Source organism: Cherax quadricarinatus, chromosome 26 (genome assembly GCF_038502225.1).
Source record: "Cherax quadricarinatus isolate ZL_2023a chromosome 26, ASM3850222v1, whole genome shotgun sequence".
NCBI classification, from domain to species: domain Eukaryota; kingdom Metazoa; phylum Arthropoda; class Malacostraca; order Decapoda; family Parastacidae; genus Cherax; species Cherax quadricarinatus.
Genome location: NC_091317.1, coordinates 37013354 through 37135853, shown reverse-complemented (window position 1 = coordinate 37135853; position 122500 = coordinate 37013354). Strand labels below are relative to the sequence as shown.

The 122500-nt window shown below is 43.2% G+C and overlaps 1 protein-coding gene across 1 annotated transcript; it reads left to right on the top strand.

Annotated features, from left to right (window-relative positions):
• The first annotated feature begins 59218 nt into the window (after positions 1–59218).
• LOC128691587 (glutamate receptor ionotropic, delta-1-like) lies at positions 59219–115738 on the top strand. The gene is made up of 12 exons (XM_070088964.1): positions 59219–59356; positions 64754–64870; positions 65017–65240; positions 66797–66925; positions 67715–67873; positions 71306–71396; positions 72202–72496; positions 81887–82104; positions 82461–82614; positions 96960–97059; positions 115230–115359; positions 115649–115738. Exons 1-12 carry the CDS (start codon positions 59219–59221, stop codon positions 115736–115738), a joined length of 1845 nt encoding a protein of 614 aa, XP_069945065.1.
• The last annotated feature ends 6762 nt before the right edge of the window (positions 115739–122500 follow it).

The window sequence follows — 122500 nt, the reverse complement described above, 5'->3', positions numbered from 1 at the left end:
ATGTCTATAAGATTCCTTGTAAAATTTGCGATAAAGTTTATTACGGTCAAACTGGTAAAAATCTCGAACTAAGATTAAAACAACATAAATATAGCATTAGAACTGGACAAGATTCCAATGCTCTATTTATTCATGTAAGAGATTTTAACCATCCAATTGATTTTCAAAAAGTTGAGAAAGTAGTATCAAGCAAGTCCATGGTCGACAGGAATATAATTGAATCTTGTTTCATAAAAAGCAGTTTTGACAATAATATGAATATTTCCTTTGGTTTATATAAATTAGATCCATTTATAATTAATAGAATTTGGGAAGAATTTAATAATACACTGGACAAATAATAATTTTTAAATTTTCTTGGGTAGAATAGTTTGTGGGTGAGTTGTGCAAAGGACATCTCCAAGTTGGGTCGGCGCGCGTCAGGTGTTTAACCGTTGTGGGATCTGATAGTGAGGTGTTGACCAGACCCCTTATATAGCTTCCTTGGATGTTTTACTTTCATAGTTCCTTGATAATGTGAGTAGTCACGAAAGCGCTTGGAATTTCTCTATTCTTTCAGAGTGGTTGTTTTGCATATATATATATATATATATATATATATATATATATATATATATATATATATATATATATATATATATATATGTATATATATATATATATATAATATATATATATATATATATATATATATATATATATATATATATATATATATATATATATATATATACTATATATATATATATATATATATATATATATATATATATATATATATATATATATATATATATATTTATATATATATATATATATATATATATATGTACTACATATGAGAACATCTTATATTTGCTTCTGAAGACAACAACCTTGATTAGAATATTCTTCTGCATTAATAAAAGTAACAAGAATGGTACCACAATATTCAGTACCAAGATCAGTTTCTGATTTTTGTGAAAAACTTACCAGATAAAAATGAGTCAGTGAATTTCTGTTCTCTGATGATGTAAAACTAATGAGGATAATATAAACAGATGAGGACTTGGAAAGGCTTCAAATGAATCTGGAAAAACAAGAAGTAGTTCCTTCAATTCAACCCCAACAAACGCAAGATTATAAAAATTGGGGAAGGGGTCAGAAGACTGGACACGGAGTACAGACTCTGGGGATAAAGGCTGCAGACTTCATCACGATTTCGTGAATCAACCGAATATCTTCCGCACCCGGTACTCTCCTGTAAATCTGAGAGTGGGCCTTCAGAAATCTCTGCAAAGTGTCATTCGAGGCACACTAACATATGTCAGTCCCATCTTGGAGTACACAACACCAGTATGGAACCCACACCTGAGAAAGCACGTTAAGAAACTTAGAAAGGCTGGCCAGTGGAATGCATTAAAAGAAGACATTAATAAGTATCGCAACCACTGAAAATTTTACAAAATTATATGATGACCAGAGTATTGAAGAGAGAACACCACAAGCATAACTCTGCTCCTGACGCTACAAATAGGTATTAACAAATAAGTAATTACACACACACACACTCACACTTTTGTAAATAGAATTTTCATAACCTGATTTTCATTTTATTTTCCCGTTCTTGCTGATTACTTCTCAGAATGACGTCGATGACGGTGGCTGGGTCATACATCAGATGTTTGGTTGCTAAAGAACCCTACGTCACTGTGTGTGATCGTGTCTCCAGCAACATCGCCGTCAACGAGGCTCTCTCTCCCTCAGCAACCTTTGGGTAATCAATAAATTTTATTTTTTAAAACAAAGGAAAAAGATGAAACGATACCTGAGTAAAAAGTATTTTTAAGAAATTGACTTATAAATTTCGGACGTAATCATAGATCAAAATATACAGCTGTATCTCGCTTTTGTTTTTTATTAGATTTTATGGCATCGACAAATAATTATACATACATTTTATTATAATTTAATAAATTTACTAATGTAAACATTTAAGTCACTACTGTAATTGTTCTACTGTATGTTAAGTAAATGTATGTTAAGTACGTTAAGTATGTTCTACTGTATGTTAAGTAAAAGGACACAAATGCAACTAATGTAACATTTTATTGCGGCAACGTTTCACTGCTCAGGAGCTTTGTCAAGCTGTTACAAACAATACATAGACACAGAGGGTATATATATAGGCTCAGAGTGAGGCCTGCGCTGTCTCTCTCTTGTGTTTACAGTGCTTAACATACTGTCGGTAATTCTACCAATGTTCTTGTGTATTTCAGGGAATGTTTGTTGTCCTCCTGGTGGGTCATCTTACCAGTCTGTCTGTACTCTGCCTCGAACTTCTCATTCATTGTATCACATATTAATGTGGTCATTATGTTCCCTGCAACTTCTGCTTCCACTGTCACCTACTGACACATTCTTCAGTTGCAGTAAATATTATAAGAACTTAAGAACATAAGAAAGAAGGAACACTGTAACAGGCCTACTGACCCATGCGGAGCAGGTCCATGTCCCCCCCCGGAGTAGCCCAATGACCCCCCCTCCCCCCCGGATTAGCCCAATGACCCACCCAGTCTGGTCACCTCCACTCAAGGAAGGAGCACGGCACCAGACCCAGCAGCACAAGCTAGTCAGGTCCAACTCACACCCATCCATACCCACCCATGTATTTATCTAACTTATTTTTAAAACTACACAACGTTTTAGCCTGAATAACTGTACTCGGGAGTTTGTTCCACTCATCCACAACTCTATTACCAAACCAGTACTTTCCTATATCCTTCCTGAATCTGAATTTTTCCAACTTGAAACCATTGCTGCGAGTCCTGTCTTGGCTGGAAATTTTCAGCAAGCTATTTACATCCCCTTTATTTATTCCTGTTTTCCATTTATACACCTCGATTATATCCCCCTAATTCTACTCCTTTCGAGAGAGTTCAGATTCAGGGCCCTCAGTCTATCCTTATAGGGAAGATTTCTGATACATGGAATCATCTTTGTCACCCTCCTCTGTACGTTTTCCAGAGCATTTATATTCATTCTGTAATACGGTGACCAGAACTGAGCAGCATAGTCTAAATGAGGCCTAACCAAGGATATATAGAGTTGAAGAACAACCTGAGGACTTCTATTATTTATACTTCTAGATATGAAGCCAAGAATTCTGTTAGCTTTATTGCGAACACTAATGCACTGTTGTCTTGGTTTTAGATTACTGCTAACCAGAACTCCTAAATCCTTTTCGCAATCAGTAGTATTAAGATCTACATTATTTAATTTATATGTGGCATGGTTATTTACCTGTCCAACATTTAGAACTTTGCATTTGTCAATATTAAATTGCATCTGCCACTTCTCCGACCATTGCATCAGTCTATTCAAATCATCCTGGAGTGCTCTAGTGTCCTCATTAGAATGAATTGGACAGCCTATTTTGGTGTCATCAGCAAATTTGCTTATGTCGCTATTTATTCCCTCATCTATGTCGTTTATGTAAATTGTGAACAACAACGGGCCCAACACTGACCCTTGAGGAACACTGCTTGTGACGTGCCCCCATTCTGATTTCTCCCCATTTATGCAAACTCTCTTCTCCCTATTTGTCAGCCATGCCTCTACCCAGGAAAAAATTTCTCCTCCTATTCCGTGTGCCTTAAGTTTCCTCAACAGCCTCTGGTGTGGAACTCTATCGAAAGCCTTACTGAAGTCCATATACACAATATCATATTCGTTACCATGATCTACCTCCTCAAACATCTTAGTGAAAAAGTTAGTAAATTCGTAAGACAGGAACGCCCTTTTGTTAAACCGTGTTGAGATTCATTAATCAATCTGTGCCTGTCAAGATGGCTACGAATTGCTTCTGCAATTATTGATTCCATAAATTTTCCCACTATGGAAGTAAGGCTTTTGGTCTATAGTTCGAAGCCAAGGACCTGTCACTTGCCTTGTAAAAAGGTATTTCATTTTCCACTTATCAGGCACTATGCCAGTTTGTAGTGATATGTTTAAAAGATTAGCCAAAGGTATGCTAAGTTCCTCTTTACATTCCTTTAACACACTTGCAAACAGTTCATCAGGGCCTGGGGATTTGTTAGGTTTTAATTTCTCTATTTGCCTGAGGACCATGTCACTAGTTACTGCAATCGTACATAGTTTATTATCCTGTTCTACATAATCTGTTATTTCAGGAATATCGCTAGTATTTTCCTGGGTGAAAACTGAGGGTAATTAAGTATTGAGAATTTCACACATATCCTTATCACTGTCAGTGATCTGACCAGAGTTACTCTTAAGTGGGCCAGTCTCGTCCCTAATCTTACTTCTGTATACCTGAAAGAACCCTTTTATCATATTCTTATCCTTGTCATCATTTTATATTCGTGTTCAGTAATATGATGACTTCAACAATGAATAACAATATATTTATATATATATTATATATTATATATATATATATATATATATATATATATATATATATATATATATATATATATATATATATATATATATATATATATATATATATATATATATATATATATATATATATATATATATATATTTATATATATATTATATATTATATACAGTTTAAAAACTGTAGTGTAAAGCACCCTTCTGGCAAGACAGTGATGGAGTGAATGATGGTGAAAGTTTTTCTTTTTCGGGCCACCCTGCCTTGGTGGGAATCGGCCAGAGTGATAATAAAAAAAAATAATAATAAATAATAATATATATATATATACATATATATATATATATATATATATATATATATATATATATATATATATATATATATATATATATATATATATATATATATATATATATATATATATATATATATATATATATATATATATATATATATATATATATATATATATATATATATATATATATATATATATATATATATATATATATATATATATATATATATATATATATATATATATATATATATATATATATATAATTTGTGTATGCTACAATTTCACCAAAATCATTCTGAACTTAACGAAAAAAATATATTTCATTGTGTTTGTTTAGTATTAAACTATTGTAAACAAATCTAAAATATATTTAGTTGGGTTAGGCTAAAATAAATTGCTCTTGTTATAATAAGGTTAGGTAAGTTTTCTAAGATTCTTTTGGTGCAAAATTAAAAAAGTTTTACGTTAACATTAATGAAAAAAATATCTTTAAACGTATAAGAGAAAATTTCAGAAAGGACTTAATTTTAAATGAGTTCTTGCTAATTGACCAGTTTTACATATTCGGCACGATATATATATATATATATATATATATATATATATATATATATATATATATATATATATATATATATATATATATATATATATATATATATATATATATATATATATATATATATATATATATATATATACGTTTGTATATACTCGTATATAAAAATATACACATAAAGTACATACTAAAGTTTTAGATGAACATCAGGTATACAAATATTTGCACAAGGCATTTTACAACAGAGGGGGACTTTAAAATAATTATGTCTCCGTACTCGCCTCTTGTTAAGAAGTACCAAGCACCTCGCACCTCATGTTAAGACGCAGCGGTAACCTCCTGTCTAATGTTACAAGGTACCAGTCACCTGTCGCCTTATGTTAGGAAGCACAATCACCTGCCGCATCACACCGGGAAGCACCAATCACCTGCTGCTACAGTCATCTTAGGTTCACGAGGATAGCCAATAGGCTGCGAGTGTGTGGCTCAGCTCTCCCATAAAAGAAGTGACGGGGTCCAGCTTGACTCATTCTTCTGCCTCTCGCTCAGTTGGCAGTGATCGATACTCAGCTCTGTGTCACTGTGAGAAGCTTCTACACAATCACAAACATATGAAAGTTTCTCTTTCAATTTTCAGCAGCAAGGTAAAATTCCCATACATTTTATTTAACAGTGTATAAGTAGGTCTTCTTAATAGTTCATTCCTCTGTGGTTGTTTTTATCATTATTTATCTAGTTTTTCTGTATTTCATTTAGAGAATAAATATTTTGGCCTGTGAATATGGCTCAAAATTTCAATCACAATATATTGATAAATTTTCCGATATTCATGATTCTCGTTTCATATCTGAAAATTACAATACTCGACGAACATACGAAGTCAGCAATATTTTCAGGAAAATAGCACTAATGGGTATTAAAATGGTATAAAATACCGACAGGTTGTTAAGTAAGACATGTAACAGGAATCTTTATTTTTTAAACGTTTGGCCGACACAGTAGGCTTCCTCAGTCGAGTACACAAAAGTTGGTACATCGTCTTCACATCTCTTCTGCTTCTACAAACTTTTTTGTACTCAACTGAAGACGCCTACTGTGTAGGCGAAACGTTTCGGAATAATGATACTTTACTGCTGCATATGTGTCTTACCTAACAACACTAACGGGCTTAATGTTACTCAGTTTGTTCATGGTTGTGCTACCATGATATCAAGTTGTGATGCTTTGTAACTTAACAAAGAACCCCCTTGATTTAAACACATTAATTCAATTAAATCAGAACTTATCCTGACTATGTGTGGGTTTTAAGACAATATGCATAGTTTCGCTCAGGATTGAACTTTATAGCCATGCCATGATAAAGCTCTACATTATACCTGCATTATATACCTGTTAGGATATATTTGCATCATACTTGTCGGTAAAATGTAGGTAAGTCTTTGTTTTATTTACATGAATTATCAGCTACATTTATGGTTGGCTGTTTAAGTTAATTATATTTAATTAGTGACAGCCGGTTGAATATTATTCTAGTGTTCTCGTCACTAGCTTATCATGTTTATGTTCACAGTGCAGATGATGAAATATTGATAACATTACCAAGTTGCATAATAACGAAAAACTGTCAGCTTCTTCTGTGTACTCTGAATCTCATAACATCAGTCCACTGATCTAATATTTACGTCTGATCAAGTGTAGTTTTAGAAGATGAGAATATCCACTGCAGTAGATGTGTAGACACCTCTGGCACAACTTTAACCTTTGATTATTGAGAATCGGTCAGTGCTTGGAAAAAGGAGCTTAGAGGAAAATAATCAATTACTACCATCCTAGCAATGTTGTAAATGATTAATACTTACCTTGTGTGCTGAAGACTGTTATATTTACTTATATTCAAGTCTACGGAAATCACAGAACTATTTTCACTTTATTTCTTATTGGAAATATTCAAGTTTACAGCTACTGTACCAAAAAAATGATTGATATTTTATTGGCCGGTTACTATTAAAAATCAGAATGGATTAGTCTATGTGTAATTAAGAGCATTAGACAATAATTAAATACCATTAGCCTGGTTTACCAAGCTTGTTGAACTGCATTATTAACCATTGAAAGAGTATTTTTTTAATCACTTATTGGGAGATAATATAGTACAATCCTAGAGAGCCCCAGAGATCGATAAAAAAAATAAATGATTTCTCTTTATTTGTTCTGCTGTATCCCGTCCGTGTTGAGACGCCTGTTGAGAAGTCCTTCACTAACATGTTGAGAAGTCCTTCACTAACATGTTGAGAAGTCCTTCACTAACATGTTGAGAAGTCCTTCACTAACATGTTGAGAAGTCCTTCACTAACATGTTGAGAAGTCCTTCACTAACATGTTGAGAAGTCCTTCACTAACATGTTGAGAAGTCCTTCACTAACATGTTGAGAAGTCCTTCACTAACATGTTGAGAAGTCCTTCACTAACATGTTGAGAAGTCCTTCACTAACATGTAGTCTGCTTAATATTATACATTTGAATAACCTGCAATAACACCAACTTCATATTTATGTGTTAAGTCAAATGTTCTCGATTTAGATGGAGCAATAGCTGGGATATTGTAGTGTTATTGACTTATGCTCAACATGAATGACTCTCGAGTGACTCTCGAGAGACTCGAGTGACTCTCGGGAGACTCGAGTGACTCTCGAGAGACTCGAGTGACTCTCGGGAGACTCGAGTGACTCTCGGGAGACTCGAGTGACTCTCGGGAGACTCGAGTGACTCTCGGGAGACTCGAGTGACTCTCGGGAGACTCGAGTGACTCTCGAGAGACTCGAGTGACTCTCGGGAGACTCGAGTGACTCTCGGGAGACTCGAGTGACTCTCGGGAGACTCGAGTGACTCTCGGGAGACTCGAGTGACTCTCGGGAGACTCGAGTGACTCTCGGGAGACTCGAGTGACTCTCGGGAGACTCGAGTGACTCTCGGGAGACTCGAGTGACTCTCGGGAGACTCGAGTGACTCTCGGGAGACTCGAGTGACTCTCGGGAGACTCGAGTGACTCTCGGGAGACTCGAGTGACTCTCGGGAGACTCGAGTGACTCTCGGGAGACTCGAGTGACTCTCGGGAGACTCGAGTGACTCTCGGGAGACTCGAGTGACTCTCGGGAGACTCGAGTGACTCTCGGGAGATTCGAGTGACTCTCGGGAGACTCGAGTGACTCTCGGGAGACTCGAGTGACTCTCGGGAGACTCGAGTGACTCTCGGGAGACTCGAGTGACTCTCGGGAGACTCGAGTGACTCTCGGGAGACTCGAGTGACTCTCGGGAGACTCGAGTGACTCTCGGGAGACTCGAGTGACTCTCGGGAGACTCGAGTGACTCTCGGGAGACTTTGTCTCTATTAAAATTATTTTATTTCTAATAGGTAAATGCCGTAATGGCGGACGTTATTCTTATCTCTTATTCTGTTAAAAAAAACTCGTTTATCTTTTAAGGAGTAGTGAGTAGGTATTTTGGTCTTCAGCTCGTGTATATGTAAATATATACATGTTGTACCGAATAGGTAAAATTGGTCAGTTAGCAAGAACTCTTTTAAAATTAAGTCCTTTCTAAAATTTTCCCTTAAAGATTAAAGACATATTTTTTTCATTTATGTAATGTAAAAATTAATAATTTTGTACCAGAAGAACCTTAGAAAACTTACCTAACCTTATTATAACAAGCGTAATTTAATTTAGCCTAATCCAGCTAAATATATTTTAGACAAGTTTACAATAATTTAATAATAAACAAACACAATGAAATATATTTTTTTCGTTAGGTTCAGAATGATATACAAGAAATTATTTCATACGCAAATTTTCACTTGCTTTATTCGGCAAGAAGAGCGTTGCTGTTTAAGCCAGAATCGCAAGTTTTACCTATTCGGCACGATATATGTATATATTTCTTCTCTTTTTTAGTAAATGTCTACAGGAGAAGGGGTTACTAGCCCATTGCTCCCGGAGGTTTTGTGTGCGAGGGGCTTGGACTTCCAGCAGGCATGCGTGAGCGTGTTTGATAGGAGTGAATGGAGACAAATGGTTTTTAATACTTGACGTGCTGTTGGAGTGTGAGCAAAGTCACATTTATGAAGGGGTTCAGGGAAACCGGCAGGCCGGACTTGAGTCCTGGAAATGGGAAGTACAGTGCCTGCACTCTGAAGGAGGGGTGTTAATGTTGCAGTTTAAAAACTGTAGTGTAAAGCACCCTTCTGGCAAGAGTGATGGAGTGAATGATGGTGAAAGTTTTTCTTTTTCGGGCCACCCTGCCTTGGTGGGAATCGGCAAGTGTGATAATAGTAAAAATATATATATATATATATATATATATATATATATATATATATATATATATATATATATATATATATATATATATATATATATATATATATATACATATATATATATATATATATATATATATATATATATATATATATATATATATATATATATATATATATATATATATATATATATATATATATATATATATATATATATATATATATATATATATATATATATATATATATATATATATATATATATATATATATATGCAAGGATTTCGCAAGAGCAGGCGAAATATACACAAACACTGATCTCTGGCTGAAGGAGACTCGAACCTACGAACCTTGGAACAAGGTACGCAGTGCTATACCATTCTCACCACACTGGACCAATACCTTTGCTTCCAGCTTGCGCTAGACTTTCATCTAAGGCAGCCAGCTTTCAGGGAGAAGGCTTACAGCTTTTCATCTCATCCCCTGCATGCATTCCCTGCATGCATTCCCTGCATGCAGGGGATGAGATGAAAAGCTGTAAGCCTTCTCCCTGAAAGCTGGCTGCCTTGGATCAAAGTCTAGCGCAAGCTGGACGCCAAGGTATTGATCCAGTGTGGTGAGAATGGTAAAGCACTGCGTACCTTGTTCCAAGGTTCGTAGGTTCGAGTCTCCTTCAGCCAGAGATCAGTGTTTGTGTATATTTCGCCTGCTCTTGCGAAATCCTTGCATATATATATATATATATATATATATATATATATATATATATATATATATATATATATATATATATATATATATATATATATATATATATATATATATATATATATATATATATATATATATGCTTGGTTTGCATTAATTATTACTTTAGCGCACTAAGTAAAACACTCATTTAAATTGTGAAAGCAGAATTTATTTAATATTTTGAGAAAAGTTTCTCCATCCAGATATTGCTCATCTTGAAAAAATAATCAGTAGGCTCCATAACCTTATGAAATTTAAAACTTTAAATTTGTTATTCAATTTAGTGACATCAAGAACTCTTGAGGTGGACATCTGAACAGCATATTCCCGTGTCCTTTTCACGTTCTTTTAAAAGATACCATCCAAAATAACCATCTTATATGTTGTAGTCAACGAGCACATCAGTAGGACTAACATCAGTAGGAGTAACATCAGTAGGAGTAACATCAGTAGGAGTAACATCAGTAGGAGTAACATCAGTAGGACTAACATCAGTAGGAGTAACATCAGTAGGAGTAACGTCAGTAGGAGTAACATCAGTAGGAGTAACATCAGTAGGAGTAACATCAGTAGGAGTAACATCAGTAGGAGTAACATCAGTAGGAATAACATCAGTAGGAGTAACATCAGTAGGACTAACATCAGTAGGAGTAACATCAGTAGGAGTAACGTCAGTAGGAGTAACATCAGTAGGAGTAACATCAGTAGGACTAACATCAGTAGGAGTAACATCAGTAGGACTAACATCAGTAGGAGTAACATCAGTAGGACTAACATCAGTAGGAGTAACATCAGTAGGAGTAACATCAGTAGGAGTAACATCAGTAGGAGTAACATCAGTAGGACTAACATCAGTAGGAGTAACATCAGTAGGAGTAACATCAGTAGGAGTAACATCAGTAGGAGTAACATCAGTAGGAGTAACATCAGTAGGAGTAACATCAGTAGGAGTAACATCAGTAGGAGTAACATCAGTAGGAGTAACATCAGTAGGAGTAACATCAGTAGGAGTAACATCAGTAGGAGTAACATCAGTAGGACTAACATCAGTAGGAGTAACATCAGTAGGAGTAACATCAGTAGGAGTAACATCAGTAGGAGTAACATCAGTAGGAGTAACATCAGTAGGAGTAACATCAGTAGGACTAACATCAGTAGGAGTAACATCAGTAGGACTAACATCAGTAGGAGTAACATCAGTAGGACTAACATCAGTAGGAGTAACATCAGTAGGACTAACATCAGTAGGAGTAACATCAGTAGGAGTAACGTCAGTAGGAGTAACATCAGTAGGACTAACATCAGTAGGAGTAACATCAGTAGGAGTAACATCAGTAGGAGTAACATCAGTAGGACTAACATCAGTAGGAGTAACATCAGTAGGAGTAACATCAGTAGGAGTAACATCAGTAGGAGTAACATCAGTAGGACTAACATCAGTAGGAGTAACATCAGTAGGACTAACATCAGTAGGAGTAACATCAGTAGGACTAACATCAGTAGGAGTAACATCAGTAGGACTAACATCAGTAGGAGTAACATCAGTAGGAGTAACGTCAGTAGGAGTAACATCAGTAGGAGTAACATCAGTAGGAGTAACATCAGTAGGAGTAACATCAGTAGGAGTAACATCAGTAGGAGTAACATCAGTAGGAGTAACATCAGTAGGAGTAACATCAGTAGGACTAACATCAGTAGGAGTAACATCAGTAGGAGTAACGTCAGTAGGAGTAACATCAGTAGGACTAACATCAGTAGGACTAACATCAGTAGGAGTAACATCAGTAGGAGTAACATCAGTAGGAGTAACGTCAGTAGGAGTAACATCAGTAGGAGTAACATCAGCAACACGACCTGAAAGTAATCCTGAGACGAGATGAAGCAAAGGAATGTTTTCTTGAACCTGTTTGTCCTTGTTTACCTGGCTGTTGTGGGCTGCATCCTGGGAGAGAATGGGGTTAGTAGTATACTTTATTGAGCTGAGGGACGATAACAATTCTTAGCTTCTAAATTTTTGTGTAAAAGTATATACATACATTTCTATGGTAAATGGAGAACATACACTGTACAATGATATAAAAAGAATATTACTCTATTGCTGCATGAAATTGCAACTTATTCCTAACTTTCTTAATACCTCTACTATAAAACTAGCCATTATTTCAATCTCATTTTCACAGAGTAATATAATGAGGATCCGACGCAAGTTTCAAGCAACGAATGTGGGTGAACGAGCCAGTTTTGTGCTTATGAGAGCTTGTGGTATGTCCCTCACTACCATTGCTCGAGCAACTGGTGTCAGCGTGTCCACCGTTTTTAAGTGGCTACAACGCTGGCTGCAGGATGGCAGTGTCCGGTCTAAACCTATCAAGCGCAAGCCCCTTAAACCACATGAAGTGGCTGGTAGCGCTGCCACTACACGACTTTTAACGCCTTGCATGGATAACATGCACTCTTACCCATTTAGTTATGAGCACCAACATCCTCTCCATAACACCCAAGAATTAGAAATAAGAATCCATCCTCTTCAGAGTGTTTTTAGAGTCTGGAAGTGGCATACTTCAAATGACGGAAACAAAATATCTTCCCGAAATTCTGGAACACATGCGCTCGAGGATACACTACGCAAACATTCTTCTTGATAAACTAAAAAAAAAACACCATAGAGAAACTGTAATAAATCTTTAAGCATAAACAAAACACTGTAAATGGTCATTATCGAACTTCTGACCACTAATATAACGTCAATTATTTTCTCATGAAAAACATTCGATTTTCGTATACAAATTACAACAGTAATGAAGAGGAACAAAAGTCACGAAATCGCTTGGAATTTCACTATTCTTTCACAGTGGTTGTTTTGCCACTGTGTATTGTATAAATAAATTGTTCCTAGATTTTTTTGTAAATAAATAACAAAAATTATCTGTGTATATTCATATCCAGATTTTGTCCTCGATGTTCGTTACAGACGTTTCATGTAAAATGAGTTAAATAAAACATGGGAAACACACATATTAACTTACGAAGACACACAAACATACACACGACCCCTGCAGCCCCATGTGAGTACAAAGGTGAGTACACACACACATACACACACTCACATACACACACTCACATACACACACTCACATACACACACTCACACACACACACTCACACACACACACACACACACACACATACACACACACACACACACACACTCACATACACTCACATGCACACACACACACACACACACACACACACACACACACACACACACACACACACACACACACACACACACACACACACACACACACACACACACACACACACTCACTCTAGTAGCGTCCTTAACATGTTGGTGCATGAGGTTTTCCAGCACCACGAGCCAATATGATGGACGTGGTGCTGGAAAACCTCATGCACCAAGAGTGAGAGGGGAGGATGAACCAGCAAGATTGGACCTTGTGTTCACCCTGGGCAGTTCAGACATTGAGGACATCACGTATGAGAGTCCCCTAATAGCTAGCGACCACGTGGTTCTGTGCTTTGAATATATAGTAGAGTTGCAAGTGGAGAGAGTAACAGGAGTTGAATGGGAAAAACCCGACTATAAAAGAGGGGACTACATAGGGTTGAGGAACTTCCTGCAGGAGGTACTGTGGGACAGAGAACTGGCAGAAAAGCCAGTAAATGAAATGATGGAATATGTAACAACAAAATGCAAGGAGGCAGTGGAAAGGTTTATTCTAATGGGCAACAGAAACAACGGGAAGACTAGAACGAGCCCCTGGTTTACCCGACGGTGTAAGGAGGCAAAAAAAAAGTGCAATAGAGAATGGAAAAATTATAGAAGGCAGAGAACACGCGAAAATAGGGAGATAAGTCGCAGAACCAGGAACGAGTATGCACAGGTAAGGAGGGAGGCCCAGCGACAGTATGAAAATGACATAGCATCGAAAATCAAGACTGACCCGAAACTGTTGTATAGCCACATCAGGAGGAAGACAACAGTCAAAGACCAGGTGATCAGATTAAGGACAGAAGGGGGAGAACTCACAAGAAATGACCAGGAGGTATGTGAGGAGCTAAACAGGAGATTTAAGGAAGTTTTTACAGTAGAGACAGGAAGGGCTGTGGGAAGTCAGCACAGAAGGGAACATCAAGAGGGAATATACCACCAAGTGTTGGATGACATACGAACAACCGAGAAGGAGGGGAAGAAGCTCTTAAGTGACCTTGATACCTCAAAGGCGATGGGACCGGACAACATCTGCCCATGGGTCCTTAGAGAAGGAGCAGAGATGCTCTGCGTGCCTCTAACCACAATCTTCAACACATTCCTTGAAACTGGGCAACTACCTGAGAAATGGAAGACAGCAAATGTAGTCCCCATATTTAAGAAAGGAAACAGAAACGAGGCGCTAAACTACAGACCTATGTCTCTGACATGTATTGTCTGCAGAGTCATGGAGAAGGTTATCAGGAGGAGAGTGGTCGAACACCTGGAACGGAACAAGATTAAAAATGAAAACCAGCATGGGTTCATGGAAGGCAAATCTTGTATCACAAACCTCCTGGAGTTTTATGACAAGGTAACAGAAGTAAGACACGAGAGAGAGGGGTGGGTTGATTACGTTTTCCTAGAGTGCAGGAAGGCCTTTGACACAGTTCCCCACAAGAGATTAGTGCAGAAGCTGGAGGATCAGGCGCATGTAACAGGGAGGGCGCTGCAATGGATCAGGGAATACCTGACAGGGAGGCAGCAACGAGTCATGGTACGTGAAGAGGTATCACAGTGGGCGCCTGTGACGAGCGGGGTCTCACAGGGGTCAGTTCTAGGGCCAGTGCTATTTGTGATATATGCGAACGACATGATGGAAGGAATAGACTCTGAAGTGTCCCTATTCGCAGATGATGTGAAGTTGATGAGAAGAATTAAATCGGATGAGGATGAGGCAGGACTGCAAAGAGACCTGGACAGGCTGGACATGTGGTCCAGAAACTGGCTTCTCGAATTCAATCCTGCCAAATGCAAAGTCATGAAGATTGGGGAGGGGCAAAGAAGACCGCAGACAGAGTATAAGCTAGGTGGACAAAGACTACAGACCTCACTCAGGGAGAAAGACCTCGGGGTGACCATAACACCGAGCACGTCACCGGAGGCACACACCAACCAAATAACTGCTGCAGCATACGGGCGCCTGGCAAACCTGAGAATAGCGTTCCTATACCTTAATAAGGAATCGTTCAAGACACTGTACACTGTGTATGTTAGGCCCATACTGGAGTATGCAGCACCAGTCTGGAACCCACACCTGGTCAAGCACGTCAAGAAGTTAGAGAAAGTACAAAGGTTTGCAACAAGGCTAGTCACAGAGCTCAGGGGAATGTCGTACGAGGAAAGGTTGAGGGAAATCGGACTGACGACACTGGAGGACAGAAGGGTCAGGGGAGACATGATAACGACATACAAGATACTGCGGGGAATAGACAAGGTGGACAGAGATAGGATGTTCCAGAGAGGGGACACAGGAACAAGGGGTCACAACTGGAAACTGAAGACTCAGACGAGTCACAGGGACGTTAGGAAGTATTTCTTTAGTCATAGAGTCGTCAGGAAGTGGAATAGTCTAGCAAGTGAAGTAGTGGAGGCAGGAACCATACATAGTTTTAAGAAGAGGTATGATAAAGCTCAGGAAGCACAGAGAGAGAGGACCTAGAAGCAATCAGTGAAGAGGCGGGGCCAGGAGCTGAGTCTCGACCCCTGCAACCACAATTAGGTGAGTACAATTAGGTGAGTACACACACACACACACACACACACACACACACACACACACACACACACACACACACACACACACACACACACATTTATAATGCTTATAATGCTGGATTTCAATCATAAAGAGATTGACTGGGAAAACCTAGAGCCACATGGGGGACCAGAAACATGGAGGACTAAGATGTTGGAGACTGTATTGGAGAACTTCATACTCCAACATCTTAGGGATACAACCAGAGAGAGAGGAGAGGATGTTGCAGGAAGGCTGGATCTCATATTCACCTTGAATAGTTCAGACATAGGGGATATCACCCACGAAAGACCCCTTGGTGCTAGTGATCATGATGTCCCGAGTTTTGAGTATCTTGTAGAGTTAACATTGGAGAACGCAGCAGCACGAGAACAAAGAGAGAAACCGAACTTCAAAAAAGGGGACTACATAGGAATGAGAAGTTTCCTGCATGAAGTGGAGTGGGAAAGAGAATTAGATGGAAAGACAGTAAATGAAATGATGGAAACAGTGACCACTAAGTGCAGGAAGGCAGAGGAAAGGTTCATACCAAAGGGCAACAAAAAATATGGTAACACCAGAGTGAGCCCATGGTTTAATTGGACGTGTAAAGAGGTCAAAGCCATGTGTGCTAGAGCATGGAAAAGGTATAGAAGGCAAAGGACTCAAGAAAACAAGGAGCTGAACAGAAGAACCAGAAACGAATATGCAAGGATAAGGAGAGAGGCCCAGAGGCAATACGAGAACAACATAGCATCAAAAGCCAAATCTGAACCAAAGTTGTTATACAGTCACATTAGGAGAAAAACAACAGTCAAGGACCAGGTAATCAGGCTGAGGAAAGAAGGAAGGAGCTCACGAAGAGTGACCAAGAAGTATGTGATGAACTAAACAAAAGATTTAGAGAAGTATTCGCAATAGAGTCAGGAATGCTTCCAGTAAACTGTGGAGGTAGGGTGCACCAGCAAGTGCTGGACACAATACACATAACCAAGGTAGATGTGAAGAAACTGCTAGAAGAACTCGATACCTCAAAGGTGGTAGGCGCAGATAACATATCTCCATGGATACTGAGAGAGGGAGCAGAAGAACTGTGTGTGCCCTTAGCAGCAATCTTCAGTAGATCTATCGAAACAGGGCAGTTGCCTGAGGCGTGGAAGACAGCACACGTAGTTCCAGTTTTTAAGAAAGGGAACAGACAGGCAGCATTAAACTACAGACCAGTGTCACTGATTTGTATGTAAAGTCACGGAAAAGATTATCAGGAGAAAAGTGGTGGAACACATTGAAAAGATTGAGCTCATACATGACAGTCAGCATGGCTTCAGAGATGGGAAATCCTGTGTCACAAATCTACTTGAGTTCTACGATAAGGTAACAGAAGTAAGACAGGAGAGAGAGGGATGGGTGGATTGCATCTTTTTAGACTGAAAGAAGGCTTTTGACACAGCACCACACAAGAGACTGGTGCAAAAATTAGAGGAGCAGGCAGGAATAACGGGGAAAGTACTGCAATGGATCAGGGAATAACTGACAGGAAGGAAACAACGAGTGTTGGTACGTGATGAAGTGTCGCAGTGGGCGAATGTGTCGAGTGGGGTTCCACAAGGTTCAGTCCTAGGCCCCGTGCTGTTTCTTGTGTACGTGAATGACTTGGTGGAAGGAATAGATTCAGAAGTGTCACTGTTCGCTGATGATGTGAAACTGATGAGGAGAATACAAGTGGGCAAGGATCAGTTAAGATTACAAGGGGATCTGGACAAACTACAAATATGGTCTGACAAATGGCTCCTGGAGTTTAACCCCAATAAGTGTAAAGTCATGAAGATTGGGGAAGGACACAGAAGACCGCAAACGCAGTACAGGCTAGGAAACCAACAGCTGCAAACGTCAATTAAAGAAAAGGATCTTGGGGTAAGCATTATAACGAACATGTCCCCTCAGGCACATATCAATCAAATAACTGCTGCAGCATATGAGAGATTGGCAAACCTGAGATTGGCGTTTAGACATCTGAGTAAGGAGTCATTCACGACATTGTACACAATGTACGTAAGGCCTATACTGGAATATGCAGCGCCAGTATGGAACCCTCACTTCGTCAAACACGTCACGAAATTGGAGAAAGTGTAAAATTTTGCAACACGATTAGTCCCGGAACTGAGGGGTATATCTTATGAGGAGAGGTTAAGGGAACTCAACCTGATGACACTAGAGGATAGGAGGGATAGAGGAGACATGATAACAACATATAAAACACTAAGAGGCATTGACAAGGTGGACAAGGATCGAATGTTTCAGAGACGGGATACAGAAACAAGGGGACTGAGCTGAGTCTCCACCCCTGCAACCACAATTAGGTGAGTACACACACACACACACACACACACACACACACACACACACACACACACACACACACACACACACACACACACACACACACACACACACACACACACACACACACACACACACACACACACACACACATACACACACACACACATACACACACACACTAAGGTCTTGGATAAAGTTGTGACTACAGTCATGGGTTGTGGTTACAGTCATGGGTTATAGCTAGTCATGGGTTGTAGCTACAGTCATGGGTTGCAGCTACAGTCATGGGTTGTAGCTACAGTCATGGGTTGCAGCTACAGTAGTGGGTTGTAACTACAGCCATGGGTTGTGGCTACAGTCATATGTTGTAGCTACAGGCATGGGTTGTGGCTACAGTCATGGGTTGCAGCTACAGTAGTGGGTTGTAACTACAGTCATGGGTTGTGGCTACAGTCATATGTTGTAACTACAGTCATGGATTGCAGTTGCAGTCATGGGCTGTAGTTAGTCATGGGTTGTGGCTACAGTCATGGGATGTGGCTACAGTCATGGGTTGTAATTAGTCATAGGTTGTAGCTACAGTCATGGGTTGCAGCTACAGTCATGGGTTGTAGCTACAGTCATGGGCTGTGGCTACAGTCATGGGTTGTAGCTACAGTCATGGGTTGTGGCTAAAGATATGGGTTGTAGCTACAGTCATGGGCTGTAGCTACAATCATGGGTTGTGGCTACAGTCATGTGTTGTAGCTACAGTCATGGGTTGTGACTACAGTCATGGGTTGTAGCTACAGTCATGGGTTGTGGCTACAGTCATAGATCGTAGCTACACTCATGGGTTGCAGCTACAGTCATGAGTTGTAACTACAGTCATGGGCTGTGGCTGCAGTCATGGGTTGTATCTACAGTCATGGGTTGTGGCTACTGTCATAGGTTGTAGCTACAGTCATAGATTGTGGCTACAGTCATGGATTGTAGCTACAGTCATGGGTTGTGGCTACAGTCATGGGTTGTAGATCCAGTCATGGGGTGTAGCTACAGCCATGGGTTGTAGCTCCAGTCAGGGGTTGTAGCTACAGTCATGAGTTGCAGCTACAGTTATGGGTTGCAGCTACAGTAATGGGTTGTACGTACAGTCATGGGTTGTAGCCACAGTCTTGGGTAGAAGCTACAGTCATGGGTTGTAGCTATAGTCATGGGTTGTAGCTACAGTCATGGGTTGCAGCTACAGTCATGGGTTGTAGCTACAGTCATAGGTTGTAGCTACAGTCATTAGTTGCACCAACAGTCATGGGTTGTAGCTACAGTCATGGAATGTAGCTGCAGTCATGGGTTGCAGTTACAGTCATGGGTTGTAGATAGAGTCATGGGTTGTGGCTACAGTCATGGATTGTCGCTACAGTCATGGGTTGCAGCTACAGTCATGGGTTGTAGCTACAGTCATGAGTTGTAGCTACAGTCATGGGTTGTGGCTACAGTCATGGGTTGCAGCTACAGTCATGGGTTGTAGCTACAGCCATAGGTTGCAGCTACAGTCATGGGTTGTAGCTACAGTCATGGGTTGTGGCTACAGTCATGGGTTGTAGCTACAGTCCTGGGTTGTGGCTACAGTCATGGGTTGTAGCTACAGTCATGGGTTGTAGCTACAGTCATGGGTTGTGGCTACAGGCATGGGTTGTAGCTACAGTCATGGGTTGTAGATAGAGTCATGGGTTGTGGCTACAGTCATGGATTGTGGCTAAAGTCATGGGTTGCAGCTACAGTCATGGGTTGTAGCTGCGGTCATGGGTTGTAACTACAGTCATGGGTTGTAGCTACAGTCATGGGTTGTGGCTACCGTCATGGGTTGTAGCTACAGTCATGGGTTGTAGCTACAGTCATGGGTTGTAGCTACAGACATAAGTTGTAGCTACAGTCATGGGTTGGGGCTACTGTCATGGGTTGTAGTTACAGTCATGAGTTGTAGCTACAGTCATGGGTTGTAGCTACAGTCATGGGTTGTGGCTAAAGTCATTGGAGTAGCTACAGTCATGGGTTGCAGCTACAGTCAAGGGTTGTAGCTACAGTCATGGGTTGTGGCTACAGTCATGGGTTGTAGCTACAATCATGGTTTGTGGCTACAGTCATGGGTTTTAGATCCAGTCATAAGGTGTAGCTACAGTCAAGGGTTCTAGCTCCAGCCATGGGGTGTAGCTACAGTCATGGGTTGTAGCTACAGTCATGGGTTGTAGCTCCAGTCATGGGCTGTAGCTACAGTCATGGGTTGCAGCTACAATCATGGGTTGTAAGTACAGTCATGGGTTGTAGCTACAGTCATAAGCTGTAGCTACAGTCATGGGATGTAGCTACAGTCATGGGTTGTGGCTGCAGTCATATGTTGTAGCCACAGTCATGGGTTGTAGCTACAGTCATGGGTTGCAGCTACAGTCATGGGTTGCAATTACAGTCACAGGTTGTAGCTACAGTCATAAGCTGTAGCTACAGTCATGGGTTACAGCTACAGTCATGGGTTGTGGCTACAGTCATAGGTTGTAGCTACAGTCATGGGCCGTGGCTACAGTCATGGGATGTGGCTAAAGTCATGAGTTGTAGCTAGAGTCATGGGATGTGGCTAGTCATGGGATGTTGCTACAGTCATGGGTTGTAGATACAGGCATGGGTTGTGGCTACAGTCATGGGCTGCAGCTACAGTAGTGGGTTGTAACTACAGTCATGGGTTGTGGCTACAGTCATATGTTGTAGCTACAGTCATGAGTTGCAGTTGCAGTCATGGGCTGTAGTTAGTCATGGGTTGCAGCTACAGTCATGGGTTGTAGCTACAGTCATGGGCTGTGGCTACAGTCAAGGGTTGCAGCTACAGTCATGGGTTGTGGCTAAAGACAAGGGTTGTAGCTACAGTCATATGCTGTAGCTATAATCATGGGTTGTGGCTACAGTCATGGGTTGTAGCTACAGTCATGGGTTGTGACTACAGTCATGGGTTGTAGCTACAGTCGTGGGTTTTGGCTAAAGTCATAGTCGTAGATACAGTCATTGGTTGCAGCTACAGTCATGGGTTGTAACTACAGTCATGGGCTGAGGCTGCAGTCATAAGTTGTATCTACAGTCATAGGTTGTAGCTACAGTCATGGGTTGTGGCTACTGTCATGGGTTGTAGCTACAGTCAATGGTTGTGGCTACAGTCATGGATTGTAGCTACAGTCATGGGTTGTGGCTACAGTCATGGGTTGTAGATCCAGTCATGGGGTGTAGCTACAGTTATGGCTTGTAGCTCCAGTCAGGGGTTGTAGCTACAGTCATGGGTTGTACCTACAGTTATGGCTTGCAGCTACAGTTATGGGTTGTAGCTACAGTCATGGGTTGCAGCTACAGTCATGGGTTGTAGCTACAGTCATGGGTTGTAGCTACAGTCATGGGATGTGGCTACAGTCATGGGTTGCAGCTACAGTCATGGGTAGTAGCTACAGCCATAGGTTGCAGCTACAGTCATGGGTTGTAGCTACAGTCATGGGTTGCAGCTACAGTCATGGGTTGTAGCTACAGTCCTGGGTTGTGGCTACAGTCATGGGTTGTAGCTACAGTCATGGGTTGTAGCTACACTCATGGGTTGTGGCAACAGGCATGGGTTGTAGCTACAGTCATGGGTTGTAGATAGAGTCATGAGTTTTGCCTACAGTCATGGATTGTGGCTAAAGTCATGGGTTGCAGCTAGAGTCATGGGTTGTAGCTGCAGTCATGGGTTGTAGCTACAGTCATGGGTTGTAGCTACAGTCATAGGTTGTGGCTACCGTCATAGGTTGTAGCTACAGTCATGGGTTGTAGCTACAATCATGGGTTGTAGCTGCAGTCATGGGTTGTAGCTACAGTCATGGGTAGGGGCTACTGTCATGGGTTGTAGCTACAGTCATGAGTAGTAGCTACAGTCATGGGTTGTAGCTACAGTCATGGGTTGTGGCTAAAGTCATTGGAGTAGCTACAGTCATGGGTTGCAGCTACAGTCAAGGGTTCTAGCTACAGTCATGGGTTGTGGCTACAGTCATTGGTTGTAGCCACAGTCGTGGGTTGTAGCTACAGCCATGGGTTGTAGCTACAGTCATGGGTTGCAGCTACAGGCATGGATTGTAGCTACAATCATGGATTGAGGCTACAGTCATGGGTTGTGGCTACCGTCATGGGTTATAGATATAGTCATGGGTTGTAGCTACAGTCATGGGTTGTAGCTACACTCATGTGTTGTAGCTAGTCATGGGTTGTAGTTACAGTCATGGGTTGTGGTTACATTCATGGTTTGTGGCTGCAGTCATGGGTTGTGGCTACAGTCATGGGTTGTAGCTACAGTCATGGGTTGTAGCTACAGTAATGGGTTGTAGCTACAGTCATGGGTTGTGGCTACAGTCATGGGTTGTGGCTACAGTCATGTGTTGTAACTACAGTCATCGGTTGTGGTTACAGTCATGGGTTGTGGCTACAGTCATGGGTTGTGGCTACAGTCATGGGTTGTGGCTACAGTCATGGGTTGTAGCTACAGTCATGGCTTGTAGCTACAGTAATGGGTTGTAGCTACAGTCATGGGTTGTGGCTACAGTCATGGGTTGTGGCTACAGTCATGTGTTGTAACTACAGTCATCGGTTGTGGTTACAGTCATGGGTTGTGGCTACAGTCATGGGTTGTGGCTACAGTCATGGGTTGTGGCTACAGTCATGGGTTGTGGCTACAGTCATGGGTTGTGGCTACAGTCATGGGTTGTGGCTACAGTCATGTGTTGTAACTACAGTCATCGGTTGTGGTTACAGTCATGGGTTGTGGCTACAGTCATGGGTTGTGGTTACAGTCATGGGTTGTGGCTACAGTCATGGGTTGTGGCTACAGTCATGGGTTGTGGTTACAGTCATGGGTTGTGGCTACAGTCATGGGTTGTGGCTACAGTCATGGGTTGTGGCTACAGTCATGGGTTGTGGCTACAGTCATGGGTTGTGGCTACAGTCATGGGTTGTGGCTACAGTCATGGGTTGTGGATACAGTCATGGGTTGTGGCTACAGTCATGGGTTGTGGTTACAGTCATGGGTTGTGGCTACAGTCATGGGATGTGGCTAAAGTCATGAGTTGTAGCTAGAGTCATGGGATGTGGCTAGTCATGGGATGTAGCTACAGTCATGGGTTGTAGATACAGGCATGGGTTGTGGCTACAGTCATGGGCTGCAGCTACAGTAGTGGGTTGTAACTACAGTCATGGGTTGTGGCTACAGTCATATGTTGTAGCTACAGTCATGAGTTGCAGTTGCAGTCATGGGCTGTAGTTAGTCATGGGTTGTGACTACAGTCATGGGATGTAGCTACAGTCATGGGTTGTAGTTAGTCATGGGTTGTAGCTACAGTCATGGGTTGCAGCTACAGTCATGGGTTGTAGCTACAGTCATGGGCTGTGGCTACAGTCATGGGTTGCAGCTACAGTCATGGGTTGCAGCTACAGTCATGGGTTGTAGCTACAGTCATGGGCTGTGGCTACAGTCATGGGTTGTAGCTACAGTCATATGCTGTAGCTATAATCATGGGTTGTGGGTACAGTCATGGGTTGTAGCTACAGTCATGGATTGTGACTACAGTCATGGGTTGTAGCTACAGTCATGGGTTTTGGCTAAAGTCATAGGTCGTAGATACAGTCATGGGTTGCAGCTACAGTCGTGGGTTGTAACTACAGTCATGGGCTGAGGCTGCAGTCATAAGTTGTATCTACAGTCATAGGTTGTAGCTACAGTCATGGGTTGTGGCTACTGTCATGGGTTGCAGCTACAGTCAATGGTTGTGGCTACAGTCATGGATTGTAGCTACAGTCATGGGTTGTGGCTACAGTCATGGGTTGTAGATCCAGTCATGGGGTGTAGCTACAGTCATGGGTTGTAGCTCCAGTCAGGGGTTGTAGCTACAGTCATGGGTTGTACCTACAGTTATGGCTTGCAGCTACAGTTATGGGTTGTAGCTACAGTCATGGGTTGCAGCTACAGTCATGGGTTGTAGCTACAGTCATGGGTTGTAGCTACAGTCATGGGATGTGGCTACAGTCATGGGTTGCAGCTACAGTCATGGGTAGTAGCTACAGCCATAGGTTGCAGCTACAGTCATGGGTTGTAGCTACAGTCATGGGTTGCAGCTACAGTCATGGGTTGTAGCTACAGTCCTGGGTTGTGGCTACAGTCATGGGTTGTAGCTACAGTCATGGGTTGTAGCTACACTCATGGGTTGTGGCAACAGGCATGGGTTGTAGCTACAGTCATGGGTTGTAGATAGAGTCATGAGTTTTGCCTACAGTCATGGATTGTGGCTAAAGTCATGGGTTGCAGCCAGAGTCATGGGTTGTAGCTGCAGTCATGGGTTGTAGCTACAGTCATGGGTTGTAGCTACATTCATAGGTTGTGGCTACCGTCATAGGTTGTAGCTACAGTCATGGGTTGTAGCTACAATCATGGGTTGTAGCTGCAGTCATGGCTTGTAGCTACAGTCATGGGTTGGGACTACTGTCATGGGTTGTAGCTACAGTCATGAGTAGTAGCTACAGTCATGGGTTGTAGCTACAGTCATGGGTTGTGGCTAAAGTCATTGGAGTAGCTACAGTCATGGGTTGCAGCTACAGTCAAGGGTTGTAGCTACAGTCATGGGTTGTGGCTACAGTCATGGGTTGTAGCTACAGTCATGGGTTGTAGCTACAGTCATGGGTTGTAGCTACAGTCATGGGTTGCAGCTACAGGCATGGATTGTAGCTACAATCATGGATTGAGGCTACAGTCATGGGTTGTGGCTACCGTCATGGGTTATAGATATAGTCATGGGTTGTAGCTACAGTCATGGGTTGTAGCTACAGTCATGTGTTGTAGCTAGTCATGGGTTGTAATTACAGTCATGGGTTGTGGTTACATTCATGGGTTGTGGCTGCAGTCATGGGTTGTGGCTACAGTCATGGGTTGTAGCTACAGTCATGGGTTGTAGCTACAGTAATGGGTTGTAGCTACAGTCATGGGTTGTGGCTACAGTCATGGGTTGTGGCTACAGTCATGTGTTGTAACTACAGTCATCGGTTGTGGTTACAGTCATGGGTTGTGGCTACAGTCATGGGTTGTGGCTACAGTCATGGGTTGTGGCTACAGTCATGGGTTGTAGCTACAGTCATGGCTTGTAGCTACAGTAATGGGTTGTAGCTACAGTCATGGGTTGTGGCTACAGTCATGGGTTGTGGCTACAGTCATGTGTTGTAACTACAGTCGTCGGTTGTGGTTACAATCATGGGTTGTGGCTACAGTCATGGGTTGTGGCTACAGTCATGGGTTGTGGCTACAGTCATGGGTTGTGGCTACAGTCATGGGTTGTGGCTACAGTCATGGGTTGTGGCTACAGTCATGTGTTGTAACTACAGTCATCGGTTGTGGTTACAGTCATGGGTTGTGGCTACAGTCATGGGTTGTGGTTACAGTCATGGGTTGTGGCTACAGTCATGGGTTGTGGCTACAGTCATGGGTTGTGGTTACAGTCATGGGTTGTGGCTACAGTCATGGGTTGTGGCTACAGTCATGGGTTGTGGCTACAGTCATGGGTTGTGTCTACAGTCATGGGTTGTGGCTACAGTCATGGGTTGTGGCTACAGTCATGGGTTGTAGCTACAGTCATGGGTTTTGGTTACAGTCATGGGTTGTGGCTACAGTCATGGGTTGTGGTTACAGTCATGGGTTGTGGCTACAGTCATGGGTTGTGGCTACAGTCATGGGTTGTGGCTACAGTCATGGGTTGTGGCTACAGTCATGGGTTGTGGCTACAGTCATGGGTTGTGGCTACAGTCATCGTTTTGGAGTTTTGTGAAAGTTTTTTGAAAATACTCTACATGGCAATTTTTCTGAAACTATGTGGGTGTGGGTGGTGTGGGTAGTGTGGGTAGTGTGGGTTGTGTGGGTAATGTGGGTAGTGAGGGTGGTGTGGGTAGTGTGAGTAGTGTGGGTAGTGTTGTTGGTGTGGGTGGTCTGGGTAGTGTGGGTAGTGTGGGTAGTGTGGGTAGTGTGGGTAATGTGAGTAGTGAGGGTGGTGTGGGTGGTGTGGGTGGTGTGGGTAGGGTGGGTAGTGTGGGTAGTGTGGGTAGTGTGGGTGGTGTGGGTGGCGTGGGTAATGTGGGTAGTGAGGGTGATGTGGGTAGTGTGAGTAGTGTGGGTAGTGTGGGTGGTGTGGGTAGTGTGAGTAGTGTGGGTAGGGTGGGTGGTGTGGTTGGTGTGGGTGGCGTGGGTAATGTGGGTAGTGAGGGTGGTGTGGGTAGTGTGGGTAATGTGGGTAGTGAGAGTGGTGTGGGTAGTGCGAGTGGTGTGGATGGTGTGGGTGGTGTGGGTAGTGTGGGTAGTGTGGGTAGTGAGGGTGGTGTGGGTAGTGTGAGTAGTGTGGGTAGTGTGGGTGGTGTGGGTAGTGTGAGTAGTGTGGGTAGTGTGGTTGGTGTGGGTAGTGTGGGTAGTGTGGGTAGCGTGGGTAGTGTGGGTGGTGTGGGTAGTGTGGGTGTTGTGGATGGTGTGGGTGGTGAGGGTAGTGTGAGTAGTGTGGGTAATGTGGGTAGTGAGGGTGGAGTGGGTAGTGTGAGTAGTGGGGGTAATGTGGGTAGTGAGGGTGGTGTCGGTAGTGTGAGTCGCGTGGGTAGTGTGGGTGGTGTGGATGGTGTGGGTGGTGTGGATAGTGTGGGTAGTGTGGGTAATGTGGGTAGTGAGGGTGGTGTGGGTAGTGTGAGTAGTGTGGGTAATGTGTGTAGTGAGGGTGGTGTGGGTAGTGTGAGTAGTGTGGGTAGTGTGGGTGGTGTGGATGGTGTGGGTGGTGTAGGTAGTGTGGGTAGTGTGGGTAATGTGGGTAGTGAGGGTGGTGTGGATGGTGTGGGTGGTGTAGGTAGTGTGGGTAGTGTGGGTAATGTGGGTAGTGAGGGTGGTGTGGGTAGTGTGAGTAGTGTGGGTAATGTGGGTAGTGAGGGTGGTGTGGGTAGTGTGAGTAGTGTGGGTAATGTGGGTAGTGAGAGTGGTGTGGGTAGCGTGAGTAGTGTGGGTAGTGTGGGTGGTGTGGATGGTGTGGGTGGTGTGGGTAGTGGGTATTGTGGGTAGTGAGGGTGGTGTATGTAGTGTGAGTAGTGTGGGTAGTGTGGGTGGTGTGGGTAGAGTGAGTAGTGTGGGTAGTGTGGGTGGTGTGGGTAGTGTGGGTAGTGGGGGTAGCGTGGGTAGTGTGGGTGGTGTGGGTAGTGTGGGTAGTGTGAATGGTGTGGGTAGTGTGGGTAGTGTGGGTGGTGTGGGTGGTGTGGGTAGTGTGGGTAGTGTGGGTGGTGTGGGTAGTGTGGGTAGTGTGGGTAGCGTGGGTAGTGTGGGTGGTGTGGGTAGTGTGGGTAGTGTGAATGGTGTGGGTAGTGTGGGTGGTGTGGGTGGTGTGGGTGGTGTGGGTAGTGTGGGTGGTGTGGGAGGTGTGGGTGGTGTGGGTGGTGTGGGTAGTGTGGGTAGTGTGGGAGGTGTGGGTAGTGAGGGTGGTGTGGGTAGTGTGAGTTGTGTGGGTAGTGTGGGTGGTGTTGGTAGTTTGGGTAGTGTGGGTAGCGTGGGTAGTGTGGGTGGTGTGGGTAGTGTGGGAAGTGTGGGTAGTGTGGGTGGTGTGGCTAGTGTGGGTGGTGTGTTTAGTGTGGTTAGTGTGGGTAGTGTGGGTGGTGTGGGTAGTGTGGGTAGTGTGGGTGGTCTGGGTGGTGTGTGTGGTGTGGGTAGTGTGGGTGGTGTGGGGTGGTGTGGGTAGTGTGGGTAGTGTAGGTAGTGTGGGTGGTGTGGGTAGTGTGGGTGGTGTGGGAGGTGTGGGTGGTGTGGGTAGTGTGGGTAGTGTGGGTAATGTGGGTGGTGTGGGTGGTGTGGGTGGTGTTGGTAGTGTGGGTAGTGTGGGTAGTGTGTGTAGTGGGTAGTGTGGGTGGTGTGGGTGGTGTGGGTAGCGTGGGTAGTGTGAGTGGTGTGGGTGGTGTGGGTAGTGTAGGTAGTGTGCGTACTGTGGGTAGTGTGGGTGGTGTGGGTGGTGTGGGTGGTGTGGGTGGTGTGGGTGGTGTGGGTGGTGTGCGTAGTGTGGGTGGTGTGGGAAGTGCGGGTAGTGTGGGTAGTGTGGGTGGTGTGGGTGCTAAGGGTAGTGTGGGTGGTGAAGGAAGTGTGGGTAGTGTGGGTAGTGTGGGCGGTGTGGGTAAAAATTTAATTGAAATCGTATTATTAGGGATTTTTTTTTCATTTCTGGTTCCTCCTCGTTAGGATTGTTTCATGTTAATCCCAAGTTCACTCTTAGAGAACCAGACTCACTCCCTGTTAGAGCCCCAGACTCACTCCTTGTTAGAGCCCCAGACTCACTCCCTGTTAGAGCCCCAGACTCACTCCCTGTTAGATCCCAAGACTCACTCCCTGTTAGAGCCCCAGACTCACTCCCTGTTAGATCCCTAGACTCACTCCCTGTTAGATCCCCAGACTCACTCCCTGTTAGAACCCCAGACTCACTCCCTGTTAGAGCCCCAGATTCACTCCCTGTTAGAGCCCCAGACTCACTCCCTGTTAGAGCCCCAGACTCACTCCCTGTTAGAGCCCCAGGCTCACTCCCTGTTAGATCCCCAGACTCACTCCCTGTTAGAGCCTCAGACTCACTTCCTGTTAGAGCCCCAGACTCACTCCCTGTTAGAGCCCCAGACTCACTCCCTGTTAGAGCCCCAGACTCACTCCCTGTTAGAGCCCCAGACTCACTCCCTGTTAGAGCCCCAGACTCACTCCCTGTTAGAGCCCCAGACTCACTCCCTGTTAGAGCCCCAGACTCACTCCCTGTTAGAGCCCCAGACTCACTCCCTGTTAGAGCCCCAGACTCACTCCCTGTTAGAACCCCAGACTCACTCCCTGTTAGATCCCCAGACTCACTCCCTGTAAGAGCCCCAGACTCACTCCCTGTTAGATCCCCAGACTCACTCCCTGTTAGATCCCCAGACTCTCACTCCCTAGAACCCCAGACTCCTGTTAGAGCCCCAGACTCACTCCCTCACTCACTCCCTGTTAGAACCCCAGACTCACTCCCTGTTAGATCCCCAGACTCACTCCCTGTAAGAGCCCCAGACTCACTCCCTGTTAGATCCCCAGACTCACTCCCTGTTAGATCCCCAGACTCACTCCCTGTTAGAGCCCCAGAATCACTCCCTGTTAGAACCCCAGACTCACTCCCTGTTAGATCACCAGACTCACTCCCTGTTAGAGCCCCAGACTCACTCCCTGTTAGATCCCCAGACTCACTCCCTCTCACAGCCCCAGACTCACTCGCTGTTACAGCCCCAGACTCACTCCCTGTTAGAGCCCCAGACTCACTCCCTGTTAGAGCCCCAGACTCACTCCCTGTTAGAGCCCCAGACTCACTCCCTGCTAGAGCCCCAGACTCACTCCCTGTTAGAACCCCAGACTCACTCCCTGTTAGAGCCCCAGACTCACTCCCTGTTAGAGCCCCAGACTCACTCCCTGTTAGAGCCCCAGACTCACTCTCTGTTAGAGCCCCAGACTCACTCCCTGTTAGAGCCCCAGACTCACTCCCTGTTAGAACCCCAGACTCACTCCCTGTTAGAGCCCCAGACTCACTCCCTGTTAGATCCCCAGACTCACTCCCTGTTAGATCACCAGACTCACTCCCTGTTAGATCCCCAGACTCACTCCCTGTTAGATCCCCAGACTCACTCCCTGTTAGAGCCCCAGACTCACTCCCTGTTTGAGCCCCAGACTCACTCTTTGTTAGAGCCCCAGACTCACTCCGTGTTAGAGCCCCAGACTCACTCCCTGTTAGAACCCCAGAATCACTCCCTGTTAGATCCCCTGACTCACTCCCTGTTAGAGCCCCAGACTCACTCCCTGTTAGAACCTCAGACTCACTCCCTGTTAGATCACCAGACTCACTCCCTGTTAGAGCCCCAGACTCACTCCCTGTTGTAGCCCCAGACTCACTCTCTGTTTTAGCCCAAGATTCACTCCCTGTTAGAACCCCAGACTCACTCCCTTTTAGAGCCCCAGTCTCTCTCCCTGTTAGAGCCCCAGACTCCCTCCTTGTTAGATCCCCAGACTCACTCCCTGTTAGATCCCCAGACTCATTACCTTTTAGAGCCCCAGACTCACTCCCTGTTAGAACCCCAGACTCACTCCCTGTTAGATCACCAGACTCACTCCCTGTTAGAGCCCCAGACTCACTCCCTGTTAGATCCCCAGATTCACTCCCTGTTAGAGCCCCAGACTCACTCCCTGTTAGATCCCCAGACTCACTCCCTGTTAGAGCCCCAGACTCACTCCCTGTTAGAGCCCCAGACTCACTCCCTGCTAGAGCCCCAGACTCACTTCCTGTTAGAGCCCCCGACTCACTCCCTGTTAGAAACCCGGACTCATTCTCTGTTAGAGCCCCAGACTCACTTCGTGTTAGAGCCCCAGACTCACTCCCTGTTAGAGCCCAAGACTCACTCCCTGTTAGAGCCCCAGACTCATTCTCTGTTAGAGCCCCATACTCATTCCCTGTTAGAGCCCCAGACTCACTCCTTGTTAGAGCCCCATACTCACTCCCTGTTAGAGCCCCAGACTCACTCCCTGTTAGAGCCCCAGACTCATTCTCTGTTAGAGCCCCAGACTCACTCCCTGTAAGAGCATCAGACTCATTTCTTGTTAGAGCCCCAGACTCATTCCCTGTTAGAGCCCCAGACTCACTCCCTGTTAGAGCTCCAGACTCATTCCCTGTTAGAGCCTTAGACTCATTCTGTTAGAGACCCCAGACTCACTCTCTTTTAAAGCCCCAGACTCACTCCCTGTTAGATCCCCAGACTCACTCCCTGTTAGAGCCCCAGACTCATTCTCTGTTAGAGTCCCAGACTCACTCCTTGTTAGAGCCCCATACTCATTCCCTGTTAGAGCCCCATACTCATTCCCTGTTAGAGCCCCAGACTCACTCCCTGTCAGAGCCCCAGACTCACTCCCTGTTAGAGCCCCAGACTCACTCCCTGTTAGAGCCCTAGACTCACTCCCTGTTAGAGCCCCAGACTCATTCCCCGTTAGAGCCCCAGACTCACTTCCTGTCAGACTCCCTGACTCATTCTTTGTTAGAGCCCCAGACTCATTCCCTGTTAGAGCCCCAGACTCACTCCCTGTTAGAGCCCCAGACTCACTCCCTGTTAGAGCCCCAGACTCACTCCCTGTTAGAGCCCCAGACTCACTCCCTGTTAGAGCCCCAGACTCATTCCCTGTTAGAGCCCCAGACTCATTATGTTAGAGCCCCAGACTTACTCTTTGTTAGAGCCCCAGACTCACTCCCTGTCAGAGACCCAGACTCATTCCCTGTTAGAACCCCAGACACATTCCCTGTTAGATCCCCAGACTCACTCCCTGTTAGAGCCCCAGACTCATTCCCTGTTAGAGCCCCAGACTCACTCACTGTTAGATCCCCAGACTCATTCCCTGTTAGAGCCCAAGACTCACTCCCTGTTAAAGCCCCAGACTCACCCCCTGTTAAATCCCCAGACTTATTCCCTGTTAGATCCTCAGAATCACTTCCTGTTACAGCCCCAGACTCACTCCCTGTTAGAACCCCAGACTCACTCCCTGTTAGATCCCCAGACTCATTCCCTGTTAGAGCCCCAGACTCGCTTCCTGTTAGAGCCCCAGACTCATTCTGTTAGAGCCCCAGACCCACTCCCTGTTAGAACCGCAGACTCATTCTGTTAGAGCCTCAGACTCACTCCCTGTTAGAGCCCCAGACTCATTCAGTGTTAGAGCCCCAGAATCACTCCGTGTTAGAGCCAAAGACTCATTCCCTGTTAGAGCCCCATGCTCATTCCCTGTTAGATCCCCAGACTCACTCCCTGTTAGAGCCCCAGACTCATTCCCTGTTAGAGCCCAAGACTCATTCCCTGTTATATCCCCAGATTCATTCCCTGTTAGAGCCCCAGACTCATTCTCTGTTAGAGACCCAAACTCACTCCCTTTAGAGCCCCAGATTTATTCCCTGTTAGAGCCCCAGATTCACTCCCTGTTAGAGCCCCTGACTCACTCCCTGTTAGAGCCCCAGACTCACTCCCTGTTAGAGCCCCAGACTCACTCCCTGTTAGATCCCCAGACTCATTCCCTGTTAGAGCCCCAGACTTAATCCCTGTTAGAGCCCAAGACTAACTCTCTGTTAGAGCCCCAGATTCATTCTTTATTAGAGCCCAAGACTAATTCTTTTTAGAGCCCCAGACTCGCTCCCTGTTAGAACCTCAGACTCATTACGTGTTAGAGCCGCGGACTCATTTCCTGTTAGAGCCCCAGACTCATTCCCTGTTAGAACCCAAGACTCATTCACTGTTAAAGCTCCAGACTCATTCCCTGTTTGAACCCCAGACTCACTCCCTGTAAGAGCATCAGACTCATTCCTTGTTAGAGCCCCAGACTCACTTAATGTTAGACTCCCAGACTCATTCTTTGTTAGAGCCCCAGACTCATTCCCTGTTAGAGCCCCAGACTCACTCCCTGTTAGAGCCCCAGACTCACTCCCTGTTAGAGCCCCAGACTCACTCCCTGTTAGAGCCCCAGACTCATTCCCTGTTAGAGCCCCAGACTCATTATGTTAGAGCCCCAGACTTACTCTTTGTTAGAGCCCCAGACTCACTCCCTGTCAGAGACCCAGACTCATTCCCTGTTAGAACCCCAGACACATTCCCTGTTAGATCCACAAACTCACTCCCTTTAGAGTCCCAGACTATATTCCCTGTTAGAGCCCCAGATTCACTCCCTGTTAGAGCCCCAGACTCACTCCCTGTTATAGCCCCAGACTCACTCCCTGTTAGAGCCCAAGACTCACTCCCTGTTAGAGCCCCAGACTCATTCTCTGTTAGAGCCCTATACTCATTCCCTGTTAGAGCGCCAGACTCACTCTTTGTTAGAGCCCCAGTCTCATTCCCTGTTACAGCCCCAGACTCATTCTGTTAGACTCACTCCCTGTTAGAGCCCCAGACTCATTCCCTGTTAGACCCCCAGACACATTCCCTGTTAGAGCCCCAGACTCACTCCCTGTTAGAGCCCCAGACTCACTCCCTGTTAGAGCCCCAGACTCATTCTCTGTTAGAGCCCCAGACTCACTCCCTGTTAGACTCACCCCAGACTCACTCCCTTGTTAGAGCCCCAGTCTCACTCCCTGTTAGAGCCCCAGACTCACTCCTTGTTAGATCCCCAGACTCACTCCCTGTTAGATCCCCAGACTCATTACCTTTTAGAGCCTCAGACTCACTCCCTGTTAGAACCCCAGACTCACTCCCTGTTAGAGCCCCAGACTCACTCCCTGTTAGAGCCCCAGACTCACTCCCTGTTAGATCCCCAGACTCACTCCCTGTTAGAGCCCCAGACTCACTCCCTGTTAGATCCCCAGACTCACTCCCTGTTAGAGCCCCAGACTCACTCCCTGTTAGAGCCCCAGACTCACTCCCTGTTAGAGCCCCAGACTCACTCCCTGTTAGAGCCCCAGACTCACTCCCTGTTAGAGCCCCAGACTCACTCCTTGTTAGAGCCCCAGACTCACTCCTTGTTAGAGCCCCAGACTCACTCCCTGTTAGAGCCCCAGACTCACTCCTTGTTAGAGCCCCAGACTCACTCCCTGTTAGAGCCCAAGACTCATTCCCTGTTAGAGCCCCAGACTCACTCCCTGTTATTGCCCCAGACTCACTACGTGTTAGAGCCCCAGACTCTTTCTCTGTTAGAGCCCAAGTCTCATTCCCTGTTAGAGCCCCAGACTCACTCCCTGTTAGAGATCCAGACTCATTCCCAGACTCATTTCTTGTTAGAGCCCCAGACTCATTCCCTGTTAGAGCCCCCGACTCACTCCCTGTTAGAGCCCAAGACTCATTCCCTGTTAGAGCCCCAGACTCACTCCCTGTTAGAGATCCAGACTCATTCCCTGTTAGAGCCTTAGACTCATTCTGTTAAAGCCCCAGATTCACTCCCTGTTAGATCCCCAGACTTACTACCTGTTAGAGCCCCAGACTCACTCCTTGTTAGAGCCCCAGACTCACTCCTTGTTAGAGCCCCAGACTCACTCCTTGTTAGAGCCCCAGACTCACTCCCTGTTAGAGCCCCAGACTCACTCCCTGTTAGAGCCCCAGACTCACTCCTTGTTAGAGCCCCAGACTCACTCCTTGTTAGAGCCCCAGACTCACTCCCTGTTAGATCCCCAGACTCACTCCGTGTTAGAGCCCCAGACTCACTCCGTGTTAGAGCCCCAGACTCATTCCTTGTTAGAGCCCCAGACTCATTCCCTGTTAGAGCCCCAGACTCACTCCCTGTTAGAGCCCCAGACTCACTCCCTGTTAGAGCCCCAGACTCACTCCCTGTTAGAGCCCCAGACTCACTCCCTGTTAGATCCCCAGATTCATTCCCTGTTAGAGCCCCAGACTTATTCCCAGTTAGAGCCCCAGACTAACTCTCTGTTAGAGCCCCAGACTCACTCCCTGTCAGAGACCCAGACTCATTCCCTGTTAGAACCCCAGACACATTCCCTGTTAGATCCCCAGACTCACTCCCTGTTAGAGCCCCAGACTCATTCCCTGTTAGAGCCCCAGACTCACTCACTGTTAGATCCCCAGACTCATTCCCTGTTAGAGCCCAAGACTCACTCCCTGTTAAAGCCCCAGACTCACCCCCTGTTAAATCCCCAGACTCATTCCCTGTTAGATCCTCAGAATCACTTCCTGTTACAGCCCCAGACTCACTCCCTGTTAGAACCCCAGACTCACTCCCTGTTAGATCCCCAGACTCATTCCCTGTTAGAGCCCCAGACTCGCTCCCTGTTAGAGCCCCAGACTCATTCTGTTAGAGCCCCAGACTCACTCCCTGTTAGAACCCAGACTCATTCTGTTAGAGCCTCAGACTCACTCCCTGTTAGAGCCCCAGACTCATTCAGTGTTAGAGCCTCAGAATCACTCCGTGTTAGAGGTAAAGACTCATTCCCTGTTAGAGCCCCAGGCTCATTCCCTGTTAGATCCCCAGACTCACTCCCTGTTAGAGCCCCAGACTCATACCCTGTTAGATCCCCGGACTCACACCCTGTTAGATCCCCAGATTCATTCCCTGTTAGAGCCCCAGACTCATTCTCTGTTAGAGACACAAACTCACTCCCTTTGGAGCCCCAGACTTATTCCCTGTTAGAGCCCCAGATTCACTCCCTGTAAGAGCCCCAGACTCACTCCCTGTCAGAGACCCAGACTCATTCCCTGTTAGAACCCCAGACACATTCCCTGTTAGATCCACAAACTCACTCCCTTTAGAGTCCCAGACTATATTCCCTGTTAGAGCCCCAGATTCACTCCCTGTTAGAGCCCCAGACTCACTCCCTGTTAGAGCCCCAGACTCACTCCCTGTTAGAGCCCAAGACTCACTCCCTGTTAGAGCCCCAGACTCATTCTCTGTTAGAGCCCTATACTCATTCCCTGTTAGAGCGCCAGACTCACTCTTTGTTAGAGCCCCAGTCTCATTCCCTGTTACAGCCCCAGACTCATTCTGTTAGAGTCCCAGACTCACTCCCTGTTAAAGCCCCAGATTCACTCCCTGTTAGAGCCCCAGACTCACTCCCTGTTAGAGCCCCAGACTCACTCCCTGTTGTAGCCCCAGACTCACTCTCTGTTTTAGCCCAAGATTCACTCCCTGTTAGAACCCCAGACTCACTCCTTGTTAGAGCCCCAGACTCACTCCCTGTTAGAGCCCCAGACTCACTCCCTGTTAGAGCCCCAGACTCACTCCCTGTTAGAGCCCCAGACTCACTCCCTGTTAGAGCCCCAGACTCATTCTCTGTTAGAGCCCCAGACTCACTCCCTGTAAGAGCATCAGACTCATTCCTTGTTAGAGCCCCAGACTCATTGCCTGTTAGAGCCCTAGACTCACTCCCTGTTAGAGCCCCAGTCTCACTCCCTGTTAGATCCCCAGATTCACTCCCTGTTAGAGCCCCTGACTCACTCCCTGTTAGAGCCCCAGACTCACTCCCTGTTAGATCCCCAGACTCATTCCCTCTTAGAGCCCCAGACTCACTCCCTGTTAGAGCCCAAGACTCACTCCCTGTTAGAGCCCAAGACTCATTCCCTGTTAGAGCCCCAGACTCACTCCCTGTTAGAGCCCCAGACTAACTACCTGTTAGAGCCCCAGACTCTTTCTCTGTTAGAGCCCAAGACTCATTCCCTGTTAGAGCCCCAGACTCACTCCCTGTTAGAGCTCCAGACTCATTCCCTGTTAGATCCCCAGATTCATTCCCTGTTAGAACCCCAGACACATTCCCTGTTAGATCCCCAGACTCACTCCCTGTTAGAGCCCTAGACTCATTCCCTGTTAGAGCCCCAGACTCACTCACTGTTAGATCCCCAGACTCATTCCCTGTTAGAGCCCAAGACTCACTCCCTGTTAAAGCCCCAGAGTCACCCCCTGTTAGATCCCCAGACTCATTCCCTGTTAGATCCTCAGAATCACTCCCTGTTACAGCCCCAGACTCATTCCCTGTTAGAACCCCAGACTCACTCCCTGTTAGATCCCCAGACTCATTCCCTTTTAGAGCCCCAGACTCGCTTCCTGTTAGAGCCCCAGACTCATTCTTTTAGAGCCCCAGACTCACTCCCTGTTAGAACCCCAGACTCATTCTGTTAGAGCCTCAGACTCACTCCCTGTTAGAGCCCCAGACTCATTCAGTGTTAGAGCCCCAGAATCACTCCCTGTTAGAGCCAAAGACTCAATCACTGTTAGATCACCATACTCATTCCCTGTTAGATCCCCAGACTCACTCCCTGTTAGAGAGCTGTTAGAGCCCCAGACTCATTCCCTGTTATATCCCCAGATTCATTCCCTGTTAGAGCCCCAGACTCATTCTCTGTTAGAGACCCAAACTCACTCCCTGTTAGAGCCCCAGTCTCACTCCCTGTTAGATCCCCAGACTCACTCCCTGTTAGAGCCCCTGACTCACTCCCTGTTAGAGCCCCAGACTCACTCCCTGTTAGAGCCCCAGACTCACTCCCTGTTAGAGCCCCAGACTCACTCCCTGTTAGATCCCCAGACTCACTCCCTGTTAGATCCTCAGACTCATCCCTGTTAGAGCCCCAGACTCACTCTCTGTTAGAGCCCCAGATTCATTCCCTGTTAGAGCCCCAGACTCATTCCCTTTTAGAGCCCCAGACTCGCTCCTGTTAGAACCCCAGACTCATTACCTGTTAGAGCCCCAGACTCATTCCCTGTTAGAGCCCCAGACTCATTCCCTGTTAAAGCCCCAGACTCATTCCCTGTTAGAGCCCCAGACTCATTCCCTGTTAGATCCCCAGACTCATTCCCTGTTAGAGCCCCAGACTCACTCCCTGTTAGAGCCCCAGACTCATTCCCTGTTAGATCCCCAGACTCATTCCCTGTTAGAGCCCCAGATTCATTCCCTGTTAGAGCCCCAGACTCATTCCCTGTTAGAGCCCCAGACTCATTCCCTGTTAGAGCCCCAGACTCACTCCCTGTTAGAGCCCCAGACTCATTCCCTGTTAGAGCCCCAGACTCATTCCCTGTTAGAATCCCAGACTCACTGTTAGAGCCCCAGATTCATTCCTGTTAGAGCCCCAGACTCATTTCCTGTTAGAGCCCCAGACTCATTCCTGTTAGAGCCCCAGACTCACTCCCTGTTAGAGCCCCAGACTCAGTGCCTGTTAGAGACCCAGACTCATTCGCTGTTAGAACCCCAGACTCACTCCCTGTTAGATCCCCAGACTCATTCCCTGTTAGAGCCCCAGACTCATTCTTTGTTAGAGCCCCAGACTCACTCCCTGTTAGAATCCCAGACTTATTTCCTGTTAGAGCCCCAGACTCATTTCCTGTTAGAGCCCCAGTCTCATTCTCTGTTAGAGTCCCAGACTCACTCCCTGTTAGAGCCCCAGACTCATTCTCTGTTAGAGCCCCAGACTCACTCCCTGTTAGAGCCCCAGACTCACTCCCTGTTAGAGCCCCAGACTCACTCCCTGTTAGAATCCCAGACTGATTCCCTGTTAAAGCCCCAGACTCATTTCCTGTTAGAGCCCCAGACTCATTCTTTGTTAGAGCAACAGACTCACTCACTGTTAGAGCCCCAGTCTCATTCTCTGTTAGAGTCCCAGACTCACTCCCTGTTAGAGCCCCAGACTCATTCTCTGTTAGAGCCCCAGACTCACTCCCTGTTAGAGCCCCAGACTCACTCCCTGTTAGAGCCCCAAACTCATTCTTTGTTAGAAGCCCCCCAGACTCACTCCCTGTTAGAATCCCAGACTTATTTCCTGTTAGAGCCCCAGACTCATTTCCTGTTAGAGCCCCAGACTCATTCTCTGTTAGAGACCCAGACTCACTCCCTGTTAGAATCCCCAGACTCATTCCCTGTTAGAGCCCCAGACTCATTTCCTGTTAGAGCCCAAGACTCATTCCCTGTTAGAGCCCCAGACTCACTCCCTGTTAGAGCCCCAGACTAACTCCCTGTTAGAGCCCCAGACTCATTCTTTGTTAGAACCCCAGACTCACTCCCTGTTAGAATCCCAGACTTATTTCCTGTTAGAGCCCCAGACTCATTTCCTGTTAGAGCCCCAGTCTCATTCTCTGTTAGATCCCCAGACTCACTCCCTGTTAGAATCCCAGACTTATTCCCTGTTAGAGCCCCAGACTCATTTCCTGTTAGAGCCCCAGACTCATTCTCTGTTAGAGCCCCAGACTCACTCCCTGTTAGAATCCCAGACTTATTCCCTGTTAGAGCCCCAGACTCATTTCCTGTTAGAGCCCCAGACTCATTCTCTGTTAGAGCCCCAGACTCACTCCCTGTTAGAATCCCAGACTTATTCCCTGTTAGAGCCCCAGACTCATTTCCTTTTAGAGCCCCAGACTCATTCTCTGTTAGAGCCCCAGACTCACTCCCTGTTAGAATCCCAGACTTATTCCCTGTTAGAGCCCCAGACTCATTTCCTGTTAGAGCCCCAGACTCATTCTCTGTTAGAGCCCCAGACTCACTCCCTGTTAGAGCCCCAGACTCACTCCCTGTTAGAGCCCCAAACTCATTCTTTGTTAGAGCCCCAGACTCACTCCCTGTTAAATCCCAGACTCATTCCCTGTTAGAGCCCCAGACTCATTCCCTGTTAGAGACCCCTGTTAGAGCCCCTCATTCCCTGTTAGAGCCCAAGACTCCCTGTTAGAATCCCAGACTTATTCCCTGTTAGAGCCCCAGACTCATTTCCTGTTAGACCCCCAGACTCATTCCCTGTTAGAGCCCCAGACTCATTCCCTGTTAGAGCCCCAGACTCATTCTCTGTTAGAGCCCCCGACTCACTCCCTTTTAGAGCCCCGACTCACTCTCTGTTAGAGCCCCAAACTCATTCTTTGTTAGAACTCCAGACTCATTCCTTGTTAGAACCCTAGACTCATTCCCTGTTAGAGCCCCAGACTCATTCAGTGTTAGAGCCCCAGTCTCATTCTCTGTTAGAGCCCCAGACTCACTCCCTGTTAGAATCCCAGACTCATTCCCTGTTAGAGCCCCAGACTCATTTCAGACCTATTCCCTGTTAGAGCCCCAGACTCATTTTCTTTTAGAGCCCAGGACTCAGTCACTGTTAGAGCCCCAGACTCACTCCCTGTTAGAAACCCAGACTCATTCCCTGTTAGATCACCAGACTCAATACCTGTTAGAACCCCAGACTCATTCTCTGTTAGAGCCCCAGACTCATTCCCTGTTAGAGCCCCAGACTGATTCCCTGTTAGAGCCCCAGACTCATTCTCTGTTAGAGCCTCAGGCTGACTCTCTGTTAGAGCCCCAGACTCACTCCCTGTTAGAATCCCAGACTTATTCCCTGTTAGAGCCCCAGACTCATTTCCTGTTAGAGCCCCAGACTCATTCTCTGTTAGAGCCCCAGACTCACTCCCTGTTAGAGCCCCAGACTCACTCCCTGTTAGAGCCCCAAACTCATTCTTTGTTTGAACTCCAGACTCACTCCCTGTTAAATCCCAGACTTATTTCCTGTTAAAGCCCCAGACTCATTTCCTGTTAGAGCCCCTGTCTCATTCTCTGTTAGAGCCCAAGACTCCCTGTTAGAATCCCAGACTTATTCCCTGTTAGAGCCCCAGACTCATTTCCTGTTAGACCCCCAGACTCATTCCCTGTTAGAGCCCCAGACTCATTCCCTGTTAGAGCCCCAAACTCCCTATTAGAGTCTCAACCCCCTCACTCGATGCAGCGCCTGGGAAACGGAGTAATGAGGTTTGATCCGAAGAAATGGAGAGTAACTTTTAATCTGTGGATTAAGCGATGTTTACCAGCAACGATTCCACTCACGCTCTTAGAAGGTAACTAATGATACTCAACTTCAATACTGATATCACGAAGAATTAGCCACATGTGCAACATCTGGGTATATTTGGGTATCTTTATTTATAGACGTGTCGCCAACCATTGGTTGGAGAAAACGCTTACAAATGAAGTTACCCAGATGCCAGACGTGTGTCTAATTCTTCGTTTTGTCGGTACTGTGTACCGTTTGTGTACAAATATCATGCGAGGAGTATGTGTATTTGTGAATCTGAGTTTTGTGAGTAGCAGTGAACGACATCGTAAGGTAGTTAACGGCCTTGTTACCTCCTGACTCGGGGTGGAATGTTAGTATTAGCGCTGCCTAGTGACCCAGGAAGGAACTACTCTTGTGGTGTGACTCTTACCTGGTGTATAGCAGTGCTCTATGACCCTTGTGAGTTTAGCGCTTAGTTTTTATTGTAATAATCAGCTGGAGTATAATATAAATCACTTCCGCTCATGACTCTGCTGTATTGCCTTCAGGCAGTAGTGACTTCAGATAATACTGTACTGACATGAGAAAATTTTTTCTCGGTTACAAGGGGGGAGAAAATAATAAAGACCTAGATGAGGTGAAGTGATCCGCAGCTTCAAGAATAGGTATGGTAGAGTAAATGAGGAGAGAATCCAGAAGATTTTATTGAGATTAATAAAGACGGCAATTTAATAACCCAGGGATAAACAAATAAAGCAGGGAAATGTGGGTTATTTCCCTTATGGTGTTTTCACTTCCATCTCCAGGACGCGATTGACAACAATTGACGAACTCTTGATAGATTAGCTAGGCTCAGTTCTAAGCCTAGTATGTCGTCACTCTACTGCAAGGTGGTGCCAAGAGCTGTGAATCCGCCCCTGCAACCAAATGTGAGCATAAACACACAAATACACACTAATATACACGATTACATACGTATATTCACTAATTGTGTTTTCGTTGCAGTGTTTCAGTAAAGAGGATGACGAGTATATGGTGGATGGTGTTTCCATTGTCTGCTGTTGTGTGTTGGGGAGATGTGCAGATACCAGCACCTGTTGGTAGGTCATACAATGTACTTGTTTATGTAAGTTGTGTAGATACCAGCACCTGTTGGTAGGTCATACAATGTACTTGTATATGAAGATGTGTAGATACCAGCACTTGTTGGTATGTCACACAATGTACTTGTATATGTAAGTTGTGAAGATACCAGCACCTGTTGTTTGGTCATACAATGTACTTGTATATGCAAGTTGTGTAGATACCGGCACCTGTTGGTTGGTCATACAATGGACTTGTATATATTAGTTGTGTAGATGCTAACACCTGTTGGTAGGTCATACAATGTACTTGTATATGTAAGTTGTGTAGATACCAGCACCCGTTGGTAGGTCACACAATGTACTTGTATATGTAAGTTGTGTAGATACCAGCACCTGTTCGTAGGTCATACAGTGTACTTGAATATGTTAGTTGTGTAGATACCAGCACCTGTTGGTAGATCATACAATGTACTTGTATATTTAAGTTGAGTAGACACAAGCACCTGCTGGTAGGTCATACAATGTACTTGTATATGTAAGTTGTGTAGATACCAGAACCTGTTGGTAGGTCACACAATGTACTTGTAAATGTAAGTTGCGTAGATACCAGCACCTGTTGGTGGGTCATACAGTGTACTTGTATATGTAAGTTGTGTAGATACCGGCACCTGTTGGTAGGTCATACAATGTACTTGTACATTTAAGTCGAGTAGATACCAGCACCTGTTGGTACGTCATACAATGTACTTATATATGTAATTGTGTAGATACCAGCACCTGTTGGTAGGTCATACAATGTACTTGTATATGTAAGTTGTGTAGATACCAGCACCTGTTGGTAGGTCATACAATGTACTTGTATATGTAAGTTGTGTAGATACCAGCACCTGTTGGTAGGTCATACAATGTACTTGTATATGTAAGTTGTGCAGATACCAGTACCTGTTGGTAGGTCATACAATGTGCTTGTATATGTAAGCTGTGTAGATACCAGCACCTGTTGGTAGATCATACAATGTACATGTACGTATATGTACGTTTTGTAGATACCAGCACCTATTGGTAGGTCATACAATGTACTTGTATATGTAAGTTGTGTAGATACCAGCACCCGTTGGTAGGTCACACAATGTACTTGTATATGTAAGTTGTGTAGATACCAGCACATGTTGGTAGGTCATACAGTGTACTTGAATATGTTAGTTGCGTAGATATCAGCACCTGTTGGTAGGTCATACAATGTACTTGTATATTTAAGTTGAGTAGACACCAGCACCTGTTGGTAGGTCATACAATGTACTTGTATATGTAAGTTGTGTAGATACCAGCACCTGTTGGTAGGTCACACAATGTACTTGTATATGTAAGTTGCGTAGATACCAGCACCTGTTGGTGGGTCATACAGTGTACTTGTGTATGTAAGATATGTAGATACCCGCACCTGTTGGTTGGTCATACAATGTACTTGTATATTTAAGTCGAGAAGACACCAGCACCTGTTGGTAGGTCATACAATGTACTTATATATGTAAGTTGTGTAGATACCAGCACCTGTTGGTAGGTCATACAATGTACTTGTATATGTAAGTTGTGTAGATACCAGCACCTGTTGGTAGGTCATACAGTGTACTTGTATATGTAAGTTGTGTAGATACCAGCACCTGTTGGTAGGTCATACAATGTACTTGTATATGTAAGTTGTGTAGATACCAGCACCTGTTGGTAGGTCATACAATGTACTTATATATGTAAGTTGTGTAGATACCAGCACCTGTTGGTAGGTCATACAATGTACTTGTATATGTAAGTTGTGTAGATACCAGCACCTGTTGGTAGGTCATACAGTGTACTTGTATATGTAAGTTGTGTAGATACCAGCACCTGTTGGTTGGTCATACAGTGTACTTGTATATGTAAGTTATGCAGATACCAGCACCTGTTGGTAGGTCATACAATGTACTTGTATATGTAAGCTGTGTAGATACCAGCACCCGTTGGTAGTCATACAATGTACTTGTATATGTAAGTTGTGTAGATACCAGCACCTGTTGGTAGGTCATACAATGTACTTGTATATGTAATGATACCAGCACCTGTTGGTAGGTCATACAATGTACTTGTATATGTAAGTTGTGTAGATACCAGCACCTGTTGGTAGGTCATACAATGTACTTGTATATGTAAGTCGTATAGACACCAGCACCCGTTGGTAGGTCACACAATGTACTTGTATATGTAAGTTATGCAGATACCAGCACCTGTTGGTAGGTCATACAATGTACTTGTATATGTAAGTTGTGCAGTTACCAGCACCAGTTAGTAGGTCATACAATGTACTTGCATATGTAAGTTGTGTAGATACCAACACCTGTGGGTAGGTCATACAATGTACTTGTATATGTAAGTTGTGCAGTTACCAGCACCTGTTGGTAGGTTATACAGTGTACTTGTATATGTAAGATGTGTAGATACCAGCACCTGTTGGTTGGTCATACAATGTACTTGTATATGTAAGCTGTGTAGATACCAGCACCTGTTGGTTGGTCATACAATGTACTTATATATATAAGTTGTGTAGATACCAGCACCGGTTGGTATGTCACACAATATACTTGTGTATGTAAGTTGTGTAGATACCAGCACCTGTTGGTAGGTCATACAATGTACTTGTATATGTAAGTCGTATAGACACCAGCACCCGTTGGTAGGTCACACAATGTACTTGTATATGTAAGTTGTGTAGATACCAGCACCTGTTGGTAGGTCATACAGTGTACTTGTATATGTAAGTTTTGCAGATACCAGTACCTGTTGGTAGGTCATACAATGTGCTTGTATATGTAAGCTGTGTAGATACCAGCACCTGTTGGTAGGTCATACAATGTACATGTACTTATATGTAAGTTGTGTAGATACCAGCTCCTGTTGGTAGGTCATACAATGTACTTGTATATGTAAGTTGTGTAGATACCAGCACCTGTTAGTAGATCATACAATGTACTTGCCTATGTAAGATGTGTAGTTACCAGCACCTGTTGGTATATCACACAATGTACTTGTATATGTAAGTTGTGTAGATACCAGCACCTGTTGGTAGGTCATACAATGTACTTGTATATGTAAGCTGTGTAGATACCAGCACCCGTTGGTAGGTCACACAATGTACTTGTATATGCAAGTTGTGTAGATACCAGCACCTGTTGGTAGGTCATACAGTGTACTTGTATATGTAAGTTGTGCAGATACCAGTACCTGTTGGTAGGTCATACAATGTGCTTGTATATGTAAGCTGTGTAGATACCAGCACCTGTTGGTAGATCATACAATGTACATGTTCATATATGTAAGTTGTGTAGATACCAGCACCTGTTGGTTGGTCATACACTGTACTTGTATATGTAAGTTGTGCAGATACCAGTACCTGTTGGTAGGTCAAATAATGTGCTTGTATATGTAAACTGTGTAGATAACAGCACCTGTTGGTAGATCATACAATGTACATGTACTTATATGTAAGTTGTGTAGATACCAGCTCCTGTTGGTAGGTCATACAATGTACTTGTATATGTAAGTTGTGTAGATACCAGCACCTGTTGGTAGGTCATACAATGTACTTGTATATGTAAGTTGTGTAGATACCAGCACCTGTTGGTAGGTCATACAATGTACTTGTATATGTAAGTTGTGTAGATACCAGCACCTGTTGGTAGGTCATACAATATACTTGTATATGTAAGTTGTGCATTTACCAACACCTGTTCGTAGGTCATACAGTGTAGTTGCATATGTAAGATGTGTAGATACCAGCACCTGTTGGTATGTCACACAATGTTCTTGTATATGTAAGTTGTGTAGATACCAGCACCTGTTGGTTGGTCATACAATGTACTTGTATATGCAAGTTGTGTAGATACCAGCACCTGTTGGTTGGTCATACAATGTACTTGTATATATAAGTCGTGTAAATGCTAGCACCTGTTGGTATGTCATACAATGCACTTGTATATGTAAGTTGTGTAGATACCAGCACCCGTTGGTAGGTCACACAATGTACTTGTATATGTAAGTTGTGTAGATACCAGCACCTGTTGGTAGGTCAAACAATGTACTTGTATATGTAAGTTGTGCAGTTACCATCACCTGTTGGTAGGTCATACAGTGTACTTGTATATATGAGATATGTAGATACCAGCACCTGTTGGTTGGTCATACAATGTACTTATATATGCAAGTTGTGTAGATACCAGCACCTGTTGGTAGGTCATACAATGTACTTGCATATTTAAGTTGATTAGACACCAGCACCTGTTGGTAGGTCATACAATGTACTTGTATATGTAAGTTGTGCAGTTACAAGCACCTGTTGGTAAGTCATACAGTGAACTTGTATATGTAAGGTGTACAGATACCAGCACCTGTTGGTAGGTCATACAGTGTACTTGTATATATGAGATATGTAGATACCAGCACCTGTTGGTTGGTCATACAATGTACTTATATATGCAAGTTGTGTATATACCAGCACCTGTTGGTTGGTCATACAATGTACTTGTATATGTAAGTTGTGTAGATGCTAGCACCTGTTGGTAGGTCATACAATGTACTTGCATATTTAAGTTGAGTAGACGCCAGCACCTGTTGGTAGGTCATACAATGTACTTGTATATGTAAGTTGTGTAGATACCAGCACCTGTTGGTAGGTCATACTATGTACTTGTATTTGTAACTTGTGTAGATACCACCACCTGTTGGTAGGTCATAAAATGTACTTGTATATGTAAGTTGTGCAGTTACCAGCACCTGTTGGTAGGTCATACATTGTACTTGTATATGTAAGGTGTGCAGATACCAGCACCTGTTGGTAGGTCATACAGTGTACTTGTGTATATGAGATATGTAGATACCAGCACCTGTTGGTTGGTCATACAATGTACTTGTATATGTAAGTTGTGTAGATTTAGCACCTGTTGGTAGGTCATACAATGTACTTGTATAAGTAAGTTGTGTAGATACCAGCACCTGTTGGTAGGTCATACAGTGTACTTGTATATATGAGATATGTAGATACCAGCACCTGTTGGTTGGTCATACAATGTACTTATATATGCAAGTTGTGTAGATACCAGCACCTGTTGGTTGGTCATACAATGTACTTGTATATGTAAGTTGTGTAGATGCTAGCACCTGTTGGTAGGTCATACAATGTACTTGTATTTGTAAGTTGTGTAGATACCACCACCTGTTGGTAAGTCTTAAAATGTACTTGTATATGTAAGGTGTGCAGATACCAGCACCTGTTGGTAGGTCATACAATGTACTTGCTTATTTAAGTTGTGTAGATACCAGCACCTGTTGGTATGTCATACAATGTACTTGTATATGTAAGTTGTGCAGTTACCAGCGCCTGTTGGTAGGTCATACAGTGCACTTGTATATGTAAGATGTGTAGATACCTGCACCTGTTGGTATGTCACACAATGTACTTGTATATGTAAGTTGTGTAGATACCAGCACCTGTTGGTTGGTCATACAATGTACTTATATATGCAAGTTGTGTAGATACCAGCACCTGTTGGTATGTCACACAATGTACTTGTATATGTAAGTTGTGTAGATACCAGCACCTGTTAGTTGGTCATGCAATGTACTTATATATGCAAGTTGTGTAGATACCAGCACCTGTTGGTAGGTCATACAATGTACTTGCGTATGTAAGTTGTGTAGATACCAGCACCTGTTGGTAGGTCATACAATGTACTTGTATATGTAAGTCGTGTAGATACCAGCACCCGTAGGTAGGTCACACAATGTACTTGTATATGTAAGTTGTGTAGATACCAGCACCTGTTGGTAGGTCATACAGTGTACTTCTATATGTTAATTGTGTAGATACCAGCACCTGTTGGTAGGTCATACAATGTACTTGTATATTTAAGTTGAGTAGATACCAGCACCTGTTGGTAGGTCATACAATGTACTTGTATATGTAAGTTGTGTTGATACCAGCACCTGTTGGTAGGTCATACAATGTACTTGTATATGTAAGTTGTGTTGATACCATCACCTGTTGGTAGGTCATACAATGTACTTGTATATGTAAGTTGTGTAGATACCATCACCTGTTGGTAGGTCATACAATGTACTTGTATATGTAAGTTGTGTAGATACCAGCACCTGTTGGTAGGTCATACAATGTACTAACATTTGTTAGCTGAATATTGAATAAACCAGATACACTCGGTCATCATTAGCTTCTACTCTGTGTTACCATGAAGACAGTCTTGTTGATGTTTGATAGTCTGACAAATAGAAACGTCAGATATCTGTGTTAAGTTCAGAATTACACTCAGATGTTTTGTGTTTAAAAATATATATCGTCAAGTTTGATAGCTCTGGGGTAAACATAAAAGTTCGCCTCGACCCTCAGTTTATTTTTATCGTGATTCCACCGACAATCTGCAACAATTAGCAAGATTCAGTTATAATTGTTCATGATTGCAAAGCACGTGATAGCATAAATGCTAAGAATTTAAACATTATTTTCTCGACAGGGTGGTAACTGGTTATAATTATGACCATAATTTTTTAAGGGGTGGACCGGTAAGCCAGCAAAGGCCTCGTCAGATGACTAAAACCTCCAACGGCGGATTATCAACTAAGACCCACGTCAGGAAACGCTTGTCCTGTTTCCTGACAAACCTTAACCTAACCTAACCTTCTCAACAGGTAAACACGATATGAAGTGGTCCATGATGCGCCTGCAGCAGACTGGTCTCTCAACACAGGTGATGGAGGCTTGGCTGGTCACACAGGTGGTGGAGGCTGTGTTGACCTCAACACAACATGGCAGCTACTCTGTAATTTTCATTACGGACGGCGCTACCTCACCCTCCACTATCTTCATGGTAAGTGTCGTAGCTTTCTTATATAACATGAGTGTTGAAATAATTTCAACATTAGTAATTGTGGTACTTGTGAAATTATATTTATGTGTTAGACTAAGAAGCCAGTAAAGAATTATTGGTTATTATAATCAGCCCATTATTAATGGGCTCGTTTTATTACTAAATCATTAATTCATAATAATGAGTCACTTATAAGGTATTAATTATTTAATTCATTATAGATTGCTTGATGTAGAACCATATATACAATAAATAATTGTTGTCATTCAAATTATATCGCCATGGATAATTTCTCCAATAATCAGTGGAAAGGAAAACATGTTGTGACTTGTAATAAGCCAGTCAGAAATTTTTAATAAAGTTTGAATCATTCAGGAACATATAATTAACATTCCCCTCAAGGAAGGTTCCTTGATGTTGGTGAGGGGCTCTTCATTTAGGGAATTGGATCTGTGCTCCAGTTCCCCGAATTAAGCCTGAATGCCTTCCACATCCCCCCCCCCCAGGCGCTGTATAATCCTCCGGGTTTAGCGCTTCCCCTTTGATTATAATAATAATATAATTAACATTATAAACATCAGCATTTATTACACAGTACATACACGATAAAGAAAAATAAAACTATAAATATCAGATGATTCAAATAAAACAAAACTTGATAATGAAAAGAAATAGACGATCTTAAAGCAGATTATTCCCCAATGTACCAAGAAATATACATCAGAGTTCTCTCTGATCATGACACTCACAACAGCACTGCTTAACAGAACTGCTCAACAGCACTGCTCAACAGCACTGCTCAACAGCACTGCTCAACAGCACTGCTCAACAGCACTGCTCAACAGCACTGCTTAACAGAACTGCTGAACAGAACTGCTCAAAAGCACTGCTCAACAGCACTGCTGAACAGAACTGCTTAACAGCACTGCTCAACAGAACTGCTCAACAGCACTGCTCAACAGAACTGCTCAACAGAACTGCTCAAAAGCACTGCTCAACAGCACAGAACTGCTCAACAGCACTACTCAACAGAACTGCTCAACAGCACTGCTCAACAGCACTGCTCAACAGCACTGCTCAACAGCACTGCTCAACAGCACTGCTCAACAGAACTGCTCAACAGCACTGCTCAACAGAACTGCTCAACAGCACTGCTCAACAGCACTGCTCAACAGCACTGCTCAACAGCACTGCTCAACAGCACTGCTCAACAGCACTGCTCAACAGCACTGCTTAACAGAACTGCTGAACAGAACTGCTCAAAAGCACTGCTCAACAGCACTGCTGAACAGAACTGCTTAACAGCACTGCTCAACAGAACTGCTCAACAGCACTGCTCAACAGAACTGCTCAACAGAACTGCTCAAAAGCACTGCTCAACAGCACAGAACTGCTCAACAGCACTACTCAACAGAACTGCTCAACAGCACTGCTCAACAGCACTGCTCAACAGCACTGCTCAACAGAACTGCTCAACAGCACTGCTCAAAAGCACTGCTCAACAGCACTGCTCAACAGCACTGCTTAACAGCACTGCTTAACAGCACTGCTCAACAGCACTGCTCAACAGCACTTCTTAACAGCACTGCTCAACAGCACTGCTCAACAGCACTGTTCAACAGCACTGCTCAACAGAACTGCTAAAATAGCACTGCTCAACAGCACTGCTCAACAGCACTGCTCAACAGCACTGCTCAACAGCACTGCTCAACAGAACTGCTCAACAGCACTGCTCAACAGCACTGCTCAACAGAACTGCTCAACAGCACTGCTCAACAGCACTGCTCAACAGCACTGCTGAACAGTAATGCTCAACAGTAGTGCTCAACAGCACTGCTCAACAGAATTGCTCAACAGCACTGCTCAACAGAACTGCTCAACAGAACTGCTCAACAGAACTGTTCAACAGCACTGCTCAACAGAACTGCTCAACAGCACTGCTCAACAGAACTGCTCAACAGCACTGCTCAACAGAACTCAACAGAACTGCTCAACAGCACTGCTCAAAAGCACTGCTCAACTGCACTGCTCAACAGAACTGCTCAACAGCCCTGCTCAACAGAACTCAACAGAACTGCTCAACAGCACTGCTCAGCAGCAATCCTCAAAAGCACTGCTCAACAGAACTGCTCAACAGCATTGCTCAACAGCACTACTCAACAGAACTGCTCAATAGCACGGCTCAACAGTACTGCTCAACAGCACTGCTCAACAGCACTGCTCAACAGCACTGCACATCAGCACTGTTCAACAGCACTGCTCAACAGCACTGCTCAACAGCAATGCTCAACAGCACTGCTCAACAGCACTGCTCAACAGCACTGCTCAACAGCACTGCTTAACAGCACTGCTCAACAGCACTGCTCAACAGCACTGCTCAACAGCACTGCTTAACAGCACTGCTCAACAGCACTGCTTAACAGCACTGCTCAACAGAACTGCTCAACAGCACTGCTCAACAGTACTACTCAACAGAACTGCTCAATAGCACGGCTCAACAGCACTGCTCAACAGCACTGCTCAACAGCACTGCTCAACAGCACTGCTTAACAGAACTGCTCAACAGCACTGCTTAACAGCACTGCTCAACAGCACTGCTCAACAGCACTGCTCAACAGCACTGCTCAACAGCACTGCTTAACAGCACTGCTCAACCTCAATGCTCAACAGCACTGCTCAACAGCACTGCTTAACAGCACTGCTCAACAGCACTGCTCAACAGCACTGCTTAACAGCACTGCTCAACAGCACTGCTCAACAGCACTGCTCAACAGCACTGCTCAACAGCACTGCTCAACAGCACTGCTCAACAGCACTGCTCAACAGCACTGCTCAACAGCACTGCTCAACAGCACTGCTCAACAGCACTGCTTAACAGCACTGCTCAACAGCACTGCTTAACAGCACTGCTCAACAGCACTGCTTAACAGCACTTATCAACAGCACTGCTCAACAGCACTGCTCAACAGCACTGCTTAACAGCACTGCTCAACAGCACTGCTCAACAGCACTGCTCAACAGCACTGCTTAACAGCATTGCTCAACAGCACTGCTTAACAGCACTGCTCAACAGCACTGCTTAACAGCACTGCTCAACAGCACTGCTCAACAGCACTGTTCAGCAGCACTGCTCAACAGCACTGCTTAACAGCACTGCTCAACAGCACTGCTCAACAGCACTGCTCAACAGCACTGCTTAACAGCACTGCTCAACAGCACTGCTCAACAGCACTGCTCAACAGCACTGCTTAACAGCACTGCTCAACAGCACTGCTCAACAGCACTGCTTAACAACACTGCTTAACAGCACTGCTTAACAGCACTGCTTAACAGCACTGCTCAACAGCACTGCTCAACAGCACTGCTCAACAGCACTGCTTAACAGCACTGCTCAACAACACTGCTTAACAGCACTGCTCAACAGCACTGCTCAACAGCACTGCTCAACAGCACTGCTCAACAGCACTGCTCAACAGCACTGCTTAGCAGCACTGCTCAACAGCACTGCTCAACAGCACTGCTCAACAGCACTGCTCAACAGAACTGCTCAACAGAACTGTTCAACAGCACTGCTCAACAGAACTGCTCAACAGCACTGCTCAACAGAACTGCTCAACAGAACTGCTCAGCAGCACTGCTCAACAGCACTGCTCAACCGCACTGCTCAACAGAATTGCTCAACAGCACTGCTCAACAGAACTCAACAGAACTGCTCAACAGCACTGGTCAACAGCACTCCTCAAAAGCACTGCTCAACAGAACTGCTCAACAGCATTGCTCAACAGAACTGCTCAACAGAACAGCTCAAAAGCACTGCTTAACAGCACTGCTCAACAGAACTGCTCAACAGCACTGCTCAACAGCACTGCTCAACAGCACTGCTTAGCAGCACTGCTCAACAGCACTGCTCATTAGCACTGCTCAACAGCACTGCTCAACAGCACTGCTCAACAGCACTGCTCAACAGCACTGCTCAACAGCACTGTTCAACAGCACTGCTGAACAGCACTGTAATAAAGTTGGTAGAATTACCGACAATATGTAAAGTAAAAGGACACAAGTGCAAATAATGTGACATTTATTGTGGCAACGTTTCGCTCTCCAGGAGCTTTATCAAGCCATTACAAACAATACATGGACACAGAGGGTATATAAAGGCTCAGAGTGAGGTGAATACTAGTGAGGTACCATTTCGATGTTCACTAGTGGTAGTAGTAGTGGTAGTGACAAAAGCAATTAATTCGTACATGAGTAAAAGGATATAAAAGCTAATACTTGGGTAACATAAAAATAGGTTGGACAAATATAAACTGGAATGAGGCAGGTTGTTTCAGTGTTCACTCTCTGTGCTTTGTGTAGTATAACAGGAGAGACTATGTGATGGCAGGGTTTACTGTTTTCAGGAGGATTCTTGCTAAGACTTCGGAGATGGTGAAGCTGCCGTTGTTTTGTTTAATTGTATTCGAAACAGCGATCAGTGCTGATTCAAGGCACTTGCGTGTGCGGAAATTAGTTTCTTTTATCACTAATTGGGCGTCTCTGAATTTCATAAGATGATTGGTGGAATTTCGGTGTTGTACACAGGCGTTGTTTAAGTTGTCGTTCCTACATGCGTATATGTGTTCATTGAGGCGGGTGTCGAGGTTTCTTGCTGTTTCACCTACGTAGATCTTGTCACAGCCTCCACAGGGTATAGTGTAAACTCCTGCATTGACTGGTTCGTGGTGCTTGGGTTTTGTCCTGGTTAGATCCTTTATTGAAGTGGTAGAAGCGATGGCGACTCTGGTGTTAGCTTGTGAAAGTACTTTTGAGACGTTTAGTGCAACCTGGCTGTTGGGAAGAATTATAACTTTGTTGGGAGCGGTGTTGATGCGTGGAGAATTGATGATCTGAAGAGCTCTTTTCTTGCAGTCTTTGATGAAAAAAGAAGGAAATTGTAACTCAGTGAATGTTTGGTGAATGTAAGTACATTCCTCGTCAAGAAACTCAGGACTACAAATTCGGTATACTCTTAGGAAAAACCCGATGATGATGCCTCTTTTGGTCTTGGTATCTAGACTGGAATAGAAGTGTGTGAGATCATTTTTATTGGTGGGTTTCCGATAAACTTGAAATCTTAGGTTGTTGTCTACTTTGTGAATGAGGACGTCGAGGAAAGGTAGCTTGTCATTGGACTCTTCTTCTAGTGTAAACTGAATCGCTGGTTCAACTGCGTTGAGCCTTGCCTGAAGATCCCGTACATCAAAACGTTTTGGAGTTATTACGAGGACATCGTCCACGTAACGTAACCAAGTGACGCTTGAAGGGATGATGTTGGCGAAGTGTTCGGACTCTAGGTGTTCCATGTATAAGTTGGCTAGGACGGCACTTATTGGGGAGCCCATTCCCATGCCGTAGGTTTGTTTGTAGAGCTTGTTATTGAAGGAAAAACAGTTGAAGTTAACACAGAGTTCAATCAAGTCAACAAAATCTCCGGGAGGTAAAGGAAGATTAAGGTCCTGGTTGACTTTACGTCGTAGAACCTCGTTGGCTTTTTTGGTAGGTACTTTTGTGAAGAGGGAAGTCACATCCAAACTGCTTAGTTTCTTGTTACGGATGGAGAGGTTACGGATGCGGTTGAGAAGGTCGCCTGAGTGTTTAAGATGAGCGGGGCTGATGGTCCCCAGAAGGCAGGAAAGATGTTTGGCAAGAACTCCGGCTAGTTTGTGTGGAGCACTGCCTATTCCTGACGTGATTGGTCTGAGAGGAATATTGTGTTTATGGGTCTTGGGTAAACCATACATGTGTGCTGGTTTAGGGTTGCTTGGTAACAAGTACAGAAGTTTCTTCCCTTCTCTAGTGCGTTTGAGTATTTGTCTGCTTTTGTATAGAAAGTCTTTGGTGAGCGTCTCCCACTGTTGAGTGCTGATAGGTTCGTATGTAGATTGATCATTCAAAAGGTCCATCATTTTAGTGTTGTAGTCACTGGTGTTGAGTATGACGACTCCACCTGCTTTGTCGGCGGTGGTGACGATAATGTTGGGGTCGTTGGCGAGGTCCTTAAGGGCAGTGATGTATCTTCTAGGAAGATTAGAAGAAGAAGGTTCACATAAAGCTGCAGTAACAAGAAACTAAGCAGTTTGGATGTGACTTCCCTCTTCACAAAAGTACCTACCAAAAAAGCCATCGAGGTTCTACGACGTAAAGTCAACCAGGACCTTAATCTTCCTTTACCTCCCGGAGATTTTGTTGACTTGATTGAACTCTGTGTTAACTTCAACTGTTTTTCCTTCAATAACAAGCTCTACAAACAAACCTACGGCATGGGAATGGGCTCCCCAATAAGTGCCGTCCTAGCCAACTTATACATGGAACACCTAGAGTCCGAACACTTCGCCAACATCATCCCTTCAAGCGTCACTTGGTTACGTTACGTGGACGATGTCCTCGTAATAACTCCAAAACGTTTTGATGTACGGGATCTTCAGGCAAGGCTCAACGCAGTTGAACCAGCGATTCAGTTTACACTAGAAGAAGAGTCCAATGACAAGCTACCTTTCCTCGACGTCCTCATTCACAAAGTAGACAACAACCTAAGATTTCAAGTTTATCGGAAACCCACCAATAAAAATGATCTCACACACTTCTATTCCAGTCTAGATACCAAGACCAAAAGAGGCATCATCATCGGGTTTTTCCTAAGAGCATACCGAATTTGTAGTCCTGAGTTTCTTGACGAGGAATGTACTTACATTCACCAAACATTCACTGAGTTACAATTTCCTTCTTTTTTCATCAAAGACTGCAAGAAAAGAGCTCTTCAGATCATCAATTCTCCACGCATCAACACCGCTCCCAACAAAGTTATAATTCTTCCCAACAGCCAGGTTGCACTAAACGTCTCAAAAGTACTTTCACAAGCTAACACCAGAGTCGCCATCGCTTCTACCACTTCAATAAAGGATCTAACCAGGACAAAACCCAAGCACCACGAACCAGTCAATGCAGGAGTTTACACTATACCCTGTGGAGGCTGTGACAAGATCTACGTAGGTGAAACAGCAAGAAACCTCGACACCCGCCTCAATGAACACATATACGCATGTAGGAACGACAACTTAAACAACGCCTGTGTACAACACCGAAATTCCACCAATCATCTTATGAAATTCAGAGACGCCCAATTAGTGATAAAAGAAACTAATTTCCGCACACGCAAGTGCCTTGAATCAGCACTGATCGCTGTTTCGAATACAATTAAACAAAACAATGGCAGCTTCACCATCTCCGAAGTCTTAGCAAGAATCCTCCTGAAAACAGTAAACCCTGCCATCACATAGTCTCTCCTGTTATACTACACAAAGCACAGAGAGTGAACACTGAAACAACCTGCCTCATTCCAGTTTATATTTGTCCAACCTATTTTTATGTTACCCAAGTATTAGCTTTTATATCCTTTTACTCATGTACGAATTAATTGCTTTTGTCACTACCACTACTACTACCACTAGTGAACATCGAAATGGTACCTCACTAGTATTCACCTCACTCTGAGCCTTTATATACCCTCTGTGTCCATGTATTGTTTGTAATGGCTTGATAAAGCTCCTGGAGAGCGAAACGTTGCCACAATAAATGTCACATTATTTGCACTTGTGTCCTTTTACTTTACATATTGTCGGTAATTCTACCAACTTTATTACAATCTGTCGGACACCGCAACATAATGGACATTTCATGCAGACGTTATTTGGACACCCTTCTTCGTGCTCACAGCTATCGCAACAGACACAACTTCCTACAAGATTGCCTGGCAGAGAAGGTGATCCCTAAGTCTACTCCTGCACAACTCTCCAACTCCAAGCACCCCTTCTCTCCAGCTACCCAAGCTTACTTAACTGAATGTGCCGAAGAACTTTCTAGCATCGCTAAGGAAACCTTTGAAACTGCAAGGAATATGAGGGCCAATCTTCAGATTGACCAACACACTGCTGAGCATATTCTCAGCACAGTCACCACAGCTAACCTCCAACAGAAGATCAAACTCAACCGCAAACTTCAGTACCTCTGCACTAACAGTCGGTGGAAGGAAATGGGACGCGAATCCCTGATAAACAACTTATCGTCACGCACCTTAACCGACTACGAGAAACAAGCACTGAGTCTGGGACTCAAATTTACCACCAACATACGCAAACCTAACTATCAACTCAATCTTGTTACCAGGAACCATAGACACAGTGACAGCAACTTCCAGAAGGGTTATATACAGGGCCTTCTCACTGCAGCTTTATGTGAACCTTCTTCTTCTAATCTTCCTAGAAGATACATCACTGCCCTTAAGGACCTCGCCAACGACCCCAACATTATCGTCACCACCGCCGACAAAGGAGGTGGAGTCGTCATACTCAACACCAGTGACTACAACACTAAAATGATGGACCTTTTGAATGATCAATCTACATACGAACCTATCAGCACTCAACAGTGGGAGACGCTCACCAAAGACTTTCTATACAAAAGCAGACAAATACTCAAACGCACTAGAGAAGGGAAGAAACTTCTGTACTTGTTACCAAGCAACCCTAAACCAGCACACATGTATGGTTTACCCAAGACCCATAAACACAATATTCCTCTCAGACCAATCACGTCAGGAATAGGCAGTGCTCCACACAAACTAGCCGGAGTTCTTGCCAAACATCTTTCCTGCCTTCTGGGGACCATCAGCCCCGCTCATCTTAAACACTCAGGCGACCTTCTCAACCGCATCCGTAACCTCTCCATCCGTATCAAGAAACTAAGCAGTTTGGATGTGACTTCCCTCTTCACAAAAGTACCTACCAAAAAAGCCATCGAGGTTCTACGACGTAAAGTCAACCAGGACCTTAATCTTCCTTTACCTCCCGGAGATTTTGTTGACTTGATTGAACTCTGTGTTAACTTCAACTGTTTTTCCTTCAATAACAAGCTCTACAAACAAACCTACGGCATGGGAATGGGCTCCCCAATAAGTGCCGTCCTAGCCAACTTATACATGGAACACCTAGAGTCCGAACACTTCGCCAACATCATCCCTTCAAGCGTCACTTGGTTACGTTACGTGGACGATGTCCTCGTAATAACTCCAAAACGTTTTGATGTACGGGATCTTCAGGCAAGGCTCAACGCAGTTGAACCAGCGATTCAGTTTACACTAGAAGAAGAGTCCAATGACAAGCTACCTTTCCTCGACGTCCTCATTCACAAAGTAGACAACAACCTAAGATTTCAAGTTTATCGGAAACCCACCAATAAAAATGATCTCACACACTTCTATTCCAGTCTAGATACCAAGACCAAAAGAGGCATCATCATCGGGTTTTTCCTAAGAGCATACCGAATTTGTAGTCCTGAGTTTCTTGACGAGGAATGTACTTACATTCACCAAACATTCACTGAGTTACAATTTCCTTCTTTTTTCATCAAAGACTGCAAGAAAAGAGCTCTTCAGATCATCAATTCTCCACGCATCAACACCGCTCCCAACAAAGTTATAATTCTTCCCAACAGCCAGGTTGCACTAAACGTCTCAAAAGTACTTTCACAAGCTAACACCAGAGTCGCCATCGCTTCTACCACTTCAATAAAGGATCTAACCAGGACAAAACCCAAGCACCACGAACCAGTCAATGCAGGAGTTTACACTATACCCTGTGGAGGCTGTGACAAGATCTACGTAGGTGAAACAGCAAGAAACCTCGACACCCGCCTCAATGAACACATATACGCATGTAGGAACGACAACTTAAACAACGCCTGTGTACAACACCGAAATTCCACCAATCATCTTATGAAATTCAGAGACGCCCAATTAGTGATAAAAGAAACTAATTTCCGCACACGCAAGTGCCTTGAATCAGCACTGATCGCTGTTTCGAATACAATTAAACAAAACAACGGCAGCTTCACCATCTCCGAAGTCTTAGCAAGAATCCTCCTGAAAACAGTAAACCCTGCCATCACATAGTCTCTCCTGTTATACTACACAAAGCACAGAGAGTGAACACTGAAACAACCTGCCTCATTCCAGTTTATATTTGTCCAACCTATTTTTATGTTACCCAAGTATTAGCTTTTATATCCTTTTACTCATGTACGAATTAATTGCTTTTGTCACTACCACTACTACTACCACTAGTGAACATCGAAATGGTACCTCACTAGTATTCACCTCACTCTGAGCCTTTATATACCCTCTGTGTCCATGTATTGTTTGTAATGGCTTGATAAAGCTCCTGGAGAGCGAAACGTTGCCACAATAAATGTCACATTATTTGCACTTGTGTCCTTTTACTTTACAAAATTTACTAAATAATATAAATCAAAGAACTGTCACATTTTATGATAGTTTGGTGTGAATATCATCTGGATCACAATGAGGTTTAGTCCCTGAGTTACACAATCCACTCATTTCATTAGATTCTACGCAATTTATTAGATACAGAGGTGTATAGAGGAGTCTTAATGGTAACTGAGATCTACCTGTGGATGAGTATTTCATGGTCGACGGAGTACCTTGTCTGGAGACCCAAGGTGCAGCAGATACGAGGAACTAGAATTGAATCTTATAAAGTGAATTACCCAGAGGCGGATCTGGCGAAGGTGCCAGGGAGGTCATGGCTTCCCTTCCGTCGTCCCTCCCGGGTTTATCTCTGATTGTTTTTTTTTTTCTTTTTTAGTTTAAAAAGGTGTTTAAAAATCGGTCGAGATTGTTACTAGTATTAAATTAAATATTTCTTAACACTTAAAACCCATGAATTCATTCTACAAAAATATCTCCTGAGTGCTATCACCTCCAATCCTGGGCATAGGCAAGGATAACCTTGCCTATGCATGTGCAACAGTTGGGTATCTTTATTAATGAAACGTTTCGCCTTCACAGTAGGCTTCTTCAGTCAGATACAGAGGGAGCAGGAGTCATGAAATAAAGATGATGTAATCATCAACTTTGGAAATATAGTATTTGAGGTGGTCAGTCACTCAGCCTGGAGAAGAGTTCAGCTTCATGGTCTGGAACGATATGAAGATGAAGCCTGGGAACGAAGTCTTAAATACTGTCGAAGGTGAAGTGGAAGATCTCTAAGATGTTGTAAGGGACGGGATCCACTTGTGGAAGTAAGAAGGCAAGTCCATCTGAAAACCAACCTTTCTCACTCAAAACTAGTACATACGTGATGAAATAATGGAAGATGTTGAAGACTGAGACACTTATGCAACATATGGGAATCTTTATTGAAGAAACGTTTCGCCACACAGTGGCTTCATCAGTCCAATACAAAGTACAAAGGTGTAAGGAGAGGAGGAGTTTGAGGTAATCAGTCCCTCAGCCTTGAGTCGATGTGTTCAGTCCATCAATCTTGTAGAAAGTACAGCATAGGACCGTAAAAGTGACTTATATACTGTAGTCAGGTGAGGCGAAGCAGGAGGCGGGGTTATAGTAGATCCATCCACTAGTCTAAGTAGGTCTTCGTGGCCTTTTCCCGATTTTCTTAAGAGAAATGGAGATTCGTTGTCTTTAAGAGAAATAGAGCTTCTCTTACGCCATGGGAGTTTCCCATTTCCGTCCAGAGAGACTCCCATGGCTCTCTTATTCCACGGTGGCTAGACGGCCCCAGACCTCAGTGGAGTCTTCTACTACAGATTGCCTCTGTACACTTACTTCCGAAATTAACAGTGTCCAACCCCTTTTATGGTTTTGGACTCTGAGGTTCCAACCTCATCTCTTACTGTCCCTACTTCTTCACCTTCCCACTCACATGTTTCAACGTCTACGCGCCCACTCCACTCTAAATCGACGCCACATATCCCTTCTCCAAATCTTTCAACTCCTATACCACATGACATTCCCAAACGTTATTCTCTAAATCTAGACCATTACCTCGAGATTCATCTGAAACTGTTGTGGAGGTGCATTCACTCCCAAGTACAGTTGCTCCCTCGCCTGTCCCTCCAGAAATTTCTGCCTTCCAAGACATCTCGACCCCTTCGGCGTCTTCGTCGTCTCTCCAGTTTTTACCCAAACTTCATGTTCTCCCTCCGCCACCAAGCTTTCTCCGCCTTCTCTCTCATCTGACACTAATAAAGCCATCTCCACGTTTATCGAGGAGACAACATCTATGTTGGGCACGGTCCATTTCCCCGACACTTCACATTCTCACCTTAAGTGCTCTTCTTCACACCGCCTTTCTTCATACCATTCCAATACTTTACTCCTTGCTAGTTACCCAGTGCCTCCGCATGACTTTACTGACCCTCCTTGCCCGTAGACACCTGCAAAATTTTACTGTTACACTATTAGCCGATCATGGATTATGTACAGTGGAATATTCGAGGCCTCTTGGGTAATCGAGGAGAGCTTCAGGTGTTGCTCTTCCAGCTTTTTCCTGTTTGTGTCTGTTTGCAAGAACCAAAATTGCGCTCCGCTGTTTTCCGTCCCATCCCGGGCTATATCTTATTACATTCATCGGATCCTTTTCCCACATTCTCGAGTCCTTGCCCATACTTCGCTGCATTATGCTGCAGTCCGTGTCTACTTGAACAAATGGTATACAGTCTGCTCATTATATCTTTCTCCTCGGCCATTATCTATTTCTGATGTGGCATTTCTGATTTCTTCCCTTACTCCTCTCTTCTTATTAGGAGATTTTAATGCTCATGATTTTCTCTGGGTAAGGTCTCACTGTGACTCATGGGGATCAATTAGAGGCTCTTTTCGCTACTCTTCCTCTCCATGTTTCATATACACGTACTCTCACTCATTTCGACCATCGAACTCAATTTGTTCCCCCTCAATTGCACTCTGCTTTCTCTGGTCTGTGCTCCCTCATTTACTTGACTGCAATCATTTTCTTATCCTACTTCTCATAAATATTCTCGCCCTTCTCGTAGCCCACATTAGCGAATTTAACCATTTACTCACGTCAAACTGTTCGAAGTGAATAACCTCCTTTGTCCTCAACTGCTAAGGTATTATAATTATTTTGGTCCGTGGTTTTAATCACACCCTCGAATACAATCCTCAAACCTTGGGTAGACACCCTCAGTATTGTGTGCCTTGGTCGTCGTCTGCTTGTGCTCGTGCAGTGAGTATGAAACGTGCTGCATGGGGCCGATATCATTACAAAAGTTTAACCACAGAGCGTCTCCTTGATTTTAAACGTGGAAAGGCCGTTTTCCGACGTGTCATCTGAGAAGTTAAACGCACTTGTTGGCGGGATTATGTTTCTACAGTCGCTTAGATACCTATGTTCGTAATGCCCTTGCTAGTAACCACTCAGTTATCTCAGTCTTTTTTCATCTTGAAACGACATATGACACTACTTAAAGATATAACATCTTGACCCAGACTCATTCCGAGTGGCTCATTACCTCCGAGGCAATCTGCCACTTTTCTTTAACTTCTTATCTGAGAGACATTTTCGTATTCGGGTTAATAATATGTTTTCCCTGGACTTTGTCCAAGCTGAAGGTGTCTCTCAAATATGTGTCCTTAGCACCACCTTTTTTTCTACAAGCTATTAATGATCTGGCCTCTGTTCTCCCATCTAATATTTGGTCATCACTTTATGTTGATGATTTTGCTTTAGCTTGTGCAGGCGCTAACTGTCGCCCAGTAGCAGCCTCACTCCGGAATGCTGTCAACCGTGTTTCCCATTGGGCCAGTACTCATGGGTTTAAATTTTCTGGTGCTAAAACGCACCAAATTACTTTAACCAGATGTTCTGTTGTCTCTGATACTCCATTGCAGCAGTATGGCTCACGTATCCCTGAACGTGATGCCGTCAGATTTCTCGACCTTCTGTTCGATCGCCGGTTGTCCTGGAAACCACATATTACCTCCCTTAAAGCAACTTGCCATAGCCGGCTGAACCTCCTTAAAACCCTATCTCATCTTTCGTGAGGGAGAAGATCGTTGAACTCTCCTTCGACTCTGTTCAACCCAAATTTTATCGAAACTAACTATGACAATCAGATATATTCTGCGGCCTTTCCCGTACCTCTTTCTAAACTTGATCCCATCCATCATCAAGGATTAGGTTTGTTTATGTGCTTGTCGTTCCTTCCCTGTCGAGAGTTTATATGCAGAAGCGAATGTTCCATTCTTGAATGATCGACGTGATGCCCACTCCCTCCGTTATTTTGAACGCTATCGTGACCTTCACGATCCTTCTACATACAGGATAGTAACGGACGTTTAGTAGAAGTCAGTTATTTGTTCAACGCCCCTGTTTACTCCATCTCTTTTCTATGCGTCTTCACTCGCTCTTGACTTCTCTTCAGTTGCCAGATTAGTATGTTCATCTAGCATAGTTCGGGTCTGTTCTTACCCACTGCCGTGAGCGAGAGCTTAAATACATGCGGTTGTTTCTCGTTCACTTTTTCCTAACCACTTCCTGACTCAGTCTCATGCCGTTGCAGTTTACACTGATGGTTCTAAATCCTCTGTCGTTGTCGGGTTTGTGGCAGTGTTCCCGGACAGTTACCCGTATTGCATTCAGGCCTACTTCAGCATTTGTAGTAGTCTCAGACTCCTTTAGTGCTCTGCAAGCTATGCAAAATTTAATTCACCTTATCCCCTAGTTGTTCGTATACAACTTCGGTTGCTCCACATTTCTAGCAAAAACAAAGAAATCGTTGTGTGCTGGGTCCCTGGTCATGTTGCTGTTCAGGGCAACGAGCAGGCAGACTCTGCTGCGACTTTGCTGCATTCTCTGATTATTTTGCTGTAATTCGTAACCGTTAGCCACAATGTTGGCCTGAAGTAATTCATAACAAATTACACACTGTCAAGCCGAGTTTAGGATCCTAGTCGCCTTTTCATCGATGTCGTAGTTGGGAGACTACACTTTCCCATCTTGACATCAGGTACAGATGTTTCAGTCATGGGTATTATTACGGACACAGGTATAGTATGACCTGCGTACCTGGTCGTAATGGCATTAAAGTGGAGAAAACAAAACTCAATAATAGTATACGACTTGTATTTTCCTTCACTAATTATAAGAAGTTGATATTTACAATTATATGCACAACGTACATTATGTACAGCGGTGAAATAGTAGGTGAACAACAAGGCAAAACAAGAAGGTAAAAGAAACAGCCAGAGAATGCACCGTGCTCGACCAGCAGCCCAGAGAAGTCTGTTAATTCGCTTGGCACAAGTGAACAACATTGCATTAGTTTTGATGGGCTTGTCTGTGACTGGCTGATGAACCAAGGTACTGATTTAACGACGGGTATCCTATTGATCGTTAAATCCTTATCAACTGGTTCGTTGGTCAGGAGGCAGCCTATGCAGGAGTGTGACATACCCCGAATAAAATGTAACATACTCGTAGCATTCTACATGTATCTCATGGAGAGGCGCCCAGTTCCACTCTGTGTGAATTATCAGGTTCAAGTTTCAGTTTGCCATGTTCTATTGGACTGTCCAGTGTATCAGCGAGCATGCAGAATTTACCTTCGATGTGGTCACCGCTCTAACGCTCTTACTTTATCTTCCCTCCTCGCTGACGGCCCCACCGTTGACACAGACTCTCTCTTTGACTTTTTGACAGCAACAGATTAATTACACAACCTTTGATTATACTTCCTTTTGCTCTGCTCACCTCCCTTACAAATTTACCTCCAAAATACTCTCCACTCTTCCTAGTTTCCGCTCAATCATATTACACAGTTCACACGCCCTACCCTGCAGCGCTCTATGGCCCTGGTGGGTTTAGCACTTGGTTTTGATTGTAATAATATATTCTTTCCAAAATTTTGAGCAAATATTTACGTACTGAATCGGTGCTCTTGTTTTCAAACCTATTTACTCTGTGTGGTGGGAAGCATAATAAGCCATGTTGTTTATATTACGTCATCTCACAGAACTTTCTGTGAAATGACTGTTATGGACGACGTAGGCCATGAACGAGATTTGTTTGGTATATTTTGGGGTCATATAACTAGCAAACAATATACTAATTTCGAATAATGTATTTTATTTATTCCTGTCAGATAACAGATCATCTGCTAATCCCAGGAGGAGCTGCATTTTTTGAAGCAGTAATTAATGGCTCGAATTTCAACCAGAGGGACATGGACTTCTCATTCCTGGTTGACAATGTTAAAATGGTAGGCTGTTTTTCCATTGGTAGGTAAGAGATTGTTTACATTGTTGCCGCATTAGCAAGTATTTTCTTGTTACTCAGAGTAACATTATGATTATGCCGATTACTGACAGCTTAGGAGATTACTGACGACAATTTCTACATGAACAGCTGCGGAAGTTGTCATCATACACAACAGTTGTGGTGATAAGTGACGAGGCAACCTTCCTCGCCGCCTTCGTCAAGTGGTCCGTCAAGGGGCGCCTCATGGTGTGGTCGATGAGGCTCCTCATCCTCACTCACTCTCGCCTCATGGAGCTGCAGGATCTCCACACAACCTTGTCCAACCTCAACTCTATGTTGGTTATTATCAACGACGACACAACGAATATCAGGTAATATGTGTTTTGTTATATATACTTAAATAAAGATAATAACCCTTGACGAGGACACACACACATTATATAAAGATGGATGAGAGACATAATTTGGGTCCTTCACTAATATGTAATATGCCCATTGTTTTTCTTAATATATTGGAGAGCAAATCATATGTAGCGCCTAAAATCAGAATAACCTTAAAGAAGTCAGAGACAACCTATAAGAAGATTTTGAGAGGCTGCAGAACTTGCAAAACAAGCATCTCCTAGAAATTACTCTAAACATGTGCTGGGACATATAAATCAGAGAGGCTGAATGAATACTAGATAATACAAGCTAGGAGAGAAGCTACTTAAAGCAAGTAACGAGAAGCACTTTACACAATTTGTTACTTTCACGATATGGTAAACAAAATTATATCACGAACATAACCTAACATAATTTTCATACGAGACCTATTATCCCTCGTGTCATTCTCTGCATCTGCGGCTCCCATATCCTTGAAGATGTGATCAAATTTCTTGGCCTGTTTCATCGGTGAGTGTCCTGGAAGTCTCACCTGTTTCATCGGTGAGTGTCCTGGAAGTCTCACCTGTTTCATCGGTGAGTGTCCTGGAAGTCTCATCTGTTTCATCGGTGAGTGTCCTGGAAGTGTCACCTGTTTCATCGGTGAGTGTCCTGGAAGTGTCACCTGTTTCATCGGTGAGTGTCCTGGAAGTCTCACCTGTTTCATCGGTGAGTGTCCTGGAAGTCTCACCTGTTTCATCGGTGAGTGTCCTGGAAGTGTCACCTGTTTCATCGGTGAGTGTCCTGGAAGTCTCACCTGTTTCATCGGTGAGTGTCCTGGAAGTCTCACCTGTTTCATCGGTGAGTGTCCTGGAAGTCTCACCTGTTTCATCGGTGAGTGTCCTGGAAGTCTCATCTGTTTCATCGGTGAGTGTCCTGGAAGTCTCACCTGTTGCATCGGTGAGTGTCCTGGAAGTCTCACCTGTTTCATCGGTGAGTGTCCTGGAAGTCTCACCTGTTTCATCGGTGAGTGTCCTGGAAGTGTCACCTGTTTCATCGGTGAGTGTCCTGGAAGTGTCACCTGTTTCATCGGTGAGTGTCCTGGAAGTGTCACCTGTTTCATCGGTGAGTGTCCTGGAAGTCTCACCTGTTTCATCGGTGAGTGTCCTGGAAGTCTCACCTGTTTCATCGGTGAGTGTCCTGGAAGTCTCACCTGTTTCATCGGTGAGTGTCCTGGAAGTCTCACCTGTTTCATCGGTGAGTGTCCTGGAAGTCTCACCTGTTGCATCGGTGAGTGTCCTGGAAGTCTCACCTGTTGCATCGGTGAATATCTGGTATCTGAAAATAGGTATTTTCATATAATTACACACACATACAGGGCCAGGAGCTGCGTCTCGACCCCTGCAACCACAATTTGGTGAATACACACACATATACTCAATGACACATACACAGTCACACACACACACTCGCGCACACATATACGGGGTCAGGAGCCTACAACCACAAATAGGTGTGTACACACATATGTAGTAAATCATACATGTATACCTTCCTGTTATAGGTGCAGTGTTTACGTCCAGCTGCCGTATAGTCCGCGGGGATCCCAGGTTGTGCAGGTGGCCTCCTGGACACCTCGTCGTGGCCTCCACCTCACCTCACACCTCCCACTCTTCCCGGAAAAGTTCTCTAAGTGAGTTTGAGAAGACAGGCGATCTGAACAATGCAAGACAAGCCATTATACACACACACCCCCACCCACCCCCACCCACCCCCACCCACCACCCACCCCCGCCCACCCCCGCCCACCCCCACCCAACCCCACCCACCCCCACCCACCCCCGCCCACCCCCGCCCACCCCCGCCCACCCTCACCCACCCCCGCCCACCCCCACCCACCCCCACCCACCCCCACCCTCCCCCGCCCACCCTCACCCACCCCCGCCCACCCCCACCCACCCCCACCCATCCCCACCCACCCCCGCCCACCCCCGCCCACCCCCACCCACCCACACCCACCCCCACCCAACCCCACCCATCCCCACCCACCCCCACCCACCCCCGCCCACCCCCACCCACCCACACCCACCCACACCCACACCCACCCACCCCCACCCACCCCCACCCACCCCCACCCACCCCCACCCACCCCCACTCACCCACACCCACCCACACCCACCCCCACCCACCTTCTCTCACACACACACACACACTCTCACACACACACACACACACACACACACACACACACACACACACACACACACACACACACACACACACACACACACACACACACACACACACACACACACACACACACACACACACACACACACACACACACACACACACAGCATATTACAATCAATTTAATTTTTCAAATCTAAAATATTTATGAAACACAATAAAATGAGCAAGAAGACGTCAAGTAACATATAAAAATTGAACAATTTTGTACCTTCTACCTCGACTCTCGTAGGTTCCACCACCGACCGAATTTACTGGTGGCGCTCGAAGAGTCTGGCTATGTTAGGTTAGTGATTATAAATGATCCTCAAGGCTCCGGAGCTCCCAAGTTTCGATTCCAGGGTTCCATGGTGAAGGTGATAGAATACCTTGCTGGTGCACTTAACTTCACGTAAGTAAACCTATTGTATATGGTAGGAAAAGCAGTGAATATACATGTCAGTGTGCGTAAACCTGCAGAAGAAACTTCAGAGTCAGTCAAAGGTTGGTGGACACCAACATCTAGCCTTTACACAATGGCATGTACAGTCTCTGCTTTTCCAGGTATGCACAGTTTGTTAGGAGAAGTGTTCTTATTTCTTCCTCCATTTCTGTTTCTGACATGTCTGTTCTAAGCATTTTGTTTTCTCATTATAGATATCGTCCTGATGTTATAATTTTAATAATAATTTCCATCCTATCGATAGTTCACTTGTTTTTCGCCAACTCCCTCACTTAGTAGCAATATGGTTCCTATTTCTTCTCCTGATTCTTCAGGTACCTTCTCCAGTTCCTGCTCATTTTGCTGTATTTAGTATAATGGTGGACTTGCCACATCCTATTTTTGGACAGACTTAAAGAATACACAAACTTGCTCTTATGTCTTCCACTAACAATACTTTTTTCAATAAATCATCGTTATCTCACAACCAGGTTCCCCGTTAAACTATATAATTCTCTTTGCTCCTTCACAGACGTCATCATGATGAATCAGCTAAACGCAACATTCCTAAAAAGAATCTTAATTCCAGTTTTGTTCCTGTTGGTCTCTCAGTATATTATCAAACAATTTAATAGTAATAGCATTTGTGCCTTGGACCTGAGAGGGGTATGAAAGTATAACATACTGACAAGCAGTGAAAAAATATGCTACCAATTTATGACATGTTTAATGGAAAACTTTCGGTCCTGGTCACTGCAAAAGTACAAGGAGTCAGAAAAACATGAGCCTAAATACTCGGGAAAACCCATGAGCAAAAATAACCTCTGTTTAATTTCCACCTGACTGCCATGTCTGGTGATGTGATGCTCAACTAATGATTGTGTACTAATGTGGCGGAGATACTGTAGCTTCTTGCTTCTGTATGACTGGCCCATGCTAAACGGATTCTTCTGTAACTCCCACGTTTAACAACACTGTTGTCAAACATATTTTTTTAGGAGGGTAAGAAATATTGTCCAAACTGACAAAGGAATAAACAAGGTTACCAGATTCAATGTTTCAGTAAGATTACGAACTACTCGTTTCTGGCCATACTTGTTAATTAAGTCTCTTCTCATACTGAGAAGATGATAAGACGCATGTACAACACCTGGATAAATTTACTCTGCAGGTGTTTCGCGATCCAATGGCCTTCTCAGTTTGATACCGATATTACATATTTTAGGTAGTGGAAGTAAGGTAATCAGTCCCACAGCCTTGATGAGGTGTTCACTCTTCGAACTTAGGTCACTGTGAAGCAGAGGAAGATGGACACTTATTGTATCACGTAATTGTAGTAATTAAGATTATTATTATTATTATTATTATTATTATTATTATTATTATTATTATTATTATTATTATTATTATTATTATTATTAAAATTGTTACTATTATTATATACTGGAGTCAGGAGTAATTGAAGGCATCATCATAGGTGTGCGGGGCCCGCTAGTGGAAATAGGTCTTCCCACGAGTTAAAGATGCAGGAAAACAGATCTCTAGATGGTTTAATGCTGAGCTTACAGTGTCAAAGACTCCCGAGAGTCTCTTAGCGAGGTGGGTGACCAGTCTCTGGGGGACGCTGTCTGGACTCGAAGTCATGAGCGGATAGAATGCTCCACTTGTAAGTTTTCGGTAAACCGTGAAGGCTGGCAGGTTTATATATGGAAACTCTCTTTCAATTCAATTCAATTCAATTCAGTTCAAGTTTATTCTCTACAAGGGTTACAATGTGGGGTTTACAGGTTTTGGGTATTGTGTGGTTTACATGTTATAAAATACTAATTACAGAGGGGGCCACTAGGACACCTAGCATGGCTAGGCATTTCGAGCAGACTTAGATTAGTTCTTAACATTAAATCCTTACAGATTATGGAATTAAGGCTAAGTGACTACATCATAATTTGTGAGTTTAGCAATGTGAATGCTTTTGTTTTGGCACAATACAAAGTGTCTATATTGGAGTATCATAGGCAAACTTATGACTAGTTAGGATTTATTATTTTAAGATTAAGATTAGTATTTCTGGGTTTATAGTCAGTGGGTGAGTGAGTGTAAGTGTGAACCACCAGGTGGTTATCATGTAGTTAGTTGTCGGGGTGGATCAGGGAGATAAGATGTTTTCTAACTGTAGCTTTGAAAGTGATGAATGTGTCTGCAGTTCTAGAGTTCTCAGGTAGGGTGTTCCAGATTTTAGGTCCTTTGAAATACATTGAATTTTTGTAAAGGTTTAGTCGAACACGGGGAATGTCATAGAGATGTTTGTGTCTGGTGTTATGCCTGTTGATCCTGTCACAACTATCAAGAAAGCGTTTTAGGTCAAGGTTAATATTGGAATTTAAGGTTCTGTAGATATAGATTGCACAGTAGTAAGTGTGGATGTACTGAACAGGGAGTAAGTTTAGATCTATGAAGAGTGGGGGGGGGGTGTTGCCAGGGATGGGATTTAGTGATTATTCTTACTGCGGCTTTGTGTTGGGTTATTATTGGCTTTAGGTGTGTTGCTGCAGTTGAACCCCAAGCACAGATTGCATAGGTGAGGTATGGATAAATAAGTGAGTGGTATAGTGTGAGAAGGGCAGTTTGCGGCACGTAGTATCATATCTTGGAGAGGATCCCCACCGTTTTGGTTACTTTTTTTGTTATGTGTTGGATATGGGTACTGAAATTTAGGTTGTTGTCGAGGTATAAGCCAAGGAATTTGCCCTCATTATGTCTGGCAATTAGAGTGTTGTCGATCTTAATGTTAAGTTGCGCAACGCCTGCTCTGGTACCAAACATAATATAGTAGGTTTTGTCAGTGTTAAGCGTAAGTTTATTGGCTGTCATCCAAGTCGATATTTTGAGCAGCTCCTCGTTAACAATGGTGTTGAGGGTGGCAAGATTAGGGTGGGAGATGACATAAGTCGTGTCGTCAGCAAAGAGATTGGGTTTCAGGTGTTGGGATATGTTTGGAAGATCATTGATGTAAATGAGGAAGAGCAGGGGTCCAAGGACACTTCCCTGCGGAACCACTAATCAAAATAAACACACATTGATTTTGTCGCTCTAAGTCAATGCTTCAGAAAATCATAAAGAACATATAACTTATTTTTTTAGGAAAAGGTGGTATATCAATCCGAAGCCTAAAAAACGCTAATCCTATATTCTTTCCGTTATGCAACAGTTGTGTCTGCCATCGCTACCTGCTGCTGCACTTGAGGAACTTTCATAAAGACCTGTAAAACATTGCCAGTCTGTGGCTTTTGCTTCTTCCCGGAGCTGCCAATGAATTATAATGCTAATGTATAACGAATTTTCAGCACTGAGGTGCTAGTTACTTATTAGTTACTATATAGACTTAAATATATATCTCACCAGGTACTCCTTCGTGCGACCTCCTGACGGACTCTGGGGCTTAAGACTCGCTAATGGTTCATGGACCGGCATGTTGGGCATGGTGGTGAGGGAGGTCAGTGTAGTGAGGCTTATTCTTTATTCTTAAATATATATATATATATATATATATATATATATATATATATATATATATATATATATATATATATATATATATATATATATATATATATATATATATATATTATCAATGTTAACTTATAAATTAATAATTTTGTACCAAAAGAACCATAGAAAACTTACCTTACCTAACAAGAGTGCAATAATGTAACCAGCCGGGAATCGAACTCCCAATACTTTTGTATGCCTCCCGAGAAGCCCGCAAGAATTGCGAGACAACTTAGTAAACTGGGCCATTAATGCTTCAAACATCAGGAGGTCAGTACCACTGGACAATATCCCACATAAGCCCGCTGAGGTAGGAAGGTCGGTACAGGATCATCCTACAGACTCGTCTACCGTAAATATTTATTGGCTGTTTCTTATACTGCCGATTTGAAAGTCACTGTTTTCCTTCGTTTTCAAATAATTTATGCCGAGTAGGTTGAGATATTATATTACTTTAAAAGTTATTACTTAAATTTTAAGAAGGATGTTGCTACGTTGCTGGTATCACTTTACTGATATTTTTTTCCTTGATGCTGGTGAGGGGCTCTTGATCAAGGGAATTGGATCTGTGCTCCATTTCCCTGAATTGAGCCTAAATACCTTCCCTCCTCCCCTCACATGAGCTGTATAATCCTACGGGTTTAGCGCTCCCTCATGATTATAATTATATAATTTAAGTATGTTAATTACATGTCTTTATAATACATTCCTTTCCATAAATTCATAACGTTTCATCAGTTTCTCTACAGGAAGCAAACATCGCTGCGGGACCTTTTATGCTTGATAGATTTCGTGCCGAGGCAGTGGAATGCACTGTACCAATATTCATAGACTACTGGAGGACCCTGGCGGGTCGAGGTCTTCCAGAGGTGGACCCCTGGGGCTTCCTGTTCCCCCTGGCACCACTGGTGTGGGCGACCATCCTGGGGATGCTGGTGGTGCTTGCTGCTGCAGTGTTCCTTATGTATTCCTGCCGCTCTGTCAGGAATGGCAACAACTGGTTAGAGGTCTCCTTCGGCTACATTCGGATATTATTACAACAAGGTAAATTTTCCCTTCACCTGACCTGTCTTATGTCCTACTCTTCACTTGACATGTCTTCTGTCATACTCTTCACCTGACCTGTCTTCTGTGCTACTCTTCACATGGCCTGTCTTCTGTCCTACTCTTCACATGATCTGTCTTCTGTCCTACTCTTCAAATGGCCTGTCTTCTGTCCTACTCTTCAAATGACCTGTCTTCTGTCCTACTCTTCACATGACCTGTCTTCTGTCCTACTCTTCACATGACCTGTCTTCTGTCCTACTCTTCACATGACCTGTCTTCTGTCCTACTCTTCACATGACCTGTCTTCTGTCCTACTCTTCACATGACCTGTCTTCTGTCCTACTCTTCACATGACCTGTCTTCTGTCCTACTCTTCACTTGACCTGTCTTCTGTCCTACTCTTCACATGACCTGTCTTCTCTCCCAATCTTCACATGACCTGTCATCTGTCCCACTCTTCACATGACCTGTCATCTGTCCCACTCTTCACATGACCTGTCATCTGTCCCACTCTTCACATGACCTGTCATCTGTCCCACTCTTCACATGACCTGTCATCTGTCCCACTCTTCACATGACCTGTCTTCTGTCCCAATCTTCACATGACCTGTCATCTGTCCCACTCTTCACATGACCTGCCATCTGTCCCACTCTTCACATGACCTGTCTTCTGTCCCACTCTTCACATGACCTGTCTTCTGTCCTACTCTTCACATGACCTGTCTTCTGTCCTACTCTTCACATGACCTGTCTTCTGTCCTACTCTTCAAATGACCTGTCTTCTGTCCTACTCTTCACATGACCTGTCTTCTGTCCTACTCTTCACATGACCTGTCTTCTGTCCTACTCTTCACATGACCTGTCTTCTGTCCTACTCTTCACATGACCTGTCTTCTGTCCTACTCTTCACATGACCTGTCTTCTGTCCTACTCTTCAAATGACCTGTCTTCTGTCCAACTCTTCACATGACCTGTCTTCTGTCCTACTCTGACCTGTCTCTGTCTACTCTTCACATGACCTGTCTTCTGTCCTACTCTTCACATGACCTGTCTTCTGTCCTACTCTTCAAATGACCTGTCTTCTGTCCTACTCTTCACATGACCTGTCTTCTGTCCTACTCTTCACATGACCTGTCATCTGTCCCACTCTGCACATGACCTGTCTTATGTCCTACTCTTCAAATGACCTGTCTTCTGTCCTACTCTTCACATGACCTGTCTTCTGTCCTACTCTTCACATGACCTGCCTTGTGTCCTACTCTTCACATGATCCGTCTTCCACCTTCTTCGTCACCTTTTAACCTGAAAGCAGAAATATTCTTGCATTATCGACAACACAATGTTTCTTGGCTCATTATATCGGAAAGTCACGAAATTAATTATAAAACAATCTGAGCTTTGTAAGATGTGTCTGGAACGTCTTTTGCAGTCATACAGTCTAGTTAACATCTTCAACATCTTAAAGATGTTACCAAGAATCATCTTAAGATGTCACAATGCAGTAATCGTTTAATATATATGATAGCTGTTCACTTTAACTATCTTTAACTTTAATGATCTCAAACTTTGTCACCTACTGTTTAAATTTGTTGCACATGTACTCAGTGTTGTCTCCAGGTACGCACTGCCAGACCTGATAAAGATCCTGGTTTGCGAAAGATGATTTAAATAAAATATCCAAACTTTGCAAATATGTCCATTTACATAAACTGATTGTCTGTACGGAATAATATCGTCGGACATTAAAACTCCATAGAAATTCTGTGTAAGTTACCTGAATCTTCTCCACGACTACCTCACTGATACTCAGTTGACACACTGCTCCAAGGAAGTCTTCCTGACACCCATGTACCTTGTTCCAAGGTTCGTAGGTTCGAGTCTCCTTCAGCCAGAGATCAGGGTTTGTATATATATATATTTATATATATATATATATATATATATATATATATATATATATATATATATATATATATATATATATATATATATATATATTATGCAGAAAATTCGGAGTGTGGAAATTAGGAGGTGTGGAGTAAATAAAAGTATTAGTCAGAGGGCTGAAGAAGGGTTGTTGAGGTGGTTTGGTCATTTAGAGAGAATGGATCAAAGTAGAATGACATGGAGAGCGTATAAATCAGTAGGGAAAGGAAGGCGGGGTAGGGGTCGTCCTCGAAATGGTTGGAAGGAAGGGGTAAGGGAGTCTTTGTGGGCGAGGGGCTTGGACTTCCAGCAGGCGTGCATAAGCGTGTTCGATAGGAGTGAATGGAGACGAATGGTATTTGAGACTTGACGAGCTGTTGGAGTGTGAGCAGGGTAATATTTAGTGAAGGGATTCAGGGAAACCGATTATTTTCATATAGTCGGACTTGAGTCCTGGAAATGGGAAGTACAATGCCTGCACTCTAAAGGAGGGGTTTGGGATATTAGCAGTTTGGAGGGATATGTTGTGTATCTTTATACGTATATGCTTCTAAACTGTTGTGTTCTGAGCACCTCTGCAAAAACAGTGATTATGTGTGAGTGAGGTGAAAGTGTTGAATGATGATGAAAGTATTTCCTTTTTGAGGATTTGCTTTCTTTTTGGGTCACCCTGCCTCGGTATGAGACGGTCATCTTTATATATATATATATATATATATATATATATATATATATATATATATATATATATATATATATATATATATATATACATATATATATATATATATATACATATAATATATATATATATATATATGAATATATATATATATATATATTATTTTTTTATTTTATTATCACACCGGCCGATTCCCACCAAGGCAGGGTGGCCCGAAAAAGAAAAACTTTCACCATCATTCACTCCATCACTGTCTTGCCAGAAGGGTGCTTTACACTACAGTTTTTAAACTGCAACATTAACACCCCTCCTTCAGAGTGCAGGCACTGTACTTCCCATCTCCAGGACTCAAGTCCGGCCTGCCGGTTTCCCTGAATCCCTTCATAAATGTTACTTTGCTCACACTCCAACAGCACGTCAAGTATTAAAAACCATTTGTCTCCATTCACTCCTATCAAACACGCTCACGCATGCCTGCTGGAAGTCCAAGCCCCTCGCACACAAAACCTCCTTTACCCCCTCCCTCCAACCCTTCCTAGGCCGACCCCTACCCCGCCTTCCTTCCACTACAGACTGATACACTCTTGAAGTCATTCTGTTTCGCTCCATTCTCTCTACATGTCCGAACCACCTCAACAACCCTTCCTCAGCCCTCTGGACAACAGTTTTGGTAATCCCGCACCTCCTCCTAACTTCCAAACTACGAATTCTCTGCATTATATTCACACCACACATTGCCCTCAGACATGACATCTCCACTGCCTCCAGCCTTCTCCTCGCTGCAACATTCATCACCCACGCTTCACACCCATATAAGAGCGTTGGTAAAACTATACTCTCATACATTCCCCTCTTTGCCTCCAAGGACAAAGTTCTTTGTCTCCACAGACTCCTAAGTGCACCACTCACTCTTTTTCCCTCATCAATTCTATGATCCACCTCATCTTTCATTGACCCATCCGCTGACACGTCCACTCCCAAATATCTGAATACGTTCACCTCCTCCATACTCTCTCCCTCCAATCTGATATTCAATCTTTCATCACCTAATCTTTTTGTTATCCTCATAACCTTACTCTTTCCTGTATTCACCTTTAATTTTCTTCTTTTGCACACCCTACCAAATTCATCCACCAATCTCTGCAACTTCTCTTCAGAATCTCCCAAGAGCACAGTGTCATCAGCAAAGAGCAGCTGTGACAACTCCCACTTTGTGTGTGATTCTTTATCTTTTAACTCCACGCCTCTTGCCAAGACCCTCGCATTTACTTCTCTTACAACCCCATCTATAAATATATTAAACAACCACGGTGACATCACACATCCTTGTCTAAGGCCTACTTTTACTGGGAAAAAATTTCCCTCTTTCCTACATACTCTAACTTGAGCCTCACTATCCTCGTAAAAACTCTTCACTGCTTTCAGTAACCTACCTCCTACACCATACACTTGCAACATCTGCCACATTGCCCCCCTATCCACCCTGTCATACGCCTTTTCCAAATCCATAAATGCCACAAAGACCTCTTTAGCCTTATCTAAATACTGTTCACTTATATGTTTCACTGTAAACACCTGGTCCACACACCCCCTACCTTTCCTAAAGCCTCCTTGTTCATCTGCTATCCTATTCTCCGTCTTACTCTTAATTCTTTAAATTTTAACTCTACCATACACTTTACCAGGTACACTCAACAGACTTATCCCCCTATAATTTTTGCACTCTCTTTTATCCCCTTTGCCTTTATACAAAGGAACTATGCATGCTCTCTGCCAATCCCTAGATACCTTACCCTCTTCCATACATTTATTAAATAATTGCACCAACCACTCCAAAACTATATCCCCACCTGCTTTTAACATTTCTATCTTTATCCCATCAATCCCGGCTGCCTTACCCCCTTTCATTTTACCTACTGCCTCACGAACTTCCCCCACACTCACAACTGGCTCTTCCTCACTCCTACAAGATGTTATTCCTCCTTGCCCTATACACGAAATCACAGCTTCCCTATCTTCATCAACATTTAACAATTCCTCAAAATATTCCCTCCATCTTCCCAATACCTCTAACTCTCCATTTAATAACTCTCCTCTCCTATTTTTAACTGACAAATCCATTTGTTCTCTAGGCTTTCTTAACTTGTTAATCTCACTCCAAAACTTTTTCTTATTTTCAACAAAATTTGTTGATAACATCTCACCCACTCTCTCATTTGCTCTCTTTTTACATTGCTTCACCACTCTCTTAACTTCTCTCTTTTTCTCCATATACTCGTCCCTCCTTGCATCACTTCTACTTTGTAAAAACTTCTCATATGCTAACTTTTTCTCCCTTACTACTCTCTTTACATCATCATTCCACCAATCGCTCCTCTTCCCTCCTGCACCCACTTTCCTGTAACCACAAACTTCTGCTGAACACTCTAACACTACATTTTTAAACCTACCCCATACCTCTTCGACCCCATTGCCTATGCTCTCATTAGCCCATCTATCCTCCAATAGCTGTTTATATCTTACCCTAACTGCCTCCTCTTTTAGTTTATAAACCTTCACCTCTCTCTTCCCTGATGCTTCTATTCTCCTTGTATCCCATCTACCTTTTACTCTCAGTGTAGCTACAACTAGAAAGTGATCTGATATATCTGTGGCCCCTCTATAAACATGTACATCCTGAAGTCTACTCAACAGTCTTTTATCTACCAATACATAATCCAACAAACTACTGTCATTTCGCCCTACATCATATCGTGTATACTTATTTATCCTCTTTTTCTTAAAATATGTATTACCTATAACTAAACCCCTTTCTATACAAAGTTCAATCAAAGGGCTCCCATTATCATTTACACCTGGCACCCCAAACTTACCTACCACACCCTCTCTAAAAGTTTCTCCTACTTTAGCATTCAAGTCCCCTACCACAATTACTCTCTCACTTGGTTCAAAGGCTCCTATACATTCACTTAACATCTCCCAAAATCTCTCTCTCTCCTCTGCATTCCTCTCTTCTCCAGGTGCATACACGCTTATTATGACCCACTTCTCGCATCCAACCTTTACTTTAATCCACATAATTCTTGAATTTACACATTCATATTCTCTTTTCTCCTTCCATAACTGATCATTTAACATTACTGCTACCCCTTCCTTTGCTCTAACTCTCTCAGATACTCCAGATTTAATCCCATTTATTTCCCCCCACTGAAACTCTCCTACCCCCTTCAGCTTTGTTTCGCTTAGGGCCAGGACATCCAACTTCTTTTCATTCATAACATCAGCAATCATCTGTTTCTTGTCATCCGCACTACATCCACGCACATTTAAGCAACCCAGTTTTATAAAGTTTTTCTTCTTCTCTTTTTTAGTAATTGTATACAGGAGAAGGGGTTACTAGCCCATTGCTCCCGGCATTTTAGTCGCCTCATACGACACGCATGGCTTACGGAGGAAAGATTCTTTTCCACTTCCCCATGGACAATAGAAGAAATAAAAAAGAACAAGAGCTATTTAGAAAAAGGAGAAAAACCTAGATGTATGTATATATATATATGCATGTGCGTGTCTGTGAAGTGTGACCAAAGTGTAAGTAGGAGTAGCAAGATATCCCTGTTATCTTAGCGTGTTTATGAGACAGAAAAAGAAACCAGCAATCCTACCATCATGCAAAACAGTTACAGGTTTTTGTTTCACAGTCATCTGGCAGGACGGTAGTACTTCCCTGGGTGGTTGCTGTCTACCAACCTACATATATATATATATATATATGTATATATATATATATATATATATATATATATATATATGCAAGGAATTCGCGAGAGCATGCGAAATATACACAAACACTGATCTCTGGCTGAAGGAGACTCGAACCTACGAACCTTAGGACAAGGTACGCAGTGCTTTACCAATCTACCCACACTGGACCAACACCTTGGCGTGTAGCATGCGCTACACGTTTGATCCAAGGCAGCCAGCTTTCAGGGAGAAGGCTTACAGCTTTTCATCTCATCCCCTGCATGCATCAGCCTTACTAGAGATTTGAACAATGCAAGGAATTCGCGAGAGCATGCGAAATATACACAAACACTGGTCTCTGGCTGAAGGAGACTCGAACCTACGAACCTTAGGACAAGGTACGCAGTGCTTTACCAATCTACCCACACTGGACCAATACCTTGGCGTGTAGCATGCGCTACACGTTTGATCCAAGGCAGCCAGCTTTCAGGGAGAAGGCTTACAGCTTTTCATCTCATCCCCTGCATGCATCAGCCTTACTAGAGATTTGAACAATGCAAGGAATTCGCGAGAGCATGCGAAATATACACAAACACTGATCTCTGGCTGAAGGAGACTCGAACCTACGAACCTTAGGACAAGGTACGCAGTGCTTTACCAGTGCTACCCAGTGTGGGTAGATTGGTAAAGCACTGCGTACCTTGTCCTAAGGTTCGTAGGTTCGAGTCTCCTTCAGCCAGAGATCAGTGTTTGTGTATATTTCGCATGCTCTCGCGAATTCCTTGCATTGTTCAAATCTCTAGTAAGGCTGATGCATGCAGGGGATGAGATGAAAAGCTGTAAGCCTTCTCCCTGAAAGCTGGCTGCCTTGGATCAAACGTGTAGCGCATGCTACACGCCAAGGTATTGGTCCAGTGTGGGTAGATTGGTAAAGCACTGCGTACCTTGTCCTAAGGTTCGTAGGTTCGAGTCTCCTTCAGCCAGAGATCAGTGTTTGTGTATATTTCGCATGCTCTCGCGAATTCCTTGCATTGTTCAAATCTCTAGTAAGGCTGATGCATGCAGGGGATGAGATGAAAAGCTGTAAGCCTTCTCCCTGAAAGCTGGCTGCCTTGGATCAAACGTGTAGCGCATGCTACACGCCAAGGTATTGGTCCAGTGTGGGTAGATTGGTAAAGCACTGCGTACCTTGTCCTAAGGTTCGTAGGTTCGAGTCTCCTTCAGCCAGAGATCAGTGTTTGTGTATATTTCGCATGCTCTCGCGAATTCCTTGCATTGTTCAAATCTCTAGTAAGGCTGATGCATGCAGGGGATGAGATGAAAAGCTGTAAGCCTTCTCCCTGAAAGCTGGCTGCCTTGGATCAAACGTGTAGCGCATGCTACACGCCAAGGTATTGGTCCAGTGTGGGTAGATTGGTAAAGCACTGCGTACCTTGTCCTAAGGTTCGTAGGTTCGAGTCTCCTTCAGCCAGAGATCAGTGTTTGTGTATATTTCGCATGCTCTCGCGAATTCCTTGCATTGTTCAAATCTCTAGTAAGGCTGATGCATGCAGGGTATGAGATGAAAAGCTGTAAGCCTTCTCCCTGAAAGCTGGCTGCCTTGGATCAAACGTGTAGCGCATGCTACACGCCAAGGTATTGGTCCAGTGTGGGTAGATTGGTAAAGCACTGCGTACCTTGTCCTAAGGTTCGTAGGTTCGAGTCTCCTTCAGCCAGAGATCAGTGTTTGTGTATATTTCGCATGCTCTCGCGAATTCCTTGCATTGTTCAAATCTCTAGTAAGGCTGATGCATGCAGGGGATGAGAAGAAAAAGCTGTAAGCCTTCTCCCTGAAAGCTGGCTGCCTTGGATCAAACGTGTAGCGCATGCTACACGCCAAGGTATTGGTCCAGTGTGGGTAGATTGGTAAAGCACTGCGTACCTTGTCCTAAGGTTCGTAGGTTCGAGTCTCCTTCAGCCAGAGATCAGTGTTTATATATATATATATATATATATATATATATATATATATATATATATATATATAATGTAGGGAGGTACCACCTCTGGAACTGTACTGGGGACCCTCATCCTCAGAGAAGACAATAAACGTACCTCAGGGAAAACTCAAGGTTCTCCCCCGGAGTTGTTTGAATATTTTCTTCTCCTACCACCCCCTATATTCTATATTTTATGTAAACTTTACTTATAGACAGATTACATTGACAAAAAAAAGATACATACATAAGTACGTATGGTGCAATATATCAAAGATTACAAGTCTACTCCAGCCTCTCCGAAGCTGGACGCGAGCCCAGTATGCAACAAGCATTTCCCCCCTGGATGGCCACGCTGAAGCGCTGGAACATGAAAGTGGCTGCCCTTGTGTCCCTGGTGGTGTCGATGAGTCTGGAACCCAATTCTTTTAGGAAACGTGTGGTATTTTTTCCCCATGATCCCAAGGTCTCTGATCCCACTGGGACAAATTGATATTGTTGGCTTATATCCCTGTACTTGCTGATCTTGTACTCCTCCCTGTGGTCAGCAGCTCCCCCCTGTCCCCCGACACTGTGATGCATATAGGTGTCAGCCAGTGTGGACACACAGGTATAGTCCCATGCTAAGAGCTTGCCATTCTTCCAAGGATAGATGGTGATCCCATCGGGGAGGTTTGCTGGGTTATGGGTATTGTTGACTGCTAGTGAACGGGGCTCTCAGCTGAGCATCCAGCTGTAGCAAGGGTTCTCTTTATGATGTCGTTGACTTCACTGTGTCCTCCATGCCAGCCCTTGGTTTTGGAATAGTTAAAACCATGTAGACCATATTGGTCGGCTTCAATGCAAATGTGTCTATTTATATATAATAAACTGTCATTTAACCTTTTTTTGGTATTAAATATTTAGCAATGCCACCATAACAGTGGTAAATTATGGAACGTAATGGCTTACAGAGTTTCCTTCTAATTTATTGTGGCAAAATTGTGAAATACTTATTAATATACAGTAATGGAATCCTCATCTTTATTACTAGTGTGAATATTACTCCATCAATCATTACAGATATGACTCTGCCTATAATCTGGTTGTGGGAGCGGTTGTTGCTGCTGGTGTGGATAATAGTGACACTGGTGTTAACACGGAGTTACTCTGGCAACCTCATGGCTCTCCTGGCAGTGAGACACATCCCTCAACCTTACCAAACACTACGAAACTTAATGGACGACCCAACTGTTACGGTCATATGGGAACAAGGCTCTGCAACAATCTCCTATATGAAAGTGAGTCAGGGAAACCTGAATCTTGCTGTAATAATGAAATATATGGATAATGACATATATATATATATATATATATATATATATATATATATATATATATATATATATATATATATATATATATATATATATATATATATATATATATATTATATATGTATATATATATATATATATATATATATATATATATATATATATATATATATATATATATATATATATATATATATATATATGTATATATATATATATATATATATATATATATATATATATATATATATATATATATATATATATATATATATATATATAAAGGTTTTCAGTCAGCGAAGTCTGGTGTATTGTGGGAGATAGCTGAGTCAGAGAAGACTGGTCGACTTATATTCATACCACACGCAAAATTCCAAGAAGTTACAGATACCTTAGTGCGACGGGGCGACCACGTCCTTGCTAATGTCCATACTGGTTTCAAGTCAACTATTGCTCAAGACTTCTCGAAAATAGGTACGTTTAAAGCAAAATACTACATAGTACCTGAATAGGTTTATTATAACTAAAATGCTAAATCTCATGTATATGGAGTAAATGTAATACTTTTACTGATATATAGGACTCTAAATTAAGGTGGCTGTTGGGGGTTAGTCATATTTTTACACTGACTTATTAATGTTCTCTTCAGAGTTTCTAGCCATTAATTTTAATATTTTTGTCTTATGTTGTTTGTAGGACACAATACAAATCATCTTCAGCAAGTTTAATGAATTATTACTTTGGAAGACCAGATCGTAACTGCTCCCAATTTACTATAAGTTATGCATTTGTAATTCTTCTTATTTTTTCAGAAAAAAATTGGTTCTCATCTAGTCTTATTCAATGACAAAATTACTTACAAGACGATGATAAAATGTTAGTAGGTGTTCTGTTAAGATACATTTGTTATACGCAGTTATTTCCGAGATTATTTATAGCATAGATTAGTCATAAAAATATGTAGATACATATTTATTTTGCCGTCTGTATAGATTTAAGTAAAAAATGAAAGTTGCTACTAATGGTATTGAGAGGATCCACTACCGTCCCTGCTGGTCAACGAGGGGATCCAATACTAACAAATTTGTAAATAAGACAAGTGCAACCCTAGAAAATTTCTTATGGATATTTTTTATTCACCGACATCTTTGTTAATCCAATGTTTCACTTATTTAGAATAATAATAATAATAATAATAATAATTATTATTATTATTATTATTATTATTATTATTATTATTATTATTATTATTATTATTATTATTATTATAAATTATGCGGTAAAGTCGTTTTGGTCTTACGAGGGGGAGGTGTGTGCTTGGGGTGGTGTATGCTAGGGGGAGGTGTGTGCGAAGGGGAGGCGTGTGCGAGGGGGAGGTGTGTGCGAGGGGGAGGTGTGTGCGAGAGGGAGGTGTGTGCTAGGAGGAGGTGTGTGCTAGGGGGTGGTGTGTGCTAGGTGGACGTGTGTGCTAGGGGGAGGTGTGTGCTAGGGGGAGGTGTGTGCTAGGGGGAGGTGTGTGCTAGGGGGAGGCGTGTGCTAGGGGGAGGTGTGTGCTAGGGGGAGGTGTGTGCTAGGGGGAGGTGTGTGCTAGGGGGAGGTGTGTGCTAGGGGGAGGTGTGTGCTAGGGGGAGGTGTGTGCTAGGGGGAGGTGTGTGCTAGGGGGAGGTGTGTGCTAGGGGGAGGTGTGTGCTAGGGGGAGGTGTGTGCTAGGGGGAGGTGTGTGCTAGGGGGAGGTGTGTGCTAGGGGGAGGTGTGTGCGAGGGGGAGGCGTGTGCGAGGGGGAGGTGTGTGCTAGGGGGAGGTGTGTGCTAGGGGGAAGTGTGTGCTAGGGGGAGGTGTGTGCTAGGGGGAGGTGTGTGCTAGGGGGAGGTGTGTGCTAGGGGGAGGTGTGTGCTAGGGGGAGGTGTGTGCTAGGGGGAGGTGTGTGCTAGGGGGAGGTGTGTGCTAGGGGGAGGTGTGTGCTAGGGGGAGGTGTGTGCTAGGGGGAGGTGTGTGCTAGGGGGAGGTGTGTGCTAGGGGGAGGTGTGTGCTAGGGGGAGGTGTGTGCTAGGGGGAGGTGTGTGCTAGGGGGAGGTGTGTGCTAGGGGGAGGTGTGTGCTAGGGGGAGGTGTGTGCTAGGGGGAGGTGTGTGCTAGGGGGAGGTGTGTGCTAGGGGGAGGTGTGTGCTAGGGGGAGGTGTGTGCTAGGGGGAGGAGTGTGCTAGGGGGAGGTGTGTGCTAGGGGGAGGTGTGTGCTAGGGGGAGGTGTGTGCTAGGGGGAGGTGTGTGCTAGGGGGAGGTGTGTGCTAGGGGGAGGTGTGTGCTAGGGGGAGGTGTGTGCTAGGGGGAGGCGTGTGCTAGGGGGAGGTGTGTGCTAGGGGGAGGTGTGTGCTAGGGGGAGGTGTGTGCTAGGGGGAGGTGTGTGCTAGGGGGAGGTGTGTGCTAGGGGGAGGTGTGTGCTAGGGGGAGGAGTGTGCTAGGGGGAGGCGTGTGCTAGGGGGAGGTGTGTGCTAGGGGGAGGTGTGTGCTAGGGGGAGGCGTGTGCTAGGGGGAGGTGTGTGCTAGGGGGAGGTGTGTGCTAGGGGGAGGTGTGTGCTAGGGGGAGGTGTGTGCTAGGGGGAGGTGTGTGCTAGGGGGAGGTGTGTGCTAGGGGGAGGTGTGTGCTAGGGGGAGGTGTGTGCTAGGGGGAGGTGTGTGCTAGGGGGAGGTGTGTGCTAGGGGGAGGTGTGTGCTAGGGGGAGGTGTGTGCAAGGGGGAGGTGTGTGCTAGGGGGAGGCGTGTGCTAGGGGGAGGTGTGTGCTCGGGGGCGGTGTGTGCTTGGGGGTGGTGTGTGCTAGGGGGAGGTGTGTGCTAGGGGGAGGCGTGTGCTAGGGGGAGGCGTGTGCAAGGGGGAGGTGTGTGCTAGGGGGAGGCGTGTGCTAGGGGGAGGTGTGTGCTAGGGGGAGGCGTGTGCTAGGGGGAGGCGTGTGCTAGGGGGAGGTGTGTGCTAGGGGGAGGCGTGTGCTAGGGGGAGGCGTGTGCTAGGGGGAGGCGTGTGCTAGGGGGAGGTGTGTGCTAGGGGGAGGGGTGTGCTAGGGGGAGGCGTGTGCTAGGGGGAGGCGTGTGCGTGGGGGAGGCGGGTGCTAGGGGGAGGCGTGTGCTAGGGGGAGGTGTGTGCTAGGGGGAGGCGTGTGCTAGGGGGAGGCGTGTGCCAGGGGGAGGCGTGTGCTAGGGGGAGGCGTGTGCTAGGGGGAGGCGTGTGCTAGGGGGAGGCGTGTGCTAGGGGGAGGTGTGTGCTAGGGGGAGGCGTGTGCTAGGGGGAGGCGTGTGCTAGGGGGAGGCGTGTGCTAGGGGGAGGTGTGTGCTAGGGGGAGGCGTGTGCTAGGGGGAGGCGTGTGCTAGGGGGAGGCGTGTGCTAGGGGGAGGTGTGTGCTAGGGGGAGGCGTGTGCTAGGGGGAGGCGTGTGCTAGGGGGAGGCGTGTGCTAGGGGGAGGCGTGTGCTAGGGGGAGGCGTGTGCTAGGGGGAGGCGTGTGCTAGGGGGAGGCGTGTGCTAGGGGGAGGCGTGTGCTAGGGGGAGGCGTGTGCTAGGGGGAGGCGTGTGCTAGGGGGAGGCGTGTGCTAGGGGGAGGCGTGTGCTAGGGGGAGGCGTGTGCTAGGGGGAGGAGTGTGCTAGGGGGAGGGTGTGCTAGGGGGAGGTGTGTGCTAGGGGGAGGCGTGTGCTAGGGGGAGGCTAGGGGGAGGCGTGTGCTAGGGGGAGGCGTGTGCTAGGGGGAGGCGTGTGCTAGGGGGAGGCGTGTGCTAGGGGGAGGCGTGTGCTAGGGGGAGGCGTGTGCTAGGGGGAGGCGTGTGCTAGGGGGAGGCGTGTGCTAGGGGGAGGTGTGTGCTAGGGGGAGGTGTGTGCTAGGGGGAGGAGTGTGCTAGGGGGAGGCGTGTGCTAGGGGGAGGCGTGTGCTAGGGGGAGGCGTGTGCTAGGGGGAGGTGTGTGCTAGGGGGAGGTGTGTGCTAGGTGTGTGCTAGGGGGAGGTGTGTGCTAGGGGGAGGCGTGTGCTAGGGGGAGGCGTGTGCTAGGGGGAGGCGTGTGCTAGGGGGAGGTGTGTGCTAGGGGGAGGTGTGTGCTAGGGGGAGGTGTGTGCTAGGGGGAGGCGTGTGCTAGGGGGAGGTGTGTGCTAGGGGGAGGTGTGTGCTAGGGGGAGGTGTGTGCTAGGGGGAGGTGTGTGCTAGGGGGAGGTGTGTGCTAGGGGGAGGTGTGTGCTAGGGGGAGGTGTGTGCTAGGGGGAGGTGTGTGCTAGGGGGAGGTGTGTGCTAGGGGGAGGTGTGTGCTAGGGGGCTAGGGGGAGGTGTGTGCTAGGGGGAGGTGTGTGCTAGGGGGAGGTGTGTGCTAGGGGGAAGTGTGTGCTAGGGGGAGGTGTGTGCTAGGGGGAGGTGTGTGCTGTGTGCTAGGGGGAGGTGTGTGCTAGGGGGAAGTGTGTGCTAGGGGGAAGTGTGTGCTAGGGGGAAGTGTGTGCTAGGGGGAAGTGTGTGCTAGGGGGTTGTGTGTGCTAGGGGGATGTGTGTGCTAGGGGGAGGTGTGTGCTAGGGGGAAGTGTGTGCTAGGGGGAAGTGTGTGCTAGGGGGAAGTGTGTGCTAGGGGGAAGTGTGTGCTAGGGGGTGGTGTGTGCTAGGGGGAAGTGTGTGCTAGGGGGAAGTGTGTGCTCGGGGGAAGTGTGTGCTAGGGGGAAGTGTGTGCTAGGGGGAAGGGTGTGCTAGGGGGTGGTGTGTGCTAGGGGGAAGTGTGTGCTAGGGGGAGGTGTGTGCTAGGGGGAAGTGTGTGCTAGGGGGTGGTGTGTGCTAGGGGGAGGTGTGTGCTAGGGGGAGGTGTGTGCTAGGGGGAAGTGTGTGCTAGGGGGAAGTGTGTGCTAGGGGGAAGTGTGTGCTAGGGGGTGGTGTGTGCTAGGGGGAAGTGTGTGCTAGGGGGAAGTGTGTGCTAGGGGGAAGTGTGTGCTAGGGGGTGGTGTGTGCTAGGGGGAGGTGTGTGCTAGGGGGAGGTGTGTGCTAGGGGGAAGTGTGTGCTAGGGGGAAGTGTGTGCTAGGGGGAAGTGTGTGCTAGGGGGTGGGGTGTGCTAGGGGGATGTGTGTGCTAGGGGGAGGTGTGTGCTAGGGGGAAGTGTGTGCTAGGGGGTGGTGTGTGCTAGGGGGAGGTGTGTGCTAGGGGGACGTGTGTGCTAGGGGGAAGTGTGTGCTAGGGGGAGGTGTGTGCGAGTGGGAGGTGTGTGCGAGGGAGAGGTGTGTGCGAGGGAAAGTGTGTGCGAGGGAGTGGTGTGTGCTAGGGGGAGGTGTGTGCGACGGGGAGGTGTGTGCTAGGGGGAGGTGTGTGCTAGGGGGAAGTGTGTGCTAGGGGGTGGTGTGTGCTAGGGGGAGGTGTCTGCTAGGGGGAGGTGTGTGCTAGGGGGAGGTGTGTGCTAGGGGGAAGTGTGTGCTAGGGGGAAGTGTGTGCTAGGGGGAGGTGTGTGCTAGGGGGAGGTGTGTGCTAGGGGGACGTGTGTGCTAGGGGGTGGTGTGTGCTAGGGGGAGGTGTGTGCTAGGGGGATGTGTGTGCTAGGGGGAAGTGTGTGCTAGGGGGAGGTGTGTGCTAGGGGGAGGTGTGTGCTAGGGGGAAGTGTGTGCTAGGGGGAGGTGTGTGGTAGGGGGAGGTGTGTGCTAGGGGGAGGGGTGTGCTAGGGGGAAGTGTGTGCTAGGGGGAAGTGTGTGCTAGGGGGAGGTGTGTGCTAGGGGGAGGTGTGTGCTAGGGGGAAGTGTGTGCTAGGGGGAGGTGTGTGCGAGGGGGAGGTGTGTACTAGGGGAAGGTGTGTGCGAGGGGGAGGTGTGTGATAGGAGGTGTGTGCTAGGGGGAGGTGTGTGTTAGGGGGTAGTTTGTGCTAGGGGAAGGTGTGTGCGAGGGGGAGGTGTGTCCGAGGGGGAGGTGTGTGCGAGAGGGAAGTGTGTGCGAGAGGGAGGTGTGTGCTAGGAGGTGGTGTGTGCTAGGGGGAGGTGTGTGCTAGGGGTGGTGTATGCTAGGGGGAGGTGTGTGCTAGGGGGTGGTGTGTGCTAGGGGTGGTGTATGCTAGGGGGAGGTGTGTGCGAGGGGTAGGTGTGTGCGAGAGGGAGGTGTGTGCGAGAGGGAGGTGTGTGCTAGGGGGAGGTGTGTGCTAGGGGGTGGTGTGTGCTAGGGGGAGGTGTGTGCGAAGGGGAGGCGTGTGCGAGGGGAGGTGTGTGCCAGGGGGAGGTGTGTGCGAGAGGGAGGTGTGTGCTAGGAGGTGGTGTGTGCTAGGGGGAGGTGTGTGCTAGGGGTGGTGTATGCTAGGGGGAGGTGTGTGCTAGGGGGTGGTGTGTGCTAGGGGTGGTGTATGCTAGGGGGAGGGGTGTGCGAGGGGGTGGTGTGTGCGAGGGGGAGGTGTGTGCGAGAGGGAGGTGTGTGCTAGGAGGAGGTGTGTGCTAGGGGGTGGTGTGTGCTAGGGGGAGGTGTGTGCGAAGGGGAGGCGTGTGCGAGGGGGAGGTGTGTGCAAGGGGGAGGTGTGTGCGAGGGGGAGGTGTGTGCTAGGAGGTGGTGTGTGCTAGGGGGAGATGTGTGCTAGGGGGAGGTGTGTGCGAGGGGGAGGTGTGTGCAAGGGGGAGGTGTGTGCGAGGGGGAGGTGTGGGTTAGGGGGTGGTGTGTGCTAGGGGGTGGGGTGTGCTAGGGGGAGGTGTGTGCTACGGCGACGAGTGTGCGAGGGGAACATGTATGCGAGAGGGAGGTGTGTGCGAGTGGGAGTTGTGTACTAGAGGAAGGTGTGTGCGAGGGGGAGGTGTGTCCGAGGGGGAGGTGTGTACTAGGGGAAGGTGTGTGCGAGGGGGAGGTGTGTGCTAGGAGGTGGTGTGTGCGAGAGGGAAGTGTGTGCGAGAGGGAGGTGTGCGAGGGGGAGGTGTGTGCGAGGGGGAGGTGTATGCGAGAGGGAGGTGTATGCGAGGGGGAGGTGTATGCGAGGGGGAGGTGTATGAGAGGGGGAGGTGTGTGCGAGAGGCAGGTGTGTGCGAGGGGTAGGTGTGTCAGAGGTGGAACTTTCAATGAGGTGGTCAGCTAGAGTGTGTTAGGGCGGTGAAGATGTAAGTGAATCCTGTATGACCGCTGATAAACAGCACAGTGCGACTTAACAGTCCTCACAGCGACGCCGATCGTGTCTCCAAATTATATCCATGAGTGAGTCGCATGTGGCTGATCAGTAAGCGTAAGAGTGAAGTCTCCTAATCCCAACAACAGTATGAAGATCACCAGAGTCCCATTCGAGATCTTATAGAAATTAATTTGTGACCTATCTTATACCAACGATGTTGCCAGCAGTTGCAAAACTCACAGGCCAGTGTGTTTGCCACTGGACCAGATGACTCTAATAGGATTTATCCATCTATGTATATTTCTATACACCAAAGGGCCCTTTCTAACATCCCTTAAGTTTCCAGAAATATGCCTGGTTGAATGAACCCTATTTGAGCCACCTGGTCCAGTGGTTAATACACTGGCTTGTGAGTTTGAGGACTCGCCTGCTATGGGTTCGATCCTCACTCAGTGTGTGATTTGAAAGTTGGCGGAAGTCGTGAAGATGAGGGGGTTACCCCTGAGTGTCAACAAGTGGGTTGGCTCACTTCCTACGATTGAATTCAAGTCTCCAGATGTAACGGCGGTAACTATGAGATTGTTATTGGGCTGCATAGGTACCAATATTCCCGATTTAATGAAGAAATTGGGATATAGAAAAAGACATTTATACACGGGAAACGTTTCGCCACGAGTGGCTTCGTCAGTCCTAATAAAGACTGAAGAAGTCACTCGTGGCGAAACGTTTCCTTTAATTAATGTCCTGAACTGTACATAAGTGTCTTTTTACACATAATGTCAGATCACTATACTATTTCTTGGTTGTGATTTTCTTGTGATTAACTGAAGATGCCTCTTCCAACTTTCTCCACACTCTTAACGTTGGTGTATCTTACACAGGAAAAGATTTGGACTCTTTCTGAGTGTGTAGATGCAACACAACACATCGAGTTAGTTTTATATCTTCAACCCTCACCCCCCCCTCGTCGTCCTCCTCCTCATCTCTCTCTATCTCTCTCTCTCTCTTTCTCTCTCTCTCTCTCTCTCTCTCTCTCTCTCTCTCTCTCTCTCTCTCTCTCTCTCTCTCTTTCCATTACAAACTTGTGCACCACTATGCAATTCCTTTTGTGTGAACTGAGATACAAAAAAAATGGTGTTATGCAAGACGGGGGATACCTTCATCAGATCACACGGCCACGGAAATACATCTTGTTTTCCCTGACTTCATGCCAGCAGTGGCCGAAGGGGTGGAGGGCGGAGAGAGAGCCTTCTGCTTTACTATCCTTGTCTCAAACACCTAGATAATGCACGATAGTTCTTAATTTAGATATTAGCAGATACTTCATCTCAGCAGACAGCCTTGGTGTGTGCTTCTAATTTCTCTATATATCTTTCCCATGTACATCCCTGTACTTTCTTACCTTTGTCGGGTACTCCCTGATATATTAGATAAAAATTCTTGCATGGTCTTATAATATCTCGAAAACTAACCCGGAAGAATTTTTCCAGGTATATAAAACAAAGGTTAGAGAAAAGATAAATCCTTCTAAAACTAACTCTGGACATCTTACAAGGATAGTGAAATGTGCCCTATTTCTATTAATTTCTTTTCGTTTTCACACAAGACATTAACGATATCCCAGTAATTAATTTTTTTATAGTGGGCCTGAGGAAAATAAATTATGTAATATCACAGTCACTACATATGTTAATCAAACAGGTAGACCGATTAAGCATAATAAATCCTTGGACCCTGATTAATCTGTTTCAAGGTTTTTTAAGGAGTGCAGAATGGAACTTTGTGAACCATTAACTATCATTCTTAATATATTTCTTCAAACATTTCTAGTGTCTGATGTGTGGAAGACTGCTAATATAATTCCCATTTTTAAAGCAGCAGACAAGTCGTTACCGTGAAATTACCTCCCAATAAGCCTGACCTCAATTGTATGCAAAGTATAGTCAGTTATAGATGATATAACTTGATCTATGATACTCAGCATGGATTCACGAGGGGCCGTTCCTGCCTAACAAATTTACTAACTTTTTTCAGAAAAGCTTTTGAGGCTGATGGTCATGATAAAGAATTCGATGTTATATATTTGGATTTTAATGAAGCTTTTGATAGAGTATCACACAAATGAGTGTTAAATTGGCAGCTCATGGTATTGGAGGAAGGTCCTGTCATGGATCGAGTCATGGCTCAACAACAGGAAACAGAGTGTGCATGAATGGGGCAAAATCCGAGTGGGGACTTGTAACAAGTGGCGTTCCACAGGGATCAGGTTTAGACCCATTGTTGTTTATAATATATATTAATGACCTTGACGAGGGAGTAACTAGTGATATGAGAAAATTCGCTGATGACACGAAAATAGGCAGGATAATTGATTCAGAGAAAGATGTCACTTAATTTCAGGAGGATTTAGACAAACTCGTGTCGTAGTCAGAAAAGTGGCAGATGCAGTGCAATATATATAAATGCAAAATCCTATAAACTAAATAATGTAGAACAGAATGCGAGAAGGACTTGGGGGTTATGATAAGCAGCAACCTTAAACCAAGACAGCAATGCCTAAGCGTACGTAATAAGGCAAACAGATTACTGGGATTTATATCAAGAAGTGTAAGAAACAGAAGTTCAGAGGTTATACTGCAGCTTTATACATCATTAGTAAGGCCTCACCTAAATTACGCAGCTCAGTTCTGGTCTCCATATTACAAACTGGATATAAATTCGTTAGAAAACATTCAACGAAGAATGACAAACTTAACCCATTGCATAAGAAATCTTCCTTGCGAAGAAAGATGAAATCTCATAAATTACATTCACTTGCAAGACGAAGAATGAAGGGAAATATGACTGAAGTGTATAAGTGGTAGATAGGCATTAACAAAGGAGATATAAATAAGGTCCTGAAGATATCCCTCCAAGAAAGAACCAAAAATACTGGATTCAAATTGGATAAGGTTAGATTTAGAAAGAATATAGGAAAGTATTGGTTTGAAAATAAAGTAGTCGATGAGTGGAACAGTTTGCTTAGTAGGACTATTGAAGCTAAAACCTTGGACAGATTCAAATTTAGGTTAGATAAATACATGAATGAGAGGGGCTGGATACAAGTGGAATTTGCACATGAGTCAACAGGGTTATCAAAGCTTACTCCTTGGGTAATATTGAATATAGGCTGTTAATGGGTTAAATTTTGATAAGGACCTGCCTTGCATGGGCCAGTAGGCTTGCTGCAGTGTTCCTACATTCTTGCAGTCAATGAAGACGCAAGACATTCATCATAGTCTCTTTATCTCTTTATCTCTTTCATTTTACTTTTATAAGTCTCCAGCTAGTTCTTAACATCAAAATTCTTTTCCATAAATTTATCACTTTTCTCATAAATCTTTACAGTTGTTTTCATCCAATGTTATTTACAATCTTCCATGCAATGTTATTTACAATCTTCCATGCAATGTTATTTACAATCTTCCATGCAATGTTATTTACAATCTTCCATGCAATGTTATTTACAATCTTCCATGCAATGTTATTTACAATCTTCCATGCAATGTTATTTACAATCTTCCATGCAATGTTATTTACAATCTTCCATGCAATGTTATTTACAATCTTCCATGACCTGTTATTTACAATCTTCCATGATCTGTTATTTACAATCTTCCACGCAATGTTATTTACAATCTTCCATGACCTGTTATTTACAATCTTCCATGACCTGTTATTTACAATCTTCCACGCAATGTTATTTACAATCTTCCATGACCTGTTATTTACAATCTTCCATGACCTGTTATTTACAATCTTCCATGACCTGTTATTTACAATCTTCCACGCAATGTTATTTACAATCTTCCATGACCTGTTATTTACAATCTTCCATGACCTGTTATTTACAATCTTCCATAACCTGTTATTTACAATCTTCCACGCAATGTTATTTACAATCTTCCATGTCCTGTTATTTACAATCTTCCATGTCCTGTTATTTACAATCTTCCATGTCCTGTTATTTACAATCTTCCATGACCTGTTATTTACAATCTTCCATGTCCTGTTATTTACAATCTTCCATGTCCTGTTATTTACAATCTTCCATGTCCTGTTATTTACAATCTTCCATGTCCTGTTATTTACAATCTTCCATGTCCTGTTATTTACAATCTTCCATGTCCTGTTATTTACAATCTTCCATGTCCTGTTATTTACAATCTTCCATGTCCTGTTATTTACAATCTTCCATGTCCTGTTATTTACAATCTTCCATGTCCTGTTATTTACAATCTTCCATGACCTGTTATTTACAATCTTCCATGTCCTGTTATTTACAATCTTCCATGTCCTGTTATTTACAATCTTCCATGTCCTGTTATTTACAATCTTCCATGTCCTGTTATTTACAATCTTCCATGTCCTGTTATTTACAATCTTCCATGTCCTGTTATTTACAATCTTCCATGTCCTGTTATTTACAATCTTCCATGTCCTGTTATTTACAATCTTCCATGACCTGTTATTTACAATCTTCCATGTCCTGTTATTTACAATCTTCCATGTCCTGTTATTTACAATCTTCCATGTCCTGTTATTTACAATCTTCCATGTCCTGTTATTTACAATCTTCCATGTCCTGTTATTTAGAATCTTCCATGTCCTGTTATTTACAATCTTCCATGTCCTGTTATTTACAATCTTCCATGTCCTGTTATTTACAATCTTCCATGTCCTGTTATTTACAATCTTCCATGACCTGTTATTTACAATCTTCCATGACCTGTTATTTACAATCTTCCATGTCCTGTTATTTACAATCTTCCATGTCCTGTTATTTACAATCTTCCATGTCCTGTTATTTACAATCTTCCATGTCCTGTTATTTACAATCTTCCATGTCCTGTTATTTACAATCTTCCATGTCCTGTTATTTACAATCTTCCATGTCCTGTTATTTACAATCTTCCATGTCCTGTTATTTACAATCTTCCATGTCCTGTTATTTACAATCTTCCATGTCCTGTTATTTACAATCTTCCATGTCCTGTTATTTACAATCTTCCATGTCCTGTTATTTACAATCTTCCGTGACCTGTTATTTACAATCTTCCATGACCTGTTATTTACAATCTTCCATGCCCTGTTATTTACAATCTTCCATGACCTGTTATTTACAATCTTCCATGCCCTGTTATTTACAATCTTCCATGACCTGTTATTTACAATCTTCCATGACCTGTTATTTACAATCTTCCATGCCCTGTTATTTACAATCTTCCATGACCTGTTATTTACAATCTTCCATGACCTGTTATTTACAATCTTCCATGCCCTGTTATTTACAATCTTCCATGACCTGTTATTTACAATCTTCCATCACCTGTTATTTACAATCTTCCATGCCCTGTTATTTACAATCTTCCATGACCTGTTATTTACAATCTTCCATGACCTGTTATTTACAATCTTCCATGACCTGTTATTTACAATCTTCCATGACCTGTTATTTACAATCTTTCATGACCTGTTATTTACAATCTTCCATGACCTGTTATTTACAATCTTCCATGTCCTGTTATTTACAATCTTCCATGACCTGTTATTTACAATCTTCCATGCCCTGTTATTTACAATCTTCCATGCCCTGTTATTTACAATCTTCCATGACCTGTTATTTACAATCTTCCATGACCTGTTATTTACAATCTTCCATGCCCTGTTATTTACAATCTTCCATGCCCTGTTATTTACAATCTTCCATGCCCTGTTATTTACAATCTTCCATGACCTGTTATTTACAATCTTCCATGCCCTGTTATTTACAATCTTCCATGCCCTGTTATTTACAATCTTCCATGACCTGTTATTTACAATCTTCCATGCCCTGTTATTTACAATCTTCCATGACCTGTTATTTACAATCTTCCATGACCTGTTATTTACAATCATCAATGCCCTGTTATTTACAATCTTCCATGACCTGTTATTTACAATCTTCCATGCCCTGTTATTTACAATCTTCCATGACCTGTTATTTACAATCTTCCATGACCTGTTATTTACAATCTTCCATGCCCTGTTATTTACAATCTTCCATGCCCTGTTATTTACAATCTTCCATCACCTGTTATTTACAATCTTCCATGACCTGTTATTTACAATCTTCCATGCCCTGTTATTTACAATCTTCCATGACCCTTTATTTACAATCTTCCATGCCCTGTTATTTACAATCTTCCATGACCCTTTATTTACAATCTTCCATGCCCTGTTATTTACAATCTTCCATGACCTGTTATTTACAATCTTCCATGACCTGTTATTTACAATCTTCCATGCCCTGTTATTTACAATCTTCCATGACCTGTTATTTACAATTTTCCATGACCCGTTATTTACAATCTTCCATGACCTGTTATTTACAATTTTCCATGACCCGTTATTTACAATCTTCCATGCCCTGTTATTTACAATCTTCCATGACCTGTTATTTACAATCTTCCATGCCCTGTTATTTACAATCTTCCATCACCTGTTATTTACAATCTTCCATGACCTGTTATTTACAATCTTCCATCACCTGTTATTTACAATCTTCCATGACCTGTTATTTACAATCTTCCATGCCCTGTTATTTACAATCTTCCATGACCTGTTATTTACAATCTTCCATGCCCTGTTATTTACAATCTTCCATGACCTGTTATTTACAATCTTCCATGACCTGTTATTTACAATCTTCCATGCCCTGTTATTTACAATCTTCCATGACCTGTTATTTACAATTTTCCATGACCCGTTATTTACAATCTTCCATGCCCTGTTATTTACAATCTTCCATGACCTGTTATTTACAATCTTCCATGACCTGTTATTTACAATCTTCCATGACCTGTTATTTACAATCTTCCATGACCTGTTATTTACAATCTTCCATGCCCTGTTATTTACAATCTTCCATGACCTGTTATTTACAATCTTCCATGACCTGTTATTTACAATCTTCCATCACCTGTTATTTACAATCTTCCATGGCCTGTTATTTACAATCTTCCATGACCTGTTATTTACAATCTTCCATGACCTGTTATTTACAGTCTTCATCAAAATGTTTGAGAAACATTAAATCACTTCTCTGTCTCCCGGAAATATGTTTGTCTGGTACGACTATTTTTTTTATTATTATATCAAAGCCGTGTTAGTAAGTTTATAGTTCTTTACATCATTAAATGGATGTTTACCAACTGCTCTTGACCTGACCTGACCTGACCTGACCTTCACACTTTCATACAACTCTGTTCTTTCTTCCCTCTCAAGGAAGGTTCTTTGATGTTGGTGAGGGGCTCTTGATTTAGGGAATTGGATCTGTGCTCCAATTCCCCGAATTAAGCCTGAATGCCTTCCACATCCCCCACCCCAGGCGCTATATAATCCTCCGAGTTTAGCGCTTCCCCTTGATTATAATAATAATAATAATAATAATAATAATAATAATAATAATAATAATAATAATAATAATAATAATAATAATAATAATAATAATGTTCTTCTTTAAATCCTCAGTGAATCTCTTGCGAGATTCTGAATATTTTTCTCTCTCAAATTTCGTTATCGCCCCTTGCTATCTCTTTGATATTATTTGACCTATTACAGTTTCTCTTATTTTTAATATCGCTCTTTATTAACTTTTAGTTTTAACTTGTCATGTGTATCGCTGGAGAGAGGTATAAATAAACTATAAATATTGTAATGAAATATTTATTGCAGGCAAATGTTCCTTTTACGAGTCCAGAGAAGAATTTCTGATGTCAATATATGTTATGATTAGTCAAAAGGACAGTCCACTTGTGCCAGCGTTAAATAAGAGGTAAAATAATATACCTTACAACAGTTGCCTTTGTGTGAGTAAAATTGTGAATTTCCAATCACTTTCGTGGTTTCTCACATTACTGATAAATATAAGAATAGAAGGACATGAGAAGGCTTGTTAAGGTGAGACATTACCTCACATATGAAGTAACACCTGACACAACATACTCACATATGAAGTAACACCTGACCCAACATACTCACATATGAAGTAACACCTGACCCAACATACTCACATATGAAGTAACACCTGACCCAACATACTCACATGTGAAGTAACACCTGACCCAACATACTCACATATGAAGTAACACCTGACCCAACATACTCACATATGAAGTAACACCTGACCCAACATACTTACATATGAAGTAACACCTGACCCAACATACTCACATATGAAGTAACACCTGACCCAACATACTCACATATGAAGTAACACCTGACCCAACATACTCACATATGAAGTAACACCTGACCCAACATACTCACATATGAAGTAACACCTGACCCAACATAATCACATATGAAGTAACACCTGATCCAACATACTCACATATGAAGTAACACCTGACCCAACATACTCACATATGAAGTAACACCTGACCCAACATACTCTCATATGAAGTAACACCTGACCCAACATACTCACATATGAAGTAACACCTGACCCAACATACTCACATATGAAGTAACACCTGACCCAACATACTCACATATGAAGTAACACCTGACCCAACATATTCACATATGAAGTAACACCTGACCCAACATACTCACATATGAAGTAACACCTGACCCAACATACTCACATATGAAGTAACACCTGACCCAACATTCTCACATATGAAGTAACACCTGACCCAACATACTCACATATGAAGTAACACCTGACCCAACATACTCACATATGAAGTAACACCTGACCCAACATACTCACATATGAAGTAACACCTGACCCAACATACTCACATATGAACTAACACCTGACCCAACATACTCAGCATGGGAGTCTAGTGAAGATTTTGATAAATTAAGTGTTAAGTACACTTTATGACTGTCTTGTCGCTCGTAAGTTAAAATCCCCACAAATTCTATAAATTATCAGTGAATTTAATTCATATAACCCCTGAATTAACATTCACATTAAAGTGTATATATTTTTTATGAAGTTGAATTCGATTATATTTTTCTCAACTATGGACCTAATTAATACAACTTTCTTGGCCTTTTGAAAATCAACTGGATGGTAAAAATCTCTTGCATGAATAAACAAATCATTATAACCTTGTCCAGTTTTAATGCATTTTTTACAAGGAAGTTATAGACATGGTATTATGAAGACAGGTATAGTGTGGCCTGCACACCTGGTTGTAATGTGACTACACTGGAGCAAACAAAACTCAATAATAGTATATAACTTGTAGTTTCCTTCACAATTTATAAACAGCTGGTATTTACAATTATGTACACTATGTACAATATGTACAGTGGTGATACAGTAAGTGTGCAACATGGTGAAGCAAGAAGGCAAAAGCCAGAGAATGCACCGTGTTCAGCCAGCAGCCCAGACAAGTCTGTTAATTCGCTTGACACAAGTAAACTACATTACTTCAGCTTCGGCAGCTTGCCTGTGATTGGCCGATGAAACAAGGTACTGATTTAATGACGGGTTCCCTATTGATCGTTAAATCCATAGCACCAGGTTCGTTGGTCGGGAGGCAGCCTATATAAGAGTGTGACATATGCTGAATAAAATGTAACATACTCGCAGCATACTGCACGGCTTTCAGCGTTTCTGGGGGAATTCTTAATCTTTTTTTTTATTTTACTGTATCAAGATTTTTAAATGCAACTTTGATTTTAAAATTCTTGAGTAAAGTATGTAAAGTGGAACCTCTGGTCACAAATGTTTCCGAACACGAACAAATCGGTTTAAAACCCAAAAATTCGCCAAATTTTTGCATCTGGTCATGAACACATAATCGGGTGCCAAACAAACACAGCTGCGCCATTTTTTTTTTTTTTTTTTTTTTTTTTGCACTTGCCAATTTCTTCCACTTCCTGTTGTTTGTACTCACCTATCTGTGGTTGCAGGGGTCGATACATAGCTCCTGGCCCCACCTCTTTAGTGATCAAAACTAGGTTCTCACCCTCCCTATTCCATGATCTTCATCATACCTCACCTTAAAACTATGTACAGCTCTTGCCTCCACTACATCACTTGCCAGACTATTCCACTCCCTGACAACTCTATGACTAAAGAAATACTTCCTAACATCTCTTTGACTCATGTGAGTCTTCAGTTTCCACCTAACAAAGACCCTCGCCATGTAGTCGGTCCGATCAGACATGCGTTCATGTGCTGTGAACTCGAGGATAAGGATAAAAGTGCCATCCTCTTATCCCCTCCTGGTTACTTATATTAGAGAAAACATAGTGTGGTACAGTGCTGTGATATACATTCATAATGCACCATAAAACTAAGTAAGTTATTCAGGTGTACACAAATAAAGTTACATAAATTATCATACCGAGCAGCGTATGTGTAGAGAACCCGAGATTACACAAAAAAGTCGGACAGACTGACTTATTTTCTCGATTTTTTTTTCGGTGTTCTCTCGTTGTCGTGGATTATCTCGGAAGTAAGTTATTCATAAATTACAGTAATTACGACCATGACAAATTCGGGTTAGCAATGTTTTATCAGCAAGTGCTCATACAGCTTCTCACAGTGCCAGTACAGCTTCTCACAGTGCCAGTACAGCTTCTCACAGTGCCAGTACAGCTTCTCACAGTGCCAGTACAGCTTCTCACAGTGCCAGTACAGCTTCTCACAGTGCCAGTACCTGGCTAGGGCTTGATATATATGATTTTTGGTAAATATTTATTTTCTCTGTTGTTTTTGGGCTATCTTAATGAAACTTGGGCAATGTATGATGGAAAGATGCTTCTTAACGTACACCAAAAATAAAAGAAATCGGGCAATACCGGCTTCTCGAATTTAACCCTGCCAAATGCAAAGTCATGGAGATAGGGGAAGGGCAAAGAAGACCGCAGACAGAGTATAGGCTAGGTGGACAAAGACTGCAAACCTCGCTCAAGGAGAAAGATCTTGGGGTGAGTATAACACCGAGCATGTCTCCGGAAGCACACATCAACCAGACAACTGCTACTGCATATGGGCGCCTGGCAAACCTGAGAATAGCATTCAGATACCTTAGTAAGGAATCGTTCAAGACTCTGTACACCGTGTATGTCAGGCCCATACTGGAGTATGCAGCACCTGTTTGGAACTCACACCTAGTCAAGCACGTCAAGAAATCAGAGAAAGTGCAAAGGTTTGCAACAAAACTAGTCCCAGAGCTAAGGGGAATGTCCTACGAAGAAAGGTTAAGAGTAATCAGCCTGATGACACTGGAGTACAGGAAGGTTAGGGGAGACATGATAACTACATACAAAATACTGCACAGAATAGACAAGGTGGACAGAGATAGGATGTTCTAGAGATGGGACACAGAAACAAGAGGTCACAATTGGGAATTGAAGACCCAGATGAGTCAAAGGGATGTTAGGAAGTATTTCTTCAGTTGTACAGTAGTCAGGAAGTGGAATAGTCTAGCAAGTGAGGTAGTGGAGGCAGGAACCATACATAGCTTTAAGACGAGGTATGATAAAGCTCATGGAGCAGGGAGAGAGAAGACCTAGTAGTGTTCATTGAAGAGGCAGGGCCAGGAGCTGAGTCTCGACCCATGCAACCACAATTAGGTGAGTACGTCTCTTAAAACTCTTAAAAAACTTGACAACGAAAGGTTCAAGGTTAATTATTATTATTATTGTAACCATGGGGGAGCGCTAAACCTGTAGGATTATACAGCGCATGTAGAAGGGGTGGAAGGTATTCAGGCTCAGTTCAGGGAACTGGAGCACAGATCCAATTCCCTTGATCAAGAGCCCCTCTCCAGCGTCAAGGAACCTCCCTTGAGGGGTCAAGGTTTATAGCGGTCTAGAATGGACTCATACAATGTTAGTTTTCTCTGTTGTTCAAGGTTTTCTCATTGTTATTCAAGTTTTTTTACATTTAGTTTACTACTACATTCAGTTTAGAATTTTTTTTTAGGATTTTTAAGCACAAAAATAGTTAATTATACCATAGAATGTCGCTAGGTGTTTTCTACTTCCCTAACGGGGAGTAGAAATAAATTTACTCAGAGGCACCCATACCACTGTATGTCCTCAGATCATGGTAAAGCACCTAGCTCTGCTGGGTGCGTGAGCGAGATTTTTGTAGGATTGCGTGGTCCTGTGGGTTAGAGCGTCATGTGCGATTTTCGCTCACTGTTGGGCTGGCCAAAACGACATATGTTCTAATCCTCGGCTAGTCGCAGTGTTATTATTGATTCATTACCACTCATTCGTGGTTACAATAATATATATATATATACACACACACACATATATATATATATATATATATATATATATATATATATATATATATATATATATATATATATATATATATATATATATATATATATGTATATATATATATTATATATATATATATATATATATATATATATATATATATATATATATATATATATATATATATATATATATATATATATATATATATATATATATATATATATAGTATATATATAAACAAGTCGGCCATCTCCCACCGAGGCAAGGTGACCCAAAAAGAAACACAAAAAGAAAATACTTTCATCATCATTCAATACTTTCACCTCACTCACACATAATCACTGTTATTGCAGAGGTGCTCAGAACACAACAGTTTAGAATCATATATGTATAAAGATACACAACATATCCCTCCAAACTGCTAATATTCCAAACCCCTCCTTCAGAGTGCAGGCATTGTACTTCCCATTTCCAGGACTCAAGTCCGGCTATATAAAAACAACAGATGTTCCTGAATCTCTTCACTAAATATTACCCTGCTCACACTCCAACAGCTCGCAGGTCCCAAATACCATTCGTCTCCATTCACTATCTAACACGCTCCCACACGTTTGCTGGAAGTCCAAGCCCCTCGCCCACAAAACCTCCTTTACCACCTCCCTCCAACCTTTTCGAGGACGACCCCTACCACGTCTTCCTTCCCCTACAGATTTATATGCTCTCCATATCATTCTTCTTTGATCCATTCTCTCTAAATGACCAAACCACCTCAACAACCCGTCTTCAGCCCTCTGACTAATACTTTTATTAACTCCACACCTTCTAATTTCCACACTCCGAATTTTCTGCATAATATTTACACCACACATTGCCCTTAGACAGGACATCTCCACTGCCTCCAACCGTCTCCTCGCTGCTGCATTTACCACCCAAGCTTCATACCCATATAAGAGTGTTGGTCCTACTATACTTTCATACATTCCCTTCTTTGCCACCATTAATAACGTTTTTTTTTTGTCTCCACATATACCTCAACGCACCACTCACCTTTCTTCCTTCATAAATTCTATGATTAACCTCATCCTTCATAAATCCATCCGCTGACACGTCAACTCCCAAGTATCTGAAAACATTCACTTCTTCCATACTCCTCCTCCCCAATTTGATATCCAATTTTTCTTTATCTAAATCATTTCATACCCTCATCACCTTACTCTTTTCTATGTTCACTTTCAACTTTTTACCTTTACACACACTATATATATATATATATATATATATATATATATATATATATATATAGGTAGTAGGTTGGTAGACAGCAACCACCCAGGGAAGTACTACCGTCCTGCCAGATGACTGTGAAACAAAAACCTGTAACTGTTTTGCATGATGGTAGGATTGCTGGTTTCTTTTTCTGTCTCATAAACACGCTAAGATAACAGGGATATCTTGCTACTCCTACTTACACTTTGGTCACACTTCATAGACACGCACATGCATATATATATATATACATACATCTAGGTTTTTCTCCTTTTTCTAAATAGCTCTTGTTCTTTTTATTTCTTCTATTGTCCATGGGGAAGTGGAAAAGAATCTTTCCTCCGTAAGCCATGCGTGTCGTATGAGGCGACTAAAATGCCGGGAGCAATGGGCTAGTAACCCCTTCTCCTGTATACAATTACTAAAAAAGAGAAGAAGAAAAACTTTATAAAACTGGGTTGCTTAAATGTGCGTGGATGTAGTGCGGATGACAAGAAACAGATGATTGCTGATGTTATGAATGAAAAGAAGTTGGATGTCCTGGCCCTAAGCGAAACAAAGCTGAAGGGGGTAGGAGAGTTTCAGTGGGGGGAAATAAATGGGATTAAATCTGGAGTATCTGAGAGAGTTAGAGCAAAGGAAGGGGTAGCAGTAATGTTAAATGATCAGTTATGGAAGGAGAAAAGAGAATATGAATGTGTAAATTCAAGAATTATGTGGATTAAAGTAAAGGTTGGATGCGAGAAGTGGGTCATAATAAGCGTGTATGCACCTGGAGAAGAGAGGAATGCAGAGGAGAGAGAGAGATTTTGGGAGATGTTAAGTGAATGTATAGGAGCCTTTGAACCAAGTGAGAGAGTAATTGTGGTAGGGGACTTGAATGCTAAAGTAGGAGAAACTTTTAGAGAGGGTGTGGTAGGTAAGTTTGGGGTGCCAGGTGTAAATGATAATGGGAGCCCTTTGATTGAACTTTGTATAGAAAGGGGTTTAGTTATAGGTAATACATATTTTAAGAAAAAGAGGATAAATAAGTATACACGATATGATGTAGGGCGAAATGACAGTAGTTTGTTGGATTATGTATTGGTAGATAAAAGACTGTTGAGTAGACTTCAGGATGTACATGTTTATAGAGGGGCCACAGATATATCAGATCACTTTCTAGTTGTAGCTACACTGAGAGTAAAAGGTAGATGGGATACAAGGAGAATAGAAGCATCAGGGAAGAGAGAGGTAAAGGTTTATAAACTAAAAGAGGAGGCAGTTAGGGTAAGATATAAACAGCTATTGGAGGATAGATGGGCTAATGAGAGCATAGGCAATGGGGTCGAAGAGGTATGGGGTAGGTTTAAAAATGTAGTGTTAGAGTGTTCAGCAGAAGTTTGTGGTTACAGGAAAGTGGGTGCAGGAGGGAAGAGGAGCGATTGGTGGAATGATGATGTAAAGAGAGTAGTAAGGGAGAAAAAGTTAGCATATGAGAAGTTTTTACAAAGTAGAAGTGATGCAAGGAGGGAAGAGTATATGGAGAAAAAGAGAGAAGTTAAGAGAGTGGTGAAGCAATGTAAAAAGAGAGCAAATGAGAGAGTGGGTGAGATGTTATCAACAAATTTTGTTGAAAATAAGAAAAAGTTTTGGAGTGAGATTAACAAGTTAAGAAAGCCTAGAGAACAAATGGATTTGTCAGTTAAAAATAGGAGAGGAGAGTTATTAAATGGAGAGTTAGAGGTATTGGGAAGATGGAAGGAATATTTTGAGGAATTGTTAAATGTTGATGAAGATAGGGAAGCTGTGATTTCGTGTATAGGGCAAGGAGGAATAACATCTTGTAGGAGTGAGGAAGAGTCAGTTGTGAGTGTGGGGGAAGTTCGTGAGGCAGTAGGTAAAATGAAAGGGGGTAAGGCAGCCGGGATTGATGGGATAAAGATAGAAATGTTAAAAGCAGGTGGGGATATAGTTTTGGAGTGGTTGGTGCAATTATTTAATAAATGTATGGAAGAGGGTAAGGTACCTAGGGATTGGCAGAGAGCATGCATAGTTCCTTTGTATAAAGGCAAAGGGGATAAAAGAGAGTGCAAAAATTATAGGGGGATAAGTCTGTTGAGTGTACCTGGTAAAGTGTATGGTAGAGTTATAATTGAAAGAATTAAGAGTAAGACGGAGAATAGGATAGCAGATGAACAAGGAGGCTTTAGGAAAGGTAGGGGGTGTGTGGACCAGGTGTTTACAGTGAAACATATAAGTGAACAGTATTTAGATAAGGCTAAAGAGGTCTTTGTGGCATTTATGGATTTGGAAAAGGCGTATGACAGGGTGGATAGGGGGGCAATGTGGCAGATGTTGCAAGTGTATGGTGTAGGAGGTAGGTTACTGAAAGCAGTGAAGAGTTTTTACGAGGATAGTGAGGCTCAAGTTAGAGTATGTAGGAAAGAGGGGAATTTTTTTCCCAGTAAAAGTAGGCCTTAGACAAGGATGTGTGATGTCACCGTGGTTGTTTAATATATTTATAGATGGGGTTGTAAGAGAAGTAAATGCGAGGGTCTTGGCAAGAGGCGTGGAGTTAAAAGATAAAGAATCACACACAAAGTGGGAGTTGTCACAGCTGCTCTTTGCTGATGACACTGTGCTCTTGGGAGATTCTGAAGAGAAGTTGCAGAGATTGGTGGATGAATTTGGTAGGGTGTGCAAAAGAAGAAAATTAAAGGTGAATACAGGAAAGAGTAAGGTTATGAGGATAACAAAAAGATTAGGTGATGAAAGATTGAATATCAGATTGGAGGGAGAGAGTATGGAGGAGGTGAACGTATTCAGATATTTGGGAGTGGACGTGTCAGCGGATGGGTCTATGAAAGATGAGGTGAATCATAGAATTGATGAGGGAAAAAGAGTGAGTGGTGCACTTAGGAGTCTGTGGAGACAAAGAACTTTGTCCTTGGAGGCAAAGAGGGGAATGTATGAGAGTATAGTTTTACCAACGCTCTTATATGGGTGTGAAGCGTGGGTGATGAATGTTGCAGCGAGGAGAAGGCTGGAGGCAGTGGAGATGTCATGTCTGAGGGCAATGTGTGGTGTGAATATAATGCAGAGAATTCGTAGTTTGGAAGTTAGGAGGAGGTGCGGGATTACCAAAACTGTTGTCCAGAGGGCTGAGGAAGGGTTGTTGAGGTGGTTCGGACATGTAGAGAGAATGGAGCGAAACAGAATGACTTCAAGAGTGTATCAGTCTGTAGTGGAAGGAAGGCGGGGTAGGGGTCGGCCTAGGAAGGGTTGGAGGGAGGGGGTAAAGGAGGTTTTGTGTGCGAGGGGCTTGGACTTCCAGCAGGCATGCGTGAGCGTGTTTGATAGGAGTGAATGGAGACAAATGGTTTTTAATACTTGACGTGCTGTTGGAGTGTGAGCAAAGTAACATTTATGAAGGGATTCAGGGAAACCGGCAGGCCGGACTTGAGTCCTGGAGATGGGAAGTACAGTGCCTGCACTCTGAAGGAGGGGTGTTAATGTTGCAGTTTAAAAACTGTAGTGTAAAGCACCCTTCTGGCAAGACAGTGATGGAGTGAATGATGGTGAAAGTTTTTCTTTTTCGGGCCACCCTGCCTTGGTGGGAATCGGCCGGTGTGATAATAATAAATAATAAAATATATATATATATATATATATATATATATATATATATATATGTATATATATATATATATATATATATATATATATTCAACAAACCGGCCACATCCCACCAAGGCAGGGACGCCCAAAAAAAAAAAAAAAAGTTGCTCTTTTTAAATTTAGTAATTTATATATATATATATATATATATATATATATATATATATATATATATATATATATATATATATATATATATATATATATATATATATATATATAAATATATATATTATTATTTATTATCACACCGGCCGATTCCCACCAAGGCAGGGTGGCCCGAAAAAGAAAAACTTTCACCATCATTCACTCCATCACTGTCTTGCCAGAAGGGTGCTTTACACTACAGTTTTTAAACTGCAACATTAACACCCCTCCTTCAGAGTGCAGGCACTGTACTTCCCATCTCCAGGACTCAAGTCCGGCCTGCCGGTTTCCCTGAATCCCTTCATAAATGTTACTTTGCTCACACTCCAACAGCACGTCAAGTATTAAAAACCATTTGTCTCCATTCACTCCTATCAAACACGCTCACGCATGCCTGCTGGAAGTCCAAGCCCCTCGCACACAAAACCTCCTTTACCCCCTCCCTCCAACCCTTCCTAGGCCGACCCCTACCCCGCCTTCCTTCCACTACAGACTGATACACTCTTGAAGTCATTCTGTTTCGCTCCATTCTCTCTACATGTCCGAACCACCTCAACAACCCTTCCTCAGCCCTCTGGACAACAGTTTTGGTAATCCCGCACCTCCTCCTAACTTCCAAACTACGAATTCTCTGCATTATATTCACACCACACATTGCCCTCAGACATGACATCTCCACTGCCTCCAGCCTTCTCCTCGCTGCAACATTCATCACCCACGCTTCACACCCATATAAGAGCGTTGGTAAAACTATACTCTCATACATTCCCCTCTTTGCCTCCAAGGACAAAGTTCTTTGTCTCCACAGACTCCTAAGTGCACCACTCACTCTTTTTCCCTCATCAATTCTATGATTCACCTCATCTTTCATAGACCCATCCGCTGACACGTCCACTCCCAAATATCTGAATACGTTCACCTCCTCCATACTCTCTCCCTCCAATCTGATATTCAATCTTTCATCACCTAATCTTTTTGTTATCCTCATAACCTTACTCTTTCCTGTATTCACCTTTAATTTTCTTCTTTTGCACACCCTACCAAATTCATCCACCAATCTCTGCAACTTCTCTTCAGAATCTCCCAAGAGCACAGTGTCATCAGCAAAGAGCAGCTGTGACAACTCCCACTTTGTGTGTGATTCTTTATCTTTTAACTCCACGCCTCTTGCCAAGACCCTCGCATTTACTTCTCTTACAACCCCATCTATAAATATATTAAACAACCACGGTGACATCACACATCCTTGTCTAAGGCCTACTTTTACTGGGAAAAAATTTCCCTCTTTCCTACATACTCTAACTTGAGCCTCACTATCCTCGTAAAAACTCTTCACTGCTTTCAGTAACCTACCTCCTACACCATACACTTGCAACATCTGCCACATTGCCCCCCTATCCACCCTGTCATACGCCTTTTCCAAATCCATAAATGCCACACAGACCTCTTTAGCCTTATCTAAATACTGTTCACTTATATGTTTCACTGTAAACACCTGGTCCACACACCCCCTACCTTTCCTAAAGCCTCCTTGTTCATCTGCTATCCTATATATATATATATATATATATATATATATATATATATATATATATATATATATATATATATATATATATATATATATATATATATATATATATATATATATATATATATATATATATATATATATATATATATATATATATATATATATATATATATCTTGGAACTTATTCGGTCAAAGAAGTCCCAACGGGGAAAAACACACCGTTCGAGGGCCCTTACACCCACCCAAAACACAAACACACTCACCCGGGTTGGCGAAGGTGGTTGGAAGGTACTTCTTAATTAATAGATTTACCCTTCAGGAAAGAAGTAGGTAGTTTATACTGTTAGTACACTAACATTAGGATTATTGAGGCAACTGTAGATAATAATAATGTAGACCTAAGACCTTAACATAGGTAGTAATAGGCCGAATGTAGGCAAACACTAGGTTATGTTAGCTAGGGAGAACTGGCAGCCCAAGTTTGAACGACGAGGCGCGGGTCTCGAAGACGCCAGAGCTTCCTTCTAAGATTAGATACCATCTGAACAACATGTGCCGTGATCAGCAGGTGGCGCCCTCACGTGTCTTCGCATGTTAGACCTCGGGAAATCTGGAGGAGGCACCTCAATGTACCATAGATGACCTCCTCCGTCAGGCCCATACAGTAAGACAAGACCTCCACTTTTTCTTAGGATTCTGGCCAGCGTCTGGGGAAAGTTGCGAGTGAGTTGAGCTGTAGGCCTTTGTGCAGCTGGCAGTGCATGCCCAGTATGTACCAGCGTCTCTTGTCAGCCTAGAAGCTAGTGTCACTTTCTGCATAGTATTCTAGGGGATTCGCCGCCCCCCCTTGGAAATAGGAATTTCTGAGGTGCAGGCAGGTCACTAATAACGATTGAATATTGCAGGAATTAAGGCTCCCAGTTGCACGTGGTTCTGTGGGCAAGTCCGGAAGGACTAAACCTAGGGAGGTTGAAGACCAGAATAGATTCTACATCACCAAGTAAGTTAGTCCTTTAAACGTGCATGCAGGCGAGATTTCTTGCAACATCAGTCATTTATGAAAATCTGTCCTATAAGCCACTTGTGAGGCTGAGGTACCGACCTCAGAGTTCGGTGTCAACAGAGCTTGCCAGAGTAGGCGACTCACTTGGAGGCAGTCCAGACAAATTTTCACAATATATATATATATATATATATGTATATGTATATATATATGTATATATATATATATATGTATATATATATATATATATATATATGTATATGTATATATATATATTTATATATATATATATATATATATATATATATATATATATATATATATATATATATATATATATATATATATATATATATATATATATTTTTCCAACAAGTCGGCCGTCTCCCACCGAGGCAGGGTGACCCAAAAGAGAAAGAAAATCCCCAAAAAGAAAATATTTTCATCATCATTCAACACTTTCACCACACTCACACATTATCACTGTTTTTGCAGAGGTGCTCAGAATACAACAGTTTAGAAGCATACACATATAAAGATACACAACATATCCCTCCAAACTGCCAATATCCCAAACCCCTCCTTTAAAGTGCAGGCATTGTACTTCCTATTTCCAGGACTCAAGTCCGACTATATGAAAATAACCGGTTTCCCTGAATCCCTTCACTAAATATTACCCTGCTCACACTCCAACAGATCGTCAGGTCCCAAGTACCATTCGTCTCCATTCACTCCTATCTAACACGCTCACGCACGCTTGCTGGAAGTCCAAGCCCCTTGCCCACAAAACCTCCTTTACCCCCTCTCTCCAACCCTTTCGAGGACGACCCCTACCCCGTCTTCCTTCCCCTGTAGATTTATATGCTTTCCATGTCATTCTACTTTGATTCATTCTCTCTAAATGACCAAACCACCTCAACAACCCCTCTTCTGCCCTCTGACTAATACTTTTATTAACTCCACACCTTTTCCTAATTTCCACACTCCGAATTTTCTGCATAATATTTACACCACACATTGCCCTTAAACAGGACATCTCCACTGCCTCCAACCGTCTCCTCGCTGTTGCATTTACCACCCAAGCTTCACACCCATATAAGAGTGTTGGTACTACTATACTTTCATACATTCCCTTCTTTGCCTCCATAGATAACGTTTTTGACTCCACATATACCTCAACGCACCACTCACCTTTTTTCCCTCATCAATTCTATGATTAACCTCATCCTTCATACATTCATCCGCCGACACGTCAACTCCCAAGTATCTGAAAACATTCACTTCTTCCATACTCCTCCTCCCCAATTTGATATCCAATTTTTCTTTATCTAAATCATTTGATACCCTCATCACCTTACTCTTTTCTATGTTCACTTTCAACTTTCTACCTTTACACACATTCCCAAACTCATCCACTAACCTTTGCAATTTTTCTTTAGAATCTCCCACAAGCACAGTATCATCAGCAAAAAGTAACTGTGTCAATTCCCATTTTGAATATGATTCCCCAAAATTTAATCCCACCCCTCTCCCGAGCACCCTAGCATTTACTTCCTTTACAACCCCATCTGTAAATATATTAAACAACCATGGTGACATTACACATCCCTGTCTAAGACCTACTTTTACCGGGAAGTAGTCTCCCTCTCTTCTACACACCTTAACCTGAGCCTCACTATCCTCATAAAAACTCTTTACAGCATTTAATAACTTACCACCTATTCCATATACTTGCAACATCTGCCACATTGCTCCTCTATCCACTCTATCATATGTCTTTTCTAAATCCATAAATGCAATAAAAACTTCCCTACCTTTATCTAAATACTGTTCACATATATGCTTCAATGTAAACACTTGATCTACACATCCCCTACCCACTCTGAAACCTCCTTGCTCATCCGCAATCCTACATTCTGTCTTACCTCTAATTCTTTCAATTATAACCCTACCGTACACTTTTCCTGGTATACTCAGTAAGCTTATTCCTCTATAATTTTTACAGTCTCTATTGTCTCCTTTCCCTTTATATAAAGGGATTATACATACTCTCTGCCAATCACTAGGTACCTTCCCCTCTTTCATACATTTATTAAACAAAAGTACCAACCACTCCAACACTATATCCCCCCCTGCTTTTAACATTTCTATCATGATCCCATCAGTTCCAGCTGCTTTACCCCCTTTCATTCTACGTAATGCCTCACATACCTCCCCCACACTTACATTCTGCTCTTTTTCACTCATAAAAGATGGTATACCTCCCTGACCAGTGCATGAAATTACTGCCTCTCTTTCTTCCTTAACATTTAAAAGTTCCTCAAAATATTCTCGCAATCTACCTAATACCTCCATCTCCCCATCTACTAATTCCCCTACTCTGTTTTTAACTGACAAATCCATACTTTCCCTAGGCTTTCTTAACTTGTTTAACTCACTCCAATTTTTTTTTTTATTTTCATTAAAATTTCTTGACAGTGCCTCTCCCACTCTATCATCTGCTCTCCTTTTGCACTCTCTCACCACTCTCTTTACCTTTCTTTTACTCTTCATATACTCTGCTCTTCTTATAACACTTCTGCTTTGTAAAAACCTCTCATAAGCTACCTTTTTCTCTTTTATCACACCCTTTACTTCATCATTCCACCAATCACTCCTCTTTCCTCCTGCACCCACCCTCCTATAACCACAAACTTCTGCCCCACATTCTAATACTGCATTTTTAAAACTATTCCAACCCTCTTCAACCCCCCCCCACTACTCATCTTTGTACTAGCCCACCTTTCTGCCAATAGTCTCTTATATCTCACCCGAACTTCCTCCTCCCTTAGTTTATACACTTTCACCTCCCTCTTACTTGTTGTTGCCACCTTCCTCTTTTCCCATCTATCTCTTACTCTAACTGTAGCTACAACTAAATAATGATCCGATATATCAGTTGCCCCTCTATAAACATGTACATCCTGGAGCCTACCCATCAACCTTTTATCCACCAATACATAATCTAACAAACTACTTTCATTACGTGCTACATCATACCTTGTATATTTATTTATTCTCTTTTTTATAAAATATGTATTACTTATTACCAAATCTCTTTCTACACATAGCTCAATTAAAGGCTCCCCGTTTACATTTACCCCTGGCACCCCAAATTTACCTACTACTCCCTCCATAACATTTTTACCCACTTTAGCATTGAAATCCCCAACCACCATTACTCTCACACTTGATTCAAAACTCCCCACGCATTCACTCAACATTTCCCAAAATCTCTCTCTCTCCTATACACTTCTCTCTTCTCCAGGTGCATACATGCTTATTATAACCCACTTTTCACATCCAATCTTTATTTTACTCCACATAATTCTTGAATTAATACATTTATAGTCCCTCTTTTCCTGCCATAGCTTATCCTTCAACATTATTGCTACTCCTTCTTTAGCTCTAACTCTATTTGAAACCCCTGACCTAATCCCATTTATTCCTCTCCATTGAAACTCTCCCACCCCCTTCAGCTTCGTTTCACTTAAAGCCAGGACATCCAGCTTCTCATTCATAACATCCACAATCATCTCTTTCTTATCATTCGCACAACATCCACGCACATTCAGACTTCCCACTTTGACAATTTTCTTCTTCTTATTCTTTTTAGTAATCTTTACAGGAAAAGGGGTTACTAGCCCATTGTTCCCGGCATTTTAGTTGACTTTTGCAACACGCATGGCTTACGGAGGAAAGATTCTTATTCCACTTCCCCATGGATATAAAAGGAAAAGTAATAAGACCAAGAACTATTAAGATAAAATCAAAGAAAACTCAGATGAGTGTGTATGAATAAATATGTACATGTATGTGTAGTGTGACCCAAGTGTAAGTAGAAGTAGCAAGACATACCCGTAATCTTGCATATTTATGAGACACACAAAAGACATCAGCAATCCTACCATCATGTAAAACAATTACAGGCTTTCGTTTTACACTCACTTGGCAGGACGGTAGTACCTCCCTGGGTGGTTGCTGTCTACCAACCTACTACCTCAAATATATATATACATATATATATATATATATGTATATATATATATATATATATATATATATATATATATATATATATATATATATATATATATATATATATATATATATATATATATATATATATATATATATATATATATATATATATATATATATATATATATATATATATATATATACACAATGATCACTATACGTAGTGTTATTGGAAAAGGTCTACCTGCAACTTCTGTGACAGTATTCACCTAATTGTACTCACCTAATGCTCCATGAGCTTTATCATACCTCGTCTTAATACTATGTATGATTCCTGCCTCCACTGCCTCGCTTGCTAGACTATTCCACTTCCTGACTACTGTACGACTGAAGAAACACTTCGTAACATCTCTTTGACTCAACTGAATCTTCAACTTTCAATTGTGACCCCTTATTTCTGTGTCCCATCTCTGGAACATCTTGTGTCTGTCCACCTTGTCTGCTCCACGCAGTATTTTGTATGTCGTTACCATGTCTCCCCTGACCCTCCTGTCCTCCAGTGTCGTCAGACTGATTTCCCGTAGCCTTGTTGCAAACCTTTGCACTTTCTCTAATTTCTTGACATGTTTGACCAGGTGTGGGTTTCAAATTGGTGCTGCGTACTCCAGCATCAGCCTGACGTACACAGTGTATAAAGTCTATTGTATTTAGTTCAACTACTCGCAGTAGCCTTTTGTAACTAAGTTTATTCAGGTACACACAAATACAGTTACATAGATTATCATACATAACAGCATATGTGTAGAGACCCTGGGATAACCCAAAAAAGTCATAGTGACTTATTTCCTTTGGAGTCCTTTTAATACCTTTTTATTATACAATGTAGGAGATATCTTATTATTATACTATAAAGGATTTATAATAGGAATAATGTAAATAGAGTTATTGACATTTATATGTTTGTTAACTAATGAAATAAAAAATCATTCTCCTCCCTTTCTGTTGCTACATTCATTAGGTACCTTCTGGCTGTCTTCTTGAACTGGTTCATGCTATGACTGGCTTTGACATGTACAGGCAGTCTGTTCCATTCCTTCATTGCTGTACAATAAAAGGTGTTTGAAGCCTTGCCACTGACTGTGGGTACTACAAAGTTGTGCTCTCTCCCCCTAGTACTATGATTGCTTTGGTTCTCATTATTATTATTATTATAATCAAGGGGGAAGCGCTAAACCCGGAGGATTATACAGCGCCTGGGGGGGATGTGGAAGGCATTCAGGCTTAATTCGGGGAACTGGAGCACAGATTCAATTCCCTAAATCAAGAGCCCCTCACCAACATCAAGGAACCTTCCTTGAGGGGCTTTGGTTCTCAACCTTGACAAAACTGGCAGCAAGATATTCTGAACACTGTGAGCAATTTTATGAACTTGATTTAACTTCAGTTGTTTTACTCTGTCTTCAACATTCAGCATATCCAATTGTTGTAATTAATCCTGGCCTACATGTTCTCTTGGACCCAGGTCCAGGATGAATCTTACTATTTTGTTCTGGGTGATTTGCAGTTTATCTTTCAGTTTTTTTGTTTTTTTGTCAAGGCAGAGTACCATGAAGAGCAAACGTAATCCATATGACACTGTATAAGGGCTAGACATAGGGTCCTGTCAGCCTCAGTAGGTAGACACTGTGATTGTCTATAGAGGAACTTCAGTCTGGCATTCGCTTTCTTTGCTACACTGCTCCCTATCAGTTCTCCTGACATGGATGGGTCAAAGGGAATTCCCAGGTATTTTACTAACCCACCTTATTATAGAAGGTTGCATTTTGTGATCCTTTACATTTTATCAGGTCGCTACCCCAAGGTAAATATTAGCTTCACTTTCTGGGGACTTTTTGTTTGTGGGCTCCCGGGGACATCCTCTGGGGGTAGGGGGTCAATGACCCAGGCAACTGACACACACACACACACACACACACACACACACACACACACTCACACACACACACACACACACACACACACACACACACACACACACTACTGCATATAAAATTCCATTATTTCCTTTTATTTTTCATATACATTTCGTGTTGTTTTCCATCAGAATAATGTCGATGACGGAGGCTGGGTTGTTCTTCCAGTGGTTGATAGCTGAAGAACCCAACTCCACTGTGTGTGATCATGTTCCCACCAAGATCACTGTCAACGAGGCACTCTCTCTCAGTAATCTTTGGGTAATTAATAATTCGCTTATTTTTACAATAAATAAAAAGCGAGACAGTGCATGGGGAGAAATTTATTATAAAAAATGACATCACTATAGTTCAGGCTCAGAGAGGTAATACAGAACTGTTTATCATTTTCTTACCCATCACTGTTTGTGACAGTGACAAATGAATGTTTACTGTGATTTAAAAAATAATATACATAACAAAATCTTTATCTATACTCTATAATAATTTAATTGTTTTACTAATGCTAACATTGAAGTCATTAATGTATAATTGTTCTTGTGTATTTCAGGGAATGTTTGTTATCCTCCTGGTGGGTCATCTTGCCAGTCTGTCTGTACTCTGCCTCGAACTTCTCATTCGTCTCATTAAACATATTTAGATGTTTATTAATTCTGTATTACATATTAATGTGGTCATCATGTTCCCTGCCGCTCCTACTTACACTGTCACCTGCTGACACATTCTTCACTCGCAGTAAATATTATGCTTCAACATTAGCCCAAATTTATCCTAACCTTATCATTGTAATAATTGCTTATTTGAGTTTAGTAATACAACTACTACAATCAATAAAAAAAGTTTTTAGTGTATTTAGTTGGTAATAAAATTATGCTTCTTAGTTGAAGTTTTCACTTTACCAGAATTGTTTTATATCTGTGTATGCATTTTAATATATATGTAAAGATGAAGACTTTCTTTATGTGAGAATAGAGGTGGTGGCCACCATTGAGTAGTGTCAACTCTATATATCAGCTAGTGCCATGGTTCTCAACTGGTGATCCATGGTCCACTTATCCATGTCCCACTAGTAGTCCATGGCCCACTGGTGATCCATGTCCCACTGGTAGTCCATGGCCCACTGGTGATCCATGGCCCACTGATATCCATGACCCAATGAAGGTCCATGGCCCAGTGGTGGTCCACGGCCCAGTGCTTGTCCATGGAGTCATATTTTTGGTGTGCTACAAGAATACTGTCCAGGGTCACACAGCGTGAACAGGCACTGTTCGGTCTGTAAATATTTAACAGTTTTGATGGGAAGATTTAGATTAGATTAGATTTTGCCTCTGAAGTGGCTAGTTTATTGTGCAGCCCATATCCATCCTGTGGACGGTAGTGCAAGAGCATATGGATACACAAAAGGCCTAGAAACTAGACCCCAAAAGGGTTAACAGGTGTAAATATGGATTTATATCTACATATCTACAGTTCATTTATCTGTTACAAGCAAATTCAGGAAATTTGCTTAGTATATCTGGTATCCTATTTTCATTAATAAGATATCTTGACATGTCACATAGGTTATTATACTGTCTGTCTCTGTATTCCTCAATAAGTGGACAATTAAGCACATAGTGTTCAAGACAGTGACCATATGCCTGATCGCATAATTTGCATTTAGTTTGATCATCATCTGTGTGTCTCCCAAACTGCCAGAAGTACTTGTAACCAAGCCTAAGCCTGGCCACTACAACATCAGTTAGTCTGTTCACATTGCAAGTTGCTCCATAAACATACTTAACGTTCATGTTATCATAGTGGGTTATAGATGTACTCAGGCTTCTAACTGCATTCCTATAACAATCATTTTCATTATTTACTTCTCTCCTATTATTATTCCTAATGCTAGACACAGTTATACCAAAGTTATATTCTACATTCTCCTTCAGGGTACTCTTCTTGGCTAACATATCAACCTGATCATGAAGGAGTAATCCAATGTGTGAGGGCATCCACAGCAATTGCACATTAATTCCTTTCGGCCGGATTTTTGGGTATCTATACTTGGCTACTCAAACGAGCATGTTGTTGGAGTCATATGAATCAAGAGCCTTCAATGATGACAGAATCAGTAATGATGATAGAGTCAAGCTCAGCATCATAAGTTAGCTTTAGCACCATTAAGATTGCAAACAATTCAGTTAGCAGTGTAGACGCCCAGTTGTTAATTCTTATGCCTAGTTTCACAAGTTTATTTTCGTTCTTAACTAGGGAGGTGGCAACAAGAGCAGATGCAGCCCTGCCAGAAGACTCCTGTTTAGATCCATCAGTGTATATAACTTGTGATAACTTATTACTACCAGCTAGGCGAGAAATTTCTTCTTGGGCAGTTGCTTTAGCAAGTGATTTAAGGAAGGGATTACTAGCAATGAGCTTCTTAGGAGGGACTTGTAGATATGTGATATTAAATGAACACATCTTCCATGGAGGGGTGAAATGCTCTTATCTAAAGTGATACAGTTCATGCAGGTTATAAAACTTAATGCAATTTACTGTTTTCACAATCCATTTAGATCTATGTGTATTTATTTCTAGACAGTAAGATAGCCGGTTACTAAACTCAGGTGAGGGTGCAGGTGTCCCATTCTGCGGCGGCTTGGCGAGGGAGCCGACCTAGTCTAATTGGCAATTTTCTTTTTTTTTTTTTTTTTTTTTTTTTTTTACACATCAGTTTTACAGGCTAAGACCTCAACTCATTTCAAAGCCCAGGCCTAAGGTATACCTCCCCCGAGGATGTGACCCACAACAGTCGGCTGACACCCTGGTACCTACATACTTCTAGGTTAACGGGGACAGCAGGTGTAAGGAAACACGCCCAACATTTCCATTGGGCCAGGAATCGAGCCACAAACACTCAGTATGTTAGCTGAGTGCATTACTAACCAAGCCACGGGATACCTTTAGTTTGTTTCTATTTACAAAGGGACTCTGTTCTCTTGTCTTTTGTCGCCCAGCTTTGGGCAATATTCCTTCTCCGTAGGCAATTAACACATATTAAACTATATATGAACCTAAATAAACTTACATCAGGAAGCAAACCTTGATACAGCTTAAGCTGTCAGTGGCCAGGTGGTCTGGTGGCTAAAGCTCCCGCTTCACACACGGAGGGCCCGGGTTCGATTCCCGGTGGGTGAAAACATTTCGACACGTTTCTTTACACCTGTTGTCCTGTTCACCTAGCAGCAAATAGGTACCTAGGTGTTAGTCGACTGGTGTGGGTCGCATCCTGGGGGACAAGATTAAGGACCCCAATGGAAATAAGTTGGACAGTCCTCGATGACGCACTGACTTTCTTGGGTTATCCTGGGTGGCTAACCCTCCTGGGTTAAAAATCCGAACGAAATCTTATCTTATCTCAACAAGAAGAGTAACATAATAATGGCCAGACTAAGCTTAGGACACACAGGTACAGAATCACTGTAACTGAGAATTGTACTCATTGCCATGTTCCAGAAAATACAACAGGTTTCTCTTTCACTGTTTTCGCATTACGGTCGAGGACGGTGTTGTAGTCCCATGCTATTTAATATTCTGATTAATGCTCTCCTAAATGCTCTACCTGCCTCACCTAAACATATAGCTATAAGCTATGCTGATGATATCATGATCCATACAACAGGGCATAAGAAGATGAATACCATTCTTAATGAAGTTCAAGGAATTTGTAATCGACTAGGCTTCATAATATCTTCCTCTAAAACAAAGATATTAACAAGCAAACGACATCCCCCACCCATCTATTTGCAGGGTGAAATCATTAGCTACGTTAAAACTTACAGATATCTTGGTGTAGATGTACCCTTTAACAAATCCACTATACCACAACTAAACAAGAAATGCAAAGCTAGGCTAAATGCTCTCAAAGCTGTTGCTGGCTACAATCCCAACTATGGTGCTAATGTGAGAATCGTGAGAATGATGTACATAGCCTATGTTAGGTCCTTAATTGATTATGCTGCTCCCATGTTGATATTAGCTAGAGAAAGTTCTCTCCGACCCTTGGAGTTAATGCAAAATGAAGCTCTCAGGATTATTCTTGGCTGTCCCAGATCTACAAAAGTTCTTAACATGAGGAAGGAGCTTGGTATTTCTAGTATCAGTGATAGGATTGTTGAAATTAACACTAGGATTGTTGAAATTAACACTATACTCGGTATTAGAATGTTGAGAAACGAACCAGACACTGTCACAGTGAATCTTACCAAGTGTCTACAGGTAAATACACACAGATCTAAATGGATTGTGAAAACGTGCAATTGCATTAAGTTTTATAACCTACATGAACTGTATCACTGTAGGCAACAAGAGCATTTCACCCCTCCATGGAAGATGTGTTCATTTAATATCACATACCTACAAGTCCCTCCCAAGAAGCTCATTGCTAGTAATCCCTTCCTTAAATCTCTTGTTAGAGCAACTGCTCAAGAAGAAATTTCTCACCTAGCTGGTAGTAATAAGTTATCACAAGTTTTGTACACTGATGGATCTAAACAGGAGTCTTCTGGCAGGGCTGCATCTGCTCTTGTTGCCACCTCCCTAGTTAAGAACGATAATAAATTTGTTGAGTTAGGCATAAGAATTAACAACTGGGCGTCTACACTGCAAACTGAATTGTTTGCAATCCTAATGGCGCTAAAGCTAACCTATGACACTGAGCTTGACTCTATCATCATTACTGATTCTATGTTATCATTGAAGGCTCTTGACTCATATAATGACTCCAACAACATGCTTATTGGGGAAGCCAGGTATAGATACTCAAAAATTAGGGACAAAGGAATTAATGTACAATTGCTATGGATCCCATCACACATTGGATTACTCCTTCATGATAAAGTTGATATGTTAGCCAAAAAGAGTACCCAGAAGGAGAATGTAGAATATAACTTTGGTATAACTGTGTCTAGCATTAGGAATAATATTAGGAGAGAAGTAAATAATGAAAATGATTGTTATAGGAATGCAGTTAGAAGCCTGAGTAGATCTATAACCCACCATGATAACATGAACGTAGATAAGTATGTTTATGGAGCAACTTGCAATGTGAACAGACTGACTGATGTTGTAGTGGCCAGGCTTAGGCTTGGTTACAAGTACTTCTGGCAGTTTGGGAGACACACAGATGATGATCAAACCAAATGTAAATTATGTGATCAGACATATAGTCACAGTCTTGAACACTATGTGCTTAATTGTCCACTTATTGAGGAATACAGAGACAGACAGTATAATAACCTATGTGACATGTCAAGATATCTTATTAATGAAAATAAGATACCAGATATACTAAGCAAATTTCCTAAATTTGCTTGTAACAGATAAGTGAACTATAGATATGTAGATATAAATCCATATGTATTCCTGTTAACCCTTTAGGGCCTAGTTCCTAGGCCTTTTGTGTATCCATATGCTCTCGCGCTACCGTCCACAGGATGGATATGGGGTGCACAATAAACTAGCCACTTCGGTGGCAAAATAAAAAAAAAAAAACGGTGTTGTAGATGTACTGGTGCAAAGGCCTGATCATTGACCCCCAGAATAACCTTCAGGTATGTACGGTAATACTCCTCGAGGGAGGTTCCTTGATACTGGTTAGGGGCTCTTGATCTAAGGAATTGGAACTGTACTCCAGTTCTTTGAATCGAGCATGAATGCATTCTATTGTAGGGCCCCGGTGGCTAAGCTCTCGCTTCACACACGGAGGGCCCGGGTTCTATTCCCAGCAGGGTGGAAACATTTCGACGTGTTTCCTTACACTTGTTGTCGTGTTCACCTAGCAGCAAATAGGTACCTGGATGTTAGTCGACTGGTGTGGGTCGCATCCTGGGGGACAAGATTAAGGACCCCAATGGAAATAAGTTAGACAGTCCTCGATGACACACTGACTTTCTTGGGTTATCCTGGGTGGCTAACCCTACGGGGTTAAAATCTGAAGAATACCTTATCTCTTATCTTACCCTCCCCCTGCCAGGGTGCTGTGTGACACCTACAGGTTTTGCTCTTCCCCTGTAAATATAATAAAAATAATGTACAAATAGTAGCATTTATAAAGAATAGCATATGCCCCTGTGTTGTCCCAATGACATGTTTAACCCTTAAACTCTCCAAATGTAGATCTACTTTTTTTTCTATATGCTTTCAAATGGGGAAAATCAAGGTCGGAGCGCTACGCACGTGAACATAGATATACGTTTGGACAGTTTAAGGGTTAATAATAATGTACCTTTGATTGAGGTCCATGCTTGTGGGAAATTACCTGTATGAGGTTTATAGGGTATTACCTGAATTATTACATGTAAGTAATTTGGGTGAGGTAAGTGGGACTTAGTCACAGTAGGTCACAGGACTGTCACTGCCTCAGTGTCCACCCTTTCACCTCTCACAAAAAAAGCTTGACCTGACATTAAATTAATTATTACAATATTAAACATCAGTACCAAAATGGTAAATTACAAAACAACGTGGACTGTATGAAAATTAAAGGGAATGATCTCCAGAAAGGATTAATGGGAACACTAATAAACACAGACAGGGTAAGAATTTTCAAATTGATAATTAGATAATTAAGAAATCTATATTACCACTCACCATTTGTATTGTAGTTGGATCACACCTCAATGCCTACCAAAAAAATAGAATCCTACACTGGCCAGTGAGAAATCTAAATGCAAGGACAATGACGTAAAATCTTGGATGAGTGATGGCATCATCCCATTAATTTCCACCATCACCACATAATTCTGGAGGCCCCTCAAATTTCCTGTTCCTGTTCTTCAGCAGGGGACATTAATACGGGTTCCACTTACAAATTCGGGCTGAAACACCCCATTATGGCCTCAATGACGCCAGATTATTAGACGATTTCACCACAACCACCAGTGCTCACACATTAATTCATTATGGTGTCCCCCCTCCTCGTGTTTCCCTCCACAGCTGCTGCACACCCTTCTTCACACCAAATTTCTCGAAGGGTCGAATCCGCATCACATTTTAATACACAATTACTATATTACTCATATTTACACATGATGAATTTAGGAAAATTATAAAAAAAAATATCCATAATGCTCACATAAGCTCTCCTTGGGTGATTTAGATTGTATTAAATATTAGGTATAACCCTCCTTCCCATTGTAATATACCCATAATGTAAATTAACTCCACTTGTACCATTGTTTGTAATAATGTCCATGTAACTATCTGTTATTGCCATATTATAAATTAACCTAAACAACAACACTACCTGTAAGTATGTAAGTTTTATAAACTAAATTTAAAACTGTAAGAACTGTGCTTAGATATCCAGATTGATTTTGCCACCGAAGTGGCTAGTTTATTGTGCACCCCATATCCTAGCGCG

Bases quoted from the DNA above. Each gene is read 5' to 3' on its own strand.
- LOC128691587 (XM_070088964.1), top strand. From the start codon at position 59,219: ATGGTAACTGAGATCTACCTGTGGATGAGTATTTCATGGTCGACGGAG. The intron at 64,871-65,016 runs GTAGGCTGTTTT...CTACATGAACAG, and splicing joins TGGTTGACAATGTTAAAATG to CTGCGGAAGTTGTCATCATA. The intron at 65,241-66,796 runs GTAATATGTGTT...TTCCTGTTATAG, and splicing joins GACGACACAACGAATATCAG to GTGCAGTGTTTACGTCCAGC.